Raw genomic sequence first — 144,179 nt, 5'->3', positions numbered from 1 at the left:
ATATTTCCTAATGTCATTTGTTGATGCACAAAATCAGCGAGAACTTTGATACAACAGAAAGTGTTAAGTTTGTGACCTTCGCTAGATTGCTCTGGTCACTAGTGTGGATAAGTAAGTAAACGGATAGGAACAGGGAAGCAAACACAAGATGTACATGGTTCACCCAGATTGGCTACGTCCACGAAGTATAGGAGTTCTCATTCATTGTGAAGGGCTTACACAAGTACATAGGTTCAAGCTTTCCTTTAGTGAGTACTAGTGAATGATTTAGTACAAATGACATTCGGAAATATTGTGAGAGAATGATCTTTATTTATAGAATAAAGTTTCTAGTTTCATTCTGACATTGACACGTGTCGTGTTGTGATTGGCTTCTGATGTTGACACGTGTCGCGCTATGATTGGCTTCTGATGTCGACACGTGTCGTGCTGTGATTGGCCTTCTGGTTAGAGGGAAACTCTTCTGGGTCCTTGACGGTATAACGTTGACCGGTGCTTAGTAGTTTCGGGATTGGTCAAGTATGGTACAAACAGTGCTCCCCTAAGTTCCCGAGTGAGGGAAGCTCCTCGGTTGGGGACTTGCAAGATCCAAGCCATTGAGTAATCACAAAACTTCTAAGTATCGAAGTGTGGTATCATTTTCACTTGCCTTATCTGTCTCATACGTAGCTGTGGCATCTTCTCTGGAAGTACTTTTCCTCCATCCATGGGTGGTATCTTTAACCGATGAAGATGCACAAGGTAATGTATCAGTTTTACTTGAAGCTTACTTGTAGTTTTGGGCTTGGTCAAGTGCGATACAAAACCCTATAGTAGGAGTCCCCTAAGTCGCCGAGCTAGGAGATTTGCCGAAAGAGGTAACAGACAAGGTAAGCAATCAGACTTCCAAACAAGCAACCTGGATCAGAGGTTCGACTTCGGCTTCCGGTTGATTGTTCTCCTTCTCCTTATGTCGTAAACAGCAACAAGGATAAGGAGAAGCAAATGAAGAAGAGATGATATGAGATACTTTTGCTTTTGAAGAAGTAACTTTCCACAGGCTTATTCTTGAACTAGGCTGGAGGTTTTTTGGTTTCCTCCAGAGTATAAGGCCGACTCCAGAATTTAAGGTTCAAAACAAGTCCATCAACTCTAGAGTACGTTCGACCTTGATGATATGGAATACTTTTATTGTTGGCAAAGTAGTGGATGTATCGGCACGTGTTCTGTTATGCTTGTCTCCACATGCTTCCTTATATCATTCTCCTTGCCCTACCTGTTCTTCAGGCAAATGTGGTATCTTATCTGGAAGCATAAGATGTTGAAGATGAGTACTCAAGAGTAATGCCAGGTTAGTAATCAGGCAAAGGGTTCCAGGAAGTCAGTTCCTGATTGGAAGCTTGATTCCAAGTGCTGACTGATTGCTCTTTTTCTCCTTGTCTTGTAGGTAAGAACAATGCCAAAGGAAAAGACAGGGAAACAACATGATATGGGATACTCTTGCTTTTAACCCTGATTATATGAGATACTCTTGCTCTGGTGTGGCTTGTTTGCAGAGGTATTATCGGGAGGAAAAGAAGTTGAGTATTTCAAGAGACTCTGCTGAGAGTGCCTTCTCGAATGTGAAAAAAAGTTGAGCATTTTTTTTATTTGAAGGTCTGCCTGGTTGTGGAGGATGGAGGTCGACATATATAAGAGTTTCCCTAACAACAAGTAGTAGTGCTATTCCTTTACCCTTCTTGGTCATAGCAATGTAGTGGGAGCTGCAAGCTTCACGTGTTTTAACTTTGTCAGAGCACTTTGAAAAAGTGGTTTGTGGTATCTGGAAAGCTGATGTTGTGTGTGAAGATTGCAGACAAGCTTTATCTAAAGAAATCTGGCTCTCAAAGTTCGGAGAGCAGTGCCTCTTCGGTTTTCAAACAAGCAATCCTGTCAGGGATTTGGCTCTCGAGATTCAGAGAATGATGCCTCTTTAATTTTTGAAAAAGCAATCCTGTTGGGAGTCAGACTCTTGAGATTCAGAAAGCAGTGTCTATTCGATTTTTGAGAAAGCAATCCTGTTGGGAGTCTGACTCTTGAGATTTAGAGAGCGGTGCCTCTTCGATTTTTGAGAAAGTAATCATGTTGGGAGTCTAGCTCTCGAGATTAGGAGGGCGGTGCCTCTTCGATTTCTGAGCAAGTAATAATGCTATTCTTTTACCCTTCTTGGTCATAGCAATGTAGTGGGAGCTGCAAGCTTCACATGTTTTAACTTTGTCAGAGCGCTTTGAAAAAGTGGTATGTGGTATCTAGAAAGCTGATGTTGCATGTGAAGATTGTAGACAAGCTTTATCCAAGGAAATCTGGCTCTCGAAGTTCAGAGAGCAGTGCCTCTTCAGTTTTCGAACAAGCAATCTTGTCGGGGATCTGGCTTTCGAGATTTAGAGAACGGTGCCTCTTCGATTTTTGAGAAAGCAATCCTGTTGGAAGTCTGACTCTTGAGATTCGGCGAGCAGTGTCTCTTCGATTTTTTAGAAAGTAATCCTGTTGGGAGTCTGGCTCTCGAGATTCGGATAGTGGTGCCTCTTTGATTTTTGAGCAAGCAATCTTGTTGGGAGTGTTTTCTCGAATGTGAGTAAAGGTTGGGCATTTTTGCCAGTCTGCCTTGCCCCGGAGCACAGAGGTTGACACACATTGGGACTTTCTAGTTATCAAGCAGTGGTGTTGTTCCTTTACCCTTGTGGGTAATAGTAGGGTAGCTGGACCTTCAAAATTTATGTGTCTAAACTTTGTCAGAGATCTTTGGCAAAGTTATCTGTGGTACCCAAGAAGCTGATGTTACGTGTGGAAAGTGGTGCCTCTTCGAAATCCGGAAAGTGGTGCCTTTTCGATTTTTGAACCAACAGCCCTGTTGCCCCTTTCTTTTATAAGGGCACCAATCTTGTGCAAGAAGTACATTCAGAGAGTTATTGCTTGTAGGAATTTTCCCCTTACTTCAGAGATTTATTGCACCTCATTTCTCCTTCATCATTTCTGAGAATGTTTGGCCCATCCGACCGTCGTTTTGACTTGAACTTTGGTGAAAAGGCAACCATGCCTTCTCAAGACAACATATGGCGCCCATCCTTCTTATCGTCTACTAGTCCTCTTACCGTTGGGGACTCTATGATAAAGAATGATATGACCGCTGCGGTGGTGGCCAGGAACCTTCTCACTCCTAAAGATAACAGATTACTTTCCAAACGGTCTGATGAGTTGGCTGTTAAGGATTCTCTGGCTCTCAGTGTTCAGGTGCAGGTTCTGTGTCTAATATGGCCTAACGCCTATTTGCTTGAACCCGCCAAGTTGAATCATTGGCGGCTGAATTGAGAAGCCTTAAACAGGAGATCAGAGGGCTCAAGCATGAGAATAAACAGTTGCATAGGCTCGCACATGACTATGTTACAAACATGAAGAGGAAGCTCGACCAGCTGCAGGAATCTGATAGTCAGATTTTACTTGATCATCAGAGCTTTGTGGGTTTGTTCCAAATGCATTTATTGCTTTCTTCTTCTGGGGCTGTACCGCGTAATGAAGCTTCAAATGATCCACCTTTGGTGCTTCCTCCTTCTGGGGTTCTGCCTAGTACTGAGGCTCCGAATAATCACCCTATGATGCCTCTTCTTTCTGGGGCTCTGCTGACTGCTGAGACTTCTCTTGAGCAACCTTTGTGAAGGCTCCCTCTTGTTTGTTTATTTTGATTCATGTATATGTACATATTTGCAACTTATCGGAGATATCAATAAACAAGCTTTGCTTCATTTCAACGTATTGTGTTAAATACACCAAGACCTTCTTCACTAAGTTCTTTGAATTTTTCCTTTTGTTGAAGCTTGTATGTTAAAGCTTTGTGAGTGAAGCATGTAGGTTGAGGTAGTGCTCCCTTAATTTCCCGAGTGAGGAAAACTTCTCGTTTGGAGACTTGAAAAATCCAAGTCACTAAGTGGTCGTGAGACTTCCGAGTATCAAGGTGCAGTAGCATATGGTAGGAGTCCCCCAAGTCTCCGGTCGAAGGAGTTGACGAATGAGGCATTTCCTTGTTAAGTGGTAGCCCAAAACTCCTTCTTCATATATATTTGTTATGAAAGTTTTTAGGCCCAAAGAAGAGGAGGCCTAGGTAATTTTTTTTTTTTTCGAAATTTTTTTTCTATTTTTTTTTTCAAATTTTCGAATTTTTGAATGTTTGAATTTTTGAATTTTCGAATTTTCGAAAAAAAAAAAATATATATATATATATATATATTAAAGCTTTGTAGGTGAAGCTTTGGTGTTGAAGCTTTGTAGGTGAAGCTTTGAGGTTGAAGCTTTGTTGGGCACCATGAATTGATTTTGCTTCACACTATCTTGATCAAGATAGTGTGAAGCTTTTGTGTTGAAGCTTTGTAGGTGAAGCTTTTGTGGGTCAAGCTTTTGTAGGTGAAGCCTTTATGGGTCAACTTTTGTAGGTGAAGCTTTTGTGGGTGGAGCTTTTGTAGGTGAAGTTTTTGTGGGTGAAGCTTTTGTAGGTCAAGCTTTTGTGGGTCAAGCTTTTGTGGGTGAAGCTTTTGTAGGTCAAGCTTTTGTGGGTGAAGCTTTTGTAGGTCAAGCTTTGGAGTTGAAGCTTTTGTGTTGAAGCTTTTGTGGGTGAAGCTTTTGTGGGTGAAGCTTTGAATTTTTGAATTTTCGAATTTTCGAAAAAAAAAAATATATATATATATATATATATTAAAGCTTTGTAGGTGAAGCTTTGGTGTTGAAGCTTTGTAGGTGAAGCTTTGAGGTTGAAGCTTTGTTGGGCACCATGAATTGATTTTGCTTCACACTATCTTGATCAAGATAGTGTGAAGCTTTTGTGTTGAAGCTTTGTAGGTGAAGCTTTTGTGGGTCAAGCTTTTGTAGGTGAAGCCTTTATGGGTCAACTTTTGTAGGTGAAGCTTTTGTGGGTCAAGCTTTTGTGGGTGGAGCTTTTGTAGGTGAAGTTTTTGTGGGTGAAGCTTTTGTAGGTCAAGCTTTTGTGGGTCAAGCTTTTGTGGGTGAAGCTTTTGTAGGTCAAGCTTTTGTGGGTGAAGCTTTTGTAGGTCAAGCTTTGGAGTTGAAGCTTTTGTGTTGAAGCTTTTGTGGGTGAAGCTTTTGTGGGTGAAGCTTTGAATTTTTGAATTTTCGAATTTTCGAAAAAAAAATATATATATATATATATATATTAAAGCTTTGTAGGTGAAGCTTTGGTGTTGAAGCTTTGTAGGTGAAGCTTTGAGGTTGAAGCTTTGTTGGGCACCATGAATTGATTTTGCTTCACACTATCTTGATCAAGATAGTGTGAAGCTTTTGTGTTGAAGCTTTGTAGGTGAAGCTTTTGTGGGTCAAGCTTTTGTAGGTGAAGCCTTTATGGGTCAACTTTTGTAGGTGAAGCTTTTGTGGGTCAAGCTTTTGTGGGTGGAGCTTTTGTAGGTGAAGTTTTTGTGGGTGAAGCTTTTGTAGGTCAAGCTTTTGTGGGTCAAGCTTTTGTGGGTGAAGCTTTTGTAGGTCAAGCTTTTGTGGGTGAAGCTTTTGTAGGTCAAGCTTTGGAGTTGAAGCTTTTGTGTTGAAGCTTTTGTGGGTGAAGCTTTTGTGTTGAAGCTAGGGGTGGGTTCAAATAACCGAAAACCGAAAAAAACCGAAAACCAAACCGAACCGAGGCCGAAAAAAACCGAACCGAAACTGCCAAACCGAACCGAACCGAATCTGGCTGGTTCGGTTTCGGTTTTTAAGGTTCGGAAACCGAACCAAACCGAACCGAACCGAACATATATATATATATTTAATTTTGTTTTCAATATTATAAATAATTTAGTGATACAATCATAACAAGACATAAAAAACTTGTTATTGATAATTGCAAGTGTACAATATCGTCCAAGTAATATAGTGATAAGTAGAGTGTCGTTCAAACAAGGATCGGATTAACCTAAATTTACTATTGAGATTGACTTCAAACTAAACTTAAATAAAAGATGGATAACGATGACAAATTCAAATATGCAAAAACCCAAACGAAATTGAAAATATCAATTGAACAAACACGAAGTAAAAGTGAATGAATTATGAAAAATTAATATATTGAAGCACTAGGACATCAGGTTCCTCATTCTCAATCCCATCTAATCCCGTTATTCATATTAAACTCAATTTATTCCCATGTTGCTAGCAATTATCCCTTGATTCGTCAATATTTCCTTTCAGAATATACTAACTGTGTTTCTAACTATCTACCATTGCTATGTCTAGCCACAGAAGTAGATAATCGAATCCCTTTACGCTAAATGGATAATTTCACAATACTACACAAATCATAACCAGTATGTCTACTCAATTATGTAATTCATGGTAATCGTTATGAGAAGCAATCTACTAAACTCAACCTGTCAGTCCCAATTTAGTTCTTCACACAAATAATGGCCAGTTATTTGATAACGATAAAGCACAATAACAATTACTCAACATGGAAAACAATCGAGATCAATATGAAATAATAAGAATTAGATGTTCATGATAAGAGTACACCCTAATCCTAGCAAAAGGACTTAGTTCATGATTAATCTAATCACAAACATGGATGAATTCGATATCATAAAGAAACCCCAAAACCCCAATTCTGGAATCGTATGCGATAAACCCCAAAACTGCCACCTTCTCTCCAGCGTACACCCACTGGAAGGCTGGAATCTCCTTATATCCCCACCTTTACGGCTGCTTCAAATCTACTCCCCAGCAATTGGAGAAAAGGGGGGGGTTCCGTCAGACCGTTTCACCCTTTTTCCCTTCTATGCCTTTTCCTCTAATCCACATGCCGTGTTTCTCTCAAACCCAATTCTTTTTGGGAAAAACCCCTTGTTCCACATCAATTAAAGTCCTAGCTGTGATAAGAAATGGCCGACCCAAAATCAACTGAGTCTCATAATCTTCTTCCATATCCAACACCAAGAAATCTGCTGGAAAAATCAGCTTGTCAACCTTCACTAACACATCTTCGATAATTCCCTCTGGATATGCAATTGATCTATCCGCCATCTGCAAAGAAACAGTAGTGGGTTTAATTTCACCTATTCCAATGGTCTTAGCAACAGATAAAGGTAATAAATTAATACTAGACCCCAAATCACATAATGCTTTTTCAAATAAATTCGTGCCAATAATGCATGGAATTTTGAAACTCCCTCTATCTTTTTGCTTGAGCGGAAGCTTTCTTTGAAGGATTGCACTGCATTCTTCTGTCAACTGAATCTTCTCATGATCACCAAATTTTCTTTTCTTTGAGATGATATCCTTCATGAATTTAGCATAATTCGGCATCTGCTCCAAAGCATCGGCAAATGGAATATTAATCTCCAATTTCTTAAACATCTCTAAGAATTTGAAATACTTCTCATCTAACATATTCTTCTTGAGCCGTTGAGGAAAAGGAATAGGGGGCACATATGGCTTCACGGGTTGGACAACAGGCTTAGGGAGTGGCGTGGCTGCAATGAATGATTGTGGTGAAGCTTTTGAAGTGGTTCCCAGTATAGCTAGTGGCTGTACAACATCGGACAGTGGATGCTCCTCTTGTGAAATGGTTTCTACCTTTTCTTCCTCATTGTTTTTCTCAAAATCAGCTGTTGTTTTCACTTGTTTCCCTCTTCGAAGAGTTATTGCTTTAGCTTGCTCATGGTTTCTCGGATTAACTTTAGTTTGGCTTGGAAAAGAACCTTTTTCTCTAACTGCCAAAGAATGAGCTAACTGCCCCATTTGAATCTCCAAATTTTTTATTGAAGCAGCCTGGTTCTGAAGAGTTGTCTCAGTTTTGCTCATAAATTGATTTGTATTGACAGAAAGAGTATTCACGTTACCAGCAAGCTGTGCAATGACATCTTCCAAATTATTCTTCTTCTCTTGAGGTTGGAAACCAGATGGTGGCTTTTGTACATTCTGATTATTAACCCATGAGAGATTTGGATGGTTTCTCCATCCTTGATTATAAGTATTGGAGTATGGATCGTTACCAGGACGTCTGTAAGCATTCACCATGTTCGCTTGCTCTTGAACAAATTCTGGAAAATCAACACTATACGGACAACCAACTGTGGCATGACCAGGAACTGCACATATGGAACAAACCTCTGGAACTGATGCTCTCCCATTCATAGAAAGCAAAGTGTCAAGTTTACTAGCAATCACATCGACTTGTGCCTTTGAAGCAAATTCGATAGAATTATTAATCTCAAAAACTCCTGCCCGTCTTCCTCTTGCTTCAGAATGTTGTGTTTCGAGTGCTAGAGTATCAAAAAGTGCTTGACATTCGGCTGGCGTCCTGTTCTTAATTGATCCCCCTGCATAGTTGTTCACTGCAGCTTTGCTTGAAACTGTTAATCCTTTATAAAATATCCGCATGAGAACTAGAGTAGGCAAACCATGGTGCGGACACTGAATCAACAAATTATTAAATCTCTCCCATGCCTCAGAAAACGTCTCATCTGCCTGTTGAGTGAACTGCATGATACTATCTCTAAGGGTATCGGTCTTCTGAGTCGAGAAGAATTTCTCCAAAAATTTATTCTGAATATCGTTCCAACTCGTCAAGGTTCTAGGCCTCAAAGAATTCAACCAAGTCTTCGCTTTGTCTTTCATAGTGTATGGAAAGACCTTCATCCTGAGATGTTCCTCGGTGACTCCTTCTACCAATGCCATGTTGGACACCATATTGAAGATATCTCTAATATGTGCCAATGGATCTTCAGTGCTCATGCCATGAAAAGAAGGCATCATATTAAAGTGGATAGTCTTCAACTCATAATTCCTTGCAGCTGCAGGAAGAGCTATGCTCGACGGTGATTCCGGAATGGTTGGCATATCAAAATCTCCCATCGTTTCATTCTGAACTAACGCCATCTTGCTCTCTTGCTGCTTTTCTTTCTCACTGACTTCTCTTTGTTCTCTTCGGATTTCACGGAGTATTTTCTCAATTTCTGGTTCAAACTCAAGTAGTACACAATCCGACGAACGAGTACCAAGCATTCACCTTCAAGAAACAATGAGCCAAGGTGAGAATACTCCGAGAAAAAAAATAATCAAAATAAAAAAAAACGAAAATAAAATTTAAATAAACTAAACAAAATCACAAAAGTAAAATAGAATTAAATTCGATCCGAGGCAGCGGCGCCAAAAACTTGTTATTGATAATTGCAAGTGTACAATATCGTTACCAAGTTGGTTTGCTTGAAACTTTTCAAGCCCCTGTGCATGGGTTCGAATCCTCATGCCTCTAGGGTTTCAAAAAAGTTTTTTAGTTTTTTTGAGCAATCAACAACCTTTTAACTTAAAATTAAATATAAATACTTAAAACCTGCTGCTGTGAGGAATCGAACCCCTTCCGTCCAGGGGGGATAATTCCTTCAAGCCAACTTGACTGTAGTCTTTGTGTTGTTATAATTGTACCAGTAATATATTTATAGGTTTCTAATATTTAATGCTTTATAAAATTTCTTAAGATTAAAAACCCTAGCCGTCACTCTCCCAATCCCATTTCGGTTTTCCCTGTTCTCAAGCACTCTCTCCCCTCCGCTATTTCCTCTCTGCCTCTCTCTCTCTCTCTTTCTCTCCCCTTCCTCTCTTCCTCCAAATCACTATCTCTCTTTGTGGATTTCGACGGTAGCAAAGAGGAGAGCCAAACCACAGTGGCAGTGGAGCAGTCCAGTGGCACAACATGGGACTGATGGGCAGTTGACGGCGGACGAGGGCAGTCATTAATCGTTGCAGATCCATGATCCATGGTTCTTTGTTTTTGTGTTGTGTTATTGGTTAATTTTCGTTTGCAGATTTTTTTTTTCAGTTTCGTTGGTTCTGAACTTCTGATGAATTTGATCTGTAGCTTCTAAATTTCATGGTTTTGCAATTTGTTTTGGGTATGCTGGATTTGGTTAGGTAACTTCATTTATGAACACTATTAGACTATTTGTTGAGGTTTGATTAATTTGTGAGAGTACATACGATTTGATTAATTTGTTTTGGGTATGCTGCTGCTGAAGCCTGGATTTGTTGTGGCTGTTTTGCATTTTTTGGAGGAAAAAAAAAACCGAAAAAAAATCGAAACCGAACCGAAAAAACCGAACCGAAAAAAACCGAAAAAAATTTGGGCCGAACCGAACCGAACAGAAATTTCGGTTTGGTTTCGGTTTTGGCAAAAAACCGAACCGATAAGAGCCGAACCCAGCCCTAGTTGAAGCTTTTGTAGGTGAAGCTTTTGTAGGTGAAGTTTTGGAGTTGAAGCTTTGGAGTTGAAGCTTTATAGGTGAAGCTTTGGAGTTGAAGCTTTTGTTGGGTACCATGAATTGATTTTGCTTCACACTATCTTGATCAAAAGGGCTGGATAGCTTGATCTTCGTATGCCATGCACTGAAGTTGTTGTTGGCAGCTTGATCTTCGTATGCCATGCACTGAAGTTGTTGTTGGCTTGCAATAAGACTTTGTTGGTGCCTATAACTCTTGTTGGGCATAAGTGCTCCCCTAGTTGAGTTGTCAAGCTTGAGGGTTTTTTATTATTTGTGAATGCTAGGAATTCACATGTACAAGTTGTACCACTCTTCTTCTGGTAGGTGGAATGAATGGTGAGTTGCTTTCATCACTTAGTTAGTGGTACGAAGGTGAGTTCCTTCATCACTTTCATCACATTTCATCACCAGGTTGGTGGCACGAGGATTAGTTCCTTCTTCCCCTGGTTGGTGGCATGAATGGCAAGTTTGCCAAATAATATTAGAGTACGGGTTGTACATTTCATCACCTGGTTGGTGGCATGAAGATGAGTACGGGTTGTACATTTCATCACCTGGTTGGTGGCATGAAGATAAGTTACTTCTTCACCTGGTTGGTGACATGAGTGGCAAGTTGTCAAATGATATTAGAGTATGGGTTGTACATTTCATCACCTGGTTGGTGGCATGAAGGAGAGTACGGGTTGTACATTTCATCACCTGGTTGGTGGCATGAAGATGAGTTCCTTCTTCACCTGGTTGGTGGCATGAATGGCAAGTTGCCAAATGATATTAGAGTACGGGTTGTACATTTCATCACTTGGTTGGTGGCATGAAAGAGAGTACGGGTTGTACATTTCATCACCTGGTTGGTGGCATGAAGGAGAGTACGGGTTGTACATTTCATCACCTGGTTGGTGAGAATAAAGGCAAGGTGTCTAGGCACATTGTAGCAAGTGTCGAATGACACAAAGTATTTTGAACCCTTTCAAAGCACAGTTGGCTTATGTATGAATGTGTTGGAATGTATGACTGAATGAATATACTGTGAAGCTGTTCATTTATTTGTATAGTCTTGTTGACATATACTTAGACTTTGTTTCATGTTAGAAGCATTCATGTTGAAGCTTTGAACCCGAGTGTTTCATTGCTAGGAATGTAACAGGATTAGGACCGAGTTGTCTAAATCACCTCTTTATTGAATTCAGGCCAAATAGTCTTCGTTACATAGGATGTCAAACGGCTGAAGCTTAACACTTGTACAATGTGAGTTTACTTGTAATAGTACTTCAAGTGATCAGCGTTCCATGGATGGCCAAGGGTATTGCCATCAGAGCTTCTAAGCTTGTAGGAATCAGGGCGACTGATGCCAACAACTTCAAACGGTCCATCCCAGTTTGGACTAAGTGTTCCTTTACTCGGGACTCTGTCGCAGAGTAATCTTTTCTTCAATACCTAGTCCCCTACTTTGACAGAACGAGGTTTGACCCTTGAGTCATAGTAGTTGGAGATGCGCTGCTTGTGAGCGACATTCCTCAAGTGAGCTTGGTTTCTGTGTTCCTCGACTAGATCTAAGTTGAGGGTAAGTTGTTTGTCATTTTTGCTTTGCACGTAGTTCTGGACTCGAAACGTTGCTTGCTCAAGCTCAACTAGGACAACTGCCTCTGTACCAAAAGCAAGTGAGAATGGGGTTTCTCCTGTTGATGTCCAATACGAAGTGCGGTATGACCAAAGAACTTGGGGTACAAATTCTGGCCAACAACCTTTAGCCTTGTCCAAGCTGGTTTTCAAAGTTCGCTTGATTATTTTGTTGATGGCTTCAACTTGTCCATTAGACTGGGGATGAGCTGGGGAGGCAAAACATAAGTTGATGTTGAACTTAGAGCAGAACATCCTGAACTTATTATTGTCAAACTGTCGCATGTTGTCAGTGACTATCGCATTGGGACTATCGCATTGGGAATGCCGAATCTGCAAAGGATGTTCTTCCATACAAAGTTTTCTATTTTTACCTCAATAATGGTTGCCAAGGGTTCTACTTCGGCCCACTTTGTGTAGTAGTCAACTGCAATGATTGCATAGTGAACCTTGCCTTTCCCTGCAGGCATTGGGTCAATCAAATCAAGTCCCCATTGGGCGAAGGGCCAAGGGCTGATCATAGGAGTGAGCGGCTCGGGAGGGGAGTGAGGAATAGTTGCGTAGCGTTGACACTTATCACATGAGCAGGATATTCTGATGGCATCTTGGTGGAGTGTTGGCCAGTAATATCCTTGGTGAAAAGCCTTGTGTGCCTAAATGACAGTTTCCGCCTCTGCGGGCGTAAGGCATCCTAGGTATGGTAGGTTAAAACCCCGCTTGTAGAATTGGTCATTAATGATCAAGTAATAGGTAGCCTTGTATCGAATCTGCTTATCTTGGACTTTGTCATTTGGAAGGGTGTCATGAGCAAGGAATCTATAAATCAGGGTAATCCAACTATCCCCCTGTTGTAAGTTGCACACTTCCGCAACCATGGTGTTTGGTGCCGCCAACAATTCGACCTGAATTTTTCTCCCAATCTTGTCTTCCACTGCTGAGGTGAGGCGAGCCAAAGCATATGCATGACTATTTGCCGCTCGAGGAATTTGGGTGATCTGGTAGTGGAAGTGCTTGAGCAACATTTGTGTTTGTGCTAGATATGCTGCCATTGAGCCATCCTTAGCGTCAAAGTTGTTGGTGACCTGGTTAACCATCAATTCGAAGTCACTGAAGATATCAATTTGTTTAACCCCAAGGTGTTTGGTCAAACGTAAGCCTGCTAGGAGGGCTTCATATTCAGCCTCATTGTTCGACGCCTTGAATTTGAAACGAAGAGCATACTCTATTGCCACTTTGTCAGGGGTCGTAAGGACTAGTCCTGCTCCACAACCTTGTTGGTTGGACGAGCCATCAACATATAGACTCCATGTTGGGGCTGTTGGTTATATTTTCTAAGCTTCCAAGGGTAATGAAACCACTTCTTTAGGCGTAGAAACAATGTCAATAGGATATGTGAAGTCGGCGATGAAGTTTGCCACTGCTTGGCCCTTCTCAGCTGGCTTTGGTTGATAGGAAATGTCAAACTCACCCAATGCTATCGCTTATTTGATCATTCGCCCAGAAGTGTCAGGACTTTGGAGTATCTGTCGAAGAGGATGATTGGTAAGCATGATGATGAAGTGTGCTTGGAAGTAAGGGCGAAGTTTTCGAGCAGACATGACCAATGCTAGAGCCAATTTCTCAATGTTGGAGTATCGTGTCTCCGCATCTTGTAAGGCCTTACTAGCGTAGTAGACAAGCCGTTCAACATTACCATCATTTCAAATAAGAACGAAACTTATTGTTGAAGCTGATACCTAAAGATAGATAATAAGAATGTCACCAACCTCAGGTTTGGAGAGTAGAGGGGCTTTACTTATGTAGTATTTGAGGTTCTTGAATGCCTCAGCACATTCATCAGTCCATGTAATGTACTTCTTACTTCCCTTAAGTGCTTTAAAGAAAGGAGCACATCTGTCTGTGGCCTTAGAGATGAACCTAGTTAAGGCTGCCACCTTACCAGTAAGGCTTTGGATGTCTTTTGAAGTTACTGGTTCCTTCATGTCGAGGATTTCTTTGATCTTCTCGGGATTAGCCTCAATGCCTCGTTGGCTTATCATGAAGCCTAAGAATTTGCCAGAGCCTACGCCGAAGGCACATTTGTTAGGGTTTAACCTCATTTGATACATCTTCAGAATGGTGAAAGTTTCAGATAAGTTGGTGATGTGTTGGTCAGCATGTTTACTCTTGAGTAGCATATCATCAACGTAAACTTCCATGCTCTTCCCAATCTGTTCGGCGAACATTGAATTGACCAATCTCTGATAAGTTGCTCCTGCATTCTTTAGGCTGAAGGGCATGACTTTATAGCAATATAGTCCCCTATCAGTAGTGAAGGCTGTGTGTTCTTGGTCTAGAGGGTTCATGAGGATTTGGTTGTATCCTGAGTAAGCATTCATGAAGCTCAAAAGTTCACACCCTGCCGTAAAGTCTATAAGTCTGTCTATGAGAGGAAGAGGAAAGCTATCCTTCGAGCATCCTTTGTTTAGGCCGATGTAATCGACACACATTCTCCACAAGACCTTTTAGAGCAGGAGACTTTCCTTGGTCGGATTCTTCTTAACAAGAACAACATTTGCTACCCACGTTGGATAGTTGACTTCGCGGATGAAGCCTATGCCTTTGAGTTTTTCAACTTCTGCCTTCATTGCCTCGTACCGTTCAGCGTCATAAGATTTTCGCTTCTGTCTCAGTGGCTTGGTCTTGGGGTCAATACTTAAGCGATGACAGATGATATCGGGAGAGATGCCTGGGATGTCCTCGTATGACCAGGCGAAGACCTCAATGTTCTCTTGCAAAAATGAGATTAATGCCAACCGAATGGGTGGTGACAAGGTGGTGCCAATCTTCACCATGCGATCCGGATAATCTTTTGAGATAGAGACATTCTGCAACTCTTCAGCAGGTTGTGCTTGCTGGGTGAAAGGGTCATCTCGAGGATCGTCTGGTTGACTGTTGCCACCATGAAAATCCAAGTTGGCTTCGTCTGGGCTAGTCTTTATGACTTGGTCATGTATAGAAAGGGTTTCCTTGGGCATAGGCAGATGATGTTGCTTGACCGAAGTGTTGTAACATGATCGTGCACTAAGTTGATCTCCTCTGATGTAACCATTGCCATAGGGGGTTGGAAATTTCATCAACAACATATGTGTGGATACCATGGCCTTGAGATCATTGATGCCTATGCATCTGAAGATGACATTGTAAGCCGTTGGGCAATCAACCACCAGGAAGTTAGTGGTAATGGTAGATGTGTAAGGGCATGTACCAATGGTGAAAGGTAAGTGTATGCTCCCCAAAGGTTGCACGATATCACCAGAAAAGCTTATCAAAGGGGAAATCGAGCGATCGAGCAAGTGTTCAGCTATATTAAGTGCCCTGAAAGCTTCAGCAAACATGATATTGACCGAGCCAAATGTTGACGCACAAAATCAGCGAGGACTTTGGTACAATAGAAAGTGCTAAGTTTGTGACCTTCGCTAGATTGCTCCGGTCACTAGTGTGGATAAGTAAGTAAACGGATAAGGACAGGGAAGCAAACACAAGATGTATGTGGTTCACCCAGATTGGCTACGTCCACGGAGTATAGGAGTTCTCATTAATTGTGAAGGGTTTACATAAGTACATAGGTTCAAGCTCTCATTTAGTAAGTACTAGTGAATGATTTAGTACAAATGATATTCGGAAATATTGTGAGAGAATGATCTCTATTTATAGAAGAGAGTTTCTAGTTTCATTCTGACATTGACACGTGTCGTGTTGTGATTGGTTTCTGATGTTGACACGTGTCGCGCTATGATTGGCTTTTGATGTCGACACGTGTTGCGCTGTGATTGGCCTCTTGGTTAGAGGGAAACTTTTCTGGGTCCTTGACGGTATAACGTTGACTGGTGCTCAGTAGTTTCAGGATTGGTCAAGTATGGTACAAACATCATTTGTACTAAATCATTCACTAGTACTCACTAAAGAAGAGCTTGAACCTATGTACTTGTGTAAGCCCTTCACAATTAATGAGAACTCATCAACTCATTTACATCCTGTGTTTGCTTCCCTATCTCTATCCATTTACATACTTATCCACACTAGTGACCGGAGTAATCCAACGAAGGTCACAAACTTGACACGTTCTGTTGTACCAAAGTCCTCACCAATTTTGTGCATCCAAATTTGGCACCGTCTGTGGAAAACGACACTTATTCCCACTCTCTTTAGCTTTGCCAAGCTGGTTTCCACCATTCGTACACTCTCTTTTGACCAGGCATCCCTCTCCAACATGGGTAGCGAAGGAAACCACAGCACGCAGAATGACACCCCTCTTGCACCTAGTGCAAAGCAACGAAAGAAGGAAGGAAAGAGGGTTACTCTTCAAGCTAAAGTTGTTGAGCTAGAAGCTCAGAACAACAAGATAGCAATGAAGAATGAGGTCCTCCAGGAGTAGTATGAGAAGCTCTTTGAGACGCTCCACGAAACTAGACGTACTCAAACACGCAAGCTCGTTGTCCCTATGGACATCAACCATTATCTGGGTGCCCCCCAACATGGAGGGTCACCTCCCTTCGATATGGGTATCCCTGATCAGGAGCGAGCTAATCATCCAAACATTGATTAACATGAGACTTCTCTCAACCCAGATGCTTCGACCCAAAGCAGGAGAAATGGAGGAAAACACCTCCTTGCCGAAGGGTTGGAAGGATCGAAAGCCGTTTATCGTGACTGCCGAGGCTTCCTAAAGCAACGTCGAGATAATCCCCTCCATATATGCTTGAAGATCAATGACTCAAAGGTTTCTGAATACTCAATCCCATCCCACGACCCAGGCCAGCTGCCAATCTAGGGAAGGAACGACAGGTCCTAGAGGAACATGAAGGTACAGGAGACTCTGAGGTGTTCCGACAGACTCGCCCTAGAAGTCAGTACGGCGAGTCTAAGAAAAAACCACACGCCCTTGATCAAACTTTCCTACTTCCAAGAGGTGATGGAGACTTACAAAAGAAAATTCCAGTGGTACATGACTCCACTCAGGACCTTCTAATCCTACAGCTCCTTGAGGAAGTAAACAAGTTGAAGGCCGAACGTCAGGCCGAGATACCTGACTGGAACTAACCCAAGCATGACCCTCTCACAAGAAGGATCCTCAACACCTCCCTTCAAGCGAAGACAAAACAAAAGCTTAGTTTACAACTCTATACTGGAAGGGAGGACCCAATTGAACACCTTAACCTCTTTGAGTCCACCATGGCATATCAGATGCACACTTACGAAGAACGATGTCTTATCTTCCCCTCCACCTTCTCTGGCGGAGCTCTAAATTAGTATTGCCGTCTTCCACCTAAGACAGTAGACTCATTTGAGGAAGTGAGGAAACTGTTTGTCTCTCAACACATCTTCCAGACTGATCGCTTGCATTCTGCAGGTGACTTGTACACTATTCGCCAGAAACCGGATGAGTCAGTACGAGAGTATGCTGGTCGCTTCAGCCATGAGTATTCTCGCTGCGCTGAGGCAGATGACAAGACCACCCTCAAGGCCTTCACGGCAAGCATACGTGATTGTTTCTTCAAGTACATGATAAATGCCAACACTTGGAAGACTTACTCTGAGGTGATGGCACAGGCTTACAACCACGCCTCCGCCGAAGCAATGACATACCAAGGGAACCCCCATATGGTTAACCCCTATCAACAAGTGGGAAGTGGAAGTCCAAGTTCTACCAAGTGAGGAGATCTTGGCCATTCAGACACCCATTGCATCATCTCCTACCTTCTTTAACTACTCGCTAAGTCACTAAATGTATCTGTCTCTTGGTAAGAGGAAGGATTTTTACTCTCAGCAAGCCCATTACAACAAAAGGGATAAAATTTCGTATCAAGACAACTAGGGGTGAACGTACCGTCAACTATTATGACTATGGGGCCAAGCCTCACTCTTTCAAAGTGGAGGACTAGGTACTGAAGGAAATTCTATTATAAGAAGGCATACACATTACAAATGTTTTGCCTCTCAACCGCTTGAGATATTTTGTCACACAAGCCATTCGGTAAATATTTAAAGAAGAGGGAATTCAGACAACTTCTTCTAAGTCTTTTGCGTTCCTAGGGTTGGAAAACTTGGTCTACGTTGACCTACCCTTATACTCCAACTCAGAGCTTCAACATGCGTACTTTGACACAAAGTATGTGATACTAAGTGTTACAACCAACATGGTTCACATATCAAAAGCATGGATCCCTTCATGCATAGCAAAACATTCATAAGCATCATTCATATCAATCAACATAAACATCATACATTCCAACACATCCATACATAAGCCAACTGTGCTTCGAAAGGGTTCAACATACTTTGTGTCTTCGACATTTGCTACAATGTGCCTCGACACCTTGCCTTTATTCTCACCAACCAGGTGATGAAATGTGAAGAAGGAACTCATCTTCATGCCACCAACCAGGTGATGAAATGTACAACCCGTACTCTCCTTCATGTCACCAACCAGGTGATGAACTGTACAACCCGTACTCTAATATCATTTGGCAACTTGCCACTCATGCCACCAACTAGGTGAAGAAAGAACTCATCTTTATGCCACCAACCAGGTGATGAAATGTACAACCAGTACTCTCCTTCATGTCATCAACCAGGCAATGAAATGTACAACCCGTACTCTAATATCATTTGGTAACTTGCCACTCATGCCACCAACTAGATGAATAAGGAACTCATCTTTGTGCCACCAACCAGGTGATGAAATGTACAACCCGTACTCTCCTTCATGCCACCAACTAGGTGATGAAATGTACAACCCGTACTCTAATATCATTTGGCAACTTGCCACTCATGCCACCAACCAGGTGAAGAATGAACTCATCTTCGTGCCACCAACCAGGTGATGAAATGTGATGAAAGGTGATGAAGGAACTCACCTTCGTACCACCAACCAAGTGATGAAAAACAACTCACCATTCATTCCACCAACCAGAAAACGAGTGTTACAACTTTTACATGTGAACTCCTAGCATTCACAAATAATAAAAAACCCTCAAGTTTTACAACTCAACTAGGGGAGCACTTATGCCCAACAAGAGTTATAGTCACCAACAAAGTCTTATTACAAGCCAACAACTTCAGAGCATGGCATACGAAGATCAAGCTATTCAGCCCTCTTGCATTCGCTTCAGACATTTCTCCTTTGTAACAATGCAAGCATTACAACTCGTAAAAAGATTCACACACTCTTGATCAAGACAGTGTGAAGCAAAACCAATTTATGGTGCCAACAAGAGCTTCATCAAAGGAGTTTAACCACAATTCTTAAAAGCTTCGCACACTCTCGATCAAGACAGTGTGAAGCAAAACCAATTTATGATTCCAACAAGAGCTTCATCAAAGGAGTTCAACCACAATTCTTAAAAGCTTCACACACTTTTGATCAAGACAGTGTGAAGCAAAACCAATTTATAGTGCCAACAAGAGCTTCATCAATGGAAGGGAACCACAATTCTCAAAAGCTTCACACACTCTTGATCAAGACAGTATGAAGCAAAACAATTTATGGTGCCAACAAGAGCTTCATCAAAGGAGTTCAACCACAATTCTTAAAAGCTTCACACACTCTTGATCAAGACAGTGTGAAGCAAAACCAATTTATGGTGCCAACAAGAGCTTCATCAAAAAAGTTCCACCACAATTCTCAAAAGCTTCACACACTCTTGATCAAGACAGTTTGAAGCAAAACCAATTTATGGTGCCAACAAAATCTTCATCAATGAAGAGCAACTACAACTCGTAGAAAGCTTCACACACTCTTTATCAAGACTGTTCGAAACAAATTCAATTTATATGGTTCATCCAAACTTTCGACTACTACAAGGTGTGGCTTGCATCACAATCTCTTGCTCAACAATATGGAAGCAAAATTTGTATATGTTGTCTCTCCCACATTTTCAAATTTCTTATTTTCCCAACAAAAAAAAAGGAAATTTGGAAATTCAACAAAGCTTCATCAATGGAGGACAATTACAAATTCTCAGAAGCTTCACACTATCTTGATCAAGATAGTGTGAAGCAAAATCAATTCATGGGACCCAACAAAAGCTTCAACTCCAAAGCTTCACCTACAAAGCTTCACCTTCAAAGCTTCACCCACAAAAGCTTCACCCACAAAAGCTCGACCCACAAAAGCTTCACCTACAAAAGCTTGACCCACAAAAGCTTGACTCACAAAAGCTTCACCCATAAAAGCTTCACTGATAACAGCTTCACCCCCAAAAGCTTGACCCACAAAAGCTTCACCTACAAAAGCTTTACCTACAAAGCTTCAACACAAAAGCTTCATCTACAAAAGCTTCACACACTCTTGATCAAGATAGTGTGAAGCAAAATCAATTCATAGTACCCAACAAAGCTTCAACCTCAAAGCTTCACCTACAAAGCTTCAACACCAAAGCTTCACCTACAAAGCTTCAAATATATATATATATATATATTCGAAAATTCAGAAATTAGAAAATTCGAAAATTCAGAAATTCGAAAATTCGAGGAAAAAAAAAAATTGCCTAGGCCTACTCTTCTTTGGGCCTAACAACTTTCATAACAAATATATATGAAGGAGTAGTTTTGGGCTACCACTTAGAAAGGAAAATGGTGAAGTTTTGTTACTTTAGAAGCTTGGCTACTTGCAAGACACCTCCTTCGTCAACTTCCTCGACCGGAGACTTAGGGGACTCCTACCGTATGCTACTAAACCTTGATACTCGGAAGTCTCACGACCACTCAGTGACTTGGAGTTTTCAAGTCTCCAACCGAGAAGTTTTCCTCACACGGGAAATTAAGGGAACAATACCTCAACCTACATACTTCACTCACAAAGCTTCAACATACAAGCTTCAACAAAAGAAAAAATTCAAAGAACTTAGTGAAGAAGGCTTTCGTGTATTTAACACAATACGTTGAAATGAAGCAAAGCTTATTTACTGATATCTCCGATAAGTTACAAATATGTACATTTACATGAGTCAAAATAAACAAACAAAAGGGAGCCTTCACAAAGGTTGCTTAGGAGAAGTCTCAGCAGTCGGTAGAGCCCCAAAAAGAGAAGGCACCGGAGGGTGATCATTCGGAGTCTTAGTACTGGACAAAACCCTAGAAAGAGGAGGCATCAGAGGTTGATCATTTGGAGCTTCATTACGCAGTACAGCCTAAGAAGAAAAAGGAAATAAATGCCTTTGGAACAAACCTACAAACCTCTGATGATCAAGTAAAATCTAACCATCAGATTCCTACATCTGATCAATCTTCCTCTTCATGTTTGTAGCATAGTCATGTGCGAGCCTGTGCAACTGTTTATTCTCATACTTGAGCCCTCTAATCTCCTATTTGAAACTTATCACTTCAGCCGCCAATTATTCAACTTGGCGGGTTCGAGCAAATAGGCGTTGGGCCAAATTAGACACAGAATCTGCACACTGAACACTGAAAACCAGGGAATCCTTAACAGCCAACTCATCAGACCGTTTGGAAAGTAGTCTGTTACCTTTGGGAGTGAGAAGGTTCCTAGCCACCACCGCAGCGATCATATCATTCTTCATCACAGAGTCTCCAATGGTAAGAGGACCAGTAGGGGTTAAGAAGGATGGGCGCCATATGTTGTCTTGAGGAGACATAACTGCCTCTTCACCAAAGTTCAAGTGAAAACAACGGTTGGATGGGCCAAACATTTTCAGAAATAACGAAGGAGAAATGAGGTCCAATAAATATCTAAAGTACAAAAATAAGGGGAAACTTCTTACAAGCAATAACTCTCTGAATGTACTTCTTGCATACAATTGGTGCCCTTATAAAAGAAAGGGCAACAGGGTCGTTGGTTTAAAAATCAAAGAGGCACCACTTTCCATACGTAACATCAGCTCCTGGGTACCATAGATAACTTTGCCAAAAATCTCTGACAAAGTTAAAAACATAAATTTTGAAGGTCCAACTACCCTACTATTACCCACAAGGGTAAAGGAACAACCCTACTCTCTGGATTTCGAAGAGGCACCACTTTTCACACGCAACATCAGCTCATCGGGTACCACATATAACTTTGCCAAAAATCTCTGACAAAGTTTAGACACATAAATTTTGAAGGTCCAGCTACCCTACTATTACCCACAAGGGTAAAGGAACGGCACCACTGCTTGATAACTGGAAAGTCCCTATGTGTGTCAACCTCTGTGCTTCATGGCAAGGCAGATAGGTAAAAATGCCCAACCTTTACTCACATTCGAGAAAACACTCCCAACAAGATTGCTTGCTCAAAAATCAAAGAGGCACCGCTCTCCGAATGTCGAGAGCCAAACTCCCAACAAGATTACTTGCTTAAAAATCGAAGAGGCACCGCCCTCCGAATCTCGAGAGCCAGACTCCCAACAGGATTACTTTCTCAAAAATCGAAGAGACACTGCTTTCTGAATCTCAAGAGCCAGACTCCTAACATGATTGCTATCTTAAAAATCGAAGAGGCACTGTTCTTCGAATCTCGAGAGCCAAATCCCCAACATGATTGCTTGTTCGAAAATCAAAGAGGCACCGCTCTCAGAACTTCGAGAGCCAGATTTCCTTGGATAAAGCTTGCCTGCAATCTTCACATGCAACATCAGCTTTCCAGATACCACAGACCAGTTTTTCAAACTGCTCTGACAAAGTTAAAGCACATGAAGCTTGCAACTCCCACTACATTGCTATGACCAAGAAGGGTAAAAGAATAGCATTACTACTTGTTGTTAAGGAGACTTCTATATAAGTCGACCTCCATCTTCCACTGACAGGCAGACCTGCAAAAATGCTTAACCCTTCCTCATATTTGAGAGGGCACTCCCAACGAAGCCTCTTGAAATACTCAGCTTTCTTCCCCTCCCCCAATAATACCTATGCAAACCAGCCACACCAGAGCAAAAGTATCTCATATCATCAGGGTCAAAAGCAAGTGTATCCCATATCATGCTTTTTCCCTGTCTTTTCCTTTGCCCTTGTTCTTACCTGCAAGACAAGGAGAAAGAGAGTAATCAGTCAGCTCTTGGAATCAAGCTTCCAGTCAGAAACTGACTGCCTGGAACCCCTTGCCTAATTACTTACCTGGCATTGCTCTCCAGTACTCATCTTCAACATCGTATGCTTCCAGAGAAGATACCACATATGCCTGAGGAACAGATAAGGCAAGTAAGAAGGATACAATGAAGCATGTAGAGACAAGCGTAACAGAACACGTGCCGATATATCCACTACTTTGTCAACAGCAAAAGTATCTCATATCATCAGGGTTGAACGTACTCTAGATTTGATGGACTTGTTTTAACCCTTAAATTCTTGAGTCGGCCTTATACTCTGGAGGAAACCAGAAAACCCTCCAGCTCAGTTCAAGAATAAGTTTGTGGAAAGTTACTTCTTCAAAAGCAAAAGTATCTCATATCATCTCTTCTCATTTTTCTTCTCTTTATCCTTCATGCTGCATGCAAGATAGGGAGAATGAGAACAATCAGCCAGAACTCGCAATCAAACTTCTAATCTGGGACTGATTGCTTACCTTGTATGTCACCTCTTTCGGCAGATCTCCTAGCTCGGCGATTTGGGGGACTCCTACTACATGGTTTGTATCACGCTTGACCAAGCCTGAAATTACAAGTAAGCTGCAAATGAAATTGATACATTACCTTGTGCATCTCCACCGGTTAAAGATACCACTCCTGGATGCAGGAAGAGTACTTCCAGAGAAGATGCCCTGAGACAGATAAGGCAAGTGAAGACGATGCCACACTTCAGTACTTAGAAGTTTTGTGATTACTCAGCGGCTTGGATCTTGCAAGTCCCCAACCGAGGAGCTTCCTTCACTCGGGACTTAGGGGAGCACTATTTGTACCATACTTGACCAATCCCGAAACTACTGAGCATCGGTCAACGTTATACCTTCAAGGACCTAGAAGAGTTTCCCTCCAACCAGGAGGCCAATCACAATGCGGCACGTATCGACAACAGAAGCCAATCATAGCGTAACACATGTCAACTTCAGAAGCTAATCACAACATGACACGTGTCAATGTCAGAACAAAGCTAGAAACTCTTCTATAAAAGGAGATCATTATCCCACAGTATTTCCTAATGTCATTTGTACTAAATCATTCACTAGTACTCACTAAAGGAAAGCTTGAACCTACGTACTTGTGTAAACCCTTCACAATTGATGAGAACTCCTCTACTTCGTGGACGTAGCCAATCTGGGTGAACCACGTACATCTTGTGTTTGCTTCCTTGTCTCTATCCATTTGCATACTTATCCACACTAGTTACTAGAGCAATCCAGCGAAGGTCACAAACTTGACACTTTCTGTTGTACCAAAGTCCTCACCGATTTTGTGCATCAACAAATGTAATTTCACAGGTCCAAATTTTATTGGTTTTTATTGAAGTCTCACATACAGGTGATGTTAAAATACCTCCAATATTAAAAATAAAAAATAATAAAAAAAAACCTCCTACTCCCGCCACGTTCTTTCTCCCTCTCTCCCTCTCTCCTTCTCATTTTCTTAAAAAATATGTTCATACACACAAAATGTGTAGGCAAATGCTAGTTATATTTAAGAAGACATATTTTGTTATTCATTGTATATATTCACCCTCCAAACGGTTTTGGAATTCTTTGTTAATTTATATAGGTAAGCAATAGGCTAGGGCAGGATGAGTTTAGTACCACAAAAATTTGAAACTCCTATTCTTAATGGGAGTTGGTACAAGTCTATGCCATGACGATGTTATCTTAAAATAGTCATTACTTTGCACGTTTTGTGGAGCTGCGTGATGGTGATGTAATCGGCTTGGACACATGGGTTTGGCACATCCTATTTAGGGCAATTCCACCGTTGTTAAGCCCTCCCAGGCTATTCATTATTTAATCCACCCAGTGAACAGTAACTACCCTTAATAAACAGTAACTGTTTTTTACATCTCCACCCCTACACTGAATAGCCCTGGCAATAAACAATAAAATATTAGTTTTTTTTTTTAAATAATACAAAATAATTTTATTTTGTAATTTCGGATAGGATTTTTAATCGGTCTCGTTGTACCACTTGCTATTAAAAAAATTATTTTTTTTATATTTTTCTTTTCACATGGTGCAGCACACCATTCCAAAACCTTTATTTTTTTTATTTTTTTATTTTTTATTTTTGTAAAAAGAACTAGGAATTCACATTCCTGGGCTAAGAAGCCAAATAGGGACACGAAAGCCTACCAAGAGGCAAACACCAAGAAAGACTAACCAAGACCAAGGTAGTGAGCAGGGATACAAGTAATAGACATTTCAACCAAGTAAAAGTGTCACCCCAATCACCACCACAACTAAGCTAATGAAGACACGGGAGACCATCATTACACAAGACATGAACTAACGAAGATGGGTGCCTATCGACCCACACAAAATCACACATCTTAGTAAGACCAACCGATGCAAAACATCTGCTGCACTATTGGCTGATCTTGGCACCCAAGACCAGTGACAGTTCTGGAAAGCCCTACTCAACCGTTGAACCCTTGCCAAGATAGGGAAAACTTCCCAACTACCATAATAAAGAGAACCACTAAGACAAGAAATCGCTTCAAGAGAATCAGATTCGAAAATAATGGAGCAAACACCTAGCGAGGCATCCAACTTACAGCCATGAACCAGAACCAGCGCCAGCGCCTCGGCCACTACAGAAGAAGAAGCCATAAGAAGGTCCCTTGCAGCTGCCAAAAAAGCCCTCCCTCCATTCGAGCAACCACCCTCTCGAAACCTAATCTAGAAACCTTGGACTAGCTAGCATCCACATTTATTTTAATAAAAGGAGAAGTAAGAGGACTCCATCGGGTAATCAGGGCCTCCCAAACACCCACCTCAGACATGTGGGTCCCCAAATCCTTCACCGCATGCAAAAAAGCTCCTGAAGCATTAGAAAGAGCAAAAAGCCCCTTCGCGAGATTAATAGAGACCTGATTAAACACAAAATCGCATTGGGCTTTCCAAATATACCAGCAGGTGAAGGCGACATAAGCCTGAAACCATTTTCTGTTAGCCGTGAACCCCAGGTTAGACAAAACTGCCTGCAACCAACGCACCCTTGAATGGATACCAGCTCGATCAACTTTGTAATTAAGAGCACCACCAAACCAAAGAACCTCCACCCATGGACAACTAAGGAAAACATGCTTAACAATTTCATCATCACAGAGGAAAAGAGGATAAGTAGGGGATGGGGATAACCGTCTTTTAAAAAGAGCAACTCTAGTTGGCAGCCCTTGGTGCAACGTTAACCAAAGGAAATGGCGAATTTTAGAAGGCACCTCCAAATGCCAAATTATTTTCCACATTTCCATCGAGACCAAACGAGCACTAGGCATGCAATGATCCTTTAAATCTAAGGCCCTCGATTGAAGCCACTGATAACCCGACTTTACCGAATATCTACCATTCCTGCTATCAGCCTAAACTAGTCGATCCTTCCTACTTAGGTCACCGATAGGCGTTACTGTTATAGCCTCAAAAACCCATAAATTTTTAGTAACCTCGACCTCTCCCAGTGGCTCGAGATGCTCCGAAGGTAAAGAGGGCAGCCATCTATCCACCCAGACACGCACATCCTCACCCCCCCCCCATTATCTGCCAATAGGAGCCACTACAAAGCAGCTTCCTACCCATGAGGAGACTGGTCTAAGCCCATAAAGCCCTACTCCCCTTTTTAGCCTCCCAAAATGAACAATTCGGGAAGTAACGGGCTTTAATAACCCAAGCCCACAACGAATTTGATTATGAAATTAACCACCAACACTGTTTGGCAAGTAAGGCATCATTGAAATCTTGAAAGTTCCTGAAGCCCAATTTACCCAAATCCTTAGAAAGGCCTAAGACCTCCTTAGACACCCAATGAATCTTCCGCTTGTCTCCCGTACTTCCCCACCAAAAACTAACAACCATGGCATCTAATTCCTAACAAAAAACCGTAGGAAATTTAAAAATACTCATAGGATAGGCAGGGATAGCCTGGACCACAGCCTTAATCAAAACTTCTCTTCCCCTCTTGACAAAGTTCTTTGCTACCACCCTTGTAACTTCCCCAAGATTCACCCCTTCACATAAGCAAGGCCTCATTTCTTCGAATGACCCCAAATAGCAGGAACACCTAAATAAGTGCCAGAATTATCCACCACTGACATACCAAGAATACAGTCCAACTCAACAGCAACCCCAATTGGAACATTCGCCCCGAAATAAACACTTGATTTCTGCAAATTGACTTCCTGCCCCGAAGCATCACAATACCTCTCAATAAGATTAATTAAATTCCTGCAGTTTTTAACATCTGCCCTTAGAAAAAAAAGAGTATCATCCACAAAAAAACATGTGCGATATGATTGGCCCCGAGATACCAATCTGCACCCCTTCCAGCCTGTTAGCATTTACCGCCTCCTGAATCATACGCGAGAGGACCTCCCGAACCAAAATAAAAAGATATGGGTTTCGGACCTCCCCTAAAAGGAGCAAACTTGTCCCTAGGCTATCCATTTCGAATGACATCAAACTTGATAGAAGAAACACAACCCATGATAAGCTTTCTCCATATGCTACAAAATCCCATTATCTCTATGATCACATCAAGAAATTCCCATTCCACACTTTCTTTTCGCAGTCCTCCCTTTTAGAAAGTGAAACATCTCATGAGCAATCCCAATATTGTCTTGAATTTGTCTACCCGCCACAAACGCATTCTGAGAAGGAGAGATAAGTGTTGGCAAAACAACTTTCAATCGATTCACCAAAACTTTTGACAGAACCTTGTAGGAGTAATTACAAAGACTAATAGGCCTGAACTGCGAAACCGACACCGGGTATGGAACCTTAAGGATCAAGACAATGTGGGTAGCATTAAGAGAACATGGGCTAATCGTGCCCTACATCAAAACACTCACTAAGGCATTAACATCCTCGTGAACATGCTCTCAAAAGGATTGATAAAATATCCCTTGGAAACCATCTGAACCAGGAGCTTTTAGACCACCCATTTTCAAAGCCGCATCCTTGATTTCAACTTCAGAATTTGGCATCAAGAGTGCCTCATTCATATCCTCAGAAACACTCGGACTAATACAATCCAACAACGTTCCCCAGTTCTGAGACCTCTCAAAAGTGAACTCCACTAACTTACGAACTTGACTTGCATGCTCCACCCAATTCCCATCCTCTTCCTTAATTTTGATAACCCTATTCCTCCGCCTTCATTGCATTGTTGATTGGTGAAAGAACTTAGTATTCACATCCCCGTATCGCAGCCAATTAACTCTAGATCTCTGCAGCCAATAACTTTCCTTCTGAGCCCACAAATCATCAACAATTCCAGATTTTACCTTTACGGCTTCAATATTCTTACCCCAATCCTTTTGAAGTTCCCCCAACTGATGAAGAAGCTCCTGAATCTGATGACCTCTCTTATGAAATTTGTTTCGGCTCCACCGAATTAGCCAGAATCGGCAATCATTTATTTTCTTCACCCACCTCACCTACCTTCCGTCGTTCCTAACAAGTTCTCACTAGCGCTTTGCACTTCTCCTCCTTAGCCCAAAACGCCTCAAACCTAAAAACCCTTCTACCCCGATAACCCTCCAAATCAAAATAAATGATAATAGGACAGTGATTAGACCCCATAACCATCCCATGCGTAACCAAGGAGTTAGGCCACAAAGCTTGCCAATGCCCATTGATTAAAGCCCTATCAATTCGCTCTTCAACCAATTCCGCATTTCTCATTCCTCTACATGTGAATGATGGGCCATTAAAATCCAAATCCATCAAATTTGAGGAATGCATAAAATCCTCCAGATATCTAGGCCTATTATAAAGCACCTCCACCCCACCTGACTTCTCATGATCCCAAAGAAACTCATTGAAGTCCCCTGCACACAACCAAGGAATATTAGATGGCGTAAAGTAGTTCTTCATCCAGCCCCAAAAAGCAACTTTTTCTTTTCTGTACGAGGTACCATAAACGCCAGTAATCTGCACCGAACACTGATCCCCAACATTCCACAATATAACATCAATAACATTCTTAGAATAAAATATAACTTGCACCTCCACTGAATCGTCCCACCATAAGCTAAGACCATTAGCCCTTCCAATAAGAAGAACATTGAAACCATTCAAAAAACTGATACATCTCCTCACCCCATCTATTCTATGATCTTTCATTTTAGTTTCAGATAAAAAGATCATAGAAGGTCGCTTATTTCGAATGAGCCCATGAAGGGCCCGAACTGCTATGTCCAACCCAAGACCACGGTAGTTCCAGAACATAAAAATCATGGCGATCGTGCGGCTATTAAGGGTCAGCCGCCACCACCCCAAGCCTGTTTGCCTGCTTTTTTTGCCAATAACTTCTTTTTCTCAGCTTCCGAGACCTCCCCCAAATAATCCCACATATCACTAAATTCAAGTGGAATTTCTTGTACCTCATCATCAACATAGATAACTCGTTCCACCATTAAACATCTCTCCTTAATGCTCATACCCCTCAACTGCTTAGCCATTTTTCCTTTTCTAACCTCCTCAGTTTCGGGGGCCCTAATCTTCTTCTATGGAGATTGTGTTATTTCCATACTCTAAGGTTCCACTCTCATTTTCAGATCACAAGCCTCATTAAGTGAAAGACTTGAGGCCATCCATTGCCTTCTAGCATCCTTCCTTGAATACCCACCTGATGGAGTAGAATGTTCCGCATTGATTTCATGAATTATAACCGACTGCCGACCATCCCCAACCTGATGCAAAGCCAAATTTAACGCTTAAGGGAAACCCTCACCTCCAAACTCCCACACTGGCTGACTGCATCCCTGTGACACTAACCAATGGAACTGGTTAGTAGGATGCATCAATCGGACCTTGCTCCCCCACAAAGACATTTACCCCAATTACATCATCCCTATGTGGAGTCAGGCTTGGTTCCTGTCGCTGAGTCATGGACAATGGAAGGACACTACCTTTAACCGCTCCAGCCTTTCTCCTCTCTACCCCCAAAGCCAAAGATCTCACAGTCTCCACAATATCTCTAACCGAATGAGTTTTTGTCCATTCACTATAACCCTCTGTCCCTCCATTATTCACCTCAAACGTACATTCAGTATTAACATGACCAATGCAACCACAACAGTAGCAAAACTCACCTGTTCAACGTTCTTTTCGCCAGAGCCGTACCAATCAATTTCACTCCATGCTCCATGGCTAAAAGATCCATGGATCGTTCCAAATGTACCACAAGCTTATCTATACCACAATTCTCCATTTTAATCCGACAAAAAACCTTTGATTGACCAGTTAACACCGCAGATTGCTCCTGGATCACAGTGAAAGCCTTTTGAAGAGAGCTTTTTTTTCTAGTTAAAGCACACAAGAACTCACAATAAAAGCCAAAATCTGAAAGTACTTGAATCTTGAGGGCAAAATGAACTGATGATCTTTAATGCTACCAACCAAACTCACCCGATACCCATAAATGCCCCTCCTCATGTCGATTCTTTTAATACTGAATATTCCCATTGTGTGACTAACCAGAAGGTACCTTCGCCACCCCCTAACTAAGTCATTCACTGCTCTGAAATGAACTAAAGGTGAACAGGGCCAAAAACCCCCAAATTGAACATAGAAGTACAACCCTAACCACCAAAGAACATAGCATGAGGAGTAAATGACCTGCCCACTCCCCATCAAATCCAACTCACTACATAACATGCAGAAACACCACCCAAACCCTCAAAGATTAGGATGCTTAATTAATACTCCAACCAACCCCACCTAAGGAAAGCCTTTCAAAACAAAAAGGGCACGAGCAAAAAAAATTATCAGCCAAACCGAGAGAACGAAACAACTAGCAAAGGCCCAGAACCACAAAGAAAGAAAACAACCAGGAAAGAAGAGCGAAAACCTACCCACACAACAACGACACGCACACTGGCGGAATCTCATGGAGGAGAAAGCACTCTCACAAAGGAGAGAAAAAAAATTTCTCACATTTTTAAACCCTTTGTTTTTTTCACATGGTGTCGATGCACCATTCCAAAACCTTTTTTTATTATTTTTTTTCTTCTTTTCACATGGTGCCAATGCACCATTCCAAAAGCTATGTGTTTTTTTCTTTCTTTTTCAAGCTCAACAGCTCTCTCTCACTTGAGCTCCGGAAGCAGGGCCTAAGACTATGACAACATCAATAGCCGATCCGTGCAAAAATTCACAGCTTTTCCTTAGTTAAGTAGGTAAAGGATCGCCAACTCCTTAGTTAAAATCTCTCTCTCTCTCTCTCTAAAAAACAAATCCCAAATCGTACGATATAGGCGCGCGAGTGGAAGGAGGGGGATCGCAAGTGTGTGGTGGCGAAGGCGATATAGGGTGCGGCGGCAGCTGTAGTGGATGAGGGACTGGATCTTTCCCATTTATCTGTGAGTGTATCATCAGCCTCGGCGACGAACTCTGACGATAGCCGTTCAATTCGAAGCTTGCTGGGTTTACATTTTTTTAATTTTGTATTAATATTTTTAATTTTTATTAATTTTATATTGTGGCTGACGTCAGCCCACGTCACATTGCCTTTGGGCGCTCGGGCCGGCATGAATAGTCGGGCCTCTCCCTCGGGCCTGCTCAGGCTCGCTCATCAGCACATGCTGGGCTTCATCACTCGGGCTACATGGCCCTGTTCCTGCGCCTGTCCCTCGGGCTGGAGCACATGGTGGACTTGCTCTTATAAGTCCTTCAATAAGCTGCAACCATGGTCACATTTTCATTAAACTTCAATGGCTTAACAGCCTCAACCAAACGCAAAACTAGGATTTTGGAAATTAAAAGGGGTAAATTTTAAGAAGGGTTGCCGAATTATACCACAAGTTTAGTTTTAAGCTCATGATCTCTAATAATAGTTGCTTCAGTTCTCGAATAACTAGCCATGTCGAATAACCAGACTACTAAACATGTACTAACATACAATTGTTAAACTAGGCTTTATTGTATCAACATGGCTTATTCATATATTCTCTTTGTACACCAAAAGGTGAACAAAGGTTGAAAGATAGCATAGTTGTCTATGTGCCTTGAAGCAATCTTTCTTCCCTCATCGTTAACCATAATTCACAAGTTACAAATTTCTCTAACAATGCTCATTCATAATTGTGCTGAAAGAGGAGAATGGTTTGTGTGCACTACTACAAAAAACCATTTGTGCGACAAAATAAGTTTTGTTGCACAAAGTATAATTTCGTTGCTCAAAACCTTGCGAGATGAAATTTTTCTCGCACATGGTTCGTTGCACAAAGCTTGTGACAATAAGGTTTGCGTGACGAAAATTAATCTTCGTCGTGCGAAGGTACATTGCGCAACGAAATATTTCGTCGCTCAAAGATTTTTAGTTTTTAATTTTTTAATTAAATTAAATTAATTTAATATTTTGCACGCCGAAATATTTTGTTGCGCAAGGTTTATGACTTTTTGTTTTATTATTTTTCTTATTTTAATTTAATTATATTAATTGTTTGCATGACAAAATATTTGGTAATGCAGGATTTTTCGAATTTTTACTTTTTTAATTTAATTTAATTTAATTGTATGACTTTATTTTTTAATAACTTTTGTTTGTACCATACTTGACCAACCCCGAAACTACTAAGCACCGGTCAATATTATACTGCTAAAGACCCACAAGAGTCTCCCTCCAACCAGGAGGCCAATCACAACACGACACATGTCAACATTAGAGGCCAATCATAACGCGACACGTGTTGCCATTAGAGGCTAATCACATCACGACACGTGTCAATATCAGAATGAAACTAGAAACTCTCTTCTATAATAGAGATCATTCTCTCTCAATATTTCCTAATGTTATTTGTACTAAATCATTCACACTCACTAAAGGAGAGCTTGAACCTATGTACTTGTGTAAACCCTTCACAATTAATGAGAACTCCTCTACTCCGTGGACGTAGCTAATCTGGGTGAACCACATACATCTTGTGTTTGCTTCCCTGTCTCTATCCGTTTACATACTTATCCATACTCGTGACCGAAGCAATCTAGCGAAGGTCACAAACTTAACACTTTCTGTTGTACCAAAGTTCTCACTGATTTTGTGCATCAACATTTGGCACCGTCTGTGGGAACAACACTTATTCCCACTCTCTTCAGCTTTGTCAAGATGGTTTCCACCATTCGTACACTCTCTTTTGACCAGCCATCCCTCTCCAACATGGGGAGCAAAGGAAGCCACAGCACACAGAATGATACCCATCTTGCACCTAGTGCGAAGCAAAGAAAGAATGAAGGAAAGAGGGTTGCTCTTCAAGCTAAAGTTGATGAGCTAGAAGCTTAGAATAACAAGATAGCAATGAAGAATGAGATCCTCTAGGAGTATGAGAAGCTCTTTGAAACGCTCCACAAAACTAGGCGTACTTAAACACGCAAGCTTGTTGCCCCTGTGGACATCAACCATCATCTGGGTGCCCCCCAACACGGAGGGTCACCTTCCTTCGACATGGGTAACCCTGATGAAGAGCGAGCTAATCATCAAAACATTGATCAACATGAGACTTCTCTTAACCCAGCTGCTTGGACCTGAAGCAGGAGAAGTGGAGGAAGACACCTTCTTGCAGAAGGGTTGGAAGGATCGAAAGTCGTTTATCATGACTGCCGAGACTTCCTAAAGCAACGTCAAGAGAATCCCCTCCACATATGCTCGAAGATCAATGACCCAAGGGTTTCTGAAAGACTCAATCCCCTCCCACGACCCAGGCCAGCTGCCAATCTAGGGAAGAAACGATAGGTCCCAGAGGAACATGAAGGTGCAGGGGACTCTGAAGTATTCCGACAGACTCGCCCTAAAAGTCAGTACGGTGAGTCCAAGGAAAAATCACACGCCCTTGCTCAAACTTTCCTACTTTCAAGAGGCGATGGAGACTTACGAAAAAAAATCCCAGTGGTACATGACTCCACTCAGAACCCCCTTGTCCTACAGCTCCTTGAGGAAGTAAACAAGTTAAAGGTCGAACGTCAGGCCGAGATACCTGACTGGAACCAACCTAGGCCTGGCCCTTTCACAAGAAGGATCCTTGACACCCCCTTCAAGCAAAGACAAAACAAGAGCTTAGTTTATAACTCTATACTGGAATGGAGGCACCAATTGAACACCTTAACCTCTTTGAGTCCACCATGGCATATCGGATGCACACCGACGAAGAGCGATGTCTTCTATTCCCCTCCACCCTCTCTGGCGGAGCTCTAAACTAGTATTACCGTCTTCCACCTGAGACAGTAGACTCATTTGATGAACTGAGGAAACTGCTTGTCTCTCAACACATCTTCCTGACCGATCGCTTGCATTATGTAGATGACTTGTACACTATTCGCTAGAAGCCGAACGAGTCACTACGAGAGTATGCCGGTCGTTTCAGCCATGAGTATTCTCGATGCGCTGAGGCAAATGACAAGACCACCCTCAAGGCTTTCACGGCAGGCCTACGTGATTGTTTCTTCAAGTACATGATCAATGCCAACACTTAGAAGACTTACTCTGAGGTGATGGCACAGGTTTACAACCATACCTCAGCCAAGGCAAGGACATATCAAGGGAAACCCCCCACAGCCACCTCTTATCAGCAAGTAGGGAGTGGAAGCCAGATCCAACCAAATGAGAAGACCTCGACCTTCCAAACGGCACCGGTGCTTCCCCTTGCCTTACTTAATACTTTGCCAAGTCAACAGACATATCAATCTCAGGGCAAAAGGAAAGATTTTCATCCTCACCAGTCTCATTTTAGTAAAAGGAGTAAGGGAAACTACCGCGATAACCAAGGGTATCGCCATGATAATCCTTGACCCCAATCAGTCAACACAGTGGGTCAAGCACGTGTCAGGACAACCCCTACCCCAAGGTATGAGGCATACACACCTTTAAACGCCACATGCGTGGCCATTTACCCCAGCATAGCACACTTGATACCGAAGCCAAAGCTGAGGCACCCAGATTACAAGCCCACGAAGAACACGGGCACGTTTTGCTGCTACCACGAGCATAACGGCCATGACGGCAAGAAGCGTATCACCCTTCATGATCATATTGAAGCTTTGGCATGTGAAGGAAAAATTGATCAATTCATCCTTCACCCTCCAAGGGGTAACCGTAACCAATGCCCGGTGAATGTGATATATTCCATAAGTGGTGGCACAACCATATCTAAATCTTCCAACAGGGCCATGAAAAATACTGAACGAGCTTTAAGGTCTGGCCACCAAGTGTTTCACGGGGAAGACATCAGGGAAGGTAAGTATCAAAAGCCTAACTGGGATCCAATATGTTTCTACCCTGAGGAAGAAAGAGGTATCATCTACCCTCACAATGACCCACTGATCGTGGAAGTTCACATATTCAACTTTCAAGTATGACGAATCCTGGTAGACACGGGGGCTTCGGTCAATATCATGTTTGCTGAAGCTTTCAGGGCACTTAATGTAGCTGAACATTTACTCGATCGCTCGATTTCCCCTTTAATAAGCTTCTCAGGTGATATCGTGCAACCTTTGGGGAGCATACACTTACCTTTCACCATTAGTACAGGCCATTACACAACTACCATTACCACTAACTTCCTAGTGGTTGATTCCCCAACGGCATACAATGTCATCTTCGGACGCACAATCATCAATGATCTCAAGGCCATGGTATCCACACATATGTTGTTGATGAAATTTCCAACCCCCTATGGGAATGGTTACATCAGAGGAGATCAATTTAGTGCACGATCATGTTACAACACTTCGGTCAAGCAACAACACCTGTTTGTGCCTCAGGAAACCCTTTCTATACATGACCAAGTCATAAAGACTAGCCCAGACGAAGCCAACTTGGATCTTCACGGTGGCAACAGTCAACCTGAGGATCCTCGAGATGACTCTTTCACCCAGCAAGCACAACCTGCTGAAGAGTTAGAGAAGGTATCTATCTCAAAACATTATCTGGATTGCATGGTGAAGATTGGCACCACCTTGTGACCACCCATTCGGTTGGCATTGATCTCTTTTTTACAAGAGAACACTGAGGTCTTCGCCTGGTCATACGAGGACATGCCAGGCATATCTCCCGATATCATCTGTCATCGCTTAAGTATTGACCTTAAAACCAAGCCAGTGAGACAAAAGCGAAGATCTTATGACGCTGAACGGTACAAGGCAATGAAAAACTCAAAGGCATAAGCTTCGTTCGCGAAGTCAATTATCCAACGTGGGTAGCAAATGTTGTCCTTGTTAAGAAGAATCCGACCAAGGAAAATCTTCTGCTCCAAAAGGTCTTGTGGAGAATGTGTGTCGAACAGCCTGTCTACTACGCTAGTAAGGCCTTACAAGATGCAAAGACATAATACTCCAACATTGAGAAATTGGCTCTAGCATTGGTCATGTCTGCTCGAAAACTTCGCCCTTACTTCCAAGCACACTCTATCATCATGCTTACCAATCATCATCTTCGACAGATACTCCAAAGTCCTGATACTTCCGGACGAATGATCAAATGGGCGATAGCATTGGGTGAGTATGACATCTCCTACCAACCAAAGCTAGTAGAGAAGGGCCAAGCAGTGGCAGACTTCATCGCCGACTTCACATATCCTGTTGACATTGTTTCTACGCCTAAAGAAGTGGTTTCATTACCCTCGGAAGCTGAGAAAATAAAACCAACAGCCCCAGCACGGAGGTTATATGTTGATGGCTCCTCCAACCAACAGGGTTGTGGAGCAGGTTTAGTCCTTACGACCCCTGACAAAGTGGCGATAAAGTATGCTCTTCGTTTCAAATTCAAGGCGTCGAACAATAAGGCTGAATATGAAGCCCTCCTAGCAAGCTTACGTTTGGCCAAACACCTTAGGGTTAAACGAATTGATATCTTCAGTGACTCCCAATTGGTAGTTAACCAGATCACCAACAACTTTGACGCTAAGGATAGCTTCATGGCAGAATATCTGGCACAAACACAATTGTTGCACCAGCACTTCCACTACCAGATCACCCAAATTCCTCGAGCAACAAACAGTCATACAGATACTTTGGCTCGCCTCGCTTTAGCGGTGGAAGACAAGATTGGGAGAAAAATTGAGGTCGAATTGTTGGCAGCACCAAGCACCATGGCTGCGGAAGTATGCAACTTACAACAGGGGGATAGTTGGATTACCCCGATTTATAGATTCCTTACTCATGGCACCCTTCCAAATGACAAACTCCAAGCTAAGCAGATTTGATACAAGGCTACCCGTTACTTGATCATTAATGACAACTCTACAAATGGGGTTTTAACCTACCATACCCGCAGATGTCTTACCCCCGCAGAAGAGGAAACGGAAACTGTCCTTCGGGAAATACATGTCTTACGCCCGCAGAAGCAGAAACTGTCCTTCAGGAAATACATGAAGGAGTCTGCGGAGATCATGCTAGATCTCGATCCCCTAGCACACAAGCCTTTTCGCCAGGGATATTATTAGCCAACACTCCACCAAGATGTCATCAGAATATCCCCCTCATGTAATAAGTGTCAACACTACGCAATTATTCCTCACTCCCCTCCCAAGCCGCTTACTCCTATGATCAGCCCTTGGCCCTTCGTCCAATGGGGACTTGATTTGATCGGCCCAATGCATGCAGGGAAGGGAAAGGTCCGCTATGCAATCATTACAATTGACTACTTCACAAAGTGGGCCGAAGTAGAACCCTTGGCAACCATTATTGAGGCAAAAATAAAAGACTTCGTATGGAAGAACATCCTTTACAGATTCGGCATTCCCAATGCGATAGTCACTGATAACAGGCGACAGTTCAACAACAATAAGTTCAAGTTGTTCTGCTCTAAGTTCAACATCAACTTATGTTTTGCCTCCCCGGCTCATCCCCAGTCTAATGGACAAGTTGAAGCCATCAACAAAATAATCAAGCGAACATTGAAAACCAGCTTGGACAAGGCTAAAGGTTGTTGGCCATAATTTGTACCCTAAGTTCTTTGGTCATACCGCACTTCGTATCAGACATCAACTGGAAAAACCCCATTCTCACTTGTCTTTGGTACAGAGGCAGCCGTCCTAGTTGAGCTTAAGCAAGCAACGTTCTGAGTCCAGAACTACGTGCAAAGCTAAAATGACAAACAACTTACCATCAACTTAGATTTAGTCGAAGAACACATAAACCATGCTCACTTGAGGAATGTCGCTTACAAGCAGCGCATCTTCAACTACTATGACTCAAGGGTCAAACCTCGTTCTTTCAAAGTGGGGGACAGGGTATTGAAGAAAAGATTACTCAGCGACAGAGTCCCAAGTGAAGGAACACTTAGTCCAAACTGGGATGGACCGTTTGAAGTTGTTGGCATCTGTCCCTGGCTCCTACAAGCTTAGAAGCTTTGATGGCAAGACCCTTAGCCATCCATGGAACGCTGATCACTTGAAGTACTATTACAAGTAAACTCACATTGTACAAGTGTTAAGCTTCAGCCGTTCGGCATCTTATGTAACGAAGACTATTTGGCATGAATTCAATAAATAGTTGATTTAGACAACTCGGTCCTGATCCTCTTACATTCCTAGCAATGAAACACTCGGTTCAAAGCTTCAACATGAATGCTTCCAACATGAAACAAACTCTAAGTATATGTCAACAAGACTATACAAATAAACGAACAGCTTCACAGTATATTCGTTCAATCATACATTCCAACACATTCGTACATAAGCCAATTGTGCTTTGAAAGGGTTTAACATACTTTGTATCATTCAACACTTACTATGTGCCTAGACACCTTACCCTTATTCTCACCAACCAGGTGATGAAATATGAAGAAGAAACTCATCTTCATGCCACCAACCAGGTGATGAAATGTACAACCTGTACTCTTCTTCATGCTACCAACCTGGTTGATGAAATGTACAACCCGTACTCTCCTTCATACCACCAACTAGGTGATGAAATGTACAACCATACTCTAATATCATTTGGCAACTTGCCACTCATGCCACCAACCAGGTGAAGAAGGAACTCATCTTCATGCCACCAACTAGGTGATGAAATGTACAACCCATACTCTAATATCATTTGGAAACTTGCCATTCATGCCACCAACCAGGGGAAGAAGGAACCCATCCTCATGCCACCAACCAGGTGATGAAATGTGATGAAAGGTGATGAAGGAACTCACCTACCACAAACCAAGTGATGAAAGCAACTCATCATTCATTCCACCTACCAGAAGACGAGTGGTACAACTTGTACATGTGAACTCCTAGCATTCACAAATAATCAAAAACCCTCAAGCTTGACAACTCAACTAGGGGAGCACTTATGCCCAACAAGAGTTATAGTCACCAACAAAGTCTTATTGCAAGCCAACAACAACTTCAACGCATGGCATATGAAGATCAAGCTATTCAGCCCTCTTGCATCTGCTTCAGACATTTCCCCTCTGTAACAATGCAAACACTACAACTCGTAGAAAGCTTCACACACTCTTGATCAAGACAGTGTGAAGCAAAACCAATTTATGGTGCCAACAAGAGCTTCATCAAAGGAGTTCAACCACAATTCTCAAAAGCTTCACACACTCTTGATCAAGACAGTGTGAAGCAAAACCAATTTATGGTGCCAACAAGAGCTTCATCAAAGGAGTTCAACCACAATTCTCAAAAGCTTCACACACTCTTGATCAAGACAGTGTCAAGCAAAACCAATTTATGATGCCAACAAGAGCTTCATCAATGGAGGGCAACCACAATACTCAAAAGCTTCACACACTCTTGATCAAGACAGTGTGAAGCAAAACCAATTTATGGTGCCAACAAGAGCTTCATCAATGGAGGGCAACCACAATTCTCAAAAGCTTCACACACTCTTGATCAAGACAATGTGAAGCAAAACCAATTTATGGTGCCAACAAAAGCTTCATCAAAGGAGTTCAACCACAATTCTCAAAAGCTTTACACACTCTTGATCAAGACAGTGTGAAGCAAAACCAATTTATGGTGCCAACAAGAGATTCATCAATGGAAGGCAACCATAATTCTCAAAATCTTCACACTCTTGATCAAGAAAGTGTGTAGCAAAACCAATTTATGGTGCCAACAAAAGCTTCATCAATGGAAGGCAACTACGATTATCAAACCTTCGAAGCAAATTCAATTTATATGGTTCAACCAAACCTTCAACTATTACAAGGTGTGGCTTGCATCACAATCTCTTGCTCAACATTATGGAAGCAAAATTTGTATATGTTGTCTCCCCCACATTTTCAAATTTCTAGTTTCCCAAAAGCAAATATTGGGAAATTCAACAAAGCTTCATCAATGGAGGACAACTACAAATTCTCAAAAGCTTCACACTATCTTGATCAAGATAGTGTGAAGCAAAATCAATTCGTGGTACCCAACAAAGCTTCACCACAAAAGCTTCATCAATGGAGGACAACTACAAATTCTCAAAAGCTTCACACTATCTTGATCAAGATAGTGTGAAGCAAAATCAATTCATGGTAACCAACAAAAGCTTCAACTCCAAAGCTTCACCTACAAAGCTTCAACTCCAAAGCTTCACCTACAAAGCTTCAACTCCAAAGCTTCACCTACAAAGCTTCAACTCCAAAGCTTCACCTACAAAAGCTTCACCCACAATAGCTTCATCTACAAAAGCCTCACCCATAAAAGCTTCACCAATAAAAGCTTGACCCACAAAAGCTTCACCTACCACAAAAGCTTCACCCACAAAAGCTTCACCTACAAAAGTTTCACCAACAAAAGGTTCACCCACAAAAGCTTCCCCCACCACAAAAGCTTCACCCACAAAAGCTTCCCTTACCACAAAAGCTTCATCCACAAAAGTTTCACCTACAAAAGTTTCACTAACAAAAGCTTCACCCACAAAAGTTTCCCCCACCACAAAAGCTTCCCTTACCACAAAAGCTTCACCCATAAAAGCTTCACTCACCACAAAAGCTTCACCTACAAACCTTCAACACAAAAGCTTCACCTACAAAAGCTTCACCTACAAAAGCTTCACACCATCTTGATCAAGATAGTGTGAAGCAAAATCAATTCATGGTACCCAACAAAGCTTCAACCTCAAAGCTTCAACCTCAAAGCTTCATCTACAAAACTTCACCTATAAAGCTTAAAATATATATTTTTTTTTTTCGGAAATTCTAAAATTAAAAAATTCAGAAATTCGAAAATTCAGAAATTTGAAAATTCAGAAATTCGAAAATTCAAAAATTAAAAAAAAATGGAAAATTCAAAAAAAAAATTGCTTGGGCCTCCTCTTCTTTGGGCCTCACAACTTTCATAACAAACATATATAAAGGAGGAGTTTTGGGCACCTCCTTCGTCAACTCCCTCGACCGGTGACTTAGGGGACTCCTACCATATGCTACTGCACCTTGATACTCGGAAGTCTCACGACCACTCAGTGACTTGGATTTTTCAAGTCTCCAACCGAGGAGTTTTCCTCACTCAGAAAATGAAGGGAGCACTACCTCAACCTACATGCTTCACTCACAAAGCTTCAACTTACAAGCTTCAACAAAAGGAAAAATTCAAAGAACTTAGTGAAGAAGGCCTTGGTGTATTTAACACAATACGTTGAAATGAAACAAAGCTTGTTTATTGATATCTCCGATAAGTTACAAATATGTACATATACATGAATCAAAATAAACAAACAAGAGGGAGCCTTCACAAAGGTTGCTCAGGAGAAGTCTCAACCGTCGGCAGAGTCCCAGAAAGAAGAGGCACCAGAGGGTAATTATTCGGAGCCTCAGTACTAGGCAAAACCTCAGAAAGATGAGGCACCGAAGGTTGATCATTTGGAGCTTTATTACGCGGTACAGCCCCAGAAGACGAAGGCAATAAATGCCTTTGGAACAAACCCACAAACCTCTGATGATCAGGTAAAATCTGACCATCAGATTCCTGCAGCTGGTCAAGCTTCCTCTTCATGTTTGTAACATCGTCATGTGCGAGCATGTGCAACTGTTTATTCTTATACTTGAGCCCTCTGATCTCCTGTTTGAGACTTATCACTTCAGCCACCAATAGGCGTTGGGCCATATTAGACACAGAACCTGCACACTAAACACTGAGAGCTAGAGATTTTTTAACAACCAACTCATCAGACCGTTTGGAAAGTAGTCTGTTATCTTTGGGAGTGAGAATGCTCGTGGCCACCACCGCAGCGGTCGTATCATTCTTCATCACAGAGTCCCTAACGGTAAGAGGACCAGGAGGGGATAAGAAGGATGGGTGCCATATGTTGTCTTGAGAAGGCATGGCATGGCTGCCTCTTCACCAAAGCTCAAGTCAAAACGACGGTCGGATAGGCCAGACATTCTCAGAAATGATGAAGGAGAAATGAGGTGCAATAAATCTCTGAAGTAAGGGGAAAATTCCTACAAGCAATAACTCTCTAAATGTACTTCTTGCACACAATTGGTGCCCTTATAAAAGAAAGGGCAACAGGGCCGTTGGTTTAAAAATCGAAGAGGCACCATTCTCCGGAGTCTGAAGAGGCACCACTTTCCACACGCAACATCAACTTCTCGGGTACCACAAATAACTTTGCCAAATATCTCTGACAAAGTTTAGACACATAAATTTTGAAGGTCCAACTACCATACTATTACCCACAAGAGTAAAGGAACAGCACCACTGCTTGATAACTAGAAAGTCCCTATGTGTGTCAACCTCCGTGCTCCGTGGCAAGGCAGACTGGCAAAATGCCCAACCTTTACTCACATTCGAGAAAACACTCCCAACAAGATTTCTTGCTTAAAAATCGAAGAGGCACCGCTCTCCAAATCTCGAGAGCCAGACTCCTAACAAGATTACTTGCTCAAAAATCGAAGAGGCACCGCTCTCCGAATCTCGAGAGACAGACTCCCAACAGGATTACTTGCTCAAAAATCGAAGAGGCACATCTCTCTGAATCTCAAAAGCCAGACTCCCAACAGGATTACTTGCTCAAAAATCGAAGAGGCACCGCTTTCTGGATCTCAAGAGCCAGACTCCCAACAGGATTACTTTCTCAAAAATTGAAGAGGCACCGTTCTCCAAATCTCGAGAGCCAGATCCCCAACAGGATTGCTTGTTTGAAAACCGAAGAAGCACTGGTCTCCGAATTTCGAGAGCTAGATTTCCTTGGATAAAGCTTGTATGCAATCTTCACACGCAACAACAGCTTTCTAAATACTACAAACCGCTTTTTCAAAGTGTTCTGACAAAGTTAAAACACGTGAATCTTGCAGCTCCCACTACATTGCTATAACCGAGAAGGGTAAAGGAACAGCGTTACCACTCGCTATTAGGATAATTCCTATATATGTCGACCATCATCCTCCACAGCCAGGCAGACCTGCAAATAAAAAAATGCTCAACTTTTCTTCACATCCGAGAGGGCACTCTCAGCAGAGTCTTAGAAGTTTCGTGATTACTCAATGGCTTGGATTTTGCAAGTCCCCAATCGAGGAGCTTCCCTCACTCGGGAACTTAGGGGAGCACTGTTTATACCATACTTGACCAATCCCGAAACTACTAAGCACCAATCAACATTATACTGCCAAGGACCCATAAGAGTCTCCCTCCAACCAGAAAGCCAATCACAATGCGACACATGTCAACATCAGAAGCCAATCATAATGCGACACGTGTTAACATCAGAGGCCAATCACAACACGACACGTGTCAATGTCAGAATGAAACTAGAAACTCTCTTCTATAAATAGAGATCATTCTCTCACAATATTTCCTAATGTCATTTGTACTAAATCATTCACTAGTACTTACTAAAAGAGAGCTTGAACCTATGTACTTATGTAAACCCTTCACAATTAATGAGAACTCCTTTACTCCGTGGACGTAGCCAATCTGGGTGAACCACGTACATTTTGTGTTTGCTTCCTTGTCTCTATCCATTTACATACTTATCCACACTAGTGACCGAAGCAATCTAGCGAAGGTCACCAACTTAACACTTTCTGTTGTACCAAAGTCCTCACTGATTTTGTGCATCAACAACTTTAATTTAAATTGATATATTCAAAATAAAATTACATATGAAAAATAGTGATCAAATTATCCAATATATATAATATATTTAAAATGTACACATAAATTAACAAAGTACAATAATAAAATCCCAATACAAGTCTATTATGGTGGTAGTGGCTGGGGATATGGTTTGATAACATCCTAATCCTCACCTTTTGTCGTCAAAGTCTCGATGATTCCCTACAAACAAAACAAACATGGTCAAATAACCAAAAAACAACATAAAATAATACCAAAACATCGGCATAATCTCCCCTGAGAAGGGTGAGTGTGAGAGAAATGATCGGATTTGGGGAGGGAAAGAGAGGAGAGGTAAGAGAATAGAGAAAAACATTGAGAAAATTGTGGATGAGTTATTTTAGTTTTAAAAACTGTATCACTTTGCGCAAAGATACAAGTTTGCGCGATGAAATATTGGTCACGAAAAGTCTTAAAAAATCAAAAAATAAAATTTCCCGCATCTCAATTTTGGCGCCCGTCCAAATATAGGTTCGCCACGCAAAATTTAAAAAATTATTTTAATAATTGAAAATATAAATAAATTAAAATAAATAGGGTTGAGGAGACCAAATGTTGATTAGTCGAGCAAAGAAAATAATAAAAAAAATTAGTTTAACAATATAAAATAAGTAAAGAGGGTTTAAGTGACGAAATATTGATATTCGTCATGCAAAGTTTTTAAAAAATAATAAAAATTTATGAAAATAACTATATTTTAAAATTTATAATATAAAATTAAATAAAAAAAGAAAATAAATTGGTTTAGGAGACGAAATATTTGGATTTCGTCGCACAAAGGTTTAAACAAAATAATTTTTTATTTTTGTAAAGACTTTGTATGAAGAAGTTTAAAATTTCATCGTGCAAAGTAACTTTACACGACGATGTTTGTTTCATCATCAAGACTTTGTGCGACGATGTACGTTTCGTCGTGCACAATTTCATCCCGCAAGGATTTTTTTTTATTAGTGATGGAACGGGTACACAGCCATGGTGGCATCCATGGCAATAATGCTACAACATATGTTAGTTTCTCTCCAAATGTCTTCCCATTATTGGCACGAGACGCCACCCTAGTAGTATACCTTTGTCATACACGTTTCTCTTGCTCAAGAGGCTCATTTTTGCCAATATAGTTAGTGACTAGAGGGTTACTGTTAACATTTTTTTAGTGTCTATTGGAATTTAAAAATACAGATATAAATATGTGAAGTTGCAATTGTTTTGAAGCATATGTGGGTTAATTAAGTCAGTTGGCCGTGACGGTTGCTTTCCTGCATGTGTACGTTTTCTTGTCATCAGTCACACAGTTTAGGTACCCTAATCTAATCTTATTCCTTTTATTTTGTTAAATTAAACAAAACAAACGCTCCCTCCCCCAATATTGTAAAACTAAAATCATGTTTGCACAACCAAATAGTCTTGGAAGTAATACACAAGAATGAGCTCTCCTTCAACTTCTTTGTATTAAAAAATGTGCAACAGTAGTGAAACTTATCTCTCTCTTTTCACTTTGTAAAACATCAAACACAAATCCAATAATTAACTAGGTCATTGTGTTTGGGGTGCCAATTTTATGCATCTAATTAATTAGATTAACACAAATATGACACGATTATAAGTCGTCATGTCCGAGATTACCAACTGAAATGTGACCTAATTACTAAACAGGTAACACGGCACGGCACACTTGACCTATTGCATTGGCATTCAAGCATGTTTCAGATGATGTTTAAGATTGTGAAACTTGTTTGTACCATACTTCACCAATCCCAAAACTACCAAGCACCAGTCAACGTTATACCGTCAAGGACCTATAAGAGTTTCCCTCCAACTAGGAGGCCAATCACAGCGCAACACGTGTCAACACCAAGAGGCTAATCACAGGGCGACACGTGTCAACATCAAAGGCCAATCACAGGGCGACACATGTCAACATCAAAGGCCAATCACAGCATGACACGTGTCAAGGCCAGAACAAAGCTAGAAACTCTCTTCTATAAAAGGAGATCATTCTCCCACAATAATCCCTAATGTCATTTGTACTAAATCATTCACTAGTACTCACTAAAGGAGAGCTTGAACCTATGTACTTGTGCAAACCCTTCACAATTAATGACAACTCCTCTACTCCGTGGACGTAGCCAATCTGGGTGAACTACATACATCTTGTGTTTGCTTCCCTATCTTTATCCATTTACATACTTATCCACACTAGTGACCGGAGCAATCTAGCGAAGGTCACAAACTTGACACTTTCTGTTTTTCCAAAGTCCTTACTGATTTTGTTCATTAACATTTGGCGTCATCTGTGGGAACGACACGTATTTCCACTCTCTTCAGCTTTGTCAAGTTGGTTTCCACCATTCGTACACTCTCTTTTGACCAAGCATCCCTCTCCAACATGAGGAGCGAAGGAAGCCACAACACACAGAACGACACTCCCCTCGCACCTAGTGCTAAGCAACGAAAGAAGGAACAAAAGAAGTTTGCTCTTCAGGCTAAAGTCGATGAGCTGGAGGCTTAGAACAACAACATAGCGATGAAGAATGAGATCCTCCAATAGCAGTATGACAAGGTCTTCGAGATGCTCCACAAGGCTAGATATACTAAAACACACGCACTCATCACCCCTGTGGAAGTCAACCATCAACTGGGTGCCCTCCAACACGAAGGGTCATTTGCCCTCGACATGGGTATTCCTGTTGAGGAGCGAGCTACTCATTGAAATGGCGACCAATATAAGACTTCTCTCAACCCAGCTGCTTCGACCAGTAGCAAGAGGAGCGGAGAAAGGCACCCCCTTACAGAATGAGTGGAAGGATCGAAAGCCGTCTTTCCCGACTGTCGAGACTTCCTAAAGCAACATCGAGACAATCTCATCCATGTAAGTTCGAAGATCAATGACCCAAAAGTCTCTGAAAGACTCGGTCCTCTCCCATGTCCTAGGCCGGCTACCAATTTGGGGAAGGGGCAACAAGTCCTAGAGAAACACGAAGGTATAGAAGACTCATAGATGTTCCGACAGACATACCTTGGAAGTCAGTACGGCAAGTCCAGGGAAAAATTACATGCTCTTGATCAAACCTTCCTACTTCCAAGAGAAGATGGAGATTTACGAAAGAAAGCTCCAATGGTACATGACTCCACTCAGGACCCTCTTGTCCTACAACTCTTTAAGGAAGTAAACAAGTTGAAGGTCGAATGACAAGTTTAGATACCTGATTGGAACCAACCTAGGTCTGGCCCTCTTACAAGGAGGTTCCTCGACACCCTCTCCAAGCAAAGACAAAGCAGAAGCTTAGCTTGCAACTATATACTGGAAAGGAAAACCCGATTGAACACCTTAACCTCTTTGAGTCCACCATGGCATACCGGATGCACACCGACGAAAAGCGATGTCTTTTCTTCCCTTCTACCCTCGTTGGCGAAGCTCTAAACTAGTATTGTCGTCTTTCACCCAAGACAGTAGACTCATTTAAGGAACTAAGGAAATTGTTTGTCTCTTAACATATCTTCCACACCGATCGCTTACATTCTGCAGATAACTTGTACATATCTTCCAGAAGCCGGACGAGTCACTACGAGAGTATGTCAGTTGCTTTAGCCATAAGTATTCTCGTTGCACTAAGGCAGATGACAAGACCGCCCTCAAAACCTTCACGGCAGGCCTACACGATTGTTTCTTCAAGTACATGATCAATGCCAACACTTGGAAGACTTACTCTGAGGTGACAGGCTTATAACCACGCCTCCGCTGAAGCAAGGACATACCAAGGGAACCCCCATATGATTAACCCTTATCAACAAATGGGAAGTGGAAGTCAAGTTCTACCAAGTGAGGAGATCTTGGCCATTCAGAAACCCATTGCATCATCTTCTGCCTTATTTAGCTACTCGTTAAGTCACCAAACGTATTTGTCTCTTGGTAAGAGGAAGGATTTTTACTCTCAGCAAGCCCATTACAACAAGAGGGATAAAAGTTTGTATCAAGACAACCAGGGGTGAACGTACCATTGACTATTATGACTATGGGTCCAAGCCTCACTTTTTCAAAGTGAAGGACTAAGTACTGAAGGAAATGCTATTATAAGAAGGTATACACATTACAAATGTTTTGACCTTCAACCGTTTGAGATCTCTTGTCATACAAGCCATTCAGCAAATATTTAAAGAAGAGGGAATTCAGACAACTTCTTCTGAGTCTTTTGCATTCCTAGCACTGGAACACTTGGTCTACACTGGCCTACCTCTATACTCCAACTCAGAGCTTCAACATGCTTACTTTGACACAATATATGTGATACTAAGTATTACAACCAACGTGGTTCACATATCAAAAGCATGGATCCCTTCATGCATAGCAAAACATTCATAAGCATCACTCATGTCAATCAATATAAACATCATACATTCTAACACATTCATACATAAACATCATACATTCCAACACATCCATACATAAGCCAACTGTGCTTCGAAAGGGTTCAACATACTTTGTGTCATTCGACACTTGCTACAATGTGCCTCAACACCTTGCCCTTATTATCACCAACTAGCTGATGAAGGAACTCACATTCGTACCATCAACCAGGTGATAAAATGTGCAACCCGTACTCTAATATTATTTGGCAACTTGCCACTCTTATCACCAACCATGTGAAGAAGGAACTCACCTTCGTGCCACCAACTAGGTGATGAAATGTACAACCCGTACTCTAATATTATTTGGCAACTTGCCACTCTTATCACCAACCAGGTGAAGAAGGAACTCACCTTCGTGCCACCAACCAGGTGATGAAATGTGAAGAATGAACTCATCTTCATACCACCAACCAGGTGATGAAATGTACAACCCGTACTCTCCTTTATGCCACCAACCAGGTGATGAAATGTACAACATGTACTCTAATATCATTTGGCAACTTGCCACTCATGCCACCAACCAGGTGAAGAAGGAACTCATCTTCGTGCCACCAATCAGGTGATGAAATGTGATGAAAGGTGATGAAGGAACTCACCTTCTTACCACCAACCAAGTGATGAAAGCAACTCACCATTCATTCTACCAACCAAAACACGAGTGGTATAACTTGTTCATGTGAACTCCTAGCATTCAAAATAATCAAAAACCCTCAAGCTTTACAACTCAACTAGGGGAGAACTCATGCCTAACAAGAGTTATAGTCACCAACAAAGTCTTATTGCAAGCCAACAACGGCTTCAGTGCATGGTATATGAAGATCAAGCTCTTCAGCCCTCTTACATCTGTTTCAAACATTTCTCCTCTGTAACAATGCAAACACTACAACTCATAGAAAGCTTCACACACTCTTGATCAAATATGTTCGAAGCAAATTCAATTTATATGGTTCATCCAAACCTTCGACTACTACAAGGTGTGGCTTGCATCACAATCTCTTATTCAACTGTGTGGAAGCAAAATTTGTATATGTTGTCTCTCCCACATTTCAAATTTCTAGTTTTCCCAACAAAAAAAAAGGAAATTGAGAAATTCAACAACTTCAACAAATGGAGGGCAACTACAATTCTCAAAAACTTCACACTCTTGATCAAGATAGTGTGAAGCAAAATCAATTCATAGTACCCAACAAAGCTTCAACCTCAAAGCTTTACTTACAAAGCTTCAACACAAAAGCTTCACCACAAAAGCTTCAACAAATTGAGGGCAACTATAATTCTCAAAAGCTTTACACACTCTTGATTAAGATAGTGTGAAGCAAAATCAATTCATGGTACCCAACAAAGCTTCAACCTCAAAGCTTAATACAAAGCTTCAACACAAAAGCTTCACCACAAAAGCTTCAACAAATGGAGGGCAACTACAATTCTCAAAAGCTTCACACACTCTTGATCAAGATAGTGTAAAGCAAAATCAATTCATGGTACCCAACAAAGCTTCAACCTCAAAGCTTCACATACAAAGCTTCAACACAAAAGCTTCAACACAAAAGCTTCACCACAAAAGCTTCAACAAATGGAGGGCAACTACAATTCTCAAAAGCTTCACACACCCTTGATCAAGATAGTGTGAAACAAAATCAATTCATGCTACCCAACAAAGCTTCAACCTCAAAGCTTCACCTACAAAGCTTCAACACAAAAGCTTCATCACAAAAGCCTTAACAAATGGAAAGCAACTGCAATTCTCAAAAGCTTCACACACTCTTGATCAAGATAGTGTGAAGCAAAATCAATTCATGGTACCCAACAAAACTTCAACCTCAAAACTTCAACACAAAAGCTTCACCACAAAAGCTTCAACAAATGGAGGGCAACTACAAATGCCAAAAGCTTCATACACTCTTGATCAAGATAGTGTGAAGCAAAATCAATTCATGGTACCCAACAAAAGCTTCAACTCCAAAGTTTCAACTCCAAAGCTTCACCTATAAAGCTTCAACACAAAAGCTAGCTTCACCTACAAAAGCTTCAACACCAAAGCTTCACCTACAAAAGCTTCAACTCCAAAACTTCACCTACAAAAGCTTCACCTACAAAGCTTTAAAAAAAAAATATATATATATATATATATATATTTTCGAAAATTCAAAAAAAATCGAAAAAAAAAATTTTGAAATGAGAGCCTAGGCCTCCCCTTCTTTGGGCCTAACAACTTTCATAACAAATGTACATGAAAGAGGAGTTTTGAGCTACCACTTAGAAAGGAAAATTGTGAAGTTTTGTTACTGTGGAAACTTGGCTACTAGCAAGACACCTCCTTCATCAACTTCCTCGACCAGAGACTTATGGGACTCTTACCATATGCTATTATACCTCGGTACTTGGAAGTTTCACGACTACTCAGTGACTTGGATTTTCAAGTCTCCAACTGAGAAGTTTTCCTCACTTAGGAAATTAAGGGAGCATTACCTCAACTTACGTGCTTCACTCACAAAGCTTCAACATACAAGCTTCAACAAAAGAAAAAATTCAAAGAACTTAGTGAATGAGGCCTGGTGTATTTAACACAATACATTGAAATGAAGCAAAGCTTATTTATTTATAAATCCGATAAGTTACAAATATGTACATATACATGAATCAAAATAAACAAATAAGAGGGAGCCTTCACAAAGGTTGCTCAGGAGAAGTCTCAGCAATAAGCAGAGCCCTAGAAAGAGGAGGCACCAAAGGGTGATCATTCGAAGCCTTAGTACTGGGCAGAACCCCAGAAGGAGGAGGCACCAAAGGTTAATCATTTGGAGCTTCATTACACGGTACAACCCCAAAAGACGAAGGCAATAAATGTCTTTGGAACAAACCCATAAACCTCTTATGATCAAGTAAAATCTGACCATCAGATTCGAGCAGCTGGTCAAGCTTTCTTTTCATGTTCGTAGCATAGTCATATGCAAGCTTGTGCAACTATTTATTTCATGCTTGAGCCCTCTGATCTCTTGTTTGAGATTTATCACTTTAGCCGCCAATGATTCAACTTGGGGTTCGAGCAAGTAAGCGTTGGGCCAAATTAGACACAGAACCTGCACACTGAACACTGAGAGCCAGAGATTCCTTAACAGCCAACTCATTAAATCGTTTGGAAAGTAGTCTGTTATCTTTGGGAGTAAGAAGGTTCCTGGCCACCACCACAACTATTATATCATTCTTCATCACAGAGTCCCCAACGGTAAGAGGACCAGTAGAGGATAAAAAGGATAGGCACCATATGTTGTCTTGAGGAAGCATAGCTGCCTCTTCACCAAAGTTCAAGTCAAAACGACGGTCAGATGGGCCAGACATTTTCAGAAATGATGAAGGAGAAATGAGGTCCAATAAATCTCTGAAGTACAAAAATAAGGGGAAAATTCCTACAAGCAATAACTCTCTGAACGTACTTCTTGCACACAATTGGTGCCCTATAAAAGAAAGGGCAGCAGGGCCGTTTGTTCAAAAATCTAAGAGACACCACTATCCGGATTTCGAGAAACGGATTTTCCTGAGTAAAATATGTCAACGATCCCCACACGTAACATTAGCTCCTCGGGTACCATAAATAACTTTGCCAAAGATCTCTGACAAAGTTTAGACACATAAATTTTGAAGGTCCAGCTACCCTACCATTACCCACAAGGGTAAAGGAACAGCCCCACTGCTTGATAACTGAAAAGTCCCTATGTGTGTCAACCTCCATGCTCCGTGGCAAGGCAGACTGGCAAAAATGTCCAACCTTTACTCACATCGAGAAAACACTCCTAATAGGATTGCTTTCTCAAAAATCAAAGAGGTACCACTCCCCGAATCTCGAGAGCCAAACTCCCACCAGGATTTCTTTCGCAAAAATCGAAGAGGCACCACTCTCCGAAGCTTAAGAGCCAGATCCCCAATATGATTGCTTGTTCAAAAATCGAAGAGGCACCGCTCTCCGAATCTTAAGAGCCAGACTCCCACCAGGATTGCTTTCTCAAAAATCGAAGAGGCATCGCTCTCCGAATCTCGAGAACGAGATCCCCAATAGGATTACTTGTTCAAAAATCGATGAGGCACGGCTCTCCAAATCTAGAGAGCCAGACTCCCAATAGGATTGTTTTCTAAAAAATCGAAGAGGCACCACTCTCCGAATCTCGAAATCCAGACTCCTAACAGGATTGCTTTCTCAAAAATCGAAAAGGCACCACTCTCCGAATCTCGAAAGCCAAACTCCCAATAGAATTGCTTTCTCAAAAATTGAAGAGGCACCATTCTCCAAATCTCGAGAGCCAGATCCCCGACATGATTGCTTGTTTGAAAACCAAAGAGGCACCGCTCTCCGAACTTCAAGAGCCAGATTTCCTTGGATAAAGCTTCTCTATAATCTTCACCCGTAACATCAGCTTTCCAGATACCACAAACCACTTTTTCAAAGTGCTCTAAAAAAGTTAAAACACGTGAATCTTACAGCTCTCACTACATTGCTATGATCGAAAAGGGTAAAGGAACAGCATTACTCCTCGTTGTAGGGACAATTCCTACATATGTCGACCTTCATCCTCCACAGCCAGATATACCTGCAAATAAAAAAAATGCTCAACGTTTCTTCATATCCGAGAGGACACTCTCAGCAGAGTCTCTCGAAATAACTCTACAAAAAGTCACACCAGAGCAAGAGTATATCATATCATTAAGGTTAAAAGTAAAAGTATCCCATATCATGCTTTTTCCCTATCTTTTCCTTTGCCCTTGTTCTTACCTGCAAGACAAGGTGAAAGAGAGCAATAAGTCAACACTTGGAATCAAGCTTCCAGTCAGGAACTGACTGCCTGGAACTCATTGCCCGATTCCTTACCTGGCATTGCTCTCGAGTACTCATTTTCAACATATTATGCTTCCAAAAAGATACCACATCTGCCTGAGGAACATATAGGGCAAGTGAGAATGATACAAGGAAGCATGTGAAGACAAGCACAACAGAACACGTGCCGATCATCTATTACTTTGTCAACAACAAAAGTATCCCATATCATCAAGGTCAAACGCACTCTTGATTTGATGGACTTGTTTTGACCCTCAAATTCTTTAGTCGGCATTATACTCTGAAGGAAACCAGAAAACCCTCGAGCCCAGTTCAAGAATAAATATGTGGAAAGTTACTTCTTCAAAAGCAAAAGTATATCATATCATCTCTTCTCCATGCCATTTTCTTTGTCCTTGTTGATGTCTACAGAACAAGGAGAATGAGAACAATCAACCGAAACACGAGATCAAACTTTTGATCTAAGACTGACTGCTTGGAACTCTGATTGCTTACTTTGTCTGTCACCTCTTTCGGCAGATCTCCTCGCTCAGAGACTTGGGGGACTCCTACTATAGGGTTTGTATTGACCAAGCCCAAAACTACAAGTAAGCTTCAAATGAAATTGATACATTACCTTGTGCATCTCCATCGGTTAAAGATACTAGCCCTGGATGGAGGAAAAGTACTTCCAAAGAATATGTCACATCTACTTATGAGACAGATACGGCAAGTGAAAATGATACCACACTTCAGTACTTAGAAGTTTCGTGATTATTCAGCGGCTTGGATCTTGCAAGTCCCCAACCGAGGAGCTTCCCTCACTCGGGAACTTAGGGGAGCACTATTTGTACCATACTTGACCAATCCCGAAACTACCAAAACGTTATATCGTCTAGGACCTAGAAGAGTTTCCCTTCAACCAGGAGGCCAATCACAGCGCAACACGTGTCAACACTAAGAGGACAATCACAGGGCAACACATGTCAACATCAAAGGCCAATCACAGCATGACACGTGTCAAGGCCAGAACAAAACTAGAAACTCTCTTCTATAAAAAGAGATCATTCTCCCACAATAATCCCTAATGTCATTTGCACTAAATCATTCACTAGTACTCACTAAAGGAGAGCTTGAACCTATGTACTTGTGTAAACCCTTCACAATTAATGAGAACTCCTCTACTCCGTAGACGTAGCCAATCTGGGTGAACTACGTATATCTTGTGTTTGCTTCCCTGTCTCTATCCATTTACATACTTATCCACACTAGTGACCGGAGCAATCTAGCGAAGGTCACAAACTTGACACTTTCTGTTGTACCAAAGTCCTCACTGATTTTGTGCATCAACAAAACTCACCGAGGTGCCAAATAACATTGGCTGTCAAGTTTCCACCTGCAGTCACATTAGCCCTCATTTCACCAATTAATAAGTACTTCTACAATCAGCAAGCTTATTCCAAATTCTACTGAACAAATGATGAGTCAGTTTTCCATGTATTCAAACTTAATTTGTCCTTGTTTTCGAATTCAGTTATTTATGACAAGTAAGATACTGAGATGTACTGGTACTATCTTTCCCAATTACACTTGACGAACGAGTTCAGTAACCCTAACATCATTGCTGATTAATTTTTCAATTGATACTGAATTTATAGCTAAACTATTCCCCAACCAATAAAGTTGAGTCGCACCTTCCAATTTCACTAAGAAATTCATGATTAGTAGAGAGAAAAGAGAAAAGGCAAGGAATTAAAAACATGTTTTCCTTCAAAGGGAACATAAAATACAAGGTCCTGATACTGGCAGACATAAGCTAGAAGTTGCTCTATGTTTCTGTCCTTGGCATTGACGACCTTATAGAAATCTTGAACCGACAAGGCGACAACACAGAAGGTGGAAGTGGAATAGACGTTATGCCACACGATCCATCGGCACTACCAAAAACTCTCCATCTATCCTTTTTATTGCAATTCTTCTAAACATTTGAAATTATTTTTGGCTCCCGCGATCTTCCGCTTAATGATAATTGGTTAGTTACTTGGTTGTTGCTGATATGACTTGCTGCATTGAGTGCTAATGGAAAAGGGAAAATAATATGTTGAAGTTGAAGCTCTTCTTTGAGGTCAGGATTGTTAGAGCAATTATGTTTTATTTAAATATATTTATGTTTTGCTTTATTACCAATATTAAAAGTCAATTGATTTTGGCTTAAGAAGTTATGCAATCAAACCATTTTGTTTTTATTCCCGGTGTGAATATAAGTTACGTTTTGATTGTCCCGCCGTGGTTTTTATCTTTTGATTGCACCATAAACTCTCTTGATTCCCTACGGTTTTGCATCCCATAAACATCCTTGATTTCTTACGGTTTCACACCCTCCAACATCTATTTCTTTATATATATATATATAGAGAGAGAGACACACACACACACATATATTAGTTAGTAGAATTGAAGAATAGATATAAAGGAAGAAAAGTTTTACATATATTGATTTATAAAAAGCAACATATTTGAAAGGTGTAAGTTAGAAGGTTCTTCCGGTGTGCAAGGAAGAATCTTATCAGAAGAAGGTTCTGGGCTGTTTTATCCTGGGGACGACGTGGTGTTTGTGAACTGCTTGCACACTTTGGGCAGAGCCGCGAAACGTCTTAAAGAGAGCGACTTAGTCCGCGACTCATCCCAAGAATCATTCACCACTCAAGGCTTCTACATTTTTCGGGTAACTTCTTTCCTTTCTATTACAGAAAACAACAATTTTAAGACGTTATCAATCTACCATGGAATCTGAAAACAACACCACACTCGACCTTATCAAGCCTTCCAAGTTTGAGGGTCTCCACTTTAAGCGTTGGAGGCAGAAGATGTTATTTTTTCTCACCACAAAAAAAAATTGGCTTCTTTTTGCACCACTGTCAAACCAACTCTCCCTGAAGAGCCCACTATTGCACAGACCAAGGCTTCACAAACTTGGATTGAAAATGATTTTCTTGCTAAGAATTATATTCTTAATGGATTGTCCAATGACCTTTATGACTACTACTCTGATTATGGCACTGCTAAAGATTTATGGGAGGCACTTCAGAAAAAATATGACACTAAGGAAGCTGGAGCTAAGAAATTTGTTGTTAGTCGTTATTTGAAATATCAGACGATTGATGATAAATCTGTTGAAGCACAATCTCATGAATTACAGAAAATTGCTCATGAAATTATTTCTGAAGGTATGGTTTTAGATGATCAATTTCAGGTTGTTGTCATCATTGATAAATTGCCACCAACCTGGAAAATTTTCAAGAACTCACTCTGTCACAAGACAAAAGAGTTCTCCCTGGAAAGCTTGATCACTCGACTTCGCATTGAGGAAAATGCCAGGAAACAAGAATTGAAGGAGGAAATTCTGGTCGTGTCAAACAACTAGAAGGCTGCCAACTTCAACCGAAACTAGACTCTAGCTGTGCTAAAGCCAAATGGGAAGAACATGAAGATTCAGAACAAGAATCACAACAAGTACCTCAACAACAACACAAACAAGGTTCAGAATCAAAATCCCTCTCATCTCCAGAATAGGTACCAACCCCCCTCATGTGCTGCTTCTGATTCGCGACAATTTGAATGCTATAACTGTCACAAGCTGGGCCATCTTGCTCGGAATTGCAGAAATAAGAAAAGCCTTGCTCCACAGGCAAATCTTGTTGAAGAGCAACTGATTGCAATGATATCAGAAATCAACTTTGTTGATGGATCCGAGGGGTGGTGGGTGGACACTGGCGCTTCTCGCCATGTTTGCTATGATCGTTCTCTTTTCAAGACTTATTATGTGGATGAGGGAATGAAGGTGTTGTTGGGTGATTCGCACTCAACTGATGTTGCTGGTACTGGAGAGGTGGAGCTGAGGTTCACCTCTGGAAAAACCATGATACTGAAAGATGTGATACACGCTCCAGCAATAAGGAAGAATTTGGTCTCGAGCTTTCTTCTCAATAAGGCTGGATTTACTCAAACCATTGGAGCAGATACGTATACTCTTACTAAAAATAGGGTTTTTGTGGGAAAGGGATATGCTACTGATGGAATGTTTAAATTGAATGTTGATAAAATGTCATAATTGAGTCACTTGATGCTGATTTTTAAGAGAATAAATTTCCTTTTAATTTTCGAAATAGTGGGGGTTCTAATTCTTCTAAAATTTATGAACCTGCTGTCAGATACCCCTTTATGGGAGAAGAAGAATGATGGTTGAGAAACCTACTGTCAGATACCCCTTTATGGGAGAAAACAATTCCAGTCATATACTGTCTGAAGAAAATTTAGCCGATCCTTTGACGAAATGACTAACATGAGAAAAAGTTTGGAAAAATCCTTTGATGAAAGGACTGACATGAGAAAAAGTTTGGAAAACCTCGAAATGGATGGGACTAAAGCCCGTAGAAAATTGAGTCATTTGTGATAGCAACCCAACCTATAGACTGGAGATCCCAAGAAATAGGTTCAAAGGGTAATAACAAGTCACAAGTGATATGAGTGAAGTCTTGCTAATTTTAATTTGGAATATTATTCCATGTCCATCCCTAAGAAGCATGGCATCCTGGAGCGCTTTTAGGTTGAGATTTTTTCTCTTAGTAAGGTCTATACTCTATGTTGAGTGGGATATCTAGCTACAGGAATATCCTTGATAGTCTTACCTATGTGAATGTGGAAGTGAGGCTGCTTCCTATGAAATCTTGGGCAAGTTTCTAGAGCGTTCACTATACTGGGATACAAGCACATGGCTGTAATGTGCTGACTTTTTGAACTTCACCTTAATAAAGTTATGTGTGTGGTGTTGTCAGAGATAGAGTTCAAAACTATAAGTTACTCTAGTATAATCTGGATCACTAACACTATGTACAGGTTCAAGTTGAGAAACACCTTTACTTATGCATAGCTTCATAATATGTTGCTTGATTAACGATTTTTAAACAAAAACAAGTGGGGGATTGTTAGAGCAGTTATGTTTTATTTAAATATATTTATGTTTTGCTTTATTACCAATATTAAAAGTCAATTAATTTTGGCTTAAGAAGTTATGCAATCAAACCATTTTGTTTTTATTCCCGGTTTGAATATAAGTTACGTTTTGATTGTCCCACTGTGGTTTTTATCTTTTGATTGCACCATAAACTCTCTTGATTCCCTACGGTTTTGCATCCCATAAACATCCTTGATTTCTTACGGTTTCACACCCTCCAATGTCTATATATATATATATTAGTTAGTAGAATTGAAGAATAGATATAAAGGAAGAAAAGTTTTACATATATTGATTTGTAAAAACAACATATTGGAAAGGTGTAAGTTAGAAGGTTCTTCCGGTGTGCAAGGAAGAATCTTATCAGAAAAAGGTTATGGGCTGTTTTATCTTGGGGACGACGTGGTGTTTGCGAACTGCTTGCATACTTTGGGCAAAGCCACAAAACGTCTTAAAAAGAGCGACTTAGTCCGCGACTCATCCCAATAATCATTCACCACTCAAGGCTTCTACATTTTTCCGGTAACTTCGTTCCTTTCTATTACTGAAAACAACAAGGATAATGTGACCATGGCTGAGAGGCCATGAATTACAAGCTAAGAAATTGTCTGAGAGGAAGGAGAGAAGACTGTTAGACATCTTCATTAACTGTTAGAGAATAAACTAATTGCAAATGAGGCAAGGAATTGATATTCCATATACAGTATATAAGATGGAAAAAAATTTCTGGCCCAAATTATTGATCATGAAATTGCCTGAGTGGGCTGTTCTCAGAGTGTGGGCTGATCTTGCATTGAACAAAAATTAAGATTGGAGATGTATTGAGCATCAAAGCCACTCAAAATAACAATGTCATTTCAAAAATAATCAAGCTTAGAACTTCGCAAGACTCCAAGGTCCTCCTGCACTCATTTCTGTACAAATATTCCTTTGTGTTTTGTTTTTTATCGTTGGGTGCATGATGACCTACAGTTTTCATTGGTTGTTGACAAACAATACAATATTTATAAAAATATTTTACAATAAGCCAAAAAACACTGAATTTAATAAATGCATGTCTGCACAATGTAGCTAGCCACAACTAGATAACAAACTCATCACAAATATATATCGTTTTTGCATCCATGTCAGTAGAACTAGAGACTTTCTCCGACCAAGTATAGACAACTACCTCTAAATTGATATGCAAAGGGCTTCTAGTTTAGATGTAATTAATGGTATTCACTAGAAGTTTCACATTATTTCTTGTGCTATTGTGACAACATCAATAGAAGTGTCAATGTTATTTAAGTTGAGAAGTGATGGCATGTCTGACCTTTTTGTTTATCTATAAGGTATGTTGAGCTTCTTGCAATTTTTTTCTGGTACATACGTGTCTCCAATATTGTTCAGTTACCATTCAAGCAATTTCTGACCTCTTTTAATTCCCTTTTCTTCACCCTCTTAATTAGCTGGAAAGTGTTATTGGAGCAGTATATATCAAGCAAAACCACAAATGCAAATTGAATTAGTTTTGCAAATTAAAATCACTCTCAGTGGGCTACCAAATGTAGTTGGGGGATCACTTGCCCCCACCATCCATACATTACTTATCTCCTTACAGATATCCACTTGTTTCCATTTCACATTGAGGAGACATCCTTATGAGACCCCTACCCTAATGATACATCATTTTCCTTATTCTTTTCTGTTTGTATGTTTCCTATATTCCTAAAATTCTCCTCATTGGCACACTGACTAGAGATTCCCTATAATTGTAGGCTTCTAGACCCAAGTATGTTCACTTTCTATCTTCAAGAGTCCTAGTGGCTCACACGCTAATTTCTTTTAAAAACATCTAGTCATTGAATTCAGGAATTTATGCTTCCGCTACTTGAGCATCCACAATAATAGAAAAGGAAAAACAAAAGCAAGCCAGGGAGGTGCATGTAAAGCTTTAATTAATTGACTGCATGAAAAGGCCAAATCTGTGATGCTTTTGCATTGGGGTAGTAGTGTTGGGGAGGTTCATGCATGAGGAAGGAAAAGAGTCTTTTTTCCTTGAAGAGTCATGGACCTATGTTGTTGTCCCTTCACAAAAGCACTTACATGAGAGATGAACTACTTTATCAATACAACATGATATCTTGAGTCCTCACCATGCTCATATCACATAGAAAGTTGAAGTGTCACCTCTTTTTTATCTTTTCATTTTTCATTTTTTTGGGTCTTTCCTCTTTTGGGTTAGGAGGGCTGCTTAGTCATTTTCACTGTATGGATTGTTATACAATTAACTGATAAGATGAGCAATCATTATTTGAAAAGGGATTTACAATGAATCCATCAAACACTTGAAGAAACTTACAAAGAAAAACGGTATAACTGAAAATTTGAAACCCAGCAGAACAATAGCAAACCACATCAGATGTCAAGTAAATGACTAAGCAGTGGAACATGCATCTGTGTAGAAAGTAGCTTTTGTTTATTTTATCACTTAGGCCACTTAAAGAACTGTTTGATATGCATTTCGGGTTTAGTTTTCACTTATTGTGCTTGAGATAGGGCGAAATGTATGGGGTAAATGAGGGATGAAGAAATGTGGTGAAGAGCGGGAAAGAAACAAAGAAATAAATGAAAACAAAATCTTGAAAGTGTAACTACGAGAAATAATTTTTGGCTTATGATTTTTAATTTTTACTTTCCGTACACATGTATTCTACATCACTCGCACCATCACTCATTCACTCTTTTATATCCCTAATCGCTCCCATATATTTCCACTCTATTTCTAACACAAAAATGAGAACTAAAACACAATACACGAAATGGATATCAGACGATTTACTTTATACTGTCTAGTAGTGATTCTGCCTCACATAATTTATATTTATTATGTCATTAGTTTTAACTAATTTCCAAATGTTAAGAGAGGCAAAACAAAAATTTCTATGCCCAACAGAAAAGAAGGCGAACAGTATAAACTTGTCAATTTTACAAAGTGAGACGAGCCTCTCATAACCTCAATCATACAAACTGCAATTACATCCCTTCATGCTCAAAATAGACTATATATATATATATATATAGTTCCCAATCTATATCAATGCATCTATGCTATGTCGCTCAATTGGAAAACCAACTTAAAAGATTTGTACGTGTACATCTCTTTAGTTCTTTGAAGGATCACATGTAGAGAGATTGAAAAATAGCAGTGTTGTTGCCAACCTCATCATGCCAAGCAATTCAATCACTATCATTCTTTTGCTTCTCAGCATCTTTCTGTTTCCTTCCGTCTCTGCTCTGAACCAAGAGGGTATCTCCCTCCTTTCATGGCTTTCAACCTTCAATTCTTCTTCCTCTGCCGCCTTATTCTCTTCGTGGACTCCCGCTGATCAGGATCCATGCAAATGGGATTATATCAGATGTTCCAGTAACGGGTTTGTTTCCAAAATCACAATCACCTTGATCCATATTCCTACCAGCTTCCCAATCCAGCTCCTCTCCTTCAACTATCTCACCACTCTTGTACTCTCAAATGGGAACCTCACTGGAGAAATCCCACGCGCGATTGGAAACTTGTCTTCGCTTATCACCCTTGATCTCAGCTTCAATGCTCTAACAGGTGATATTCCACAAGAGATAGGAAAGTTATCCAACCTGCGGTTGTTATCACTCAATTCAAATTCATTGCATGGTGCAATTCCCATAGAAATTGGAAACTGTTCAAAGCTTCAACAGCTTGAAGTGTATGACAACCATCTATCCGGAAAGGTTCCTGCAGAAATAGGCCAGTTGTTAGCTCTGGAAGTTTTTCGTGCAGGCGGGAATCCTGGAATTCATGGAGAAATTCCAATGCAAATATCAAAGTGCAAGAATCTAACTATTCTTGGCCTGGCAGCTACCGGAATCACAGGGAAGATTCCAAGCAGTGTTGGAGAACTAAAGAATCTTCAAACTCTTTCGGTCTATACTGCAAACCTTTCAGGTGACATCCCTCCGGAAATTGGTAATTGTTCAGCCTTACGACATTTGTTTCTGTATGACAACCAGCTTTCTGGTCAAATTCCTGGTGAGCTTGGTCTGTTGAAAAGGCTTAAAAGAGTTCTGCTATGGAAGAACAATCTAAGGGGAAGCATTCCGAGCGCACTAGGGAACTGTTTGGATTTGATAGTTATCGATTTCTCAATAAATCTTCTGAGTGGTGAAATTCCTCTCTCTTTTGCAAATTTAGTGGCACTGGAGGAGTTTCTGCTGTCTGAGAATCAGATATCAGGCAACATACCACCCTTATTCGGAAACTTTTCAAACTTAAAGCAACTTGAATTGGACAACAACAGATTTGCGGGCGTGATTCCACCTGTCATTGGGCAGCTGAAAGAACTTACTCTGTTCTATGCCTGGAATAATCAGCTCCATGGAAGCATACCGAATGAGCTCGCCAATTGTGAGAAACTTCAAGCGCTGGATCTTTCACACAATCTCCTCACTGGGTCAGTTCCAAGTTCTCTCTTTGACCTCAAGAACTTAACTCAATTGTTGCTGATATCAAATCAATTTTTAGGAGAAGTTCCAAGGAATATCGGTAGCTGCACCGGCTTGGTCCGCTTAAGGCTGGGATCAAACAACTTCACAGGTCAAATTCCATCAGAACTTGGACTCCTGCATAGATTGAGCTTCCTTGAATTGTCAGAAAATCAATTTACTGGGGAAATTCCTCCTGATATCGGAAACTGCACTCAGTTAGAAATGGTTGACTTGCATGGAAATCAGCTGCAAGGCATGATTCCTTCGTCTTTGCAACTCCTTACTGGTCTTAATGTTTTAGACCTTTCCATGAACCAGATAGAAGGCACGATTCCTGAAGAGTTGGGCAAGTTAACATCCCTAAACAAACTGGTCATCAATGGAAATCGCATCACGGGTTCCATTCCTAAATCGTTGGGCCTATGCAAGGATCTGCAGTTGTTAGATATGAGCAGCAACAATATCACTGGCACCATCCCAGATGAGATCGGACGCTTGCAAGAGCTAGATATTCTCTTGAATCTGAGTTGGAATTCTCTGAGAGGCCCCATTCCAGAAAGCTTCTCAAATCTCTCAAAACTAGCCAATATGGACCTCTCCCATAATTTTTTGACAGGAAGCCTCAGAGTACTGGGTAGTCTTGACAATCTCGTGTCCCTAAATGTCTCACACAATGACTTCTCAGGTCCACTTCCCAATACTAATTTCTTCAAAGACATTCCTTCAACTGCGTTTGCTGGTAACCCGAAGCTGTGTATCAACAGAAATCAGTGCCACTTGAATGACAACCTGCACGACAAGAAATCAATCAGATATCTACTTGTTTGCGTTCTTCTTAGCGTGACTGCAACCATCATGGTTATGCTCGCTGGAATATTTTTATTTGTCAGAATTTGTGGAATCACATTTGGGATGCACAGTGAACAAGAAAATGATCTGGTGTGGGCCTTCACCCCATTTCAAAAGCTTAATTTTTCTGTTAATGATATTGTGACTGGGCTATCAGAATCAAACGTTGTGGGAAAGGGTTGCTCAGGAATGGTTTATCGTGTGGAGACTCCAACGAAGCAGGTCATTGCAGTGAAGAAGCTATGGCCGGTAAATAATGGCGAGCTCCCAGAGAGGGACTTGTTTACGACAGAAGTTCATACTCTTGGATCAATTAGGCATAAAAACATAGTGAGGCTTCTGGGGTGTTGTAACAATGGAAAAACCAGACTTCTTGTGTTTGATTACATCGCGAATGGGAGTTTGGCCAGCTTGCTACACGAGAAGAGGCTGTTCTTGGATTGGGATGCAAGGTACAAGATTGTACTGGGAGCAGCTCAGGGTTTAGCTTATCTCCATCACGATTGTATACCTCCGATAGTTCATCGAGATATCAAGGCTAACAACATCTTGGTTGGACCACAGTATGAATCTTTTATAGCAGATTTTGGCATTGCAAAGCTTTTGAATTCTCCAGAATGCTGCAAAACCTCCAACACAGTTGCAGGTTCCTATGGCTACATTGCTCCAGGTAAGTGTAAATCACTCGGATTCTTTCATAATCCGTTCATATGTTTATTAAGGTTGTCGATTAATTGAACATAATGGTTAATACATTATTGCAGAATATGGATACAGTTTGAGGATCACAGAGAAGAGCGATGTGTATAGCTATGGAGTGGTGCTCCTAGAGGTCCTGACCGGGAAGGAACCAATGGATAACAAGATCCCGGAAGGTGCCCATATTGTCACTTGGGTGAATACGGAACTTAGAGTAAGGAAAAGAGATTTCACATCAGTTCTAGACCAGCAGCTAATTTTGCTATCAGGGACACAAACCCAAGAGATGCTTCAGGTGCTTGGGGTGGCTCTTCTCTGTGTGAATCCTTGCCCGGAGGAAAGGCCAACTATGAAAGATGTTACAGCAATGCTCAAGGAGATTCAACATGAGAACGAGGATTGTGAAAAACCAGATTTTCTTGGCAAAGGAGTTGCTACAAACCGAAACGCTACAGTTCACAGTTCTAGTTTCTCCAGGTCATCTGAACCTCTAATTGGATCACCTTCTTGTTCTCCATAAACTCCTAAAGTTATCGTTCCTGTTCATTGATTTGAGTTTACTTCTTGTTCAGATTTTTTTTTTTAAAGTACAATTTGTATAGTTAATGTTTTGTAGTAGCAACAAGACATGTTTATGGTGTTTCACCGACTCAGGCGCACACAGTAGTGAATAAAAGTAAAATATCCCGAGCTAGTAGTTCAATACAATCTGGAGCATAATCTATGTTTGACAATTCTAGGCTGAGAGATTAAAAGAGAAACAGCGTAAACAGAATCCCAAGTCCTTCACATTTCAGAAATTCAGATACGACTTTTGTGGCGGTGTCTATTTGTTCTCTTTTGATCTCATTCTGGATCTCATTCATCTGTAACAACTAAGATATTATTATATGTTTTGTTGCATTAAGGGCCCGTTTGATAACCATCTCAGTTTTTAGTCTTCACTTTTTTATTTGACTTAAATAGGAATACAAGGAATGAGGGATGAATAAGAATATCGGAGGGGGCAGTAGGAAGAATGTGGAAGAAATGCACATGGAATGCTACATGAAAACAAAAAGCTAAAAATCTCTAGTTTTTTGTTTTCATTCTGTACACCACTTTATGTGCATTTCTTCCTCCTTCCTCCAACCACATTCCCTCCACATTCTCAATTCCTCCATGGTTCTTTCTATTTTCTCTTTATCTTAAGCGAAAAAGACGAAAACTAAAAACTAAAAACTAAAAAGGTTATTAAACGGACACTTAGCGTCTAAAATTTACAACCAAAAATAACTTTGATACTTCATTATTTAAAGCCAAAACTCCACCACGTTGTCCCAACAACACAACAATAACCTGCTTCCAATGGCAATGCAAGTTTGTAGAACGTAATACAATTAAGAATTTGGGGACCAAAAGCAGTAGGCATAGGTTCCGAGGCTTATTCAAACTGTGTCATGCGTGTGGGGTCTGACTAAAAAGCAATGGTGGTGACAATCTTTTTTAGCAAAAGCCAGATAAAAACATGAAATTATGAGAAGGAGAAGAAGCAGCAAATTTGGACCACCATATATCCTTCTCAAGCTTTTTTCTCTCCCCACCAAGGTCTAAAATATCGATGATATCGGAAATATCGGTAATCTTAAAACACAGAAATTTTGATGGAAATATCAGGATATTATCGATATTGATAAAAATTGAATAAAAACCACGGAAATTGTAAGAAAAACTTGGAAATTTTTATTGAGACTTTGCGGATGTTTATTTAGTCAATTATCTATTAGTTTATCACAAAAAAAATTGGAAGGAAATGCATTGCATGATGGATTTAACTTATTTAAGTTGATTATATAGCGAGCTGGCAAACATTGTAAGTATAGATTATATGTAGTAATTAATGAAAGAAGTTTAAACACACCATAATCATTTATATATAATGAATTAGTACAATATTTTACACTTTATACATTGCATGGTAAGATACATGAGTAACTTAGTCCCACATAGAGTTCCTATCAAGGTCTAAAATATCGATGATATCGGAAATATCAGTAGTCCAAAAACACGAAAATTTCGATAAAAATATCGGGATAATATCGATATTTTAGACCTTGCTCCCCACAACAATTATTTAAGAAAGGAAAAAGAAATTTCATGTTTCCAAGTCCTTTGACATGTGTTACTGGACCATCTCAGACCCACTTATTTTATATCGTAGCTAAGATTATCACACTCTAATGGCTAGGACTACAAGCAACCATCAACTAATCATTCTTCTAAATCTTCTCATAAAAGCAACTGTACCTCAAGAACTGAATTTAACTATATATTTGCTGATCAAGAATGAATAATGATGCAATAGTTGATTGTACCGATGAATAGGAACTTCCTCTTCAACCCACTGCGTCCAGGGTTTAAACCCTCCCCCCTCCTCCTTAGTTTAGATTAGTACAAAACGTCTTTTGTAATTCAAAAAAGAATGAATAATGATTTATATGCAGAAATTCTCCATGCCAAACTTCTAAGGAATGGACGCGACACCTATTGGTCGGCATCGATCAGCATGCTATTGTTTCAACTGCTAGGGGCACAGTGCTTCAATCGGCGCCCACCCTTTTATCGATTTTTCCCATTCCCGGCATGCTCAATTATGTTAGGCAGGGTAAGAAAATCAGAACCTCAAAATTTGTAATTGCTCGAAGAGATCTTAGAACACAATCAAACGCAGAAGTATGAGAAATAGAAGAGTTTATTTGTACTTCACTGTGAAAGAAAAATCAAAACACAAGCCAGCTAAAAGCATCTACTTAATAAATTGTTCCACATTATCACCTACTTAATAAATTGTTCAACAATATATATCTCCTAACTCACTCATGCGCTGATGATTTCAAGTTCCAACCTAGACACAATAAGGAAGGTGGGATATGGAAAGCGAAAACCTACCCTTCATTGTATAATAAAAAGAAATAGAAAAAACAAACTAGGACCATTCGTGCACCTAGACATGTGACAGAAGGAAAACCCAGTTACAAATGAAAAGAACATGTCCATATCAGCTGTCAAAGGTGAAAATGTCCCTAAACTTATCCTCCCAAACATCCTACAGCTTTATACATCTCACACAGTAGCAGGGAAAACATACCATATTGCGTTCTCCTCTAGGCCCATGTCCATGATCTTGCAATGTGCTGGTGCATTCAGTTGCAAGGTTTTAGGCAAGACGCCGAGATCTAGTGTACCAAATATTGGGGGAAGTGGCAAACATTGGAGCTCATGTGTGCAAATATCATCAGGCATCCCATATTTTGAGGGAGACAAATTTATTGATTAATATAGTATATAAAAACATTGTAGGTTTCCAATTACAACAGCTTCTCACCGAAATGAGGGAAAGGAAATCAAATATTATAGTATATCCTATCTTTATGTGGTTTCAGAAACTGAAAGCAATGAAAAAAGGAATATTAGAGGAACAACGAGAAGAAATTATACGTTACATTCTGATATAAATAAGGCTGCCGTCCATTCAAAAGAAGCGTCATGAAGAAAAAATTTACTCGCAGAATATAATCTCAAGAAAGTTGAAACCAAGTTTACATATCACAGTTATCTCTAGGGGTGCCACTTTATGCTGCATCCAACACTTCAAAAAAATAATGACTTTCAGATTATAACCATGCAAGACCATAATCCTAAAGACCTCAACAAAAAAAAAAAAAAAAAGTAGCATAAGAAGTACCTGGGTTTCTGATTCGATGGTACTGGTTGGCAACTGAGAGCACAATCTATTGCCAGGCTTAAGTCCCTATATGGAATGGAGTATTTCAAATCAGTTCCTATACCTCAGAATATATGTTCTAATGCTAACATGTGAACATATTAAAGATAAAACCACATAGGCCTACCTTCCAGTTACAGACACACTATTACTAGGTCTTGAATCATCAAACTGGCCATGGTACACCAGTTCAAATGGCCTCCGTCCATCCTGTTAAGTAGTAATAATTTTAGCTGGGTGATAGAAATGGTAAAAATAAAAATAAAAGGTCGATAAACTCAAATTCAGATCACATTGACAATTTACAATTGGTCCCGTAAAGAAAAAAGTGAAATGAGGTACTGTCCTTAAATAGTTTCAACAAATTGATTGGTGTAGGTTGTGGTCACCTTTTTAAATAGGAAGAACTCGGGTGTGCAAACTGCTCCAAAATCTCGGGCCACGTCCTGTGACTGTATTAAACACATTCAACGATGAAAATGAATTCACTATTGAAAGAGTTACCAGGAGCATTATTGTGTTTCAAATAACTTGAAACACTATTAGACTTCATACAAGGTGTGATATGAATTCTACTGCCTCGAAATCTCAGTCTTAGGAATGGCTAGCCTACAGCTGACAAAAAATTACAAGACCAGTAGAATAGGAAAAGTAAAAAAGGTGATTTAAGTTGCTGAAGTTGCATAATAATCAAGACTATCATTTCTTGATTGTTTCTAATAGGCTACATCTAAAAAAGCAAATTCTTTTTACACCCCTATACCATCAAATTTTACACTTGCAAAGACTTTTGCTTTTTAGGGACCGATGTTTCATAAAATGAACCACCAATTTAGATAATGTTTTGAATATCGGGTTTAAGAATGGGAAAAACAGAATGAACAAGGAAATCAAAAAAACCAAGATGGACAATACCAAGAATTAAGGTGGTTCGGCTATATGTGCCTACGTCCACAGGATAGCAACAACAATCTTTCACTATATCATAATAAGTACAACCAATAATCTTGGCAAGACTCTAGAATTAAGAACTTGACGATAAACTTGAAAGAACAAGAAAAAGAAATACACTCTTTATCTCTATTCTTTTCTGTCGCACACACTTTGCCCTTACAACATTCTCTCACTCCAGTCCCTTGAGTGGTATACAAAATATTGTTTTGCTCCAAATTCAAAACTAGTACAATAGCCCCTTTATATAGACATAATAAAGGTCTTTCTTCAATTAGGATTACTAATCCATATTGGAATCTAGTTATGAATCGTTCTCCAATTGAGAAACTAACTCCAACTGGGTAAACAACTCCAATTGGGAAAACAACTCAGTTGGGAAAACAATTTAATCATCTAAAACTATATTTCCCAATAGCCTTAGGACAACTCATCTTGGGCTGGAAAACCCAATAGATAAAACCTCCCAGCCTGTCTTGCATGCCAAATATCAAGCTACTCATGCACTTGTAGCCATTAGTATCTCATCTTTTATTTTATTTTTATTTTTTTTGTGTTAAATATAGTTCAAGTTTGAATTAGTACATTGAGAAACTTAATTTTGATAGTGTGTGCATACATGTATGACTGAGAACTTTGCATTTATACCAAAACCTGCCAGATTCTTATGAGAGTAAGATATTATCGCTCAGCAACATGCATATTTTCACAGGCCCCGATAAAAGAGCAAAATGAGATAAAGCACGCCAGATCTATAAAGCAGGTTGAGATTGGCACTTTGGCAGTAGCATACCTCATCATATAGATATGGGAAAGGATATTTGAACAGTTTAGCATCTTCTGCCATAAATTGTGGTCCATCCTGTCAGGAAGAGTTCCACAACTGACGGATCATACAATAGCTTTACAAGCTCTATCCCCAAACTATGGAGCTAGTAGAATCTAGTACCTGTGGATGTGTAGCTACAGAATTTGAAGATATTGCAACAACTGCTAGTCCTTTCTGGGAAAAAGTTTTAACAAAATAATTGTAACAAATACACAAATAAACACATTTGAATAGGTTAGTATCATATGCTCCTTTGCACGGTGAAGTTTGGGGTACAACTGTCAAATGAAGCAAGCCTCTTAGAAGGAAAAAATTTCAGCCATCGAAAGTCTTACCTTCATATAGAAATTTGCAAGTTTCACGATACTTTTTTTCAGGTGTTTAACAAATGGGCAGTGGTTGCAGATAAACATAACCTGCACCATCGCACTGTTAACATGCATCCAATCCTTTGCTTATATGCGAAGAAAGACATAATGTATGCAATCTAATATTTTATTTAGTAAAGAAACCACATAGACTTTACTTCCAACATTAAGAGGAGGCAGCAGATTACAGTTTGTGCACTATAGGTCCATTGTGCTGATCTGTTCATATGTCACATATCGCAGTAGATTTCATAATTATTTTCCCTAATTTTCTCAAGCTACATATGACCTAGCTAGGTTATGTGCAGGTATGCACAGAAAAATTGGCAGCTGAAACGTTACAGATGTCCGGTGATGGCACATAGATCTCCTTACTAATGATAAAGCATAAAAGGTTCCAGTTAAATCAGAATAAATTGGTTGCTTCAAGAAATGACACTTGGAACGAATATTATCTTGCTCAGTATAATCTATTGGCCAATAGTTATGTAAACTTCTATATGTAGACTGTTGCATTTCTTGTACTATAGAAATGAACTAAAGTGGTATTCTAGCAACCAAATAACTAATAGTGATCAAACTATTTAGTAGGACTCCAGAGAATTCATCCATTTTCAAGGTTGGGATAATCAATGGTATTCTAGTTAGTTGTGTATGCTCTCACCCCCAGCTTAATCCAGTGCTAAGCGTGCTGTGTATGGAAAATAGCGAGATACTATCTCATTTTTTAGTGATATAAAGCTTGCAACATTCCAAAAACTCGGATATCTAGCAGGCTAGCCGTTGGCTGTCAGTACTACAAACGCCTGCTTGGTGAGCTGGTTGGGATAAGTTGTGACCAATTAAAATGAACTTGACTCCGGTCCTTTGTTTGTTGTGTCAATTGTGGGGTGGAAATGACTGGGCATGAGTCAAATGTGGGGTGGACACGATCGGGCATGATGAGTTATGAACCCACAATAAAGTGGGTTATCTAACCTACCCTTATACATGGGTTACACGTCCTGTCTTACATGTCTATGTCAATCCAATCCTATTTCTAAAGTCGAATCTCATCCAGGCCACTAAACGGGCCCCAAGTGTAAATTATTCCCAAACGACAAAAAAATAAGTGAATTGAATGAACTAACTAACTTCTATATCTATGTACTTGATCTACAAGTAATTCAGAGCAACGATAAGACCTAGAATCATCATTAACAAAATAAAGGAAACCTCCTTATTGGCTTAGACAAGCACTGCAATTTCCGCATCTAAGAATCTTCCATTTACAACTTGGTTGTGCCACTTCTAACAAGTTTTTAAATTCAAATTCTAGTACGTAAAACGACCGTAAAGTCATTTGCAGTTGTTATTTAATAAGGACCTACTTCAGTTCATGCTAATTTATCTAAAAATCCACTCAAACTAAATGCCAATGTCCAATACATGACATATAGTTAGAAAATCAATCAAACAATAATCATCCAAAACACCATTGAAGAAAACACAAAGAAACTCACCAGTAAAGCAGGATGTGATTCAAAATCTTCCAATTTCCAAACTTTCCCAGTAAGTGGCTCCGGAATCTGAAACCAATTCCCCGAAACAATCAAAATAAGGAACAAATTTTGAACAAAATTTAAAAAGAACAAGTATATTTTGGCAAAAAATAAAAAGAACAAGTATATATGTAATGCCTCAAAATTGGGAGCTCGGAAGCCCAGAGAGACCCCTTTGGACTCGGTTCGAGCGGCTCGAACCACAAGCTTCGTTGCGGGCAGAGTGGTCCGGAGTTGCAGAGATTCAAAACCCAATTTGAAAGACGAGAATTTTGGTGCGAATTGGAACACAAAGTTTGGCACGGTGCGAGGTGAGCGCAGTGGAGATGCACATAGTGAGCTCACAGTGACTGTTGTGGCAACAGCCATGGCTGATAGATGAGTATGTCGCTTAAGCTCAGTTGTGAGCAACCGTAATTGTACGGCTAAAGAGATATACTTGAAGTTTGGGAAGGTACAATAACCGCCAATAACTGTGTCTGTGTGTGGATTCGGAGTTAAGGGTATATTTGGCATTTTGCTTTCCTTTAACGTTTCCCAAATTTCCGAAGATGCAAATAGTCATTTACCACGTAGAAAAGTGTTGAGTTTTTACATGATGACGTGGATTTGAACTGTATCATTGGTTAATCTAACAAAATCAGTGGTTTGATAAAAAAATAAAAAAAATTAAAAACAAAGTGAGGATTTTGAGGGATTTTAATACTTTTAATTAAAGCCATAATGTTAGGAAAACTAAATTTCCAAATGGAATTTTGTAAACCAGAAGTTGATAAGTGAATTATTAATTTTGGTTTAAAAATTTGACCTCTCTTCCTAGCATTATCTATTTAGAAATCCACCGTATTCAATTAAGATTTCAAAAAAATTTATAATATTTCAAGTGTATTTAATTGGATCTTCAGTTGAGAATTGCTTGTAAATAGTCTCTCCATCTACTTGTAATCTTTGATGTACTACCTCAAATAGAGCTGTTTTGGCTCATTTCTATCAATGAACGCTATTGTTTTATAAATAAATAAAAAATGATTTTAAAGTATTTTAGAAAGTTGAAGAATTTAAGAGAATGAGATCTCCTAATGTATTTTAAACATTCTCATATCTCACATTTCTCTTGGAGATTTTGAGAAAATTAAATCAAAATTTTACATAAAATCTCTATAAATTTATTAAAAGGAAAACTAATGAAAAGAGTTTTAAAACTTTAAATTTTAACCAAAAATCGTCCACTAACTTTATTTATTGATAAGGACAAGAGATAAAAAAACAAAAAAAAAACAAAAACTTGTTCAACTCAAAGCGTGTGCACACGCGAGCAGTGCGAAAGCAAGCATCTATCAATTTAACAAAAAACCAACAATGCAAAAGCAACACACAAATTACTTTTTAAATATTTCATCAGGAAGGAAAAGGTTAAGAGAGAGACTGTGAGGGTAAAGAGAAGAGAATGCTAACCAAATCCATTCAAACTGACATCAATAAATCCCAAAAAATTTAGAGAGAGAGAAATTTGAAATAAAAAATTATATTGCTGACATCAATACATGACTACTGCTTAGCCCTGCACTTAAGGTAGCCTCTCATCATCATCTCTTGTTCAAATTATGGAATTCTTTATTAATTTTAACCCTAACCAGTTAAACCCTAAAAATAAAAAATATTGGATTATGATCCTTAATGAAAGCACATTAGCTTTTCTGATCTTTCATTTATGCTTTTGTTGTTAATTTTGTATTGAATAAATTAAAGAAAAGTCAAATAAATTGTTTGAAGAATTGTTAAAGAACAAATAGGAATGTGAAAATCATTATTCTAACTTTGTTATTCATATGATAATGACAAGAGAGCTTCAAATTTTGAACCTTTTATTCAATTTATAAAATAGTTAGTGTTCAGTTTAAAAAATAGTTATCGTGCTAGTGTTTTATTATAAGAAATGGTAAGTGTTTGGTTTACGAAATAGTGACAATACTAGTGTTTGGTTTAAGAAATAGTCAGTGCTTAGTTTATGAAATAATGATAGTACTATTACCTGGTTTAATAAATAGTGTATTTAGTTTACGAAATAGTGATAACACTAGTGTTAGGTTTAAGAAATAATCAATGTTTAGTTTACAAGGTGTTCGGTTTAAGAAACAGTCAGTATTTAGTTTACAAAATAGTAATATTACTAGCGTTCAGTTTACGAAATAGTCAGTATTCAGTTTACGAAATAGTCAATGCTCAGTTTAAGAAGTAGTGATAGTATTAGTGTTCCGTTTAAGATATAGTTAGTGTTTTGTTTAAGAAATATTGTTCAGTTTAAGAAATAGTCTTTGGTTTAAGAAGTAGTCAATGTCCTGTTTAAGAAAAGTGACAGTATTAGTGTTCATAAAACTGAATAATAAAATTTTATTTTATTTTTGAACTTGTAATATTATTAATTAGTTTGTTCTAAATTTTTTTTAAAGAATAGTCAAATAAAATAAATAAATAAATTGTTTATGGAGTGAGGTGAAAGGAGAGAGAAGCATGGCGTGGGGAGAGGTGAAAAAAAATAGAGTGAAAAAGTTGATGTGGATGGGTGAGGTGAAATGAGAGAAAAATTGATAATAATATGCAAAAGAGGGAGAGAGAAAGAGGTTAAACGGTTGAGTGAGAGAGAGTGTGGATGTGTGTGATATGACGCGGTGTGGGATCGTGCGTTAGTATTTGTTGATTTTTTTTTATTTTTTCGTTATTATGTAAAACTTTTGTTCTTTTCATTAAAATTTAAACATTTTTTATTAAAGTTTAAACCATTTTTATTAAATAAAGTTAATATATGGTTTTTGGTTAATAAAAATTTTTGAGAAGCCCTTTTCATTAAAGCTCTTTATTAAACTCCACCAAAAATCTATGAATTTATAAATCTACGACAATCTCTCTAAATTTCAATTGAATGCACACTAATCCGTAATCAAAATAGGTGAAATTGAATTGAGAAAGAATTTGATTGATGAGAAATAAGAAAGAGATTCCTAATAAAGGTGTTTACTAAACTATCAGAAAACGGAGTAGGAATAATGTCAATTCTAGATAAATTGTTTACCAATTCACACTTTTGAATTGGAATTGAAACTATTTGATTACTAAACTACCCTTAATCTAAATTAGTTATTTTACGTGATAATTAATAAAATGATCCGAGTACAGATCCTCTCCGGATCTAAAAAAGTAATCCTAAAGATAAAATGATTCGGACCGTTGAAATTTAATGTCGTTGGATTAAATATCAACTGCCAGATCACTCCTAATTTTTACATCTGGAGAGGATCTTTACTCCCCCCATTACTCCCCAAGCGGCCCAATTTTTCGACCTTTTCAAACCTTCACGTCATTTCCTCTTCTCCCAGCATCCTTCGTCAGTCCTCCCCAGCCGGCACGGCCATCGCCACCACCCTCTCCCTCCCACCCCAACATTTTAATTCCTCCAAATTTTACTAAACGCAAGGATACCCCGTACCGAATCACATTCCGACTTTTGATTCTGATTACGACACGTAAACACGCCCCTAAAATAGGGGCAGCCAGGGTTTAGGGTTTATGGTTTGTGGGGAACCATGATTATTGACATGGCTACTTGAACCCTAAACCCTGTCAGTTGAACATCGAATCGGCGACGGCAGCCTGTTCGACCGTTCTGGGGCTGTGACATGAAGCAGAGGCCGGAAGGTAAATCGACGAACCAACCATGGAACTTTGCTTGGGAGATGGCGGCGGTGATAGCAACGCCCTCGTATTGCCAGCTAAGAGAAACAAAAGGAAGGGCACCAATCAGGTGAAAACTGAAATTAATTTACTGATATCACCGCTTTCATCTTTTCTGTCAATGAATTCCAATTAATTTGTTTCTGAATCGTATTTGATTTTACCCTAGGAGTGTGGAAAACCCAGTAAAAGAAGAAAAGCGCCAACGGTTAGCAAATCCCAGCGGAGGAGGCTCAAGAAGTTGGAGGTTCGTTGGTCTATCTGTCTGTGCGTTTTCGTTTCGTTTTGATATTTGTTTCGTTCTTCGCTTAATTTGATTTTACCCTAGGAGTGTGGAAAACCCAATAAAACAAAAGCACCAGCGGTTGGCAAATCCCAGCAGAGGAAGCTGAAGAAGTTGGACGTGTGTTGGTCTATCTATCTGCGCACTTTCGTTTTGTTTCGGTTTTCTCTTAATTTGATTTGGATTTGGAATGGTTTGCTGTTTTTAAATTCTCCAGGATGAGAAGGAAAAAGCCCTTTCAATCTCCAAAAGCATTGAGGCCTTAGAGTATGTCTATATATACCTTCCTTGCTCCCTTCCCTCTTTTTGCTTGATATCTAGATGGGTTTGATGAAATTAACTTTGTGTTGTTTACGTTTATCAGGAAATATAAGCTTCCAGAGACTGCATATTCTCTTCTGCAGTCTTCGAAGAACATTGGCAAGGTTTGTATTTGCCATTTAATCAAATTTCGATTCATTTCTTTATTCTTAAAAGGAGTTTCATTCTGTTTAATCACTATGTTTTTAGGTTGAGTCTAAAAAGGAGAAATGTCAAAAGGGCGTACTATTTTCCAAAGCTGGCTTTGAAGCTTTCGTGACTGACCCCCAACCATTTAACAAGATAGATACTTGTAGTGAAAGTGAACCTGAGGTAGAAAAAACCCTATCATGGCGGGATATTGGCAAGAATGATCAGGTGCAGTCGAAGATATTACAAAAAGAAATCCAAAAGAAGACAACTTTTTCATTGGACTCCTCTCAAGGTCAAGTTTGTGGCAGAGGGCAAGGCGTCAATGGCGGAACTGCTGCTACCTCGTCAGTTATTGAAAATGCTATTAGCAACAAACTTGACATGTCTTTGCAACAAGACACAAACATTTCTCCCACTTCATGTGTGAATTGTGATGGTGAAAAATCGAAGACGGTATGTGTCTCTTCATCATATTATGAGTTTGTCAAAGTATCTTTTCTTCATGTTATTCATTTGGCTAACCGATTACATCCTCCCATTATTGGTTGATGCATTTTAAAAAGGAAACTTTAGTTGGTCTTTGGGCATATATTCTATTGTTACGATACTCCCTCCTTCTCAATAGAAAATAAAATCAGGAACAAACAAATAACGTCCTATGAGCAATTGGATATGACATTGGATTTTGGATAAGTACTAAGAGTCACAGACTAACAATGTGCAAAACACAATCAACATGCTATACTTTACTGTTTAACAGTAGTTAGAACTGTGGTATTATGGTTTTTTATATATCTTCTGAGTGACATTCATTTGTATGTGACTGCTACCAACTAACTGTACCTGGGGATGGGTTTGGACAGGACCGCGTAAAAGAGATGCCAAAAGCAAATATCAGCAGGGTGAGTAAATCATCAATTTCTCCTGCACTGAGGCCTCTTATTTCCCCAACCATAGTGCATGTATCAAGGCCCAAGGAAGTTGAAAGCACAAGGAAGGATCTTCCTATAATAATGATGGAGCAGGAGGTAATGGAGGCTGTAAATGACCATTCCACTGTTATTATATGCGGAGAGACTGGCTGTGGTAAAACCACCCAAGTTCCTCAAGTAGGTTATTGCCATATTATTGTTTTTATATTTATCGTTACTGTGTATGCTTGGTCTTAATGTCCTTTACTCTCCTAATTTCTACATTTTGGTTCACATATTGCAGTTTCTTTTTGAAGCTGGCTTTGGTTCTAGCTCCTCTTCTGCACGAAGTGGTATGATTGGTGTTACTCAACCTCGCCGTGTTGCAGTCCTTGCTACTGCTAAGCGTGTGGCATATGAGCTTGGTGTACGTTTAGGTAAAGAGGTTGGGTTTCAAGTAAGGTATGACAAAAGGATTGGTGAAAGTTGCTCCATCAAATTCATGACAGATGGAATATTACTACGGGAACTTCAGGTTCAATAGCTAAGCAGTTTTTTCTAATGCATATCATGATCTAAATAACTATGCATCAAACAATCACTTTTTCGCTATACTTATGCTCTCTGTGTGTGTGTGTGTGTGTGTGTGTGAGTGAGAGATTAGGCTTTTTGGGCCAAACTATTTGCACATAATATTACAACATTTGTGTGTAGGACTAGTTTTGAAGGGAACTGGATAAATAGATGGTTTGAGATGATGGAATCAAAACAACAATATCGTTACTTTTTTTTTTTCCTTGAAAATAACACCCCCTTCTCCTCACTCACATTCCTTGCTTGTTTCTCTCATCTTATTGAAGAGCCAACAAAGGATAAGAATGAAGCCATTAATGTCAAGTTGCAGTATCATGATGTATATGCATGTATATATTTATATACATACTATTGAACCATGAGGATGGAATTACTAGATTATTGAATAGTATTTGTACAATTTATTTTTGCATGAAGATGCTCAAATGGGCCACTTTTATTCAACCTGAACTGAATGGTTTTAGTTTTTCCCCTTTCTCAAGTGTTCAAGAATTGACCGTTACTTCTTGGGATCTATTTCCAACCTGTTTATTTTACTGTCACATTTATGCGATTTTGGAGTATAGCTAATTTAGCTATGCATGTTCGGTGTAGTTAAAGGAATCTCTTTTTTGTACAGAATGACTTTTTGTTGAAGCGATACTCTGTCATAATTCTTGATGAGGCTCATGAGCGGAGCTTGAACACCGACATACTTATTGGAATGCTTTCACGTGTAATTTGTACTCGTGAGGTGAAACTCAAGAATGTTTATTGCCAAGAGTTTTTTACCCTTTTGTTGTACTGATTTGCATATGGTGGCAGGAAAGATATGCAGAGCAGCGAAAGGAAATGCATTTGGGAAGAACTATAAATCCTGATCAACGGATATTTCCATTGAAGCTTGTTCTGATGAGTGCCACCTTGCGAGTGGAAGACTTCATTTCTGGTAAAAAGCTTTTTCATGATCCCCCACCAGTTATAGAAGTTCCCACCAGACAGTTTCCTGTATCCATTCACTTCTCACAGAGAACTAAGGAAAAGGATTATATTGAGCAAGCATATAAAAAAGTCTTGGCAATTCACAAGAGGCTGCCACATGGGGGCATACTCGTCTTTGTCACTGGGCAGAGAGAAGTAGAGTACTTGTGTCAAAAACTACGTAGAGCTTCAAAGGCACCGAGTATAAAAACATCCAAAGGGGATACCAGGAGTTATGCCAGTGAAGTTTCTGAACTAAATTCTGCTGAGGAAATAGACATGAAGGAGATTAATGAAGCATTTGAGGTTCATGGAAGTTCAGTGGGCCATCAAACTGATAGATTTAGCTCTATTGATGAAGATCAGTATGATATAGATGAGGGATTAGACACTTGTAAAGGCACTACAATGCGTTCTTACCAATTTTGGAATCCCTTGTCTTTACAATTGTCTCATTCTTGCGTACAGAGAATATCTAGTCGATTAGCGGATCTTCTTCTTTGTTTACCGTCAACTTCCACCCTCAAGGACTCAGTCTTGCTTGGGGTTTCAAAGCAGAACTCAAACGGCTTCGCCAGTCATTACTCACCATTCAGGATTTCTTGGGAGCTGTTTCCAACCAACCACAAGATCGGGTCAAGGCGGTGGAGGAGTGGGTGATTAATTTACGAATGATTAAAGTTTGCCAATATTTTAGCACATTTAGAAGTTTATGCGGCAAAAGAATCCAGTTATTTCAAGAAAATCATTACAAGAAATGAGAAAAGCCCAAGCAATTCAAGATAATAGTACCTAGAAACAAAAATAAATTCAAACAATTTCAAGATTACCCTACCTGGAAATAAACAATTCCACCAGAAAGAAACAATCATGGCCAGATTAGTAAACCCCCTAATAATTTCAAAATATTGGCACATCTTGCTCCACAACTGGCACTTCCGTTTGTATTTGTTGGACAAAAAAAAACCAATATTACAAATACAAATTCGAAGGAATAATTGAGATTGGGAAACAATTTGTTTCAAAATTATTCTCCTTTACCGAGAGCTAATCTTTTCTCAGGGATCACCTTTAACTCTCGGCCAACCTTGTTCGAAAATTTGTACTTTTTTCACCTTTTTTTAATCTGGGTTAGAAATTGGTGTCCAAATATTTGGTTCCCCGAACAAAAGTCCGCCTATCAAGAAACTTCAAGATGATTTAATAGCAGCTGATATATGAAACCTCAAAGAAAAAAAAAATTAAAATCATAGTAGCAAATAAGAATCCAAGTGTATGATAAATAAAAATTTAAAATGTTGAAAGAAGAAAAATTGTGATCCAGTAAACATTGGAACACATCCCCATTGAAAGGAGAAGGTTCAAGCAGAAAGGATATCGATTTACGCACAAATAAAATCCTGGAACCAGAGAATAACATTCCAAGAAGAACTATGTGCGACCCACACATTTCACACCAAACACAAACAATAAACCAATCATATTAAACGGAACTCAACCTCAAAAACCATCTGTAAAATATAAAGACAGAGAGAGAGAAAGAGACAGAACGCATCCGCTTGGGTGGAGGCTCAAAGCCGTTGAGGAACTTGCTAACCCTAATTGCGCAAGGGGGTTTATATAGGAGCTGAGGGTGATGGGAAATGACTACTTTGTCCCTGTTAAATCCACAAGACGATTTATCATATTGTTTTATTTGTAATTTTGATGTACACTTGGAAAATAAATCTTTTTCCTAACACACGAAGGATTATTAGCCTTTGGGCCCTTTTCTTTCTTAAAGTCCTCTAACCCATAATGTCATGTGGCACCCGTGTTTTATTAAAAATCTTATAAAAAATCTATCATCAACGATTCTAAAAAGGTAACGACACGTGGCGCGACAGAATTAGATAAAAATCTTATCAGAAATTTATACTCAATGATTATAAAAATGTAACAACACGTGGCGCGACGGAACTAGATAAAAATATTATTGTATGAAATAAAAATTACTAATATTTTATTGCCTATTGTCATTGTTATTCAATTTAGAGATGAAGATGCTAAAAACAATTACTATGAAACTGCTCTAAAGCAAGAGACAATCGCCTATTGGACGGTAGTACATTTTTTAACACATAATATTGGCATCTAACACTAAAATTTAGTTGCATGAGATAAGAAATTTTTCTTCATATTAAGTAAACTTGGTTGCATTGCATGAGATGATAAATCTCTCTGTATATTAGGCTTTCTAAGTATTGACGCAAAAAGATCATTTCTTCACTTGCCAATTGTTTGAGTTAAACTCACTGTCTTGCTACGCCTTTCACTGACTCGCTTGAGTCAAACTCGATCACGAGGATCATTCATTGTTCACTCTCATTATATCATCCGCAGGGATCGCAGCAAACAAGGTCTATATTATCATATAGAAACAACCGAATCGGCACTACCGGAAGTGTTTCGCTAATCGGCAGGCAATAGAGCATGTAGATAATTATACCCAAGATCTGCTCAAAGTTGTTGAAATACACAAAAATAACATGCAGCCTGCATTCTGCTCATACATCACCCGGAATGAACGACAAACGGTAAAAAATTATGAGAAAACAAAAACCTCCACATTAAAGTGATAAAATACTCTTTACAAATTGATCAATTAATCTGTTTATTAGCATGATGCACAGGCAAATCATCAAACAGCTACCAAGTTTGCTACACTGATCAATTTGAAAAAGCTTACCGGGGTGAATCCTCGATATAAGATAATATATAATGACAGTACAAAATGAATACTAATACATCGGCCAAACCAAAGTTTTTCAACCACTCTAATTGGCGAACATGAGTGCAAAATACGACTCTTTGCTAAACTTGGAGCTAAGAGAAAGTCCTTTCGAAATCGTTAAGATGAGGGAGCAGATGCTGGAACTTACTCAACTCGTTCATTCACTCATTGATTCCATGGACTCCACAACATCAATCAAAACTAGCATTTAAGAACTTCAGCAATTCATTCCTTTTGTCTTCAGCCGCCTTGTCTTCCTTTGTCTTCTCAAGTTTCAGTAGAATCTGCAAAACGAAGGAACACGTATTTTCTCTTCTATTTTTAGCCACAACAAAAGAACAAGGGATAGACCAGCGCAGATGCCCCTAACATCTCTAACAAATCTTTGATAAACAGTACACATAGTATTACCGAGCAAGGCTTACCTTTTTTCCAGAGACAGCACTGCGACGAACTCCATCATCTTTGTCACGCCCTAAAAACTGCAGGAAACAAAACGTTATTTCACTGATAGAAAAATACGATAAAATAAAAAAGAATATTGAAGATGTAATTATAAGAGAGTGAAATGAAAACCTTTGAAAGCTGAACAGGGCCGCTACTTCTCTCATTCTTCTGTTTCTATATATGGCTCCCATTGCCAGGAAAGAACACAATCCAGACACATTATCCAGGCAAGCCAATAAGCACCCAGTCATCATGCCACAGACCCCAGCTCCAATTTCGAAGAGCCAATCCATAAAACAGGCAGAAAGTACTATAAGCACCTCAGCTATTGAAACATAATATCATATGCATTCAATGGCCAACTTTGTGAATGCAAGAAACTGTGTGTATGCATGTCACAGTTTAATTAGCAGAACATAACAGGTAAGTTTGAAGAGAAAACTTCCTATGTGCAACTTCTCGTCCAATTTTTTGTTTAGTCATACTAAAATTATTTACCACACACTGAAGGTGGATCAAGATGCATCCACAACTATATAAACAAACGCAGTGGAGTTCCAGCATATATCTTCGTTAAGCCATGGTCTGGAACAGACAATGAATCAAATTATCACAAATTTGGACAAAAAAGTCACATCGAGGCAAGATGCACGATCAACTTCCACGTCTTGTCTTACTGTCTCTAAGTCTTTTTATTACTCTTTGAAGTTAGAGCACGATGCATGTATAACAATTTTAACAAATGTCATAGAGTTGACAAAAATTAATTTGTTTAATCAATAAGCTAGAAAAGGACAATGATAACAGCCTTAACACAATTTTAACAGAGGAATCATATGGATTCAAGAGAGCTACATAAAGCATAATGGCCTACCTCTTTGAGTTTCCTATGATGTTTACGGCGATGAGTCTTGCTCTGGTCCTTTTCCTTGCCCTAGATGGGACGGATCAATTAAATGAGACCAAAGGACTAGCAGAAAATGTAAAAGGTCGTACCCAGTGCACAAGGCTCCCACTTTACGCAGGGTCTGGGAGAGGTGAATGTCGGCTAGCCTTACCCCCATTTATGGAGAGGCTGCTCCCAAGTCTCGAACCCGAGACCTACCGCTCATGGGCGAAGGCACTTGCCATCGCACCAAGTGCGACCTCTAGCAGAAAATGTAATGTAATATAATTACGTTACAAAGAAATGCCAAACAAGCACCTTCTTATGTCTGTCACTCTTCTTGCGCTTCTTTGACTTACTAGATGTTTCAAGCTCACTGTCCGAAGAACTATCACTTCTACATTAAACAAAAAACAAAAGATGTTAAAAGGAAAAGCCATCCAACTGCCACCATTAATATTCTAACGTGCATCTAAACCGCACTGCCCAGTAAAATAATGATTTCAGATTGAAATTCTAAAAGCAGAAAAATCCATAACAAAGCATATGAATCACTTCAGCAACTCAAAATCTTTGCCTAATAGCCATATAGCCCTTATCAATTACCTTTAGTCGACGCACCTCACAGGATCCACACATCCTAAATATAATCCACTACTTTCCCTTTGACAACTAAAGCTTCCGGATCGAAAACCATGCTTCAATTTAACTTAAATTGATTTTAACCAACTGATGCATTTTTTTTTTCAAATTTAAAGATAAAAGACCTGAACTTTGAGATGAAAACAACCTAATTTTCCCATCCGGGCCGTTTCGAAACTTTCCAATGTTAGCTATGGGAACTACACAAATCACCAAATTGCATAAAAATTGCAACAATTTACATAACCATGTTAAACGCCGAATAAAATAACTCAAATTAGGGTTACTCAGAATTAGTCACAAAATTCAAAACCCTAATCAAACAGACGATAAAACTGATAACAAAATTAAAGCCACCATAAATAAGCCGAAAAAATAAAAGAAGGGTTTTGTAAATTGACCTGGATTCGGAAGGAGAGGAGGAAGAGTAAGAATCCGACGAGGAGTGGCGGTGGCGGTGTCTGCGACGTCGTTTAGTGCTGGAGCGACTGGTCTTTGTTCGGATCTTGAGGGCATCTTTGTTTTTATCCTTGTCTTTGTCTCGGCAACTGCGGTGGTGGCGATGATGTCTGCGGCGAGATGCAGACGAAGACGACGAGGACGAGTCCGAGGAGTACTCAGACAACGATGAGGACGAGGCCACCATGTCTCAGAGAGAGAGAGAGAGAGAGAGTTTGAGGCGACGAAGGGTTTGAGAAAGCGGAGTTCGGACCAGAACTAGAAGAAACTTTTATTTGGGTGTCAAAACAAAAAATCCTTTTGGTTGAAGTTTTTCTTTTCTTTTGGGACACGATTTTGGTTAATTAATTACGGTGGTGGAGAGCAATTATTTGATTTAATTGACGTTTTATTACGTTGATAGAAAGTAATTATTTTGATACATTTTGAAATGGGATCAATTTTTACTGTATATAAAAAAAAGGAAAACTAATGAAAAAGGGTTTGAAAACTTTGAGTAAATAGTACTAGGATTGACTTAGTGTAAAAATGTGATTTTTCGTTAAAGTAAATAGTACCGAGTACTTTTCGTTAAAATTCCCTATAAAAAAATAGATTTGATAGGACATTGCTCTCTCTCAATTGGAGACGTTCATGCTTGTACAAGAGTTTGACCTTTCATATACAGTGAATTTGATTGTTTAGGGGCACGATGAATTTGGTTTTTATATATTTGATCGGTCTATGTGTGGCTATCATACGTCTTTGGATGTCAATTTGTTTTTCATGCAATAGATATTCTATGGTTTTACGTATGAAATTGGTTATCACGGTATGAGAGTCATTTTATTAATCAGAAGAAAGAAATTACATTTAAAAATGAGGGAGGGGATGAAGGTAAAGTAAGTGAGGACACAAACCTTACTTCTCATACAACATAAAAAGAGAAATATGAATTCAGTGTTAACTTCTTAGTTCCTATTTCATTACATTCGAGTATCATGATAGACATATTCTTTGCAAAAGATTTTTGCTGTCCAATTGTTTCTACTTGAAAAAGCACACAGGAAGAAAGAATGTCTCTCCTGTGTGCTTTTAAAATCTTTCTTCCTTTGCAAAAGATTTTTGCTGTCCAATTGTTTCTCCTTTATTTTTCTTTGGTTCCATTCTTGACCCTAACCATAAAAATACTACTTGAATGAAATTTCAGCACTCGTAGAGATCCTGTGGTATTCGGAAAAGTTAACACACAACATTGAATTTAACTCCCTTATAAAAACAATGCGCAGCAAGCAACCGGACTTGGGGACCAAGTAAGTTTATTAATAAAATACTACAATTGTTATTTTACGTTGAATGAGGATGATGACAAGGTAAACACCTATTTAACTTGGTCCTTACTCCAAGGAAATGGGAGTGTTCTCCAAGTAGACAGATAAGTCGTACATCTCTTCGAATATTACAAAAACACCATTCTTTCTTCTTTTTTTTTCTTTTTTGAATACAACACCATTCTTTCTTTTGGTCATCACGTTTTGACCAACATGTGAAAATGTGGATTAATAACATATACATATATACACATTATATATATTGTTTGTACCATATTTGACAAATCCCAAAACTACTGAACACCGGTCAACGTTATACCATCAAGGATCCGCAAGAGTTTCCCTCCAACTAGGAGGCCAATCACAGCATGACACGTGTCGACATCAGAGGCAAATCATAGCACGACACATGTCAACTTCAGGGGTCAATCATAACACGACACGTGTCAAAGTCAGAACAAAGTTAGAAACTCTCTTCTATAAAAGGAGATCATTTTCTCACAATATTGCCTAATGTCATTTGTAATAAATCATTCACTAGTACTCACAAAATGAGAGTTTAAACCTATGTACTTATGTAAACCCTTCCCAATTAATGAGAACTCCTCTACTCCGTAGACGTAGCCAATCTAGGTGAACCACGTACATCTTATGTTTGCTTCCCTGTCTCAATCCATTTACATACTTATCCACACTAGTGACCGAAGCAATCTAGCGAAGGTCACAAACTTGACACTTTCTGTTGTACCAAAGTCCTCGCTGATTTCGTAAATCAATATTTGGTGCCGTCTGTGGGAAACGCACTTATTCCTACTCTCTTCAGCTTTGTCAAGTTGGTTTCCTCTATTCGTACACTCTTTTTTGACCAGGCATCCCTTTCCAACATGGAGAGCGAAGGAAGCCACAACACGCAGAACGACACCCCATCGCACCTAGTGCGAAGCAATGAAAGAAAGAACGAAAGAGGCTTGTTCTTCAAGCTAAAGTCGAGGAGTTGGAAGCTCAGAACAACAAGATAGCAATAAAGAATGAAATCCTCCAGGAACAATATGAGAAGCTCTTCGAGACGTTCTACGAAAATAGGCGTACTCAAACACGCGAGCTTGTTGCCCCTGTGGACATCAACCATCATCTAGGTGCCCCCAACACGGAGGGTCACCTTCCTTCGACATGGATATCCCTGATGAGGAGCGAGCTAATCATTAAAACATTGATCAACATGAGACTTCTCTCAACCCAGCTGCTTCGACCCGAAACAGGAGAAATGGAGGAAGACACCTCCTTGCAGAAGGGTTGGAAGGATCGAAAGTCGTTTATCGTGACTGCCGAGACTTCCTAAAGCAACGTCGAGAGAATCCCTTTCACATAAGCTCGAAGATCAATGACCTAAGGGTTTCTGAAATACTTGGTCCCCTCCCACGACCCAGGCCAATTGCCAATCTAGGGAAGGAACGACAGGTCCCAGAGAAACATGAAGGTACATGGGACTTTGAGGTATTCTAACAGACTCGCCCTCGAAGTCAGTACAGCGAGTCCAAGGAAAAACCACACGCTCTTGCTCAAACTTTCCTACTTCCAAGAGGTGATGGAGACTTACGGAAGAAAATTCCAGTGATACATGACTCCACTCAAGACCCCCTTATCCTACAGCTCTTGGAGGAAGTAAACAAGTTGAAGGCCGAACGTCAGGCCGAGATACTTGACTGGAACCAATCCAGGTTTGGCCCTCTCACAAGGAGGATCCTCAACACCCCATTCAAGTGAAGACAAAACAAAAGCTTGGTTTACAACTCTATACTGGAAGGGAGGACCCAATTGAACACCTTAACCTCTTTAAGTCCACCATGGCATATTGGATGCACATCGACGAAGAGCGATGTCTTCTCTTCCCTTCCACCCTTTCTGGTGGAGCTATAAACTGGTATTGTCATCTTCCACCTAAGACAGTAGACTCATTTGAAGAACTAAGAAAATTGTCTGTCACTTAACACATCTTCTAAACTGACCACTTACATTCTGCAGATGACTTGTACACTATTCGCCAGAAGCCGGACGAGTCAGAACGAGAGTATGTCGGTCGCTTCAACCATGAGTAATCTCGCTGCGCTGAGGCAAATGACAATACTGCCTTCAAGGCCTTCACGGCTGGCCACGTGATTGTTTCTTTAAGTACATGATCAATGCCAACACTTGGAAGACTTACTTGTTGGAAATGTGCCCTAAAGCCAATCATGTGATGATACTTTACGGACATTTCACATGTTAAACTAATCTAGTTTAACATATAAAGGGCAAAGATTATTGTTTGAGCCGTCTCATATAAATGTTATATGCTTAAACGATAAAGTCCAAGGAATATGTGATTGGGAGAATGTAATCTAATGAAGTTAGATTCATGAGACCATTCTTTCGTAGACACATCCTAAACGTTCCTGATCATAGGATTGCCAATTGGGCGTTGACAGTCCGTTAAGATCAGTACGTACTATGTCTTCTCTCAGGGAGAGTGATTAGTCTCGAGTCATTGGTGTGTGTGACATCAAGACAAGTACGGTAGGTGCTCAATAGAGAATGAGTTCACTGAACGCGATTAACGAAGAGTTCTCATATTCCATGTCACATGAGAACTCATGGTTGGGATAATGCAAAGTAGTCCTTTGACCTGAGGCATCATAGTTGTCTTGTGGTTAAGTCCTTGATCTTTGATTATGTCAAAGTCACTCCATCAGGAGGGTGTCCACGGCATCGTTGGGGTCAAGCCACTTATCTATGGAGACAAGTGAATGCGCAACAAGGGATCTCTAACCTTCAAACCGTTTGAGGGAGAATACTCTTTGATATGATTTGAATCTCTGGCCAGAGTATGAATGAGATTAGGGAATGCGTTCCGAATCACATTCAAGGTAATCATATAAGCACAAGACACACATTGGATAGTAGACATGAGAAAATAAACTATCAAACCAAACAATGTGGTCAAGAGTATTAGATTAGAGAAAGACCGTATTGCATTTGTAATCTCGAACTGAATAGGTTCTCTAACCTCTTCTGATTAGCTTGGATAACCATGATATGCTGCTAGGTGTCACTCATGGTTTGTGGAAGCCCTAAACGTGTGTAATCACTAAAGGGAGAATTGAAAATAGTTTCAATTCACAATCGATGTAAAATGGTTTTAATCGCCCACTACCTCGCTAAAAGGAACCTAATGGATCGCACACCATAAAAGGTAGAGATTGGAGATTAAACGGAAATGAGTAAGAATGATTAAATGGTTTAATCATTTATTTATGGCAAGGATTAATTAATATGTTAATTAATCAAACGAATAAGTTCGTTAAAGACTTCGGGATAGTTTTGGACCTTAAGGCCCAATGGGCTTCGAACGTCAAGCCCATTAACTTAAGTTGTGTGACAATTTAATGAATAAAGATTCATTAAAGCCCAAAAGCCCAAAAATCCCAATATGGCTGGCCATAGTGTATGAATTAGGGTTTTGGTTGTTTAGGTCACTTAAAGAAGTGACTATATAAATGACTTTATAGCCAAATATTCATTAAGGATTAAAAGGGTTTATTTTTGGGGAAAATTGGTGAGAATTGTCTCTCCATTTTCTCTCTAAAGAGGCCAACACCTTGGAGGGTACATCTAGCAATCCTACTACTCCAAGGTCACTCATTTCTTCTACAATCTAACCTTGGTGAAGAAACTTAGAGGTTCTCAATTTTGGGAACTTGGAGAACCTATTCTTCCATCCAAATCCATGGATCTAAGAAGCAAGGAATGAAGGCCCCTATCTCTTTGGGTGATTAGCCTTTGCTTATGCAAAGAGGAATCTACAAAGGTATTAATTTCAACTCACTTTGTTTTGAGTTGATTATTGGTTCACCAATCTACTAGGCTTTGAATTTCATGGTAATGTTTTGTTTTTGAGTGCATACAAGCATGATTCCGCCTTTAATTGTTAATTGCATGCTATATGATGTTGCTCAAATGAACATGTTTTCCCAAAATAATTCCTTCAAGTGGTATCAGAGCCTAGGTCTAGTAGTTGGTGAATCCTTTTGTGTTTTGTAGTTCATAAGTTTGTGATTTAAAAGTTGTAATTGTTACAAGCTTTATTCTTGCTTCTTTGAAAGTAAATTTTGTTGGAAAATTTGCTATCTCAAATGTTGTAGATGTTGTTCATATGAGCATGAATATTGGAGCTAAAATTTGGTGCCATGCTTTTGGGAAAATTCGGCCAAAACCAAAGGGTGGATTTTTGGGTTCTTGTTTGACTTGTTAAAAGTGTTTTAATGTGTTCTTTGGAACCCCTAAGTACCCTAGTTTGGTTAGATGTTATTTCCCTTAAGTAAGAATGGTTTTGGAATGTTTTTGGGTGAAAAAGGTTCATGGAAAAATTTGGGTTTTTCATGGATGTTCTTCATTGTTCTTGATGTTCTTGCCAAGAACAAAAAGGTTTGGTGTTTTGATTCAAAGTTTTGATTTATTTCATAAAGTTTATGTGATATGTTTTTCAAATGATTTATCATGTATTTAAAGTGTTAAATATTTGGTTAAATGGCAATAGAAAAATCTATCATCAAAACATATATTATCTTTTATGAAAGGTGATAGAAATAATGGTGATAAGAATTTCTTATCTTACACCACTTGATTAATTTTGACAAAACTCACAAATCAACACACACACCAACCTTATCCCTCCCCAAAACCAGCCACTCCCTCAAAGGGAGTACTTTTGGAGCTTTTATGCAATTACATAAAGTTTTGATACTTTTGTGTATTTGCACTTTGGCCCAAAAGTTTACGTTTTTACGTTTAGGTCCAAAAACGCTAAAGGACAAATTGTTTTGTTCCTTTAATGAAGTTTTTGCATTATTAAAAGTTTGGGTTCTAGTTGTATTTACATGAAGTTGTGACTTTTGTGTATTGTACAAAGTGACCCCAAAAGTTTTTGTTATTGCAATATGGCCCAAAAGTTGAGGTTAATTGCATGATGGCCCAAATAGGATGAGAACAAAATTGTTTTGTCTCTTTAAATGAGAATTGGATTTTCATTTTGTTTAGCTCCATTTAAATCAATTTTATGGATACAAAAACCAAATGAAAATGTTGCATTCAATTTAATTAGTTAAAGTGTTAATTAATTAAAGGGTGATTATGAACCTAAGCCTAATATAATTGAGCTATGTGAAAGGCGTTTCAAATTTGTTTGAACCATGGGAATGTGTAGATTAGATTTCGGTTGTAATTTGATTTGATCAAATGTTGTAAAAGGGCTTAAGCTCTTCTTTACTTTAAAGTAATTTGTTAAATGCAAATGTTGTAATGAGCATAAGCTCACCTTTACTTTGAAGTACTTCTTTCTTGCTTTATTTGATATGCATGAAAATGAAGTAGTTGGGTCCAACGCCCCTAAGACAACACGCCTTAATGTGTTTAAACGCGTAACTAAAATCAATCTTCATTCCTAGACCGAGATTCAACACAAGGCTCGTGTTGAATCTAAACAAAGGTTCATAATCATCCTAAGGCCCTATGGCAACTATATAGTCCATCAAATGAATGCAAAGTTTATGTTAGTAGTATCATATACTCTTGCTTTAAAAATCGTTTTATAAGCATAGTGGGAGTATTATATACAACTAAAACAATCAAATGGACCAATAGTTGTAAGAGGACCAAAATTGTTTTAATAGAGATTAAAATGAATATTTATATGTGATGAGACCTAAAACCCTCAACCAAATCATTATTAAGTTGATAAGCGTGAGAGTGCTTTGAACACTCTTTCGTGGCCTTCCACCGTGGTAGGCTTCAATCGTGTGTGACTCATACACCGTATTCGTCCAATTCTGGGGTTGCAAAGTATGTGCTTACATTCAGGAGAAGCCTATAAACATATGATGAAGTGAAAGGTAGGCAACAAGTGTGGCCAATATGGAGTTCTTCTGAGGCCATTCTTGAACCCCTACTTGAACTAGCATGGTGGGAATGACTTAACTAAGTGCAATGGTGCCAATATGGAGTTCTTCTGAGGCATCATTCTCTAGAGGCCAAACGAGATGGGTACTTGCATTAGTTGCAAATGAGTAAGCGTACTCTCTCATTATTATTGTTGCTAGCCAATATGGAGTTCTTCTGAGGTGGGCTTGGTAATAGTGAGCCTCCCATAACCTACTAGGAGTTTCATCCAAAACTCTCGAATTCCAATGAGGGATATGGAATTTGCCAAAAAATAGTGGGTGGTGCTATTTGATTTAAAGACCCTGAATCAAATGGCTTAAAATCAATCAATTTATATTCGTTATGTATTTGATTACCAATATATTTGCAAACGCTATCCAACACTTGACAAATAAAAGCCGAACGTTTAGTTTACGGACTTGGTACTACAAAACCATAGATTGTCTTTAATGGCTTGTAAAAGTACCAAAGTAGTCTCATCCTCACAATCTTCCTATTGATAATGTATCATTAGAAGAATATGTTAGAAAAGGTCTATCATAAAGAGGACAACACTTTTAATGTCATAATTCTTTAATTACAAATTGTTGTATGAAGAAATAGGAGTTGCTTTGAACAACCCTTAGTCAATGCAAACACTTAGTGCTTGTTTCTTTGTTACATGAACAAGGAACTTGAGAAGAAAGCACAAAGGCATGGACACTTTATGTGCCATGATTCTTCACTTACAATTTGTTGTGTGAAGAAATAAGAGTTGCCTTGTACAACTCTTTAAAGTTTGTAATTATGTTTAGAACGTAATGGCTGGTTGACAAAAATAGTCCATTAACATGGATTTATAATGATTTTGAATCATTAAGTGTTGAAGTGATAAAACCACTTAATGAGACGGAAACTAGGCAAGGACTTCACCTTTGTTTCCCTATCCTAATCGTTCACTAAGTTTATTGTAAACTATGTAGTGAAAAATAACCACATGCTCTCCAAAATGTTTGATGTGTATAACACAATTGAAAAAGGTTTCAAGAGAGATAGTGGGAGTTTAGGGACCATGACTAATGTAGTCAAAGGTGAAAGTCAAATAAAGAAGATAAATAACTCCAAGGGAAAAAATTTTCTTTATGAAAGGATGGACATTGGAAGGGGTATTTGCAAGAAATGTCTTGCAAGTGTCAAGAACACACCTTTCGAAGGTGTTGTAAATTGTTCTTGAATAGTTCAAAACAATTGGTTCTTCTACTTGAATGCATGATTCCGTATTAGTGACTATGTTTTACAAATCGTTGTAAAAGTGTGACTAATAAGAAGTAGAAGATATATGAGTGAAGAAAAGGTGCTTCACATTTGGAAACGTGAATCAAATATAGATCTCTGCGAAAGCAGATGGTACTTACTTCCTCATATGAACTACCAAAGAAATTGGAAAAACATAGATTGTCTTTATATTCCAATTTTAAGGAACTAAATTCCGTCACTATGTGAAATGGATAAATGTTTTGTTTGACAAAACAATGTTCTTTATTAATCAATGATTGGATTATGGTAATCTAATTAATTATCTCTATAGTAGAGATAATATGGTAGTGTTAACTGTTTAGAAAATAATGATGCTTAAAACCCAAAAGGTTGCAAGGTAGTGACTAATCCCAACTAAAGTTGTGATACCTCTAAAACATAAATTACAAGTTGGTCATAAATGGACGCTTTAGATCGTTAGATCCGGATCCAATACCTTCTTGTTAAAATTGTATAGAGGCGAAATGTTCGAATCTTTATTCTTTTGGAAAGAAGAAAGAATCACAAAGTTGTTGAGGTTAATTCACTTAGATGTTAGTGGCACTTGCCCACAAACATAAATACTACTCATGTTGATTGACATTCACCGAAGATCACTCTCGGTTGGACTATAGTTTATTTTGAATAAACACAAGTCCGAATACTTTGCAAAATGTTTCAAAGAATTCAAGTAATGTAAGTTGATGAGTAAGACATCTAAAGTATTTACCTCCTTAGATTTGATCCAAGGAAAGGTAACACTTTAGATGAGTTTCCTTGATAGATATCAAGGAAAATAGCATCATAAGATAATATATTTCTCCATTAGGAGAAGAACGAACTCGAATAAGATTTAGTTCGTTAGATGTTATCTATTACCCATATATAGGATATATACCTCTAAAACAATATGATTGTCAATGAGAAGATCTTCCAATATTTTCATGACTCCATAAGATGTAGTTGGAAAGAAAGACAAATCTTAAGCATGTTAAGATTTGGGGTTGTGTGCTAATAAGCAATATTTGTTAGATAACAATCTTGTAGGATATCCTTAAAATAATTTTTGGATATCGCTTCTATAAACCAACTAACAAATGTTGTTTTGTTGGGTAGTTCATTGTAATTCTACAATGTGATTTGCCTAAAAAGCAAATGAACGAGAGATAGAACTCGAAGAATGGGTTCTTTGAGAGACAAGATAGTAATCAACAAATATAACAACCTAGTTCCTATACCACAAGCTCCAAGGTAGTCGATAAGGATTTATAAACCGTCTCAGTTGAATGGTTTTGAACTTTATGATTACATTGAGTGCATATACGATATATACTCAAGAAAATGGTAAAGTACCATTTGACTCGAAATAATGAAACCTTCATAGCTAATTGGTAGCTTAAGGTGACTACAATCAAAGAGAATGATTGACTTTAAAGGAACCATTTTTGACGTAGTCTTAGTTTCAATTAATTCGAAGATTGCTAGCTACAACTAAATGGTGATTCAATGTTTGGACATAATATGGGTTTCCGAAACCATTATTAAGATAGTCTTGATAATATATGTCTAAAACTATAAATCACAAGACATGTAAGTTGTAGAGATCCATCCATCATGGATTTTAGCAAGCAAGTGGGAGCTATTTGCATTTTATGAGAAAAAGGATCAAATCGTTTGATTTCTCATAAAGATGTAAATGAATCTTTTGTTTACGAGTTTTACAAAAGATTAGTGGGAGTTAATCATGTTCCTAAAATTTAAATATATATGATATATTAATTTTGGAAATGAAAAGAATACTTCTTCGTTAAAGTTATGACTTTAATACATTATATGAAGATAGAATGTATATGGGAGATATAGTCTATATACATGGGATGGAAATCTATAATGATATATTTCATGATATAATTGGATTATATCAATCCCTAATAATAGACAATGGATGCTAGGAAGTTTCTCATATGATGATAAACTTCAATAAGAATGACGATTCTAGTGAGACTAGCAAGTTGCCCTTCTCAAAGGGAATGTACCCTTTGACTCCCAAAGAAATAATGCGTAAATTGAATCCTTTATGCATACGCAGAAATGTTATTTATGTATTTCATATTGTATGAAAAACATTGATATGAGTTGTACCTAGAACGATACAAGACGATATCAGTGCAAGCCCAGGATCAGAACCATGGCAACTGTCAAGTGAGTCCTTAAGTATTTGAGAAATACTAAAGGATAGATTCCTCAAAGAATGAGGAAGAATTAGAGTAACGTAATGGAAGCGTAAATGTATTAGATTATGAATCTAATCCATCATTGGATGTTTCTTCATTATGAATGAAGAGATAAACGAATATCTCTTTATTATGACTAAAGAGATATTTGGATGGAAACATTAAAGTAATGACTTTAGTGTGTTCCATTATGAATGCAAGATATATTGCCATATAGAAGTTTACAACAATGTTGTTTGGATGGGAAAGTTCATTTATGAACTCTCTATTCGGTTCCAACCAGAAAGTGTTTGACACTAATGGGGCGATAGCTCAAGCCTGGGAATCAAGGTCTCACCAAGATCCGAACTCAAATGAGAGACTGAACCACATGATTGAGAATCATGTATAATGGTGACGTCGTTATTCTCAAGGTTGCTTCTATGGATAACACATATAGATATCCACTGTCTAGGCCTACTATTCAGCCATTTATGAAATGACTACAGAAGAGGTATCATCAAGATGACCAAGCTGATTGGCTCTAGTGCAAGTGGGAGATTGTTGGAAATGTGCCCTAAAGCCAATCATGTGATGATACTTTACGGACATTTCACATGTTAAACTAATCTAGTTTAACATATAAAGGGCAAAGATTATTGTTTGAGCCGTCTCATATAAATGTTATATGCTTAAACGATAAAATCCAAGGAATATGTGATTGGGAGAATGTAATCTAATGAAGTTAGATTCATGAGACCATTCTTTCGTAGACACATCCTAAACGTTCCTGATCATAGGATTGCCAATTGGGCGTTGACAGTCCGTTAAGATCAGTACGTACTATGTCTTCTCTCAGGGAGAGTGATTAGTCTCGAGTCATTGGTGTGTGTGACATCAAGACAAGTACGGTAGGTGCTCAATAGAGAATGAGTTCACTGAACGCGATTAACGAAGAGTTCTCATATTCCATGTCACATGAGAACTCATGGTTGGGATAATGCAAAGTAGTCCTTTGACCTGAGGCATCATAGTTGTCTTGTGGTTAAGTCCTTGATCTTTGATTATGTCAAAGTCACTCCATCAGGAGGGTGTCCACGGCATCGTTGGGGTCAAGCCACTTATCTATGGAGACAAGTGAATGCGCAACAAGGGATCTCTAACCTTCAAACCGTTTGAGGGAGAATACTCTTTGATATGATTTGAATCTCTGGCCAGAGTATGAATGAGATTAGGGAATGCGTTCCGAATCACATTCAAGGTAATCATATAAGCACAAGACACACATTGGATAGTAGACATGAGAAAATAAACTATCAAACCAAACAATGTGGTCAAGAGTATTAGATTAGAGAAAGACCGTATTGCATTTGTAATCTCGAACTGAATAGGTTCTCTAACCTCTTCTGATTAGCTTGGATAACCATGATATGCTGCTAGGTGTCACTCATGGTTTGTGGAAGCCCTAAACGTGTGTAATCACTAAAGGGAGAATTGAAAATAGTTTCAATTCACAATCGATGTAAAATGGTTTTAATCGCCCACTACCTCGCTAAAAGGAACCTAATGGATCGCACACCATAAAAGGTAGAGATTGGAGATTAAACGGAAATGAGTAAGAATGATTAAATGGTTTAATCATTTATTTATGGCAAGGATTAATTAATATGTTAATTAATCAAACGAATAAGTTCGTTAAAGACTTCGGGATAGTTTTGGACCTTAAGGCCCAATGGGCTTCGAACGTCAAGCCCATTAACTTAAGTTGTGTGACAATTTAATGAATAAAGATTCATTAAAGCCCAAAAGCCCAAAAATCCCAATATGGCTGGCCATAGTGTATGAATTAGGGTTTTGGTTGTTTAGGTCACTTAAAGAAGTGACTATATAAATGACTTTATAGCCAAATATTCATTAAGGATTAAAAGGGTTTATTTTTGGGGAAAATTGGTGAGAATTGTCTCTCCATTTTCTCTCTAAAGAGGCCAACACCTTGGAGGGTACATCTAGCAATCCTACTACTCCAAGGTCACTCATTTCTTCTACAATCTAACCTTGGTGAAGAAACTTAGAGGTTCTCAATTTTGGGAACTTGGAGAACCTATTCTTCCATCCAAATCCATGGATCTAAGAAGCAAGGAATGAAGGCCCCTATCTCTTTGGGTGATTAGCCTTTGCTTATGCAAAGAGGAATCTACAAAGGTATTAATTTCAACTCACTTTGTTTTGAGTTGATTATTGGTTCACCAATCTACTAGGCTTTGAATTTCATGGTAATGTTTTGTTTTTGAGTGCATACAAGCATGATTCCGCCTTTAATTGTTAATTGCATGCTATATGATGTTGCTCAAATGAACATGTTTTCCCAAAATAATTCCTTCATTACTTTGAGGTGATGGCACAAGCTTACAACCACACCTCCGCCGAAACAAGGACATACCAAGGGAAACCCCCTACAGCCACCCCTTATCAGCAAGTATGGAGTGGAAGCCAGATCCAACCAAATGAGAAGACCTCAACCTTCCAAACGGCAGTGATGCCTCTCCCTGCCTTACTTAATAACTTGCCAAGTCAATAGACATATCAATCTCAGTGCAAGAGGAAAGATTTCCATCCTCACCAGTCTCATTTTAGTAAAAAGAGTAAGGGACACTACCACGATAACCAAGGGTATCACCATGATAATCCCCGCCCCCAGGCAGTTAACACAGTGGGTCAAGCACGTGTCAGGACAAGCCCTACCTCGAGGTATGAGGCATACACACCTTTGAATGCCACATGCGGGCCATTTACCCTAGCATAGCACACCTGATACCGAAGCAAAATGTATCACCATTCGTGATCATATTGTAGCTTTGGCACGTGAAGGAAAAATTGATCAATTCCTCATTCAACCTCCAAAGGATAACCGTAACCAACGCCAAGTGAATGTGATATATTCCATAAATGATGGCACACCCATATCTAAATCTTCCAACAGGGCCATGAAAAATAGTGAACAAACTTTAAGGCCTGACCACCAAGTGTTTCACGTGGAAAACATCAGGGGAGGCAAGCATCAAAAGCCTAACTAGAATCCAATATGTTTCTACCCTGAGGAAGAAAGATGTATCATCTACCCTCACAACGACTTACTTATCGTGGAAGCTCACATAGCCAACTTTGAAGTACGACGAATCCTGGTAGACACGGGGGCTTTGGTCAATATCATGTTTGCTGAAGCTTTCAGGGCACTTAATGTAGCTGAACACTTGCTCGATCACTCGGTTTCTCATCTGATAAGCTTTTCCAGTGATATCGTGCAACCTTTAGGGATCATATACTTACCTTTCATCGTTGGTAGATGCCCTTACACAACTACCATTACCATTAACTTCATGGTGGTTGATTGCCCAACGACATACAATGTCATCTTTGGACGCACAAACATCAATAATCTCAAGGCCATGGTATCCACACATATGTTGTTGATGAAATTTCCAACCCCTTATGGCGATGGTTACATCAGAGGAGATCAACTTAGTGCACGGTCATGTTACAACACTTCGGTCAAGCAATAACACCTGCATATGCCCAAAGAAATCTTTTCTATACATGACCAAGTTATAAAGACCAGCCCGGATGAAGCCAACTTGGATCTTCACGGTGGCAACAGTCAACCAAACGATCCTCGAGATGACTCTTTCACCCAACAAGCACAACCCGTTAAAGAGTTGGAGAAGGTCTCTAAGATAAAAGATTATCTGAATTGCATGGTGAAGATTGACACCACCTTGTCACCACCCATTTGGTTGGCATTGATCTCTTTTTTGCAAGAGAACACTGAGGTCTTTGCCTGGTCATACGAGGACATGCCAAGCATTTTTCTTGATATCATCTGTCATCGCTTGAGTATTGACCCCAAGACTAAGTCGGTGAGGTAGAAACGAAGATCTTATGATGCTGAACGATACTAAGCAATGAAGGCAGAAGTTGAAAAACTCAAAGGCATAAGCTTCGTCCGCAAAGTCAACCTAACATGGGTAGCAAATGTGGTTCTTGTGAAGAAAAATTCGACCAAAGAAAGTCTCCTGCTCCAAAAGATCTTGTGAAGAATGTGTGTCGACTACACCGACCTAAACAAAGGATGCCTTAATGATAGTTTTCCTCTTCCTTTTATTGGCAGACTTATAGACTCTACGGCAGGGTATGAACTCCTAAGCTTCATGGATGCTTACTCAAGATACAACCAAATCCTCATAAACCCTCCGGACCAAGAACACACAACCTTTACTACTGACAGGGGACTATATTGCTATAAAGTCATGCCATTCGGCCAAAAGAACGCAGGGGCGACTTATCAGAAACTAGTTAATTTAATGTTCGCTAAAAATATTGGGAAGAGCATGGAAGTTTACGTTGATGATATGCTAGTCAAGAGAAAACATGCTGACCAACACATCACCAACCTATCTGAAACTTTCACAATTCTGAAGAGGTATTGAATAAGATTAAATCCCAACAAATTTTCCTTCGGCGTAGGCTCTGGTAAATTCTTAGGCTTCATGATTAGCCAACGAGGCATTGAGGCTAATCCCGAGAAGATCAAAGCAATCCTCGACATGAAGGAACCAGTAACTTCAAAAGACATCCAGAGCTTTACTGGCAAGGTGGCAGCCTTAACCAGGTTCATCTTTAAGGCCATAGACAGATGTGCCATTTCTTCAAAGCACTTAAGGGAAGTAAGAAATATGTTACATGGACTGATGAATGTGCTGAGGCATTCAAGAACCTCAAGAACTACATAAAGCCCATATGTTCTCCAAACCTGAGGTTGGTGACACTCTCTTTATCTATCTATCGGTATCGGCTTTAGAAGTAAGTTCCGTTCTCATTCGAAATGATGGTAATGTCGAACGGCCTGTCTACTACGCTAGCAAGGCCGTACAAGATGTGGATACACGATACTCCAACATTGATAAATTGGCTCTAGCATTAGTCATGTCTACTAAAAAACTTCTCCCTTACTTCCAAGCATACTTCATCATCGTGCTTACCAATCATCATCTTCGACAGATACTTCAAAGTCCTGACACTTCGGGGTGAATGATCAAATGGGCGATATCATTGGGTGAATTTGACATCTCCTACCAACCAAAGCCAGCTGAGAAGGGCCAAGCAATGGCAGACTTCATCGCTGACTTCACATATCCTGTTGACATTGTTTTTATGCCTAAAGTAGTGGTTTCATTACCCTCGGAAGCTCAGAAAATAAAACCAACAGCCCTAGCATGGAGTCTATATGTTGATGGCTTGTCCAACTAACAGGGTTGTGGAACAGGACTAGTCCTTACTACCCTCGACAAAGTGGCGATGGAGTATGCTCTTCGTTTCAAATTCAAGGCGTCGAACAATGAGGTCAAATATGAAACCCTCATAGCAGGCTTACGTTTGGCCAAACACCTTGGGTTTAAACGAATTGATATCTTCAGTGACTCTTAATTGGTGGTTAACCAGGTCACCAACAACTTTGACGCTAAGGATAGCTCCATGGCAGCATATCTGGCACAAACACAATTGTTGCTCAAGCACTTCCACTACCAAATCACCCAAGTTCCTCGAGCGATAAACAGCTATGCAGATGCTTTGGCTCGCCTCCCCTCAGTAGTGGAATACAAGATTGGGAGAAAAATTCAGGTCGAATAGTTAACAGCACCAATCACCATGGTCGCGGAAGTGTCTAACTTACAACAAGGGGATAGTTGGATTACCTCGATTTATAAATTCCTTGATCATGGCACCCTTCCAAATGACAAGGTCCAAGCTAAGCAGATTCGATACAAGTCTACCCGTTACTTGATCATTAATGTCCAACTCTACAAGTAGGGTTTTAACTTACCATACCTGAGATGCCTTACGCCTGTGGAGGTGGAAATTGTCCTTGGGGAAATACATGAAGGAGTTTGCGGAGATCATGCTGGATCTCAATCCCTCGCACACAAGGCTTTTTGCCAAGGATATTATTGGCCAACACTCCACCAAAATGCCATCAGAATATCCCGCTTATGTGATAAGTGTCAACGCTATGTAACTATTCCTCACTCCCATCCCAAGCCGCTCACTCCTATGATCAGCCCTTGGCCTTTGGCCCAATGGGGACTTGATTTGATCAGCCCAATGCCTGCAAGGAAGGGTAAGGTTCACTATGCAATCATTGCAGTTGACTACTTCGTATGGAAAAACATGCTTTGCAGATTCAGCATTCCCAATGCGATAGTCACTGACAACGGACGACAGTTCGACAACAATAAGTTCAGGATGTTCTACTCTAAGTTCAACATTAACTTATGTTTCGCCTCCCCAGCTCATCCCTAGTCTAATGGACAAGTTGAAGCCACCAACAAAATAATCAAGCGTACTTTAAAAACTAGCTTGGACAAGGCTAAAGGCTGTTGGCCAGAATTTGTACCCCAAGTTTTTTGGTCATACCGCACTTCGTATAGGACTTCAACAGGAGAAACTTCATTCTCACTTGATTTTGGTACAGAGGCAGTTGTCCCAGTTGAGCTTAAGCAAGCAACATTCCGAGTCCAGAACTATGTGCAAAGCGAAAATGACAAACAACTAACCCTTAACTTAGATCTAGTCGAGGAACACAGAAACCAAGCTCACTTGAGGAATGTCGCCTACAAGCAGCACATCTTCAACTACTATGACTCAAGGGTCAAACCTCGTTCTTTCAAAGTAGGGAACTGGGTATTGAAGAAAATATTACTCTGCGACAGAATCCCAAGTGAAGGAACACTCAGTCCAAACTAGGATAGACCATTTGAAGTTATTGGCATTAGTCACCCTGGCTCATACAAGCTCAGAAGCTCCGATGGTAAGACCCTTGGCCATCCATGGAACGCTGATCACCTGAAGTATTATTACAAGTAAACTCACAATGTATAAATGTTAAGCTTTAGCCGTTCGGCATCCTATGTAACGAAGACCATTTGGCATGAATTCAATAAATATGTGATTTAGACAACTTGGTCCTAATTCCCTTACATTCCTAGCAATGAAACACACGGGTTCAAAGCTTTAACATGAATGCTCCTAACAGGAAATAAAGTCTAAGTATATGTCAACAAGACTATACAAATAAATGAACGGCTCCACAGTATATTCATTCAATCTTACCCAAGTTATGGCTTATATCCAAACAAAGGATTTGCTCAAACATAGCCAAGCATTCATCAATGATAGTGCAAATACTTGGCAATTAACATCAAACTATACGGCGCAAAGTTGTAAACATCCATAAATAAAAAGCTCTCAGGCTTACAACATGGCACATGCCATACAAACAACAAACTAGTACATCCAGAGTACATGGCACATGCCACACAAACAACAAACTAATACATCCAAAGTACCTGGCACATGCCACACAAACAACAAACTAGTACATCCAAAGTACATGGCACGTGACACACAAACAACAAACTAATACATCTAGAGTACATGGCACATGCCACATAAACAACAAACTCGTACATCCAGAGTACATGCAGAAAAAGAGGGCATTACGAGTCATCCTCATTTGAGGCCGAACCCCTAACTATATCACTGTGCGTTTCAACTTCATTGCCCTCACCACCACCCTCAGCATCTCCAAGACCATCATCACTCTCATGAGACTGCTCACTGATACTAGTCTCATTATCAGGGTCATCCTCACTACTAGGATCAATTGCAAGGACGAAGGTTTCACCTTTTTGTAGGTACTCATTCATCTCATCACGATACTTTCGGATACTGCTTCCATTGTCGTAACGTTCAAGGACTGCCATCCATTTCCTTTTCTCAAAATTAGCCGCCTGGATGCAGTAAGTTCTAAAGGCATCGTGAAAGGCCTAGGAACCTAAGAACTCATGCATGGCAACGTTCCTCTCAGTTGGGATACTCCTCTTCAGCCTAGAAACCTTAACCAGTGCACTATCCAACTCCCCTTTAACCTTGGAAACCTCGAGGATATTTGTCTCCAACTATTTCTTAGTCGCTTCAAATTGTTTCTTGAGCCTCACGTTCTCACGATTCCGCCTTTTCAAACTTTCAAAGTTTTGATCCTTGAGGCGGATGGCATCAACCAAAGCTTAGCTCGTTTTTCTGGCGTCATTCACAAGTTGCTTATTCTCTTTAAACTTTGCCTTGTACCACTTGACCTCTCGTAATCTGTCGTCGTACTCGGTCATGACCTACATGACAAGATGATTGTCACTACCAAGAAAAAGAGGGGAGAAAGTAAAGAAATGACAGAGTAACACTTACATAAGAAGATAGCCTCATCATCTGGTCACGATCTGATTCATTCTCATCTAATAGCTCGCCAAGCTCGTCAACAGTGGATAGACGTCCTGCCAGGCAATTATTGACATACCTAAAACTACTTGGTTGCATGGCAACCTTCAAGTCATTCCAATGGATGTTGCCAACCTCTTCCTTGTACTTCCTCTTACAGCTGGAGCCAGGGTCACCTTTTTGGTCAGTGGACTCCATGGTTGGAGGAAAGATAGGATTGATGGAAGGAAGAGGAGGCAACAGTCGTCTCTCATCCCCTGCAACTATGGCAACAGCATACCCGATGCCCTCAGCTTCAGCCTTCTTTGAGGCAACAATCTTGAGGACCTCCTCTTGTGACTTAGGTTTAGGGGCTGGCCTCACCCGACGAGCTCCCTTGTGAAACAAAATGTCGTCTACGGGAACTAACATGGGTGCTTTCCCTTTCTTGGTGCTAGTCTCCCCTTTTTTGCCCACTTTCTCCACTGAACAAGAAAAATCAAAGTAAGGAATGCAACTTTGTAAAAGAAAGGAGGGGTGAAATGAAAGATATAACTTACTTGCTCGTCTCTGGCACTCCGACACTAAGGTCTAGAAACCGTACTTTCGAAATAAGGGTCGTATCTTGCCCAAGTGTCTATCCTCTTTGGGCACCCTCAACACCTTCTATACGTTAGCCAGCTCACATCCGGACAGCTTGAAGGTCCCTTGCATCACTGCACGAAGAAAAATGTTAGCAGCAAGAGAAAATCACAACAAATAGCAAATAATGCAAATAATGGATACATTACAACCTACAATCTAGAAGTGAGTAAGAACACGTCGCTCAAGCATAACACCCTTAGCACATTCCCAATCATTATAAAGAAAACACCAACGGTTTTTCCAAGTGTAGTACGCCTTTTTCTTACCAAAGAGAATACGCTCTCTCTCACTCCGACATGCACACTCGACATACCCAGTGAATGATTTCACCGGGCGCATCTTATAGCAGTAGCGCCACTGATGAAAGGAAGGCTCACCTAACCCACATTCCATCCAAATAATATAAAACTAGATCAAGGTATCCCAAAAACCAGGGTAGAGTTGCCCAGACGCATATCCAATGAAAGATAACATCTATTGCAACCATGGGTGCAAAGGCAACTTCACTCCTAAGGTCAATAATATCTGGGTATAGAACATAACATGACCTTTGGGCGGTTCAGATGACAACTCTTCATGATGCACCAAGTGCATTCCTACACTACGGGGGATACTACATGACTACCTTAGGGCCTCAAGCTGTTTTTCGCTATCTAACAAGTTGTTCTCTAAATGGTCCGCTGTGAACTCAGAGTGAAATATGGGTATTGCGTCAGAAACAACCCTCTCACCCACTGACATGAAGAAGGAGGAACCAATATTGGCTAAGGTTTGGCAATTGCGAAGATCACCCAACGTTTCTTTTGTACAAAACTCCAACAAAGGCCCTGAATACTCTAATATTACAAGCTCAAACCTAGAGCTAGAGCTAGGGGAACCCTCATCACTAGGACTTCCAGACTTTGACATCTACAGCAAACAGAAACAAACTCTATCACTACATGAAAGATCGAAACATAAGGAAGTTCCTAGGGCATGAAGAAAAGCTCAACTAGTTCATTATGTTCTCAACCAAGTACATGAACACTTAAACAATTCAACAAGAATGAAAGCATGCGATCTAGTGGAGAATACTACCAACCTGAAGATGGTGCAAAGCAATGCCGGAATCCCTCTCAACTATAAGAGCACTCTGTCTCCAAAAAGCACTACAAAATGAGCAAATAAAGACAATGAAAAGAGTGGAAACTTATAATTCTTATATAGTTCAACATGGCTAAAGAAATTCAAAATTCAAAATTCAAACCATGAGAAAACCCCACATGGAAAGTCTTCAAACTTCCACACAAGCTAGGGAGTTTTCAAATTTCAAACTTACAGGTCCCTCTCTCCAATTTATGGTGCCAACAAGAGCTTCATCAATGAAGTTCAACTACAATTCTCAAAAGCTTCACACACTCTTGATCAAGACAGTATGAAGCAAAACCAATTTATGGTGCTAACAAAAGCTTCATCAATGAAGAGCAACTACAATCCTTAAAAGCTTCACACACTTTGATCAAGACAATGTGAAGCAAAACCAATTTATGGTGCCAACAAGAGCCTCATCAATGGAGTTCAACTACAATTCTCAAAAGCTTCACACACTCTTAATCAAGACAATGTGAAACAAAACTAATTTATGGTGCCAACAAAAGCTTCATCAATAGAGAGTAACTACAATTCTCAAAAATTTCACACACTCTTGATCAAGACAGTGTGAAGCAAAACCAATTTATGGTGCCAACAAAAACTTCATCAATGGAGGGCAACTACAATTTTCAAAAGCTTCAACACAAAAGCTTTACCCGCAAAAGCTTCCCCACAAAAGCTTCAACAAATGGAGGGCAACTACAAATGCCAAAAGCTTCACACATTCTTGATCAAGATAGTGTGAAGCAAAATCAATTCATGGTACCCAACAAAGCTTCACTACAAAGCTTCACCTACAAATCTTCAACCTTCAAAGCTTCACCTACAAAAGCTTCAACACAAAAGCTTTACCTACAAAAGCTTTAACACAAAAGTTTCACCTACAAAAGCTTCATCTACAAAGTTTCAACACAAAAGTTTCACCTACAAAGCTTCACCACAAAGCTTCACCTGCAAAAGTTTCAACACAAAAGCTTCACCTACAAAAACTTCAACACAAAAGTTTCACCTACAAAAGCTTCACCTACAAAGTTTCAACACAAAAGCTTCACCTACAAAGCTTCACCACAAAGCTTCACCAACAAAAGCTTTAACAAATGGAGGACAACTATAAATGCCAAAAGCTTCACACACTCTTGATCAAGATAGTGTGAAGCAAAATCAATTCATGGTACCCAACAATGCCTCAACCTCAAAGCTTCACCTATAAAGCTTTAACGTCAAAGCTTCACCTATAAAGCTTCAACATCAAAGCTTCACCTACAAAGCTTCAACATCAAAGCTTCACACTACAAAGCTTCACCTATAATGTTTTAAAAATATATATATATATTTTTTTTTCAAAAATTAAAAAAAAAAATTTGAAAATTTGAAAATTAAAAAAAAATAAAAAAATAAGCCTAGGCCTCCCATTCTTTGAGTCTAACAACTTTCATAATAAGTATATATGAAGGAGGAGTTTCGGGCTACCACTTAGAAAGGAAAATGGTGAAGTTTTGTTACTTTGGAAACTTGGCTACTAGCAAGACACCTCCTTCGTCAACTCCCTCGACCCGAGACTTGGGGGACGCCTACCATATGCTATTGCACCTTGATACTCGGAAGTCTCACGACCACTCAATGACTTGGATTTTTCAAGTCTCTAATCGAGAAATTTTCCTTACTCGGGAAATTAAGGGAGCACTACTTCAACCTACAGGATCCACCCACGAAGTTTCAACATGCAAACTTCAACAAAAAATAAAATTCAAAGTACTCAGTGAAGTATGCCTTAGTGTATTTAACACAATACGCTAAAATGAAACAAAACTTATTTATTGATATCACTGATAAGTTACAAATATGTACATATACATGAATCAAAGTAAACAAACAAGATGGAGCCTTCACAAAGGTTGCTTAGGAGAAGTCTCAGCAATCGGCAGAACCCCAGAAAGAGGAGGCACCGGAGGGTGATAATTCAGAGCCTCGGTACTGGGCAGAACCCCAGAAGGAGGAGGCACCAGAGGTTGATTATTTGGAGCTTCATTACGCGGTACAACCCCAGAAGATGAAGGCAATAAATGCCTTTGGAACAAACCCACAAACCTTTGATGAGCAAGTAAAATCTGACCATTAGATTCTTGCAGCTGGTCAAGCTTTCTCTTCATGTTTGAGCATAATCATGTGCGAGCATGTGCAACTATTTATTCTCATGTTTGAGCCCTCTGATATCCTGTTTGAGACTTATCACTTCAGCCGCCAATGATTCAACTTGGCAGGTTCGAGCAAATAGGCGTTAGACCATATTAGACACAGAACTTGCACACTAAACACTAAGAGCCAGAGAATCCTTAACAGCCAACTCATCAGACCATTTGTAAAGTAGTCTGTTATCTCTGGGAGTGAGAAGGTTCCTGGCCACCACCATAGCAGTCATATCATTCTTCATCACAGAGTCCCCAATGGTAAAAGGACCAGTAGAGGATAAGAAGGATGGGCGCCATATGTTGTCTTGAGGAGACATGGCTGTCTCTTCACCAAAGTTCAAGTCAAAACGATGGTCGAATGGGCCAAACATTTTTAGAAATGATGAAGCAAAAATGAGTCCAATAAATCTCTGAAGTACAAAAATAAAGGGAAAATTCCTACAAGCAATAACTCTATGAACATACTTCTTGCACATAATTGGTGCCACTATAAAAGAAAGGGCAACAGGGCTGCTTGTTCAAAAATCGAAGAGACACCACTCTCCGGATTTTGTGAAGCGGATTTTCCTGAGTAAAATCTGTTGACAATCTTCACACACAACATCAGCTCCTCGGGTACCACAGATAACTTTGCCAAAAATCTCTGACAAATTTTAGACACATAAAATTTGAAGGTCCAGCTACCCTACTATTACCCACAAGGGTAAAGGAACAACACCACTGCTTGATAACTGGAAAGTTCTTATATGTGTCAACCTTCGTGCTTTGTGGCAAGGCATATTGTCAAAAATGCCCAACCTTTACTCATATTCTAGAAAACACTCCCAACAAGATTGCTTGCTCAAAAATCGAAGAGACACCACTCTCTGAATCTCGAGAGCCAGATCCCCCAACATGATTACTTGCTCAAAAATCGAAGAGGCACCACTCTCAGAATCTCGAGAGCCAGACCCCCAACAAGATTATTTGCTCAAAAATAAAAAAGGCACCGCTATCCAAATCTCAAGAGCCAGACTCCTAACATGATTGCTTTTTCAAAAATCGAAGAGGCACTACTCTTCAAATCTCGAAAGTTAGACTCCCAATAGGATTGCTTGTTCAAAAATCGAAGAGGCAACGCTCTCCGAATTTCGAGAGCTAAATCTTTAACATCTTATTGCTCGAAAACCGAAAAGGCACCACTCTTCGAGCTTTGAGAGCCAGATTTCCTTTGATAAAGCTTGTCTGCAATTTTCACACGCAACATCAGCTCTCCGGACACTACAGACCACTTTTTCAAAGTGCTCTGACAAAGTTAAAACACGTGAAGCTTGCAACTCTCACTACATTGCTATGACCAAGAAGGGTAAAGGAATAGTATTACTACTTGTTGTTGGGGAAACTCATATATATGTCGATCTCCATCCTCCATAGCCAGGCAGACCCGCAAATAAAAAAAAATGCTCAACTTTTCTTCACAATCGAGAGGGCACTCTCAGCAGAGTCTCTCGAAATACTCATCTTCTTTTCCCCCCGATAATACCTCTGCAAACAAGCCACAACAGAGCAAGAGTATCTCATATAATCATGGTTAAAAGCAAGAGTATCTCATATCATACTTTTTCCCTGTCTTTTCCTTTGCCCTTACTTTTACTTGCAGAACAAGGAGAAAGAACGCAATCAGTCGAAACCTGAAATCAAACTTCCGATCTGGAACTGATTACCTGGAATTTTTGCATGGTTGCTCACCTAGCATTGCTTTCGAGTACTCATTCTCAACTGTTGTCAAGGTCACGAATCCTTTCGGCAAATACTTCAAAACAGTTAATGCGATATTGGCTCTTTACATTGAAGCTGCCAAACATGGATGAGTCGCTGAGAAGTAGTGCTCTGAAGGACCATTCAAATGCAAATGTTGCGCACCAGTTCTACGATGCAAAAGATTGAAGTAAAAGGTTCAACGATGAGATGGAATAGATCATTATAGCACGACACCCTCCCTGCAGAACCGCATAATTCAGACGGAGGGGTCTAAGTCAAATCCAAGCTCGGCATCGCTACCCTATCCGAAGAGATCAATAAACTTTAAAAACCTTTCGCTAGCAACGTCGCCAAAGAGCAAAGCCTTGCCATACCATATCCACTACTTTGTCAACAACAAAAGTATCCCATATGATCATGGTCGAACGAACTCTTGATTTTATGGACTTGTTTTGACCCTCAAATTCTTGAGTTGGCCTTATACTCTGGAGGAAACTAGAAAACCCTCCAACCCAATTCAAGAATAAGCATGTGGAAAGTTACTTCTTTATAAGAAAAAATATCTCATATCATCTATTCTCCTTTTTCTTCTCTTTATCCTTATTGCTGCCATCAAGATAGGGAGAATGAGAACAATCAGCCGGAGCTCGAAATCAAACTTTTGATCTGGGACTAATTGCTTGGAACTCTGATTGCTTACCTTGTCTGTCACCTCTTTTGGCAGATCTCATTGCTCAGAGATTTGGGGGACTCCTACTATAGGGTTTGTATAACGCTTGACCAAGTCTGAAACTACAAGTAAGCTTCAAGTGAAATTGATACATTACCTTGTGCATCTCCATCGGTTAAAGATACAACCCTTGAATGGAGGAAAAGTACTTCTAGAAAAGATGCCACATCTATCTATGAGACAGATAAGGCAAGTGAAAACGATACCACACTTCGATACTTAGAAGTTTCGTGATTACTCAACGGCTTGGATCTTGCAAGTCCCCAACTTAGGAGCTTCCCTCACTCGGGAACTTAGGGGAGCACTGTTTGTACCATACTTGACCAATCCCGAAAACTACTGAACACTGATCAACGTTATACCGTCAAGGATCCACAAGAGTTTCTCTCCAACCAGGAGGCCAATCACAACGTGACACGTGTCGACATCAGTGGCCAATCATAGCGTGACATGTGTCAATATCAAGGGCAAATCATAGCACGATACGTGTCAAAGTCAGAACAAAGCTAGAAACTCTCTTCTATAAAAAGAGATCATACTCTCACAATATTACATAATGTCATTTGTACTAAATCATTCACTAGTACTCACAAAATGAGAGCTTGAACCTATGTACTTGTGTAAACCCTTCACAATTAATGAGAACTCCTCTACTCCGTGGACGTAGCCAATCTGGGTGAACCACGTACATCTTATGTTTGCTTCCCGGTCTCAATACATTTACATACTTATCCATACTAGTGACCAGAGCAATCTAGCGAAGGTCACAAACTTGACACTTTCTGTTGTACCAAAGTCCTCGTTGATTTTGTGCATTAACATATATTATAATATAAAACAAACCCATAATAATAATAATAATAATAATAATAATAATAATAATAATAATAATAATCATAATAATAATAATAATAATTGTTTATACCATATTTAGGGCATCGTATTTAGATCTCGTACAAATACTCGGGGGACTTAAATGTAATTATGTGATAAAGGAAGGGGCAAATATGTAATAAGTAATGAGTCCTTATTCTATAAAAGGACCCCTCACCCTCACAACTAAGGGAGGCCAATTTCCTAGGCCCTCTCACCCTCTCTCCAAGCTCTCATTCTCAGAGCTCTCTCCCTCAGGTAAATACATAATCAGTGTGGACGTAACCCAAACATTGGGGTGAACCAGAATACATCTTATGTTATTTACATTCTTGCAGATTCATGGTCGGATTTACGTTGTTCCAAGACCTCCGGTTTTGTGCATCAACATTTGGCGCCATCTGTGGGAATTGATACGAAAAGTTGTGTCGGCTCTTTTTCATTTTTTTCACCTCCGTTGTGAATCTGTAAAAACCTCTATCGTCCAACTTTCTCCCGGCAGGCTGTTGCAATGCATGTGTGATGTTAGCAACCCCACCTCCTCATGCACTCATTCTCCCTTTTCTCTCTCTAGAAAAAGCTTAGTGGTGCAGAGGATAAGAAGCCAGCAAAGCAGAAAAGCGAAAGGGTTCGTATTGAATGAGTCTTTTTGTGAGAAAGGCACAAAACTACTGCTATGGAGGTGGAGGAGATTCAAGCCAACAACAAGTTCCCAAGAATCGGAAATGGCAGCAGTAGAGATCATAAACCATCACCCGAAGACCAAGATAATCAAGACCCATCATGCCCAGACCTCAAGAAGGTCGCCGCCGCCACCGCCACAGCTAATGCGGGAAACCGTTTCCATGGGTTGCACCACTCCCCGCATCATCTGCGTTTCCAGAGCATCCGGCATCAAAGATCGGCATAGCAAGGTGTGGACTTCAAAAAGGTTGAGAGACCGGAGGGTCCACTTGTCTGTAACCACCGCTATTCAGTTCTATGATCTCCAAGATCGATTGGGTTATGACCAACCCAGCAAAGCACTTGAGTGGCTGATCAAAGCTGCTGCCGCTGCCATCGCTGAGCTCCCTTATCTGAACAATTCTTTGGCCCACACATGGACTGAATTTCAAGTCTCCAGCCAAAAGACTCTCTTGACTGAAGACTTGGGGGACTACTGTTTATACCATATTTAGGGCCTGGTATTTAGATCTCGTACAAATAATCGGGGGACTTAATGTAATTATGTGATAAAGGAATAGGCAAATATGTAATAAGTGAGGAGTCCTTATTCTATAAAAGGACCCCTCACCCTCACAATTAAAGGAGGCCAATTTCCTAGGCCCTCTCACCCCCTCTCCAAGCTCTCACTCTTAGAGCTCTCTCTCCCTCAGATAAATACATAATCAGTGTGGACGTAGCCCAAACCTTGGGGTGAACCACGATACATCTTGTGTTATTTACATTCTTGCAGATTCACGGTCGAATTTACGTTGTTCCAAGACCTCCGGTTTTGTGCATCAACAACAATAATAATAATAACAAAAAATAAACAATAATAATAGTGAACAAATACATTACTATAGTTGGCCCAATACAATACTTATCTCACTTCCATACTTTTTTAGTGTAGATACTATAATTTGTTCAACCAAAAAAAAAAAAATGGGTTCCAACATAAACCCACCCCAACCTGCTCTAACTCTTAGCCAAATATGAGTTTTAACTCAAAACTTATTTTTGGGACAAATTTAGGCCAAATTTTCCTATGGATTAGTGGGCTCACCATCATGTAAGATCTTATATGATCAAATCCAACAGTAAAAAATTAAAAATCTAACGATCCAAAAGAAAATCCAATGGCTAAAATAATTATAAAAAAATCGTTTGTGCGTTTCATATTCTTTTATAGTATTCCACAAGTTTCATGATGTCGGTTTGATCCTAAAAACTACCAAACCTACGTGGCACACAGGCCAAGTAATTAATAAGCTAACTACATCATTCGGTTATGTACGGGGCGTGCCAACTCGATGGCCGAGCTCGGGCGGGGAGTAAAATGTGTTGATGTTGCGTTGAGCGCGTTACTAACTTCTTGATCTTGTGACTGCGATTGAGGAAGGAACACGTCTCAACCTTCAGTTTCTAGAGCTTGAAGACAAGGCTGTTAATCTTGCGAAGTTCACAAATCGTCGACACCGGGTTCGGTCACAGTGATTATATTCGTAATAGTATAAGCATGTCGAACCGGTATCAGACTATATGGACACAAATACTCGAAAGAGATGTATGTCGTGATGTTAAATGTGGTTCGACCGTCAGAATGCCGAACTCTAAAACTAACTTGTGAATATCCAATCATAAAACAACTCGGCATTCAACGTGCCGAGGCTAGTAACCTGTAACACCTCACTTCGTCGAGAAGGCTGATGAGATGACCTCTGTCAATAAAGACTCGAAAACCCTTCTTGACTAAGACTTAGATAAATAACTAGTCGGTATCGGAACAATGTTGTTTATCCAAACTGAAGGTGTTCCTTGATCAGTTGATTTTACGGCTCCAGTGCTGTTTATCCAAACTGAAGATGTCGGTTGCCTTCACAATGTTGTTTATCCAAACTGAAGATGTGTTGGCGGAAAAAGAAAATAAAAATCTCAAGGTGTTTGAGAGGTTTGTGCATGGCAATTTGTGTGTTGAATTGGAGGGGCCTTTGAATGTTCATCCCCTCTTCTATTTATAGTAGCAAACCTCTCCCTGGTCGAGCTAGACTTATACTTGGACTAAAACTCCTCATCCTAATCTGATTAGTTTTTGGCCAATCCTAAATCCAATAGGACTTTGAACCAAGCTCTCAAACAAACTAGATTCATTTCCTAAACCTCAGCATCCTTAGCCTTGAAACTCCCTGTTGCACTAGGTCTCGACTACCTCATCGTTATCCAAACCAACCCTCCTTGCAGTAGGCCTCGACAAACCCATACCGGACAGCCCATAACAAGATAAGACCAAAGCTACTGGGACGAGAACATTTCTAAACTGGGCCCAAAATAACATTTTGGACCCAAAGTAATTTTTCAAATTAATTGGAATCTAAATATTTTTAGGTTGAAATGTTCATAAAATTAAATTATGATTAGTTTACATTTTTTTTAAAGTTACTATAAAAAAAAACCATCATAAAATTATTCTTTAATAATCTCAGACTAAAATTTTAACCACGAAGATTTGGACTAGAAAAACTATTTATTGATTAAAAACCTACATTTTATAGGTTAAAACTTTTTAGGTTTTAACCCAAATGTTGGAGATGGTACAGTCGGTGAAATTAAACTCTTTGTATTTTATTATGAATAATATCTGGATAATCACCCGTGAGTTCTCACCTTTTAATTTTGTCCAATAATGTTTTAACACACATTTTATTTAAAAAATAATAGACATATTATTTAATTTTTTTAACTTTAAAAATAAAAAAAATGGATGTATTAGTTTATAAGAGCAAATCAGAGAGTAAGTAAATGGGGTGCCACAAGTACTACCCTCTTTGTTAATTACAAATGTACACTTTTTATCATTTTGGAACATTTTTTTGTTGGCATTTTTTGGGTCAAAATGTCTTTTTCTTTATAATTTTGGCAAAATTTTTTGTTGGCATTTAGTTTGGACACCTGAAATATATAAAAAAGATCGGGAGGAAAAAATTGTTGGACCTGTCTGCAATCTAAAACCCTAAGGCCATCTCCAACCGAAGGGTCCAGAGGGCCGAAAATAGCCCTAAAACCGTCTCCAACCGAGGGCTAGGCCAGAGGGCTCTGGAATCTGGGAGGGCCCCACGGGATCGGAGAGTGCTGGAGGGCTGGCTGCTTGCGGCCAGCCAGCCAGCCCCGGGCTGGCTATTTTTTTTTTTAATGATTTCCTATTGCTGTCGGTTAAAACCGACAGCATTAAAGACCTTTTTTTTTGTTTTAATAGTTCTGCTATTAGTGTCGACACTAATAGTTTGAAATGTTTTTTAATATAACAGCTAGCTGAGTCAGCTAGCCGTTGGTTGTTTTTTTTTTTTTTTTTTTAATTTATTTTAAACATTACTAGCCGTTGGTTTTTTTTTTATTTTTTTTTTATTTATTTTAAACATTACTAGCCGTTGGTTTTTTTTTTTAATTTATTTTAAACATTACTAGCCGTTGGTTTTTTTTTTTAATTTATTTTAAACATTTTTTTCTTCTATAAATATAGTGAAGTTCTTTCAATTCTTCACTTCATTTGCAATATTTCCTTCTTCAATATTTTTCAATATTTCCTTCAATATATTTCTCAATATTTCCTTCAATATTTCCTTCAATATATTTTCTAATATTTCCTTCATCTATAATATTTGTTTCAATTTTCCAATATTTCCTTCAATAAATTTTCCAATATTTCCTTCATCTATAATATTTTCTTCTATAACATTTGCAATATTTCCTTCAATATTTCCTTCATTTTTTTTTCAAAAAAAATGGCCTCATCTGCAATGAAAGGTAGGGCTTGGACCCGAAAAGAAGATGAAGCTCTTTGCAAGGCTTATAGATGGATCTCAGAAGATAGTGTGAGGGGGATTTCTCAAACAAGTGAAGGTGTTTGGACTCGTGTGTCCAAAAAATACTTAGAGTTCTACGAAGGCACCATTCCACCGAATACCCGAAACCACGAAAGTTGTTCTTCAAGATGGAAGAAACATCTTCATCCAAGTTTGAATAAATGGCATCAAGCACTATTAGCAGCAGCACGTAGACATGAAAGCGGCGCCAATTACTATGACGAAGTTAGTGTTTTTACAGTTTATTTTAAATGTTTAAATGTTTAATTATATTACATTAATTTCGTGAATTAATTTCCTAAAATTTTTTTAATTATATTTTCTAGGTACGCCAAGCGGAGGAATTGTATATGGATGCCAGCTCAAAACCCTTTCAGTTTCACGGTTGTTGGGAAATTTGTAAAGGGTGGGTGTTATTTGAAGATCCACCTCAACATAGAGTGGATCCTTTGGAAGCTGCATCCCCATCTATAGATATGAATGAAGATGGATCTCCTACCATTCAACAAACAAGGGTAGAAAATCCGACTCCGTCCGAAATTTCTTTACCTAGGGCTATGGGACGAAACAAGGTCCGAAGGTTGAGGGAAAAGGGCAAGGCAAATGCTGATTACGCCGCTCAACATGAAGTGACGACCTCATTTCGATTACTGGCGGAGCAAAATGCCCGTGAGGCGGAAGAAAGGAAGTGTAGACATGAAGAGCGAGCCAAACAAATACAAGAAGAGATGGATGATAAGAATATGGAAAGGAACACTTCGGATTACACTCCAATGAGTAAGGCCTATTTTGATAGGAAAAAAAAAGAAATTATGGCTCGGCGGCAATTGTTTACCTCTGACTATACTCCTACAATGGCGGATGATGAAGATGATATTGATTATGGATATTAAATTTAAGTCGTTGTAATTTTTAAATTTAAGTTAATGTTGTTTTTAAATTTAATTTGTAGTGTTTAAATATAAGTTGTTGTTTTTAAATTTAAGTTGTTGTAGTTTTTAAATTTAAATAATAAATTATGTTTGGTCCTATGGTCCTTTGGCCCTCGGTTGGAGACGGTTTTTTGTGACAGGGCTAAAACGAGCCCTTTGGCCCCCTGGCCCTCGGTTGGAGACGAAGGCAAATATGATCCTGTATTGTTTATTAAAATATTAATATTTTGAGGAATCTTAGAGAGCTAAAGGGCTCAAACGAGCCCTCTGGCCAGCCCTCGGTTGAAGATGGCCTAATTGCCCTCTCTCTTGCTCAACCTCAAAAACTCTAGTTTTTCCCACACTCGTGCCTTGCAAGGCTTGCAGTCTGGCATCGCCCTCAATCCATGGCAACCAGTAAGTCTTTTTCTTCTTCTTCTTCGTTCTCCGATTATTGTTCTCGTATTTGTTTCCAATAAAATTAAATTGAAAAATTAATTGGGAATTTGCAGGATTGCAATTCGAGAACTCGTGCGAGGTTGGGGTGTTTTCGAAGCTGACGAATGCGTACTGTTTGGTCTCCATCGGAGGCTCTGAGAACTTCTACAGCACCTTTGAGGCGGAGTTGGCTGATGTCATCCCCGTCGTGAAAACCTCCATCGGCGGCACTCGCATCATAGGCCGCCTCTGTGCTGGTATTCTTTTCAATTCTATATATTTTATTTGTCTTTCTTTTTGGTATAAATCAAGAATTAAGAAATTTCTAGATTGTTTATATGAATTTTGAAAATTTATTGAAATTTCGATTTCAGGAAACAAAAACGGGCTTCTTTTGCCTCACACTACCACCGACCAAGGTACTTTTTGTTTTTTCGTTTCCTTTTCGTTTTTGGGTATTTTATGTTTGATGTTATCGTGTTTTGGTTTTCCGACATATTGGGCTTCTGTTTTTATTGAAATTGAAGAACTCCAGCACTTGAGGAACAGCTTACCTGATAATGTTGTTGTTCAGCGTATCGAAGAGAGGCTATCGGCTCTTGGTAACTGTATCGCGTGCAATGATCATGTTGCTCTTACACACACTGATCTTGACAGGGTATTCTTTTTATACTTTATTCGAAATTGTTATGTTGATTTTTATCATGTGCAGTCTTTGTTTTCCCTTGAAATAAAGCACAATTGTGTTGGTGAATTCAATGCAAGTAACCCATAAAGCTCCTCTTCACAAATAGATTCCAACCTCTTCGGAATCTTAGGAAACGAGGAAGGCATTGTACATCTATCAAAAGTATTCACAGGGGTTACTGCAGAGCATGTTCAAACCATTTTAAAGGAAAAATATAACTCAATATCGACCATATGCAACTGTGGATAGTCACATTATTATTCATAACATGACTATTCAGTGTTCGCCAAACAGTTTTAATTTACTTTGGAATGATAAGTATGTAACTTTGTTCAGAACTTAAAGAGGAATTGAATGGTTCGATTGAGTCACTTGTTATGAATAGCATGACATTTCACCAAACGGTTTGATTTTACTTCAGAATGAGATATATGTAAACTTTGCTCAGAAATTAAAGAGGATTCGAATGGTTGAAAAGACTTTGGTTCCTCCACCAAAGTCATTTTAACATACCAAATCCTGAGGCTTCAGAAGCTTTTTGCATATTGACTGTTGAACAATTCGTTGAAAATGTTTTGAGGTCAAGTTCTCAGGTTTTAATGTGGTTGTATGTTTTGACCGAGTTCATACGCATATATCGCAAGCTGTGTTTCTTGTGCTTCTTGCAAGCAGACTTTAGCTCTTATATGAACTTAGACTACTCTTTTTCATTTAGCTGATGACATTAAACTTTGAATCCATTCATTTTGTTCATTTCGTTGTATTTGCTATTTTGCATAGGAAACTGAGGAGATGATTGCAGATGTTCTTGGAGTGGAAGTTTTTAGGCAGACTATTGCTGGTAATATTCTTGTGGGCAGCTACTGTTCCTTCACCAACAGAGGTGGCTTGGTAAGAATATGTCTTCTTGGGCTGGGCTGGTGTTTTTGAGACGTATTTTGTGGAAGATTTTTATTTTCATTATTTCATATTTCTTGTCCCTTTGGTCCCACTCTAATTTGTGAAAAAAAAAAAATTGTGTAGGTTCATCCCCATACATCTGTTGAAGACTTGGATGAACTGTCGACGCTCCTTCAGGTCCCTCTTGTTGCTGGAACAGTAAACCGTGGTAGTGAAGTGATAGCTGCAGGCATGACAGTGAACGACTGGACAGCATTCTGCGGGTTAGACACCACTGCCACAGAACTCTCGGTTATTGAAAGCGTTTTCAAGTTGAGGGAAGCTCAACCTAGTGCTATTGTGGATGAAATGAGGAAATCTTTGATTGACAGCTATGTCTAAATCTTGTGCGTAAAACTCATTGATATTTCCTGTTTTCTTTCTGGTCAATGTTTTTAAATAGTATTAATGAGTTGTGTACGTTTGAAAATCTTAAATCATAAGAACTCTGATTTTGCAAAGTTGTATAGTTAAGTTGCGCAATCTGGTGTTGGAATTTTATTGAAACTGGGCGATTTTGTTTTTGTTTTTCTTTGTTTGGAAGTGGGATTAGGAGTTGGGATTGGTGATCGCCGACTCAGTTGTTGCCGTATCTTCATTTGGCAATGTCTATTTCTGGACACTAGTCAACTTTCTGTCCTGTCGATGTTAATGAGTTACTTTGGAGAACATAGTTTTCAACTAATGTTTAGAAATAATCATTTTGTTTATGACAAATGTGTTGTCGTTTTATGCTTCTCCATATCCTCCTTTTCAAAACATGTCTATGTTCCCCGCTGCCAGGCTGCCAGAATTGGTTTCTGGTTTGCTTGAACGCTCCGGGATGGTTTGTGATTGTAAGGTGGTTTGAAACCTGATTTAGAGTTGCATTTGTTGATCAGGGCTAGTTTTGTTTCCAGGTTGATTGTGATCCGTTGGATTATATGTGCCATTATGTGTTTGCTTTCCAGCGGTTGATAACTTGATCTAGAGGAAGAAAGCATACTAGTACTGTTCTGCAACGTGTACCAGCATCCTTGTAGATTCTGGGCTGGAGGTTTTAGTGGGCACTAATGTTAGTGGTCTTCTTTTGTGGTTACTTCTGTCCTGAACAATCAGGAATGCGTTAACACTAATATTGAGTATTTCACAACTAGCAATCTATGAGATTAAATATCAAAGCTTGATATGAAATGTTATGGTAAATGGTTTAATAAAAAAGATAATGTCGAGTGCTCGAATTGGTTTGATTTGCCAGTCAAATGGTTGAAATTGTTGTTTGCCCAATCCTATCAGCTATCTCCTTAATCTTGTCTCAATTCTCACGTAAAATGGGATATGTATGAGACGGATTCATGGCATCCCTTTTTTTTACACAACTTGACACATATTTTTGTAGGGCTCACCTTGTAATGTATATGATCTGATCCATCTTTCTTATAGGTCTTCTCTCAAACATCACGTGTTAAAAATCACCAAAATATGAAATCAAATGATCGATGGATTAAGGGTTTAGGATTTCTTTGTAGAATCGTGGTCGTTCATTTTCTTCACTACAAATAAATGTCTTAATACTTTTAGATTTGTCTAATTTTTTGTAAAGATGGTCTATGAACGATGTTTTAAAAGATAAATGGTTCGGATTGTTAAAATACATTATGGAGTGAATCTCACAAAAACGTGTGTCAAAAATGAAAAAACAAAAAAAGATCCTTGAATTGCAATATAGATTGAACTTTACTTTGGAGCCACGGTGAAGTTAAAGGATGTTTTACCAAAACATGGACTTTAGACCCTTGCCAAGAAAAGGAGAAAATACAAATATTGACTTCGACAATTTTGTATAAACAAATGTCTCAGAACGAAAAATGTAACAAATCTGGGAAAAATAGAATTAAAAACATTAAAGGCCAAATTATTGTTTTTCCTCCATCGGAGTCCACATTCAAATCTGAAGGGAACATCTAAATCCTGAATCTTCCCTGTAATTGAATAACAAAAGATCATCTGCAACCTCAAACGTTCTTCTTCTCCCTTACAAGCAGAGTGAGTGCGCACACACAGCAATTCCAGAGAGTTTCGGGTGAGCTTTTTGTCTCCGGATCAGGCACTTTTTGCTTCGATTCAGTTGTAAATTCATTCGCAAATCGCAAATCCATCTGATTCTCGTTGAAAGCTGCATACTTTATGAATGTTAGCTTGTATACAGAAGTTGGGTTGATCTCCGTTTTTCATATTGTTCTGTATTTGTATCATAGATTTCTTGATCAGCATTGATTTTTTGCCGTAAATTTTCATCTGGGTATGAATAGTTCCATTCAATTTATTCCGCGGAAGCTGGATTTGCTGTACTATAATGAGCAATTATCCGTTTCGGCCCGGCAGTCCCAAGTCCTTTGTAGCCTACCCGAGTGGTGAGTTTGATTTAGAATCTGGAACATTTAGAAAACCCCGAAAGCATAGGAGTTCATCATCGCATCCCATCAAAATGATTAGGTCTATCGGAAACCGAATTCAGTATTACTGCAAGCTGCATCCCCTTTTAGTTTTCGTCATCTCCTTGTCAGTTGGGGTCTCAATTCTCATACTTTTGTCTCTGTATGAGAGAGGGTACCAAATGACGAATAACTACCAAAACTATGACGTGAGTTCGTCTAGTTATCCGTTACCGAATCTCCAGAATCTAGTCATGGTTGCCGGGCATTCAGTTTATACTAGTAGTAGCTGTGGAAAAGTTGATAAGGAGGATTCTTGGTTTTTGGAGTCTTACCCGAAGAATCCAGGTCAGGCTGCTACTTTCGTGGCTCATATACAAGAGGGAATTGGAGTCGCAGCCAAAGACAATAGAGCTCTCCTGCTGTTTAGTGGTGGAGAGACTCGAAGAGAGGCCGGTCCTCGCAGTGAAGCACAGAGTTACTGGGCAGTTGCTGAATCAAAAGGATGGTTTGGTGAGTTCCTGTTATTTCTCTTGCATTAGACATGTTTTGGCATGCCTTCTTTTACATGTGATTCATTTTTAAGCCAAGACTATTGACTGGTGATTGTATGAAGAACGATATATAGGATGCTTTTTAGTTCCCATGTACTTGATTTTTTATAATCTTTTATCTTACGCTATTATCTGCAGTTGCATTGAATTTATAGTATTTGTGTAAATAGGTTCTTCGGTAGAAAAGAAAGGATTAAATGCTTTTGTCTTCCCTTAGGAGAAGAGGTCTTGCAGAAAAGAAAGCAGATTATTAAATCTTGCTGGTGGCATTTTCTGTTACTTTTATTTTTGAAGTGCCCAAGAAGGTTGGCAGCTTTGTTTGTTGCAATAGACACAAAAGAATTAATTGTCAAATTCATAAGTTTACTGCTGATAGATATAAATATATAGACATGAATTTCCTGAAGCATGGTGATTTGTGACCAGTTGCCATGTTGACCATAGAAATCACTTTCACTTAAAACCCTTGGCAAACTTGAATGTCTTTCAAAGATTGTTTTTCATAATTGAGTAAGCTAATAACTGCACATGGAATTTCTATTTGTTGACAAGGCTGTTAACAAGATAAACCGAATTACACAAGTTGTGAAATGATTTGAAGTTTTGAGTCATATCTTTGCTAGTGACAGTTATCATCCAGGGAAGAGATATACAATATATGCAAGTTGTGTACACTTCGTGTTTTACCTTTGTCTTCGATTCCACTTGTCATCTTCATTTTGGATTTTGGATGAATACCATATTGTCATTTGAAAAAGCTAAAAATAGCAGTGCATAAGTTTGAAATTTTGTGGGTATGTTTAAATAACTACATAGTATATCATTTGACAGTGGGAGTACTGAAATTTCAGTAGGACCGGAAATATCATGCATATTCCAGTTGCACAAGGGGTAACTTTATTGAAAGTATTAGTCCTTTAGTCTAAATGTTAGTCAATTTTCACTTTGGTCCACTGTTGTTCCTTTCCGCTATCCTCGTTTCTTGAATTTACTATAACAAAAAATGGTAATTCTGCAAGTCTCATCCATTTCATCATTCTGTGTTCAATGGAATTAGTTTTCCTGTTTTAGTTGCATAAAAATAAGGAAGCAGGCAATACCCCTGTTTTTTGGCAGATCATATACCATTGTGGAGTTATTCGGTGTATGCAAATATTCTTTTCTTCAATCTCGTTCCCTCTTTTATTTTGTTTCTTTCTCTCTGTTATATTTCTCTTTCTCTTAGTATCTTTTATGCGTGAACTACTTAAAGTCGTTTCGTTCTATGCTGAGCTGATATTGTTTATGCTACCAATTAAATGTTTCTTCATGTTATATGCTTTTTACATTGTTTCTGGTCTGCTACATATTGTAATGTTTTATTCTTCCTTTTGCCTTTCCTCTTCTCCTGTCACTTCATTGTCCAAATCTTAGTTGCTTCTGTAGAGGAGAATAAAGCATGATTGTACAACATTAATTTATAGCCATGTTGGCCTGGACCATCTTTTACTGATCTTTAACTCATGTAAAATGTATGCCATGATGGTTTGTTTAGGCCAAGAAGATTTGAGGTCGAGGACACTCACAGAAGAGCATGCAAGGGACAGTTTTGAGAATCTTCTCTTCAGTGTGTGCCGATTCCGAGAACTTACTGGCACATATCCTCAAAATATAACTGTAAGCCCATTTTGCCCAGTCTGGTTTGCCTACTTTGAAGCTAAAATAAAAGTATGGTGCGCCTGTGTCTTGACATGGGAATAAAATATCATAGAGAAACAGTTAAGCACCCATTAGCATAAAGAGCGACAATGTAGGCTGAGCGCACATATGTACGCATATATATGTGCTTATGAATAATATAAAATTTAACTGCTCACTACAAGAAGTCAATATATGCATCATCCAATAGAAAAATTGAAAAGACATCTCTCTCTCTCTCTGTCTGAATAGACAATACTTATGGTATGTGCTGCCGAGAAGAATAAAATTGTGATTGCTCATTCATACTTTTTTCTCTTAGCTTTGAAACACAATATATCATTTCTATACGAGTTACTTTAAACATCACACAAAGGCCGCTCTGCATGATGAGTATTCCACTAAGCATGTTAAGCACTTTTTTGGCTTTTCTTAAGCTTCGTAATTTCTTTATGATTTGATTGAGTTTGTTGGGTTTACCACTATTCCCGAAAGCTCAATCTGTTAGGACAATTATTTTATAGTCTAGCAGTCCACTTTCTCACTTTGGCCTCATTACACCACTAGAATCCAACATGTAGAATTCATGTTCATATTGGGGGTTGCAATTGCAAGGATTCAAATTCAAGATTCCTGCTGTGATACCGTAATAAAGTTTGCTAGTTTACCATTGTTTGAAAAGCTTAAGCTGTTAGGATTCGAACCAACAATTACTTTATAACCTAACATACTGTATGCAAACCAGGTCGTAAGTTATGATTTCAAGGAGCAGAGATTTGTGCATCTACACCGCGCTGCAATTGGCTTTCCTGAGTCAAGGTTCTTCTATGTGGGTACCCCAGCAATTTCCACTGCAAAAGTAGCAGCCCAGAAAGGAGAAGCAATTGTGCGAGCTCAATTCCAAGAAGATCCATATGGATGTCGAGGTTCACTTTACCGTAAAAAACTAGGGCGTGATCCATTTCACAGGTCTATTCCCTATCCAAATGGGTGTCCTGAAATTGAAGGTCTTTTCAGATATTGTGGGTCAGCTCCTTATCCAGGGTCCCTTCCTTGGCCTAAAGAGCTAAATTAATCTAAATATTCCACTGGGAGTTCCAATCTCACACAAATTGTTTCCTTTTTCCTTTGTAAACAACATTTTTTTGAATCAATATTAAGGTATATGAAAAGATTAATATTTGTTCAGTGGTCTAGTGAAACATATTTTGGGGCACTATCAAATTTAACAGTCTGCTGGTCCCCGGGTGGCGGGTATAGTCGGAAGAGTTGGCTGCTCATCTCGGTTGATAGGTTGATTGGTGGTAACTTTGAGTCTTGTAGCAGCCATGTTTTGTGTTTAGGGTTTAGATTTGTTTGTTATTTGGGACTCTTAAATGTTTGTATGCGGTACGATTTACAGGTGAGTAATTGCTGTTTTCGGTACCATTTATTGTAAATGCTGCAGCGAGAACCCTTTTCATGTTATGTTTGCATGAGCGGCGTCCTGTTTGTAGGCAAATTCTTTAAATTAAAAACAGAAGAAAGAGATGCATAAATTACTGCCATAGAACAGAAAATACTTGAGAAATAAGTACACTTTGTATGCCAATGTGGGCATGGATTATTCCTTAGTCCTTCGCTTATAGCAACTACTATTAGATTGTGACACCCTGGCTTGTGAAGCTACCCTGTGTTCTTCAAGAATGGGCAACCTAAGGCTGCCTCTTTACTCGAACTGCCAACGCTTGCACCCTTCATAAGGCCTCCGAGAAGTTCACCGCGGTCGAAAAAGAACTCAACCTTCACGATTTTCCCACCATCGTCCAACTGCAACAAAATCTCAGGGATGAGTTCCATGACAAACTAGCTAGAGAAAGAACAATGTGCAAGGCAAGAAGATTACCTCAAAGATAGCCATCCCAAAGAGTTCAACCTGTTCGCCGGTAGGGGCATGGCCCTTGAAAGGGCCCTCCATGAAACCCCAGTGCCTGAACTTGTATACAATCACCGGTGGACCGGAGTACACATGGAGAATCTCTAGGGCAAAACCGCGTGGGAAAGTGGTTACGAAAGCCATATGAGCTGTATCTATGGTTTCTTCTGACGGGTTGTAGCCCCGGAGCTCATCCGGCAAAGAGGTTTGCAGCAAAGAGTTGTAGCCTCCCCCAAGCTTTCTCTTCTCTTCCAAACTTACAGCTTTCCTTCCTGTAAAATATAAAGCACAATCGTATATTGAAACATGACTTGGATTCTCAGGTGAGGCATCCCTCAGATAAACTTAATATAAGGACAACGTTGTATTTTTGAAGCATAATCTGTTTTCTTGACTACAATTAGATGGGTTTGAACGTCTCTAAGTTTTTGCAAAATTGATCTATGAATAATATAATTAAAATATAAACGGTTCGGTTCGTTAAAAAATGTTATGGACGATGTAGCTTTCAAGCTTGAATGAAACAATGATTACCGTTTAGGCTGAATGTGTACTTCTTGGGATCAATTGTCTTAAAATCTTCATCCCTTACTTTATGAAACATCTCCATTTCCCATGTCTTTACAAGGTTTTGCACTTTCTCTTCCAGTGATCCAGGAGGCCATGTCTTCCATCAAATAATGATAAAAACATGTCAGAAAAGTTCAAATTAAACGAGGAGGGAGAGGAAGGGAGAGAGAGAGAGAGATACCTTGGTTCTGCCTTGTTCAAAGATTTTGTTGACAGCACCATAGTTAGGAGGAGCCCCATATCTCCATTTGGTGTTCTTCTCTTCTTCTCCATACAAGTTGTAACGGTAATTATCTTCCTTAACTCTTGGTGAGGCCATCTTAACTTACTAAAACAAGATAACTTTTGAGCCTTGTGTGAGTTGTGTGTTCTTCTGAGGTCCTTATACATATATATACAGTGAAGCTGTAAAGACTAGTCTTTGATGCCAAATTTTTCAAACATATTAGTGGATTAAAGAACAGAAAAAACAGTGACAATGAAATTAATTGATTGTTCTAAGACGAAGAACTTGACTATTCGACAGACAATCCAAGTATTGTACAAAAATTCATGGCCAGATTAATCCCCTTTAGCCATTCACAAGATTCATGGCCAGATTAATCCCCTTTAGCCATTCACTGCAATTTTTCTCCTTGCAGATTCACGGTCGGATTTACGTTGTTCCAAAACCACTTTGGTTTTGTGCATCAACAAAACATATTTATAGTTAGTTTTTTTTTTTATTTACTTAATTCGTATAATCTCGTGACAACTACAAATGTCAATGAGAAACACTTTATGAATCAAACTATGCAAAAATACCTTTCACCTACCATTAACATTAGACAGTTACAGGTTTACAACCTTTCACGTGGAACATATATTATACTTCTTATATGTCTGTTCAATGCATCCTTTCAAATATATTATATTAATAAACTTGAATCGGTAGCCTTTTAAAATCAAATTACCCCATGAACTTGTATTAAATTGTAACCTACTACCGATTTACCCCATGAACTTAAATTATATTTCTTATATTAACTTGTAAGCTACTACCAATTTACCCCATGAACTTAAATTTTAATCAATTACCCCCCCAAAACGTTTACTTATGACCAAATTCCCACCTTCCGTTAAATATCACACATTTCATCCATGATTCCGTTAGTTTGGAGGGCAAAATCATCATTTTTCTGCCCTTTTTAATTAGCATCTGGGACTTGCGGCGCATGCCATTGGCGGCTGTGGTTCTATGGGTGGGCTTAGAAAACAGTCAGAGAGAGAGAGAGAGAGCAACAAGGAGCTATTGGTGTGGCGATAGGTGGGCTGTGAGAAGGTGGGTTCGCAGGGAGAAGGGAAGGGGGATCACGGCTTGAATCGGGAATCTAGGACCTGCCATTGGAGGTTGTGGGGTGAGTGGGTTATGGCAGGGTGGTACTGGGGCTGAATTTGAGGGAAGGGGTAGGCGGGTGAATTTGATATGAGATTGGGGGTGGCTGCTGGTTTGAGATTTGGGGTGGATGAGAAGGGTTACAATCAGGTAGAACAGGGGAAGTGAGAGAGATGTGGTTGTTTATTTTCTTTTTTATATCTTATTTTTATTGTGAATCATGGATAAAATGTGAGAAATTTAAACAGCAAGGGGGAATTTGTCCATAAATAAAAGTTTAGTGGGGTAATTGAATAAATTAAAGTTGAGGGGGTAAATTGGCACTAGATTACAAGGTTAAGGGGGCTTTCAACAAATACCTCTTCTACTATATATCATCTTTGCAATAGGGCTGGGCATTAAGAAAAAAAAAAAAACCCAAGTGAACCGTCCAAACCGCACCGATGGGTTGTTTTGATTTCATTTGATTTCGTTTTTTTTTTAATTCGGTGGTTAAACTGAACCGCATCGACCTTAATCAATTTGGCAATCGCTTCTCAAAATTCTTAGGATGCGGTTAACCAAACCGATCCGCATATATTTAATTTTAATTTTAATAATAATTAATACGTGTAGTAATATAAATAATTAGTTATTTACAAGTTACTGTGTTTCACCACATGAAAACAAAAACTGATTAGTTTAAGAGTCCCTTAGACCATCTCCAACCTTGGGCTAAATGCCAAATTTCCCCCTATTCCCCCCCCCCAAAACCCAATCCAACCCAAGCCAAATGCCAATTGAGGGCCAAATTCCCCCCAAGAAATAGCCCAGAAACGTGTGGACTCTCTCTTTCCCAGGCCACTCTCGGCCCGGTCACTCACGCCACTTGCCCCAAGCGGGCGTTAGCCTTCAGCGCCCGACAGGGTGGGACCCACTGTCAGGGCTGCTGTCGGAAGCAATTATGAGCCCAACGGCTCTTTTGTTCATCGGACGGTTGGCATTATTGGACAGTTGGTTGATCCAACGGTCTAGATTCAAATTTAATTTTTTTAAATGTTATTTTAAAATACATTGAATCCAACGGCTAAGATCGAATATAATCAAATCTAATAGTAAAAAAAAAAGATCTAACGGCCCAAATTTAAATCCAACGGCTAAAATAATTTTAAAAAAAATGAAGGCTTGCTTTGTGGAAAAATTTAGTGATTTTTCAATATTTATCGGAATTTAAATATTTTTAGATTAAAATGTTCATAAAATTAATTTACGATAGTCCACATAATTATTTTAAAAAAAAGTTAATTTAAGAAAAAAATTAGTCTAAGTGCATTTTTTAATAATCCCGGGCTAAAATTTTAGGCCAAAAGAGTTTGAGCAGAAAAGTTGTTTCTAGGCAAAAAGCTAAATTTTTCGGGCTAAAAAATTTGGCTTTTAGCTCAAGGGTTGGAGATGGTCTTAGGAAAAGAATAGTGGCCATTTGGAGAAGGCAGTTGTTCCTTTGGTGCTCTCATTGGGCTGCTTCATGCTTTCATTTGAGTAATAACTCATATTGGTGATACATTCTATAGCTTTTGTGAGAGAAATTTGTTATGTATTTTCATTTTCACACAAACCAAGAACTGACCCAAATTTGTAAGAACAAATAAATTAACCTGCCACTATCGGTTAACCGACTTGATCAGTTTTAGACCTAGCTTGGTCGGTATGGGTTTGCAATTTTGGCCCAACTGACTAGGTCGGTTTGGTTTTGATTTTGATTCAAAACCGATCCAAACCAACCCACGCCCACCCTACTTTGCAGTATAAAGTATAAGTAAACTTTTCTTTTAGGCTAATCGATTCGATCGTGAGCTTGCATTTTACTTTTATCTGGTAGTCTGTGCCTCTTGGTCATTGGTTTAGGTATGTTTTGCTATTTGATAGGCCTGTGTCTGTGGGTCTAATCTATTACAATTTTGCAGTATATATTGTAAGTATTTTCAAAGACACATTTTCACTCTTGGATCTTAATATACATTCGACAAAAATATCTCTTGTAGGTTAAATCCTAATTTTCTTTAATTATCACATGCATGCATTATCTTTCAACTATCCTAGAGACAATTTGTGTAAAAAGAAGATCATGATCTTAATTATGATAAAAGGAATTAGTGATCTCCACTTTATTAATTAGCCAAAAAAAGTGATAGATGACAATAACTTAAAAAACTACAAGTTGATATTGACTTAAACAACCAGGAATGGTAGAATAGCACTTCTATATATGCAAAGGGCTGGCTGTGTATGGGGTTTGATTTAATTCATTGGAGAAAAGAGTCTCCGCCTGCGCAGTAGTTGGTTGATGATTGATACTTTTATTTTATTTAAGATAAATTACACATAACTACCTTAATTATGGATCGGATCACAATATCATACCTTATGTTTTAAACATTACAATGTCATACCTTAATTTATGAATTCGTTGCAATGTCAGATATCTGTTAAATTTTCTATTAATTTTACTGTTAAATAATGATGTGGCAGGAGCAGGGCCCACTCCGTTGCTAAATGGAATAAAAAAGTATTAATTATTAATTTTTTATTTAATAATTGAAATTAAAAATAAAATTAATTAATTAATTAATTAAAAAAAAAAAAAAAACTCCTTCTCTCTCCTTTCTTCCTAGATGCCATCTCTCCCCTCACTCCTTCCTCCTCCCTCACTCCCTCCTTCTCATACCATCCCAAACCCGTTACCCAATCCTACTCTAACTCGCAGCACCCTTCTTCTTCCCCCCACTTCCTGACCCTAAACTCCGACCGCCGACGCCTAACCTCGACAAATTGCTTGGGCCCAGCGCCGACCCCTTGTCACCCCTAACCCCAAAAAGGCTCTCCTGCGGCATCGGCCCCGATCTCGTCTTGTTCTATTCAACCCCAGCGACAAACGCCAGAATGGGAGACACTGAAGCCGCTGGCTTCGACGCCCCCGATGCGAACGTAGACGACTTCTTCGTAGTCCCGCCAGTCGAGCTCCCGGACTTCGTCGGCATCTTAAGCTGAGCTTGCGGACTCTGCCTACTGAATCCCACACCCAAGGTGTGTGGGTTTGTCGGATCTGTGAATGGTGGCCCGGGAAGGGAGTGAGGTGAGGATGGGAATTGGCCGGAGAGAATAGGTGAAGGAGACGGGGGAGGGTTGGGATGTGGTATGATATTATATTTCTGAGTTTGGGATGATATGGTATGAGGAGGAGGGAGTAAGGGGAGTTTGGGATGCGATGAACAAGGGTGATGAATTGGGATTGCGGCATTCAAATTCTGGCCGATCTTAGCATGAACAAGGGAAAAGGAAGGAGACGGCTTCTGGGAAGAAAGGAGAGAGAAAAGAGTTTTTTTTAATTAATTTTAATTAATAAATAAATATTAATAAATTATTATTAATTAATAAATATTAATAATTTATTATTAATTAATAAATATTATTAATTAATAAATACTATTAATTTATTATTAATTAATAAATATTAATTTTATATTAAATAAAAAAATGATAATTTTTTAATAATAAATTAATTTTAATTATTAAATATAAATTTATTAATTAATAATAAATTATTAAATTTTTTATTCCATTTGGCAAAGGAGTAGATTTCACTCTTGCCACATCATCATTTAATAGCAAAATTAACATAGAATTTAACGGATGTTTGATATTGCAACGAATTCATAAATTGAGGTATAATATGACAATATTTAAAACATGAAGTATGAGATTGTGATTTAACTTATAATTAAGATAGTTTTGTGTAATATATCCTTTTATTTAATACAATAAGAACAAAGGTAGAAAATTTGGTTTCCAAGGAATGTTTATTTGACAAGTTTGTGCAAGTACAGGCACATGCAATATTATTATGTTTAGACAAAACCAAAATGGATTTGTCATCCATGCGGTTCCACATAATAATGATATTCCAAAACTGGTTCAAGGCCGCAAGAGTCAAAATTTATAAGTAAATTGGGTTTCTTTCTGTATTGTTAATTAATTTATGGTGAAATTTCATTTTTTTTATGGTATTAGAACTTGTTGTTTGACTGAAGTTAAACGGTGTATTATACATCACCCTGTATGTGTTGCCACACATATGTTAGATTTGAAAATTTTACATGAGAAAGAGCGTGTTGAACACTAATAATTGCTTTGGTCCTCAAATTGTGCCCCGTATTACTACACTAGCCATCATTTTCTTAAACGCCATCAATCTGTTTTGTTATGTGGAACTACATGGATGAAAAATTAATTTTGGTTTTCGAATCGCCCCAATACTTTTCTTCGTACACATTTCCAACGTGTTTGCAAAAGTATACATCACCATATTGCATTTTAGGGAAGCTTTTTTATGGGCGGATCTCTCTCATAAACTTAATTAAGGGCTACATTACACCGTAATTTTTCTCTATAGAGGCAATTAAGGGCTCATTTGAAAGTGTTTTTAACATAATTGAAAACATTTTTGGTGAAATTGATTTTGCATTCCAACATCACTACGGTCGGGCTATCGAATATGGGGTTACATGCGAGTTACGAGTCAGACCAATTTGCGAATTGAGTGAGCTCCCCTTGCATGCAATGATGTGGTGGTGAACCTCTCATTCGAAATCAATAAACCTGAACTTGTAGCTCCGTCAGTTGTCTCCATCAACTGTGTTGTTAGAAACTGAAACTTTCCACTATACTCTCTATTTCTAGCCCCCTGAAATTAACATAATCGCACTTGACCTGCTAAGCCTTTTGGGCTTAAATAAGGAATCCAAGATAGGATGGATTGGCTAAACTTCACCGCCTCGGCCCCCTAAGAAATCGACCTCTTGTAGGTTTGGGGAAAAGTCAGTTGACTCTTCCGAATAACCGAAAGCAAAGTGCTATGCCATGCTGGGGTAGGGGGTCGAGAAAAGAAACGGCTCCAAAGAAAGATATTGGTGTTTCCCGCTAGAATAGTTGTAAGGAGGACATTATCAAGCTGGTTTTGAGCTGTTTCTCTTACGTAAGGTAGAGTTTGGTTTTTTGGGGGTGATAGTGCAAAAGTTGATAGATAAGTCGCTTGTAATGCCACTTTACAGAAACGTATATGAGACTTTCATTCATATGGCTCATTGTCAATGCATCGACCGGGGAAACAAAGTCCTATATTTCTATAGGACGAGTCGACGAAGTAGTTTTCTAGTTCTTTCGCCTGCTTATCTACTGCTCTTGAGATTGTATAAAAAATTATGTGCAAAATAATATGAAAATTTCCTCTAATGTTATCATGCCCCAATCCCAACATACGTCGAGAATCGACACGTGACAAGGAAAATAACGTCCGTTGAATACGATATATGTTACGAAATAAAATACTTTAACTGATAAACCAAAATAATATGAAGGTGGCTAAGTTCTCCACAAAATATTTACAAATATGTACATCCAAAAAAGAAGCATAATCTTTGCTTTACTAAGAACAAGTTTGAGGTGCTCAAAAGAAAATCCCAAAGATAAAGTACAAGATAGGATATAGGGGTAACCTAGCACTCCAAATCTCTGATAACTATACCGCTACCCCACCTACGAACCTCTCGAAGCTACTCAAACTTGTTACCTGTAAGATCAGTGCCCACACCATCGAAATGGTGCACCGGGCAAACAACAACCCGGATAAGTTACAAAGCTTGTGTGAGCGACAAATAATACAAAGTATATGATACTAATAATAAAACCAGTCATCATTCACAATTTATAAACCTTGAATATAAATCATTCATAAGAAATCGCTACCAAACCTTACAACCTCCAAAGGAGTCACACATACATTTAACAAGCTTTCTAAATCAAAACTCAGAGTTCTCAAAGCCACATTCACACACACACACACACACATATATATATATATATATATATATATATATATATATATATATATATTCAAAACTAGAGTTAGAGAGACGTCGTTCGGCCAAAGCCTATGCAAGTAACCAAATAGGAAATGGCCCTCCAAATTAGATCAACCAAGCAGAGCCACCCCTGAGAAAGTAACCAAGTAGGTAGTGACCCCCCCAATGCGGATTAACCAAGCAAAGTTGTTGAAGCACAAAAACGGAGGTCTTGGAACAACGTAAATCCGACCGTGAATCTGCAAGAAATGTAAATAACACAAGATGTATCGTGGTTCACCCCAATGTTTGGGCTATGTCCACACTGATTATTGTATTTCTCTGTGAGGATGAGAGCGATGTATCTCAAAGTATGAGAGACTTTGAAAGGGTGAGGGGTTAGGCCTAAGAATTGGCCTCTTTCTAATAAGGAGAGTGAGGAGTCATTTTATAGAATAAGGGCTTCTCACTTATTACATATTTACTCATTCCTTTATTACATAATTATATTTAAGTCCCCTGAGTATTTATACGAGATCTAAATACGGAGGCCCTAAGTATGGTACAAACAGTAGTCCCCCAAGTCTTCAGTCAAGAGAGTCTTTTGGCGGAGACTTGAAATTCAGTCCATGTGTGGGCCAAAGTAACTAGATGTCGTCTATGATTGATACTCGATACGAGGCGGTGCTCAATCTGAAATGATGCTCAACTAGAAGTAGCATATGTTGCGAATCTGCTCTGCTTGTGTTGCCTTGGTTGGCTCGGCTTGTGGCGTTGAATGTGAGGGAGTCATTTTCATAGAATAAGGGCTCGCTCTTCATTACAAAAATGATGGGTTAAAGTTAGTGCTCGCGGCGAGGCGGTTGCTTAGTAGGTGGCGATACTCTTTAATGATGGTGAGGGAGTCCCTTTTATAGAATAAGGGATTGCTCCTCAAGACATGAATAATGGGTTAGGAGTGATGCTCGCAGCGAAGCGGTTGCTTAGTTGGCGGCGATGCTCTCTAATGATGGTGAGGGAGTCCCTTTTATAGAATAAGGGCTCGCTCTTCAATACATAAGTAATGGGTGCTCTCTAATGAAAGTGAGGGAGTCCCTTTTATAGAATAAGGGCTCGCTCTTCAATACATGAATAATGTGCTAGAGTCCACCAAGCATTTTTCATGAGGTCCAGTTGAGGCCCAATATATGGTACATAATGTAGTCCTCCAAGTCTTCAGTCAATAGAGTTTGTTGGCTGGAGACTTTAAATTGAATCCATGTATGGGTCAAAGTGGCGGTTGTTCGGAGGCGGTATTTGTGTACCCTGTACTGAAGCTTTATAGGTGAAGCTTTGCAAGTGAAGCTTTTGAAGCTGGAGCTTTGTAAATGAAGCTTTTGAAGCTGATTGACATGAGTGATGTTCGTGAATGTTTATGTTCATTGACATGAGTGATGCTCATGGATGTTGACATGAGTGATGCTCATGATTATTGACATAAGTGATGCTCATGAATGTTGACATGAATTATGGTCATGAATGTTTATGTATGAATGACATGAGTGATGCTCATGTATAATTTTGGAGTACTGGATGTACTTTTGATCACCTGGTTGGTGATAATAGCGGCAGGCTGCCGAATAATTTTGGAGTACTAGGCGTACGTTTGATCACCTGGTTGGTGATAATAGCGGCGGGGTGCCAAATAATTTTTGTAGTACTGGGCGTACTTTTGGTCACCTGGTTGATGCTATTTTGGGCTTATGGGCCTTCGCCCTCCACACAACATGCCAGCCTATTTATTTTGAGCTCTGCCGTTTTTTTTTAAATTTTTTTATTACCGCCTGATGGGGTTATACAGATGTCTCCGAAAGATACGAAAAATAAATTACATCATTTAAAGTAAGGAAGCTGCTGCAGAAAGTGGGTATGGCAGATGGTTAGATAGTGGGATAGCATGTGCTTGTGGGGGGCAGGGCTTGCTCAATGGGCCACGCTCATAATTATGTTATCACCCCGTCAGCGTTTTCTTTATCTTCTATTTTTTTTTCTGCTGCATTTAATGGGCAGCCATGCTTTCTGGCAGCCTGGTCATTACTTTTGCTTTTCTCTTTTAGCAGCCTGGTCATTACTTTTGCTTTCTCAGAAATCAGAAAATGATTTCACATGCATGAAAAACCGCGAGCACATGGCTTGCATTTCCTTGTCTGCTGGAGAAGGTGGGGGTGTCGTCCACAAAGCTCAAGTTGCTGGAAACCACCGTCTTCGTCTTCCCATCTCCGAACCGTCCGCGTGTCACTGACCAAGACGGAAATAACCCTAACGCGAGATAAAGATTGGAATTGCTAGTTCCCATAGCTATGGCACTAGCTAATGTTCTAAGAACTGCAACGACTCGAAGAGTGAAGTCTGGAACATCGAGTACTCTGCTCACCTTGATTTTCGGGATCAGTTTCGAGGCTTCAGTAACCTTAACAACTGGTCCTCTTCCTGCCTTTATATATATATATATATATATTTATTTATTTATTTATTTTTCTTCTTTTTAGCTATATTCTTTGAAGCTGAGCTCTACAGTCGGCATGGATGAGCTGATCGTCGTTGGATTCTGAGACGACTTGTTGGATGAGAGGGTCGACGTTGTTGGGAACTACGGCGGAGGATATGAGAGGGAAGAGGAGGTGGTGGCCATGCCGACGTTGGAGGAACCTTCAACCTCTGCTTCAGGATCCTCTTCTTCCTCTGAATCTGAACCACCTTGGGCCATTTCACGAACCGAGTCAGATCGGATACCAAGCCGTCGTCTGGTGAGGTACTCGTCAAACTCTTGCAGAAGATGAAGAAATCTGCGAGCTCCAAGTCTGCTTTTGCTCATCTCCAAGAGGATGATGTCGTCGAGATTCACCGGCAGGCGACTGTGAGGGAGAGAAAGATGGTGAAGATGGCGGAGGACGAGGAGGAGGTCTGCGGCGCTGACATTGTTCTTCAGTAGCCTGCAGTCTTTGTGGGCGTGGTCAAGCTTCCAGTAGTGCGAGCGTGCGTCTCCCCACTTTTCGAAGCTTGATTTTCTAAGATCAGCCTCGGTTTTTATGTTGTTGGTGCTTGATTTCATATTTGCTTTGCCTCTCTCGTTCTTTCCTTTCTTCTGCCCTATGTTTACAGGGAAATGCACCAAACTTTGCCCGGAGGCCCTCCATCACCTTTTTGATTCTATGGGAAACATCAGCCGGTGGAATGGCCCAAACGGCATATGAGTACCGCCTTCTGTAGCTTTCCCTATTCCCTTCTACCGCCACCATCACATCTTCATCTTTGTTTAAGCAATCATTCTCTATGCTCTCAAGCTTGTGGTTGCATCCCATGACTGCAACTATGTTATTCACATAACCAACAAACTCACCTCGTATTTCAATGGGAACATAGGTAAGCTTTTTGGTACAAAGATTAAAGCAAACTACGCGTCCATCATTGTGAACCATAAGAAACTGATTCATTCCACACAATAAGCTTCAAATCAAGGTCACGCCCCAAGTAAATAAAGGGTGTTAGGAGCTTAGGATGGTGGAAGCAGTAGCTAGTCGATTGGGTTTTGCAGATTCACGGTGGAGGTGAAAAATTAAGAGAGAACCGACATAGCTTTTTGTGTCGTTTCCCACAGACGGCGCCAAATGTTGATACACAAAATCGGAGGTCTTGGAACAACGTAAATCCGACCATGAATCTGGAAGAAATGTAAATAACACAAGATGTATCGTGGTTCACCCCAATGTTTGGGCTATGTCCACACTGATTATTGTATTTCTCTGTGAGGATGAGATCAATGAATCTCAGAGTATGAGAGGCTTTGAGAGGGTGAGGGGTTAGGCCTAAGAATTAGCCTCTCTCTAATGGGGAGAGTGATGAGTCTTTTTATAGAAAGGCTCCTTACTTATTACATATTTACCCATTCCTTTATTACATAATTACATTTAAGTCCCCTGAGTATTTATACGAGATCTAAATACGGAGGCCCTAAGTATGGTACAAATAAGAGTCACCTTTGAGAAAATAACCAAGTAGGTAGTGACCTCTCAATGCGGATTAACCAAGCAGAATCACTCTTACAACTATTGGAAAGTGATCACCCAATGCGGATTAACCAAGCATGATCACCTTTAAATGTGTATGGTCATACTTAGGATATAAGGATCGCCCAACGCGGATTAACCAAACACGATCCACAAATAGTATGGTCCTCTAACGCAGATTAACCAAGTACGACCATCCAGGACCATTGCTACGAGGTGCAGACTTAGTGTCACCTAATCCCATGACACTAGGGTAATGGTCCTTTACAATCCATCATTTCTATCAAACCATCAAATATATATTCCAAAACACAATCCATCATTTTTATCAACCATCACACATAAATTCCAAAACACAATTCATCATTTTTATCAACCATCACATATATATCCCAAAACACAATCCATCATTTTTATCAACCATCACACATATATATTCCAAAACACAATCCATCATTTTTATCAACCATCACATATATATCCTGTTTGTACCATACTTGACCAATCCCGAAACTACTGAGCACCGGTCAACTTTATACTGTCAAGGACCCAAAAGCCAATCACAGCGAGACACGTGTCGACATCAGAAGCCAATCATTGCGCGACACGTGTCAACATCAGAAGCCAATCACAACACGACACGTGTCAATGTCAGAATGAAACTAGAAACTATCTTCTATAAATAGAGATCATTCTCTCACAATATTTCCTAATGTCATTTGTACTAAATCATTCACTAGTACTCACTAAATGAGAGCTTGAACCTACGTACTTGTGTAAACCCTTTACAATTAATGAGAACTCCTCTACTCCGTGAACGTAGCCAATCTGGGTGAACCACATACATCTTGTGTTTGCTTCCCTGTCCCTATCCATTTACATACTTATTCACACTAGTGACCGGAGCAATCTAGTGAAGATCACAAACTTAACATTTTCTGTTGTACCAAAGTCCTCACTGATTTTGTGCATCAACATATCCCAAAACACAATCTATCATTTTTATCAACCATCACACATATATATTCCAAAACACAATCCATCATAGTTCAAATATCCAAATCACCTAATGTTTCATAAGTAGATCGACGGCAACTTAATAGCAACAATTATTTAGCATCAGAACTATTTTAAGAATCCATAGTGTAACCACAAAGTTTATTAGCACAAAGGATTTCAAAGCAATAACCATAACACATAGATTAGAATCACTCACTTGAGATCCACACTAACGCACTCAAACACAAGAGTCAAGGCATCACGTTCTATCACCGCCTAACAAGGTACAAACCACATTTAGATTTCCTTCGACAATTCACATACTTAAAACTCTCATATATTTCCCACAAAAACATTTAATGAGGAATCGAACTGTCATTCTAAAGTAGGGTCCATGATCTTACGTCACTTATCCCGTAATATCCAATCACTAGATTTTCACTTGTAAGTCCCTAAGGTCCTTAAACATTATCTACCATAGCATACTAAAATTGGTGTCAATTCAATGGTAAGATCATCAATCGCTAGAATAATCAAGTGGCAGAGCTTATCGATAAAATACTCAACCAACAACATTTTTATAAATCGAATGTCACACACCTGAAAATTTGACCTCAAATTTTACAAGAATAAAGATTTCAACAAGTAGAGTAAACTTTATACCTGTGGCTGAGTCCAATTTGGCCAGGAAGGCCCTCAAATTGTCTTGCACCCAACGAAACCCTAAGGTGGGTGTCCTTAAATTCGGCTTCCTTGGTGTTCCAACGCCCCAACCACTAGTTAGGTCCTGTTCCTGGGTCCAAGGGAAGTTGACTAAGGGTGATGGTTAATGGTGATACTCTCCGGAACGACAATTCGTTGTCGAGAACCCCCCGGGTTCTCCTATGGAGTTCTACCTGAATTTGGCCTTAAAACCCTTGATTTTTGGTGGAGATGGAAGATGGAAATTCCAGGGATGGGATTTCACAAATGTAGAGGGAATTGCACATATAGAAATTCAAAAAAGAATCAATTTGATTCAGGTCATAATATATATGGGATTCCCAAGTTCTGATGAAATTAGGGTTTCACTATAAAACTAATTGGCAATATGGGGAGTAACCCAAGACCATATAAACCCACAACAAACTTTATCCCTCACCAATGTGGGACAACTTGTCTCTTACATTTCAACTTTCAACACGCCCCCGCACGTGTGGCTGATTTTCAAGCCTACACGTGGACAACAACTGGATGAAGCGTGAGCATATGTGGCCCTTAGGTTTTCACACGAGGGACAACCTGCTCTAATACCATGATGAAAATGGGATTCCACCATAAAACCAATTGACAATATGGAAAGTAGCTCAATACCATATAAGCCCATAGCAAACTTTGTCCCTCATCGATGTGGGACAACTTGTCTGTTACATTTCAACTTTCAACAGTTATCCCCTTGAAATTATGAACTTGCCATTAGAAAGTACTTTTTCTCTGTGAACCTCAACCGAGCATTCTTTCTTCTGTGTGAAAGAGGGTTTTAACGCCCAGGTTTGCCACGTTATACAGCACTTATAAATTTTGGGTCATGAATGGTTCATTTGCTGCACAAATTAAATACCCATTATGCTTTCAGACAAACTTCAGTGTGTTGGACATTGGGCAGGCCCAACGGTCTATGATTAGTCCAAACAGTTAATATTGGATTATCTTAATTGTCAAATGCTAGCGTAAGGTTTGATTGATTCCCTTCCATTGCTACCCAAAACCAAAAGGACTGGCAGTTTAAATAATGCTAGAGCCTGGGCCGCTAGGGTTAGCTAAGCTTCCAGAAAGAATTGACATGATAGTGATACGCAGAGCAATATACAAATTTATCTAAAGAGAGTGACGCAGCCTGCTGCTTACAAAACCAGCTAGCAAATAGTCCAACAACCCGCGAAGTTTTAATTCAGCAGCAGGAGGGGAGGCATTATCTGTGGTTGATGAGTACTGCACCAAATAATTAGAAATTTTATTTCTCCAAATTTAGCTATTTTCTTTGGTTTGGAACGGTTCATATATGTTTGTCCTTATCCACGAGTGTTCATATTGCTATTAACAAAAACTAGAGACCCGCATTAATTTAAGTTTCCCAACGATGTCGAAATCCCTATTTTAGAGTCTAAAGTGAGAGTAACCCTCAACCCTACAATCCTAAACTGGTACCAGTTGGATATGGTGCTATAAAACACACACACATACACATAGATATGTATGTCTTGTTAGAATTAGAGCTTGATCTTGTAATTTTGTGCTGAAAATAAGAATGAGAATGGTGATTTTACACTGTTTGGATTTTAGGGGAAACAAAGTTGTAGAAAGAGAGGTATCAGAGAGGAATGTTCATTGCATTACTGCACACAAATCGTGTGGAAATATTTCGTTGTTACAAGCTTGGAGAAGGAGTGAGCTTTTGTCTCTTACATCATCACCTGCACCTAACCATTCAAATGATCTATAGGATGATTACATTTGTCAAGAGTTATAACTCATTAGTCATTACAACAAAATATGTAATGAATAAAAACATTAAAACTACTTCTGCAAATACATTTACACATCAACACTCCCTTCTAAATGTTTTGCAAATTTCACTCCCAAGGCCATCCTCAGATTACTCAAATCGATCCCTTGCTAAAGCCTTTGTAAAAATGTATGCAATCTATTCTTCAATTTTGCAATAAATAAGGTCAATTCACCTTCTTCCAGAGCATCCTCTATTATCATTACTATAAAAATTAAACAAATTCAAAACCATTAACATATCCATTGTAATGAAGAATATAGACGAATATAATGCTGCTAAGAACCACTAAAATAACTGCCATTTAAATCAAATTGATTTTGTGATTTTAGCAATTTTTTTTATAAGAGTTATCTATGAGGGAGGACTTAAAATAGATTGGTTAAAATATAATTTGGAATAAGCAGTATAAGAGAGTCAGAAGCTCATTTGAGGAATCACTTGATTTTATATATAGGGTTTAAGGTATAGGATAACTACAAATATCAAGCGATGAATAAAATGTTATTTCAGTCACAGGTCAAAATTAAGGTCGCCATCAATGAGGAATCCATATAAGAGGAGCAATTCAATACACAGAAATACATCTGATACCATAGGATATATAGAAACAAATTAATAATAACAATTATCAATGAAAGCTGGTCATGCTCTCATCAACACTAGTCTATATCCAGTAACAATTAATTAACAAATAATTGGGGGGCATATATGGCGTGACCCATCACCAAGTCCTAATTAAACAAGAAGAATACGTCGACAATGATGCAAACATATAGTTCGAAGCTCTCTCTCTCTCTCTCTCTCTCTCTCTCTATAAATCCAAGATTTCGGCAGCCACTGTGAAGTTGGAACCAAGAAAACCTAATTAGAATGAAAAGGAAGTTAATGGATCAGAACATGGGATCAGAGATTAGATGTGCCATTGAAGAACTCTCCGTTATGGTCAAAGTTAAAGGTGGTATACTGGTCCCAGCGGCTGAAAATGGTGGTGGTGATCATGCTCACGAGGCTGCCCATATTCCCACCAGGCCTTTTCTTTCTCTCTGCACCTTGATTCTTCAAGTTCTTGGTCTCTCTCTCTCTCTCTCTCTCTCTCTCGTATGATCGGATCAAAGAATATTTGTTCTCTCCTTTTTAGGTTCTAGGGTTTACTTTTAACTTTGAGAAAGTATATTCAGTCAGTATAACTTCAATGGAGATTGTCTTTGATGCTTTGAAAGACGCGTGCGCACACACGCAACCTGCCATAATCAAATACCACTTACAGTTGTTTCTGCCCTTTTGCAGATAAAATAGGACCAACAATGGCTGTTCTAAGCCAAGATGTCCATCAAAATATTCGGGTAATAATTACAAAGAAAACCAATCTTAGCATTTATATATGTGCATATGTATTGTAGTAAGTGTATTCAGTCAGTATCTATTTATGAACAATTTATACACACGTATAGAATATTGTTCTTATATATGCATTGCAAGAAAACGTGATTTTGTTCCTTCTAGGACCTTCATGTAGTAATAATTACAAAGAAAACCAAGATGCTTCACATGCTTCAAGTGTCTGAATAAAGCATTCTTATCCAATAGCAATGGATTTCCAATGTGAAAATTTCTTTCTTAAGTCCACTCTACCTCCCTTTGACTTTTCATGTAATATTGCTCTCGATTATATCATTACATAATTAATTGGCAATTTGAACTAATTAATCAATCAAGGGATTGATTAATCTTTTTTTAGTAACCATTTTACCAATTCTTATCTGTGTAGAGGTTGGAAACGAAACATGAATCAGATCCTCCAACATATTCAAATATGGTTGACATGTTGAAAAACGAGACGACAGAAGGCATTGCTAGAAACGTTACCAGTTGTAGTAGAGCCTTTGTTTGGCTCACCAGGTAATTATTTAATTGGCTCATCACCAGGTAATTAAACAAATATATTTAATTACTTTGTTTGCCCTTGACTATGTGAGACATGAATGATATTATTATTGAGTTTTACAAACACCGAGAACCTTCTCCATTTGGACGGAGGAATTTAAAAGATATAGTTTCGATTTAACCATAAAGCTAAATGTTTCCCAAAATTTTGAAATTATATAGAATGCAGTTAAAATGACTGTATGAAGGGAATCATTTTGAAATTCATTTTTGTTCTTTATTTCCTTCTTGTCCCAATCTCCATGGATTATATAATCTAAAAAAAAATATTATCTTATAACGTCATATATATAATCCCTAGATTTGAAATCGTAAATCTAAATGGGCCCTTATTTATTCCAAATTTAATAGTTCATACCAAGATTTTAGAGAGTTGACTAATAATTAACTCATCGGTAATCAATATTAATATTGTCCTGATCAACTTAAACACATGTGTGATTCAGTATGTGTGAAGTTTTATGATACAAAACCTTGAAGTATTTAAAAATAGAACTACTTGATATAAGTTGTATTACCTACCCCACCGTCTTCCCAACCTGACGATCTTGGATTTCCCGGTGGGTGATATGGTGTTGCTCTGCTGTTGCCTGCCTGATTATTATGTGATAAACAAAACTTATAAGTTGTATTTAATTTTAAGATTAATCTCAGTTTATCATTACGAGGTTTATTGGTTTTCTAACATTTAATACATGAAACTTTTTTATCTCAGAGTAGTATATAAAGTCATAATTTTGAAATATTTTTATACATCTGTTAAGTTTGCTGTTAAATCAACCGTTAAGTGATGACGTGGCGTTCATGTGGACAGTGACTAGGCGCTACGTGTAATGGAGCCCACATAAATATTAAAAAAAATAAAAAAAAAAAAAATTATAAAAAAAATAAAAAAAGTTTCTGGGCTGTGCTAGACTTCCCGGCGGTGGCGACTCAAATCCCGACAACCCCGAAAGTCTCACCTCCCAGAAACTGTCACTCACCAGTCCTCCCCCAAACCCACAGCCGCTGCCCACCACAACAACCACCACCACCACCACCTCCACCACCAAGATCCAACAATTTTGCCACCCTCCAACAAAAACTTCAACATCCCACCAATCAAAACCGCCCCACCAACTCGCAACTTCAGTCAACCCTTAGGACGCGTAGCTCAGATCAGCGGTGCTCGTGACCATGAATGGGTATTTGTCGTGTGTTCCTCTGCCCCGTCGGAAATCACAGAGGAGCAATACTCAGATTCTTCACCCATTCGCAGCTTTCTTTGACTTCCGAGCCCAAACCTTTGCTCAATTCAACAAAATTGGAAATTGATTAAAAAATGGAAATTGAAAGATGGAAGATGGAAATTGATTCAAAAGGTTAGTCTTTTATTATAGATGAACTCCACTTGATTGGCGGTCAGGGTTGTTCCATCTTGGAGGCAAATACAAAGGATCTTGGAGAATGGATATGGCTAGCTTTCATGGCCTTTTCAATTTTCCTCCTGGTGTGCCCGGTGCTCCTGGAATTACACATTCAGAGGGTGGATTTGGCTAACTTCGAAGCCAGGATGCAAGCAAGGGCAAAACCTACATACACTGCAATTGACGGCGATGAAATCCGCCAGGAGGATTATGAGTTAGCGTATTTCGACGGTGAAGAAGAACTGAACGTTGGCTTGGAGGGTGAGGTCGAGTTCTGAGCTGGTGCAGAGGACGAGGTTGGTGAAATCTAGGGCTTGGAGCTTGCGGACGATGATGGAGCCAACGATGCCGTTGTTGCAGCGTGAAATGATGAAAGAGAGAGAAGACATGAGGGGCAGAGAGAGAGAGGGTAAGGAAGAGAGAGAATTAGTGGGTATACAACCCTGAAGTGGGCGCCGGTTGCAGAGGGAAGAAGGAGGGGAGGGGGTTGGGGAGGTAGAAGACGGGGTGGGTTTTTTCTTATTTTGTATTTTTTTAATTTTTTAATATTGAAGTGGGTTTATATTGACACGTAGCGATCAATTATTGTTTACGTGAGCGCCACGTTATCAGTTAACAGAAGTTCTAATAGAAAACTTAACAGATGTATGAAACTGTCTCAAAATTAAAACTTGAGATATGACTTTAGAATGAAAAAAATTTCATGTACCAAATATTGAAAGTCATGATATTAACTGAGATTAACCTTTAATTTTAACTCTACTTTACTACTAGCCATTCGATTTTCGGTGATAAGTAAATCAAAATCAACTTAATTTTAACACAAACATCTATTAGTTTCTTACATAAATAAAACTTGTTTGGTAATTGCTTTTAGTTTTTAAATAAAATGAAAACTGAAAACGAAAATCATGTCAACTTTTGGTAACTCACAAAAGAGGATGCCAGTTTTTTGTTTTTATTAAAACTGAAAACAATTACAAAACAAGTTTAGTTTTCACAAAAAGAAAAACTAAAACTAAAAATTAAATACAAATTT

The 144,179-nt window shown here is 39.2% G+C and overlaps 9 protein-coding genes, 2 long non-coding RNA genes and 1 other non-coding gene across 14 annotated transcripts in view; 6 read left to right on the top strand and 6 right to left on the bottom strand.

Moving 5' to 3' along the window:
• Positions 1-6,813: 6,813 nt before the first annotated feature.
• Positions 6,814-9,006, bottom strand: LOC103439527 (uncharacterized). Its single transcript, XM_029101902.2, has one exon. It carries the CDS (start codon positions 9,004-9,006, stop codon positions 6,814-6,816), a length of 2,193 nt encoding a protein of 730 aa, XP_028957735.2.
• LOC114825290 (small nucleolar RNA R71) lies at positions 8,399-8,505 on the top strand. Its single transcript, XR_003773932.1, has one exon. It is a non-coding gene; the product is annotated as a small nucleolar RNA R71 (small nucleolar RNA).
• A 52,177-nt stretch (positions 9,007-61,183) lies between the features above and the next one.
• Positions 61,184-65,014, top strand: LOC103402174 (LRR receptor-like serine/threonine-protein kinase RGI2). The gene is made up of 2 exons (XM_008340911.4): positions 61,184-64,277; positions 64,372-65,014. Exons 1-2 carry the CDS (start codon positions 61,466-61,468, stop codon positions 64,824-64,826), a joined length of 3,267 nt encoding a protein of 1,088 aa, XP_008339133.1. The 5' UTR covers positions 61,184-61,465; the 3' UTR covers positions 64,827-65,014.
• Positions 65,015-66,587: 1,573 nt separating this feature from the next.
• On the bottom strand, positions 66,588-67,522 carry LOC139196337 (uncharacterized). The gene is made up of 2 exons (XR_011581157.1): positions 67,434-67,522; positions 66,588-66,931 (listed from the first exon to the last, which is right to left on the bottom strand). It is a non-coding gene; the product is annotated as an uncharacterized lncRNA (long non-coding RNA).
• Positions 67,523-67,594: 72 nt separating this feature from the next.
• Positions 67,595-72,252, bottom strand: LOC103402175 (uncharacterized). Its single transcript, XM_008340912.4, has 9 exons — positions 71,897-72,252; positions 71,720-71,785; positions 70,185-70,265; positions 69,970-70,023; positions 69,814-69,882; positions 68,459-68,521; positions 68,197-68,279; positions 68,031-68,096; positions 67,595-67,934 (listed from the first exon to the last, which is right to left on the bottom strand). Exons 1-9 carry the CDS (start codon positions 72,125-72,127, stop codon positions 67,904-67,906), a joined length of 744 nt encoding a protein of 247 aa, XP_008339134.1. The 5' UTR covers positions 72,128-72,252; the 3' UTR covers positions 67,595-67,903.
• Positions 72,253-75,062: 2,810 nt separating this feature from the next.
• On the top strand, positions 75,063-79,474 carry LOC103402176 (ATP-dependent RNA helicase DEAH13-like). Of its 3 annotated transcripts, none has more exons than XM_008340915.4 (10): positions 75,077-75,557; positions 75,657-75,734; positions 75,816-75,890; positions 75,988-76,037; positions 76,135-76,195; positions 76,281-76,676; positions 77,087-77,332; positions 77,439-77,669; positions 78,348-78,461; positions 78,538-79,474. In XM_008340915.4, exons 1-10 carry the CDS (start codon positions 75,471-75,473, stop codon positions 78,586-78,588), a joined length of 1,389 nt encoding a protein of 462 aa, XP_008339137.2. In that variant the 5' UTR covers positions 75,077-75,470; the 3' UTR covers positions 78,589-79,474. The 3 variants fall into 3 exon arrangements, with proteins under 3 accessions (XP_017178796.2, XP_008339137.2, XP_008339136.2); XM_008340914.4 differs by having other exon boundaries at positions 78,533-79,474; XM_017323307.3 differs by lacking the exon at positions 75,816-75,890 and having other exon boundaries at positions 75,063-75,557; positions 78,533-79,474.
• On the bottom strand, positions 78,078-79,249 carry LOC139196336 (uncharacterized). The gene is made up of 2 exons (XR_011581156.1): positions 79,109-79,249; positions 78,078-78,950 (listed from the first exon to the last, which is right to left on the bottom strand). It is a non-coding gene; the product is annotated as an uncharacterized lncRNA (long non-coding RNA).
• A 1,798-nt stretch (positions 79,475-81,272) lies between the features above and the next one.
• Positions 81,273-84,508, bottom strand: LOC103402177 (uncharacterized). The gene is made up of 6 exons (XM_008340916.4): positions 83,838-84,508; positions 83,113-83,191; positions 82,783-82,842; positions 82,038-82,082; positions 81,887-81,943; positions 81,273-81,745 (listed from the first exon to the last, which is right to left on the bottom strand). The coding sequence occupies exons 1-6, from the start codon at positions 84,080-84,082 to the stop codon at positions 81,653-81,655; spliced, it is 579 nt and encodes a 192-aa protein (XP_008339138.1). The 5' UTR covers positions 84,083-84,508; the 3' UTR covers positions 81,273-81,652.
• Positions 84,509-116,020: 31,512 nt separating this feature from the next.
• LOC103402181 (eukaryotic translation initiation factor 6-2) lies at positions 116,021-118,277 on the top strand. Its single transcript, XM_008340920.4, has 6 exons — positions 116,021-116,168; positions 116,264-116,446; positions 116,564-116,608; positions 116,717-116,847; positions 117,658-117,768; positions 117,901-118,277. The coding sequence occupies exons 1-6, from the start codon at positions 116,159-116,161 to the stop codon at positions 118,156-118,158; spliced, it is 738 nt and encodes a 245-aa protein (XP_008339142.1). The 5' UTR covers positions 116,021-116,158; the 3' UTR covers positions 118,159-118,277.
• A 1,035-nt stretch (positions 118,278-119,312) lies between these two features.
• Positions 119,313-123,643, top strand: LOC103402180 (uncharacterized protein C57A10.07). Its single transcript, XM_008340919.4, has 3 exons — positions 119,313-120,743; positions 122,319-122,440; positions 123,207-123,643. The coding sequence occupies exons 1-3, from the start codon at positions 120,152-120,154 to the stop codon at positions 123,534-123,536; spliced, it is 1,044 nt and encodes a 347-aa protein (XP_008339141.1). The 5' UTR covers positions 119,313-120,151; the 3' UTR covers positions 123,537-123,643.
• Positions 123,644-123,991: 348 nt separating this feature from the next.
• LOC103402179 (pathogen-related protein-like) lies at positions 123,992-125,336 on the bottom strand. Its single transcript, XM_008340918.4, has 4 exons — positions 125,128-125,336; positions 124,911-125,043; positions 124,347-124,648; positions 123,992-124,270 (listed from the first exon to the last, which is right to left on the bottom strand). Exons 1-4 carry the CDS (start codon positions 125,263-125,265, stop codon positions 124,127-124,129), a joined length of 717 nt encoding a protein of 238 aa, XP_008339140.1. The 5' UTR covers positions 125,266-125,336; the 3' UTR covers positions 123,992-124,126.
• A 15,207-nt stretch (positions 125,337-140,543) lies between these two features.
• The window catches only part of LOC103402178 (glycolipid transfer protein 3), a 5,254-nt gene continuing 1,618 nt past the window's right edge, over positions 140,544-144,179 (top strand). Inside the window, exons 1-3 of the mRNA XM_008340917.4 lie at positions 140,544-140,859; positions 141,078-141,133; positions 141,559-141,689. Of these exons, the coding sequence (XP_008339139.1) occupies positions 140,661-140,859; positions 141,078-141,133; positions 141,559-141,689 (386 nt within the window). The 5' untranslated portion in view covers positions 140,544-140,660. The remainder of the gene's footprint in view (positions 140,860-141,077; positions 141,134-141,558; positions 141,690-144,179) is intronic.

This window comes from Malus domestica, chromosome 05 (assembly GCF_042453785.1).
Source record: "Malus domestica chromosome 05, GDT2T_hap1".
NCBI classification, from domain to species: Eukaryota; Viridiplantae; Streptophyta; class Magnoliopsida; order Rosales; family Rosaceae; genus Malus; species Malus domestica.
The sequence above is the reverse complement of the archived record's forward strand: the minus strand, read 5'-3'. Positions and strand labels throughout refer to the sequence as shown.

Coding starts and splice junctions, on each gene's coding strand:
- LOC103439527 (XM_029101902.2), bottom strand. CDS start 9,006: ATGCTTGGTACTCGTTCGTCGGATTGTGTACTACTTGAGTTTGAACCA.
- LOC103402174 (XM_008340911.4), top strand. CDS start 61,466: ATGCCAAGCAATTCAATCACTATCATTCTTTTGCTTCTCAGCATCTTT. Junction 64,278..64,371: donor CTATGGCTACATTGCTCCAG/GTAAGTGTAAAT, acceptor ACATTATTGCAG/AATATGGATACAGTTTGAGG.
- LOC103402175 (XM_008340912.4), bottom strand. CDS start 72,127: ATGGCTGTTGCCACAACAGTCACTGTGAGCTCACTATGTGCATCTCCA. Junction 70,024..70,184: donor TTGCAAATTTCTATATGAAG/GTAAGACTTTCG, acceptor ACTTTTTCCCAG/AAAGGACTAGCAGTTGTTGC. Junction 68,522..69,813: donor TCCCATATCTATATGATGAG/GTATGCTACTGC, acceptor TGTTTAATACAG/TCACAGGACGTGGCCCGAGA.
- LOC103402176 (XM_008340914.4), top strand. CDS start 75,471: ATGGAACTTTGCTTGGGAGATGGCGGCGGTGATAGCAACGCCCTCGTA. Junction 75,735..75,815: donor GGAGGCTCAAGAAGTTGGAG/GTTCGTTGGTCT, acceptor ATTTTACCCTAG/GAGTGTGGAAAACCCAATAA. Junction 76,196..76,280: donor CTTCGAAGAACATTGGCAAG/GTTTGTATTTGC, acceptor CTATGTTTTTAG/GTTGAGTCTAAAAAGGAGAA.
- LOC103402177 (XM_008340916.4), bottom strand. CDS start 84,082: ATGGTGGCCTCGTCCTCATCGTTGTCTGAGTACTCCTCGGACTCGTCC. Junction 81,944..82,037: donor GCCCTGTTCAGCTTTCAAAG/GTTTTCATTTCA, acceptor TGTTTCCTGCAG/TTTTTAGGGCGTGACAAAGA. Junction 81,746..81,886: donor GTGCTGTCTCTGGAAAAAAG/GTAAGCCTTGCT, acceptor TTCGTTTTGCAG/ATTCTACTGAAACTTGAGAA.
- LOC103402181 (XM_008340920.4), top strand. Junction 116,848..117,657: donor CACACACTGATCTTGACAGG/GTATTCTTTTTA, acceptor TATTTTGCATAG/GAAACTGAGGAGATGATTGC. Junction 117,769..117,900: donor TCACCAACAGAGGTGGCTTG/GTAAGAATATGT, acceptor AAAATTGTGTAG/GTTCATCCCCATACATCTGT.
- LOC103402180 (XM_008340919.4), top strand. CDS start 120,152: ATGAGCAATTATCCGTTTCGGCCCGGCAGTCCCAAGTCCTTTGTAGCC. Junction 120,744..122,318: donor TGAATCAAAAGGATGGTTTG/GTGAGTTCCTGT, acceptor TGGTTTGTTTAG/GCCAAGAAGATTTGAGGTCG. Junction 122,441..123,206: donor CATATCCTCAAAATATAACT/GTAAGCCCATTT, acceptor TATGCAAACCAG/GTCGTAAGTTATGATTTCAA.
- LOC103402179 (XM_008340918.4), bottom strand. CDS start 125,265: ATGGCCTCACCAAGAGTTAAGGAAGATAATTACCGTTACAACTTGTAT. Junction 125,044..125,127: donor TTGAACAAGGCAGAACCAAG/GTATCTCTCTCT, acceptor ATTTGATGGAAG/ACATGGCCTCCTGGATCACT. Junction 124,271..124,346: donor TTGGGATGGCTATCTTTGAG/GTAATCTTCTTG, acceptor ATTTTGTTGCAG/TTGGACGATGGTGGGAAAAT.